The sequence below is a fragment of the Dipteris shenzhenensis genome, chromosome 1 (assembly GCF_047967505.1).
Source record: "Dipteris shenzhenensis isolate YYH24624 ecotype China chromosome 1, Dip_SZ_1.0, whole genome shotgun sequence".
NCBI classification, from domain to species: domain Eukaryota; kingdom Viridiplantae; phylum Streptophyta; class Polypodiopsida; order Gleicheniales; family Dipteridaceae; genus Dipteris; species Dipteris shenzhenensis.
In genome coordinates this window covers 16,487,016-16,593,805 of record NC_141596.1, presented here as the reverse complement: position 1 = coordinate 16,593,805, position 106,790 = coordinate 16,487,016, and the positions used below count along the sequence as shown (strand labels likewise).

Below are 106,790 nucleotides of genomic sequence, written 5' to 3'. Positions count from 1 at the left end.
GATGCGATTAAGAATCCGTCTCAAGAGCTAGCAAAGATGTCCTTGAAAATCTGCACCAAATCTGCAGACAGAGAGCTAGCCGTTTGGCAAAGGTAGCATTTGCAAAGGAAGTTGTGGCTATAATTCAACCGTTTTTTATCAAAGCATCAATTCTAGAGCTTGATAAGGCATGCTGATGAAAGTCAGATTTTCCAACAGCTTTGAATGAAATGACTCAGCCGTATTGTCTAAAGGCATCATCGCTAGAATGGAAGGGGGATTTCTTTAAAGAACTAGAAACTTAGATAAAGCATCAAGCCCATGAGCAAATCGACCATTGCAAATGATGCAAGCAGCCCAATGAATGAGGAGATGACAAGAGAATACAAAATTTGCAGGGCGAGTGACTCTTTTCCCTAGATGAAGAAGAATCCTTTGATTGAGCATGGTTTGAAGTGGTCTTCCACCTAATAAGGCCATGGCAACAAATCAATTAAAGTAGACTTGGAAAGGCTTTGAACATAGATAATGCCGAATGCAGAGCTTTGGGTTCACATCAGCAATTGAAAAAAGACCAAAAAATAGAGGTTGTATAGATTCCAAATTTGGCACATCTAGCAATTTCAAAACAGGAGCCCCTTTCAACAATATATTCGGATACAACGTGTTCCAAAATCCGTATCAGGCACCAATGCAACCAAAGAAACTTTGTAATCCATATCCAACGCCAGTTTTTGAAGTAGTAGTATTTGTAATTAATAAGGATCCGAGCATAATGAGCCGGTTGAATCTCCCACTGTCGAGGGAGAATCCGAGCACAATGGATCTGAAGTCATTGAGAGCAGTTCACGAGGCAATCCAACCATTCTGGTGGCAACACCCGAAGATTAGACTGCATAGTTATTATTGGAGTATTACGACTGTGATTGAAGGAGGTAGAACTTGCAGTTATAGGATCCGGATCTGCAAGTTGGTGTACCTTGATCTAGGGCTTCTTCTACAAGCAGTGATGCTTCACAATTTCCTAGAATGACAAAAAGCAACGCATCCCTAATGGCAGGAGTCTTTGGAGCAAATGACATCAACACCAAAGATTATAATAAGAGTTTCATTTAGGATTCATAGGCATATGAACACATTTTATAGTCCTCTTTGCTTGAGAAAGGGTCGTGCGGCATTGGAAAGAGCATACATGATGGGTGGCCACACAAGTTGTAAGGACTCAACTGTATCAATGGTCATGTAGCTTTGATTAGGCATGATTTGACTTGAGGGGGGGTCTTGATGAGGAGGTTGTCAACTCTTGGGTCAAATGTTCTTTAGGCTTGGCATTGCTTTGCGATTGTTGAAAATGCTACACCATGGCCATGGAGCTTGCAGATGAGTTTGTATGTGTGTGACAATGGTGCATGAGGATAATGTATGTAGTCCAAGGGATGTGAACTCATTTCATGATTAGCGATGTGGGAATGAAAGTGTGTTGCAAGGGGTTCTATTTATGCAAATTGTTATGTGAGTACACAAAATCAAGTACATGCATTGAGCCTATCGGCTAGTCAGGGGTTAAGCATATGCTAATTGCTGGAGATTTTCAACATGGATGGCTAGTACCTATATTAAGTTCAAATTGTTTGAAGTACCTATGGTGTCTACACATACAGATGCAAGTGAGTGCTCATGCAAAATCTATATCTAACTAGTGAAGATTTAGTTCCCCAAATCTTCAAGGTTGCTATGGATGAGTTGTGAGTTGTCATAGTAGCGCTTGAGTCTATTGTTGTTCATCAATAATTTGAATTGCACGTTGTCACATGGTGCCGATTCAGGTGATCTTCTTGACTTCGTATGGCCCTTGGCCTTGATACTTTAATTTTCCTTGGTGGACTTTGGTGATGTAGAGCAGGATGATATTGCCTTAATTATTTTCCTTGTTCTTGAGGTTCCTTTTGAACCATGCCTTGGTGTCATATTTTTTTTGTTGGCACAACATGTTAGGCTCTTAGTTGGGTTTCTATTTGCTTCTTAATTTGGAAGAGTCGTACTTCAAGGGATTCTTGATTGCCAAGACATTGCTATATTGCCACTCATGGGGATGGTGAATTCCAAACAAACTTTTGCCTGCAAAACCATACACTAGTTGGAATAGGGTAAAACCAATGCAGCTTTAGAGGTGGTTTTGTATGCCATTAGGCAGAGTTTAATTTTTCAACCCAATCAAAGCATTTGGTTCCACTACCTTTGTGAGAATCCACTACCTTTGTGAGAATATTGCATAGAATTTTGTTGGTGGAATCTCCTTTTCCATTGCCTTGGGGATAGTAGGTAGTACTTTTTCAATGTCATATGAATCTTGAATGAAGTTCTTGGATCACTCCATTGGTGAAATGTGTGCCTCTATCAAAGACTATTTCTAAGGGGCATCCATACCTTACGATTATATTTTCATAAAGGAACTTGATAGTACTTGGGGTATCAGCTTTTTGTTATGGAAGATATAACATTACAAGCATTGCCAATGAAATATATAGAACGAAGAAAAACTTTGTAACTAGTGAGTTTGTTGATCTCAACTTGCTCACGATTGACTCTACAAGGCAATCTGGTGAGGACATGATACCTTCTTCCATAATTAAATCATCAAAGCCTCAAAAAAGGAAAAGGCTGATACACTTGGCTCAAAGATCGTATGCCAAGAAAGTTGAAGGTATCCCAAAATTTTCATACCACAGTTGTGTCTATTTGACATTGTACTCCAAGGTAAAGAGATTGTGTCTATTTGAAATTGTACTCCAAGGTAAAGAGATTAGACCCAACAACCAAACTCTTTTAGGATCAGCAAAGCAACCAGCTCTCTGTACACTTTGCTTCAAACAAATACAAAATAACAAACTACCAATGCTATACACCAAAAATCAGTCATTTCAAGAAAAACCGAGTACACATAAAAACCAAAACTTGTCCAAGCCCCGCCTAGTGTCAATTAGGATCCCATTAGCCCAAATCTGTGAGCTGAAATATGAAGGCCAATTTGGGTTGTGGGGGAGAATTGTCAATGTGTTTGCCTATGTTGACAAAGCGTAACATGTACTGCCAAGGCTTTCAACAAAAGATGTGACTATCATGGTTGTGATCCAACGATGACTTTAATACAACCATAATTACATGAGCGGCTTGGTGCACCACCAACCTTCACATTGTGTGCACTACATGAGTTGTTGGCCAGCCCTCTCTATAAAGAAAACAAGATTGAGTTAAACCCTCTTTGGATGCCTCACATATCACATCACAAGCATCAGAGCAAGAATATGAGCCTGACAAACAATTTGGTTTTAACAACACCACTGGAAGATAACTTGGAAATGGACACGTTGATACATCGAGTATACACAAGCCAACAAGTTGTTGAATTTGAGGATAGACCCATAGTTGTTGCTCCATCATAAGGTTTTTCACCATTAGGCATATTCAAAGGACAAATTTTGTAAGGAGTTGGCATTTTCAACACTGTTTTATGCACACCCACACATTTACAACATGCTTACATGGACCTCTGACTCAAGGGTAGCTAGATGGGAACTAACAAACAAAGATAGATGGTTTGCAATGTCCATTGAAAACCTATACTTCAAAATAATGAATATCTTGTCAAGTGCTATCGTTGAATTGGGTTTGTGTGCAAGATACAAGACCCTCCAAGTCAAGGATGCATTGCTTAATACAAACATTGAGAAACTTTTGCAATCCAAAATAGGATACTGTGACTACACTTGCCTATGCACTTTCACTGACTATGAGCAAAGGCTAAAGAAGAACCTCTTTGCAATGATTAGACAGCTAGGCATGCCCACCTCCTTCGTCTTTGTCAAAAGGTTATGGAACCCATTACTGTCCAACTTGCCCAAGCACCCAAGTCTTCCATTGAAATTTGTCATCTCATTTGTACTAACCTGTTGCCATAGCATAGTACTAGATTCACAAATTCTAAGCCATGAAAACCTTGCTGAAGCATGACAACAAAATTCTGGGTATGATGACTTCTTCTTTGTCACCAAGTTTCAAAATAGAGGAAGCCAACACAACCATGGATTGCTCTGGGTTTGAGATGCTCCAATTCATGAAATGTCTTCAAACAAAATCATGGAAGACTTTGTCAACAAATACATTACAATAGACATCTCCCAACTCGAGCTATTGCGCAAGGAGGTGCAGATCCAAAAGCATAAAAAAGCATGCAGATGAAGAGGAAAATGCTATAGGTTTGGATTCCCATGCGCAAAACACAAATCTTACTTCCTCTCAAGAATTCACTGACCACTATTGCTCATAAGAAAAGCGTCAAAGATATCTATGCATTCATGTTGAAGTAGATAACTTCATAGATAGATTTCGATGCATTTTGTGAAAAACTTGAATACATTTGGCCTTGCATGCATTCTTGCAAAGACTACCAAAAGACATGTTTACCTCAATAAGCTATCTTTCATCTTTGAGAAAGTCATTGAAATCTAGTGCTAACACAAAATGATTTGGGCATATTGTATATTTCAAGGTTACCTTTTTACTAAATATTCTTGCTTTTAAATAAATTTTTATTTGGTTTGTTTCGTTTTTTATAGCGTGTATTTTCAATTTCACTCCATGCTTATTCATCAAAGGGACTGCAATAACTCATAGTTTAGATATGAATGTTGAAGACATGTCAAATTTGGAGACTTGGATCAATATTGAAGACATCTCAAATATAAAGATAATTTTGGATGGTTTCTCTAAGGAGAAATTGAATTAAATGTTTCTTTTTAAAAAATGGAGCATCCATTAGTTGAATTAAAGTATGACATGAAATGTAATAAATAATAGCCTTTAACTTATCGAATGGCATGATTGACAATATTGCATGTCTAATATTCCCCCAAAGTCAAAGAAATTCTCCTATGTTAATTTCTAGTCTTTGTCTACTTGTTCCTCTAGAGAGTACCTGTGACATGAAGGGGGTAATAAACTTCACGCACCTCTTCACTTCCTACTGCTTCCAAAGATTCAAACACATATAGAGATGCACCTTGGGCTTCGTGCTGATATACATTTTGCAAAAGAAATAAAGAAGCTGCTAGAAAGTTATGGGCGGTTTACTAGACGGGTGTAAAAACTGTCATGAAAACAAACTGTCAAACACAAAGACTCATAACTTTTTGCTGTAGTATCTAATTCAAGGTCTAATCATACAAAGACATGAGCCTTGAAGAGAGCTTCGCGCTAATATAAGTTTCATCAAAATCAGACTAACGAGCATAAAGTTATGAGCAAAACACTAACAGGGGGTCAAACTATCATGAAAACTGATTGTCAGACACAGAGACTCATAACTTTTTGATGTAGCATCTGACTCAAGTCTAATAACACACAGACATGCAACTTGAAGAGAGCTTCGCGCTGATATAAGTTTCATCAAAATCGGACTAACAAGTGGAAAGTTATGAGCAAAACACTAATAGGGGGTCAAACTGTCATGAAAACTGCCCTCCACCCGTGCTAATTTTGCCTGAGCAGGATGCTGGACCATGTGTGTGCAATGAGCAGCCGAATAGAAAGAACTTTTAAGGCTTTGAAAGAAAGAAAAGGGAAGAGAGACTCAAGAGAGGGAATACGAAGTGATCTTCTTTTTCAATAGAGTGAGGCTCCACTCCAATGCAACTCAAAATACTACAAACACAAGGGAGAAAAAGAGGTTTCATATGTACAAGAGGGAGCGGAAGCTTTACGACTACTCATAGAGAGAGAATAAACTAGAGAGAGATGGACTCAAGAGTCTACATAAGAGAATATCTACTACAAGAGGGAGAGAAGGCTCATGGAAAAGGCTTGAGGAGACTAGAGCTACAGGCATCCTCCTATCCTTCTTTTCTTGCAACAGCAGTGCGAAGACTATGTATCTCCAATTCAGTGGGCAAAATGGCTTCTATTCCATACACTAGTTGGAATGGTGTAAACCCAATAGCTAGCTTGTGTGTGGTTCTGTAAGCCCATAAAACTTCTACCAAGTGCCTATCCCAATGCCTTTTCTTGGTGTCTACAAGCTTTCCCATTGAATTGCACAACAATCCATTTGTTTTCTCAGCCAAGCCATTACATTGGGGATAGTATGGCATGGATATGCTATGATTTATCTTTAGCTTATGCACGACATCTTCAATTAGTTCATTTCTAAAAGAGGTTCCTCCATCAGTGAGAATTTTCAAAGGACAACCAAAGCGTGAACAAATTTGATCAAAGAGAAAATTTGCAAGTGTGCTTGCTATTGACTGTGGCCTTGGCCTTTGCCCCCCGAGTCGCATAATTTGTGGCCACCAATAAATAATGCTTGCCCTAAGATGAGTGAGGGAGTGGTCCCACAAAGTCCAACCCCCACCTCTCAAATGGTCCATATGCTGGAATAGGCTTCTGTGGGGGTTAAAGTCACTGTGCCTTTACCTCGGTTATGTACAATACTCAAACACATATATAAATGAATGAAAAAGAAGATTAGGATATTCTGCAACCACCAAAAACTTGTGTGGCTCTCTGTTTCTCTCCCTCCCTCTTCCATTTTGCTTTCGTTGAGAGCACTCTCAACTGGTATCAGAGCCCGGGTGATCTAGCTGAGCGTGCATGAATGCTTGGAAGCTCAGCAGCTCTGTGAGAGGAAGGAGAAGCTCTGTGGGAAGCTTTATGGGTGATTTTACTTGCATCCGAGTGTGCAAAGACCTTGAAGGAACCTTTGGAAAAGTCACTTTGGTTTTGCGAAGTGGTTTTGAGAGTTTGTTAAGTGTTTTCAAAGAAAAAGTCATTTTTTTAAAGCTTTTCCCTATTCCGTTCGACGACAGAGACTCCATATTGACTTGTAGAAGCAACCATTGCCTGCTGTTGGTGTCCATTTCACTTCAGGAGCTTGGAAACACCTTCATTCTTGAATTTGGGATCATTTTGTTGGATTTCTGATTCACTGTGTCAGTTTCAACATTTTTCTGCCTGGGTGTTGGAACTCAAGTTTGGAGCAACCATTTGCGGATCTATCAGTTTTGTGGACTCAGGAGGTCCTAAAACTTCTATGTTGCTCATCATTTGCACTCTAGTGGAGTTTATAAATAGTTCAGTTTCCAAAAACGTTTTTCAGTCCGTGTGTTGGACCCAGTGATTGGGACCATGGTTTCCAAAACCATTTATCCCATTGCGTTTCAGATGCCTAAAAACCCTATCTATCAGTTCTTGTGCAATTCAATGGAGCATTTTTAGAGTTATAGATCTCTATGTATTTGATTTCGTCTCTTTGTTATGCATTTTTCATTCTAAGGTTTTGAAACCTTAGATTTATGCCACATGGCAGTGGATAAGTGTTGATTCCCATTTCTCACTCATCGGTTGGGATTTTGGAGTTCCAGCAGAAGAGAGATATTTGCAGATTGTCTTGTTGAGTCCAATTATGCAATGGTGCCCATGTTTTGAGGCATCTCAAGTTCTATTTTCAGTAGCATTCATTGCTGTGGGACCACGATTTCTTGAGCATACCTTATGCAGATCACTTTGGTTGCAGTTTGAGCCATGTGCGCTCATTCGTGGTGTGCATTGTGTTGCAGTGGATGATTTATAGGCCATTTGGATGCATTGCGATCCTTATTGGATGCGCTGATAGGCCTAGATTGCCTTGTGGGATGCTATTTTTTATGGACGCGTTGCACATGGATGCTATTTTATGGTGAGGGACAGCCATTTGACACATTGCAGGTGATGCACTGATAGTGTTATGCTCTCTTGGATGAGATATTATTGATGCATATGCCCATGGACGGTGTTTATGCTTGAGCCATTTGGCACTTATTGGCATTTTGGATTGCCATTGCAGTTGGCATTTTCTTTTGGGCCAGATTTACTCATATGGATGCATAGTACATGCACATAAGTCAACTGTATCTTTTGATGCTTTGAGCTTTGAGTTTTGGTGATGTTTCACTCTATTGTGGCATACACATTTGGGTGCACCTGGTATTTGGTGTGATTCTCTCTTGTAGGCACTAGCATTTGGGATTTTGCTTTATTTGCATCATAGCATCCTCTTCCATGTTTGAAAAGGAGATTTTCAGCATTAAAAAGTTTGATGGGACAAACTTTTCTTTGTGGAATGAACAGATAAGGGATGTGCTTATTCAAAAGAAGCAGATAAAACCCTTGCAAGGGATTGCAGCTAAGCCTGCAGCTATGTCTACAGATGAATGGAATGAGTTGGATGCATTGGCAAAGTCTACCATTAGACCATCTTGGGGAGACAGTTTATTTCACAGTAGTCATTGAAAAGAAGGCGGAAGCTTTATGGAAAAAGCTGTGTGCTACATATGAGAAAGAGATTGCCTCAAACAAAGTCTATCTCATGAAGAGATAGTTTGAGCTACACATGAAGGAGGTAGTATCCATAGCTTTGCACTTGAATGAATTTAATATCATTTTCAATTAGCTTCAAGCTCAAAAGCTGAATTTTGATGCGAAAATGAGGGCAATATTTCTCTTATGCTCATTACCATCCTCATGGGATACTTTCTGTACTGCTATCAGTAACTTTGCACCTGGTGGAGTATTGAACTTTGATGATGTGGTTGGTAGCTTGTTGGCTGAGGAGATTAGACGGAAGTCAATGGAAGGCAATAATCAGGATGCAGCCTTAAATATACAAAGGGGCAGATCACAGTCCAGGGGGAAGTTTCAAGAAAGAGGGAAGTCCCATAGCAAGTCCAAGGCATGGAACATTGAGTGTCACTATTGTGGCAAGAAGGGCCACATGAAAAAGGATTGCTACAAGCTTAAAAGAGAGCAAAAGGATAAGAAAAAGAATGCAAATTGGGGTGCAAATCAGAAGGAAGAGAGTCTAAGGGAGGACAGAGGAAAAGTGAAATCGAGGAGATCAATGCAGTCACACATGATAGTAACAATGACATTCTCTTCATGTCTAGTTTATCTGTAGAGTTGCTTACCACTTCACATGATGCATATTCCCAGGATTGGATTTTGGATTCTAGTGCTTCATCCGATGGAGGATTACCAGAATTCGAGCGACTGTGTTCGAGCGAGGTGATGGTTCGAACGAGGAATTTCATAACTTTTGACATTCTAGTGTGATGTTTTATGTTCAAAAAGTAGCATTCATTGCTTACTTTTATAGTTGTTGTCCTACCCATGATATTGTGAGTAATCAATTGTCTTATAGATAAATAACAATTTTTGAAAATGTTTGGCAATGTTTTTCAAGGGTCAATGAAGGAGGGATGGAAGAAAGGGGACAAAGTATGTGTTTTTCTTGTGTAATTTCCATTTTCAAGGCAAAAAAATAATGGGAGGAGGAGCCTCCCTAGAGGCCACAATATCGCGGCCTCTTGGGAGGCTCCTCTTGCAATTTTATTTGGGCCATAACTTAATTGGACTCCAAATATGGTCATGTTTGTAGTCAAAATGATCGGAATGATATGAATGAATATATTTATCATGTTAAAGTGTCGAAATCCTAGATCTTTATAAAGTTTATACTTATCTTTGTTTCATGAGAGTCGAACCTTATCAAACTCTATATTTAATTATGACCATGGATTTTTCTCATATAGAGTCTGGGTCCTTGGTTTCCTCCCTCCATCCTAGAGATGTATACATGGTCAAGGACATATGAAGGTGATCCATATTTAGTTAGCATCATCATGGTCATAAGGTGATCAATAATTTATTAGTTCCATAGTTTAAACATTCTATTCATGTGATCATTTTGTGTACAAAATGGATCAAATCATGTCGGTAGCATAAAAATTGATGAGCTACAAATAGTTTTTTATGAGAGATTTTGCTAGGAGGAGCTTCTATATCATCGGTGGGACTATTGTTGCCATGTATGTAACTCCATAAAATAAAGAAACCTGTTCAACTCGCGTGCTACCTTACATGATTTTGAGTGATCGCCTCGAGATGTAGACATTGCAACATTTTTTTCTTTTGTATCTATTGAATGATTGCTAACTTGCATGTATTTATTATTTATCAAAGAATAGGTTTCCTCTTTGTATGTTGCTAAGAATTTTCCCTTTGGTATTCATTGAATGATTGCTGACTTGCATGGATTTATGAGTTATCCAATAGTAAGTTTATTCTTTGTAAGTTGCCAAGAATCATACAAAAAATAATTTAAAACAATATGTAATAGTGTCATGTAGATTCAACCATTTTTACTAAAAATTTATTGCTCCTACAAGTTTAGACAAAGTTCCTCATAAGTGTCGCTCGAACTTTGGGCTTGCTCGAACGCAGTCGCTCGATGTTTTGACTTACCTCGTGGAATCTTACTCCCCATAGGGAATGGTTCTCCACTTATGACAGTGGAAAGACAGGTTGTGTGCATCTTGGAAATGACTCTGCATTTGACATAGTGGGAGTAGGTGACATAAAGTTTTCTTTTGCAAATGGGTATGCATTTATTTTGAAAAATGTGAGACATGTGCCTAAGCTGACCAAGAGTCTCATTTCAACGAGTCAACTAGATGATGCTAGTTTTTAGACCATCTTTGGTTCTGGGAGTTGGAAAATTCAGAAGGGCTCTATGCTTTTGGCTAGGGGTGCCAAGTGTGGGACTTTGTATCCCTTACATGTATCAGGGGTGTTTGATCATGTTGTTGCAATAACCAACAGCCAAGCACTTCTTTATGGCATTGCCGGTTGGGCCATATGAGCCAAAATGGGACGAAACTCTTATGCTGTACCGCATTTGAGTTTCTCTAATTTTGAATTTTGTGAGCACTGTCTCTATGGGAAGCAAACTAAATCAGCCCATAAAAGAAGGGAAAAGAAAGAGTTTGAAAAGCTTGATTTAGTGCATTCAGACGTATGTGGTCCCATGTCTACATGGTCATTAGGCAGGGCTGAATACTATGTGACATTCATTGATGATGCAACTACGAAAGTGTGGGCTTATGCTATAGCTCGGAAGAGTAATGTGTTCTAGGTATTTCATAAATGGTTGGCCTTGGTTGAGAATCAGTTAGGTAGAATGCTTAAATGCCTACAGACTGACAATGGTGGAGAGTATCTCTCTCATGACTTTCAGCATTTCTGTGATACACGTGGGATTAAGAGGGAGCTCACATCCCCTCGTACTCTAGAGTAAAATCCAGTTGCAAAAAAGATGAACCGTACCATTCAAGAAAGGTTGCAATGCATGCTTTCCAATGCAAGTCTTTCTGGTGGTTTTTTGGGCTGAGGCAATGAAGAATGCAATGCATGTGATCAATAGATCACCTACTAAGAGTTTGGATGGTGGTATTCCTAAAGAGGCATGGAGTGGCAAGAAGCCCTTTTACTCTCATTTGGGTGTGAGGCATATGCACATGTGCCAAAAGAGCTTCGAAAGAAGCTAGATCCTAAGTTTAGGAAATGCATCTTTTTGGGTTATGGTGAAAGTGGAGAGATGGGCTATCATCTCAGGGATCCAGAAGCAAAGAAGATCACTTTCTAGGACGTGAATCCACCTGCATATGTTGATAGACAGCAAGCTATCCATGCACCAAATGTGCAAGAAATGGTACCACCAAGTACTCCCACAGGTATACAATCAAGGGTAGATGATGGATCATCTATTGGTGGAAATGATGAGCCAAATGTGGCTGATATGCAAGTGGGATAGCAAGCTGAAATGCCCTTGAGAAGATCATCTAGAGTGTCTAGACCGCCTGATAGGTTTGTTCTAGGGGTAGACTATGTGATGCTTATTGATTGCGGGGAGCCTTCTTGCTACAGAGAGGCTATGATGTGCTAGGATCAATGCAAGTGGGAGTATGCTATGCAATCAGAGACGAGTTCACTTATGAAGAATAAGAATTGGTACTCGGTTTCTTTGCCAGATGGAAAGAAAGCATTGCCATGTAAATGGGTCTACAAGATGAAGGTCACAGGTGATGATGTGCCTAGGTACATGGCCCATTTGGTCGCTAAAGGGTTCAAGCAAGAGAAGGGTGTGGACTTTGATGAGATATTCTCTCTGGTTGTGAAGATGACCACACTTAGATACATGCTTGGACTAGTGGTAGCAGAGGATATGGAGCTTATGCAAATGGATGTCAAGACTGCTTTCTTGCATGGGGATCTGCACGAGGAAATTTACATGGTGCAGCCGAAAGGCTTTGAAGAAAAGGGCAAAGAGCATTTAGTTTGCAAGCTGAAGAAGAGTCTCTGTGGTCTTAAGCAAGTGCCTAGAGAATGGTATCAGAAGTTTGATGCTTTCATTCGGTCCTAGGGTTGTAGAAGGAGTGAAATTGATCACTGCCTCTACACTAAAAGAACTAAGGATAATAGTGTGGCACTATATGTGTATGATAGCAAGAATACTTATGAGCTAGATGCATTAAAGGCCAAGTTGCATGAGGCCTTTGATATGAAGGATTTGGGACTTGCAGGTCATATTCTTGGTATGTGCATCACGCGTGATCGGAGTAGGAAACTCCTTTGGCTTTCACAGAAGGAGTATGTTACAAAAGTATTGGAATACTTATGAGCTAGATGCATTAAAGGCCAAGTTGCATGAGGCCTTTGATATGAAGGATTTGGGACTTGCAGGTCATATTCTTGGTATGCGCATCACGCGTGATCGGAGTAGGAAACTCCTTTGGCTTTCACAGAAGGAGTATGTTACAAAAGTATTGCAATGTTTCAACGGTTGGGAGTCTTATGTATGCTATGACAGCTACTAGACCAGACATTGCATTTGCATTGGGAGTTGTTAGCTGGTATATGGCTAATCCACGAAAGAGGCATTGGGAGGCAGTTAAGTGCATCATGAGGTACATGAAGGGTACCAAGGAGATGTGCATCTGCTTTGGTAGAGGAGACATGCGTGTACTTGGGTACATAGATTTAGACTATGTAGGGCATGTAGATAGAAGGAGATCCACTTCTGGTTATGTGTTCACCTTTGCAAGTGGTGCAGTGTCATGGATGTCTCGCACACAGAAGTGCATTGCTTTGTCTACCACAGAGGCTGAGTATGTTGCAGCCACATAGGGTTGCAAGGAGGCTATATGGTTTGATTGGCTAGAGGGAGATTTGGGGATTCATACAGGTGTACCGACATTGCATAGTGATTCCATGAATGCTATTCAGCTAGCACGGAATCTGGTCTTTCATGCGAAGACCAAACACATTGAGGTCAGGTACCATTTCATCAGGGAGGTACTTGAGGACAAGCGCATAGAGCTTGTCAAGGTTCATACAGATGATAACCCTGTAGGTATGCTGATGAAGAGTCTACCTAGTCAGCGGTTTGAGTATTGTCGTGCATTGATGGGCAGTAGATAGTATGCTCACTGATTGTTCTTCCTTAAAAGGCACATTATCCTTTAAGTGGGAGGTTGTGGGGGTTAAAGGTCACTGTGCCTTTACCCCAGTTATGTACAATACTCAAACACATATATAAATGAATGAAAAAGAAGATTAGGGTATTTTGCACCCACCAAAAAGTTGTGTGGCTCTCTGTTTCTCTCTCTCCCTCTTCCGTTCTGCTTCCATTGAGAGCACTCTCAGCTTCAAGGGTCCAAGAATCAACTATCGCCTTCCAAACTTTTGGCATACTTTACAACTTCGACACCATTCATATACATCCTTATGGAGGCATGGCCAAAAGTAACCTGCATTAAGAATTCTCCTAGTCATGCTCGTTGAAGCAAAATGATCGAAGCATTCATGACACATTTCTAGGATTCTCACAAGGTGCATTGATGGAGCACCTTGTCTTTTCCTAATTTATAAAGAATGTCATCAACAATAGTATAGGGATAAGCCTTCCTTACCAATCTCTACTTCTGTTGTATCTATAGAGATAGTTGACATAGATTTCGACTAAATTCAAGTATTTGACTCCTTTGATTATGCAAGATGGTTGCGAATAATGTCCAACAAAGTTGTTGATGCTTCCTTTATTGCTATGGATGTCAAGTTGTGTTGTACAATTACTTTTGCTTGTAAGGTGTACAACTTGGTGTGACGCTATCTCGTAAGAACCCTTAACATTTTCTTTGAGTATTTCTAAGGCCTCCTTTTCTTTTTGTTCATGCGTTTTCTTTCCAAAGAGCATGAGAAGAGCATTAAATGTAGACTACAGTAGATAAAGATGTAAAGAGCCTCTGCCAAGCATTAGTTGGCATTGATACATTGGTTGTTCAGTACTCCTATTAGGTGTGCAGGGTTTTGGACCAATGTGCAATGGGAGTCGCAAGGTTCTGAACCATTGTCTAGAGGCACCCGATTGGTTGAACTGAAAATGGCACACTGGTGCTCATTTTAGCACCTTCAAAAATCAAGCACTCGTTTTGCACATTGGTGCATCAGCATTTTGCCTCAAATTTTGTGCAAACCATCATTGGCTGTGCATAGGGTAAGAGGGCTGGTAAGGGGCACCCACCAAAAGTCCCCCATAACTTTGAGTATGGATGCCACCTACAAGGAGAATTTCCCTGCACCAAATCCCTAAAGCTTGCGCCCAATGCCAAGGAGAAATGTACCAAAATCCACCCACTCTACGCCTAATGCCAGGGAGTAATGCTCTGAGCCTCAAGATTAATTCTCCCCAACCACAGTTCTGGTACTCACCCACCCACAAATTCAATCATAGCGCCATAGTTCTAGTCCTCACCCACCCACGAAGTCAATTGTAGCCACCACCAAATTCAATCGGCTAAATTCAATTGGCTCTGGCACAGTCTCGGATCACCACAGGTCTTACCATCTCCAAGCCCTCCAATTTGAAATCAACAGCCCATTCCACTTCTTCAAGCAAGCTTGAATCTCTTACAATCCTCTCCATTTTATCAATCTCTGCATCTGTTAGCCCTTCGATTTGAAATCAACATCCAAATCCAATATTTTAAGTGGCAACCAATCAAACGACAAGCATCTAGCGTGCACCTTGGTTTGAAGAACTATAAGAATCCAAGATCGTGATAAAACTATGTTTTTCTCTTGAGCTATACCCCTTTGTGTGATAGGAGAAATGCAGTACAAAGAACCACCTTGCGAGTGCATCACCTGTTTGATTGAGAGGCACCCGATTGTGAGGGGGATTTTTCGTTCTGATATCTTGCTCGATTGCCACGGATGTAGAACGTGCTACTGTGGAGGTATTCATGTGTAGTTTGGGATTCTCTATGCTACCAAACACCACCAACAAATGAAGAAGAAGGTTCTAACTAGCCCTCAACCAATGATGTCAACCATCAGTAGAGTCCAAGCCCCAAACCCCAAAGAAGAGAAAATTCTCTGTTCAGGACTATGACATACTCCTAGAGTAGAGTCAAAAGACTGTTGGATCGACCATCGTCTCAAGTTTTGTAAGCATTTGGTGAGTGCTCCAAATCAAGACATGACATAAATATTGACCCATGCATAGAATCTCAATTTTAATGGGTCGTTTCTAGCTCTTGTGTGGCTTATTTCCACCCAATGATAGTTAGCTATGGTCCTTGGTTATAGCATCACTTTGTGTGCATTGTTAGCATTGATTATGTGCTCAAGTAGCATCATTATGCTTAGGTAGTATCAGCTTATATGCTCAATTAGCAGCATGTGCCCATTTAGCATCAGCTCATATGCTCAATTGTTTCTTATTTCTTTCTTGTCTCTTATTTTGTTTATTTTGTTCTCTTAACATCAAAGCTGCTCAGTTAGTATTGATTGTCTTTCCTTCTTATTTTTGAATAGGACAATTCCACACATTGTGTTCTGTGTTTTTGAACCCACATTTCTGTCTCTCAACACACCACCACCTCACACTATTTTGTGTCTTTGTCAACACATAGCACGGTCTACTAATTTGTGTTTTTCAACACAAAATAGTAATTGCATTGGTATTATGAGTACGATGAAAACTAGAAGCACCCAATCTTCTATTAATGGAAGGAGTTGGTCTTCACAGTGCCTATTTAGAAGACCAAGAGTGTTACCAGACCCTCTAGCAGTAGTGGTTCATCCTCTAGTATAGCTGCATGTGCAACCCCACTAGTAAGACCTGATCGTACCATAAAAGAGTAGAGAGAGATTGCACTGAAAAGGACATGCATGATGCAATGGAGGCACATGAAAATGGATCATCAATGCGAGCCTGCTCAAAACGATGGGGCATGAGTTGGTCTGCCTTGGCTGCATGGTTGAAAGGAAGAATGACCAAAAAACGCAAGGGACCAGCACTTGTACTATTTGAAGAAGAGGAGAAGGCATTGGTAGAGTGGTGCTTCGAAATGCAAGAGTCAGGTCGAGCATTACAGTTTATGATTTGAGCTTGAAAGTAGCCACTATAAGCCAAACTCGGCCCACCCCATTCTCAAATGGTGTTCTTGGCAAAAGTTGGTGTGATGGTTTCTGCAAAAGACATCTAGAGCTAGCATTCCGAGTTGTAGAGTCACTTGATCACACAAGAGCAGGAAGCCTCTGTCTTGAAATAGCTTCATTTCATGACAACTTGGAGACAATGTACAATCTCCACCAATACGCGCCTCGTAACATATGGAATGCAGACGAGACGGGTGTAGGGCTCCAAAGATAGAGGAATGAAATTACTTGCTCGAAAAGGGTGAAGGCAAGTTTATGGGTGAAGGCGTGATTCAAGAGAGTGGTTTACCATTCTTTGTTGTGTGAATGCAGCCAGATTTGCCCTTCCAAGTTATTACATATAAGTAATGCGAAATTATCTAACCCAATGTGAGGATGGGGCTATCATGTCAATGCAAAATAAGGCTTGGATGACTGGTCAATTGTTTGCTGCATATGCAGGCTTGATCATTTCAAGAACTCCCTTCCAAATGCAGTCACACCAACCAACATGCACCTGCTCATAATCGATGGGCATGGGAGCCACACTGGTTTGGATGTTGTGGCCAAGGCAGTTGAATGGGGTGTTGATATTGTGACTTTGCCTGCACACACTTCTCACAAACTCCAGCCCCTTGATGTGTCGATCTTCAAGTCTTTCAAGAGCAACTTCAACAAAGAGAGGTTTGTTTGGCTAATGAACAATTTTTGTCCCCAAGTTTCAAAGACAGATCTTGCTGGCATATCAACCCTAGCTCTACCTACCACTTCATGGAGTCAAAATATAAAGGCAAGATTCTGTGCCACTGGGATCTAGCCATTCAATAGAGAAGCTCTTTGTTTTGATCACTTGCCATGTAAAAACATTGAGGTTACTGTTATAGAGCCTACAATGCAGTTGGAGCCAACTTCAAAATTTATAGAGGCTGATATTAGTCAAGTTGAACAACCACAATATGAGGAACAACAAGTATTGCTAGAGGTTGATCCTACTCAGGTTCCAAGCACACCAGAGAATGCAGACTTGGAGGGAGGTTGAAGGGAGCAGTAGTGGCAACCTTCAATAGCATGGGCATACAATTCCTTTGCAAAACCCTGAATGCAGGGGTGGTGGACCTACCTTGTGAAAATGTGACCATTGCAAGGGTGCAGGGAGAGGCACATGTCGACTATAGCCATTCAATTATTCTAGCATCTAATCAATATATAGATACCATGTGGGCCAAGAATGCAAACAAGATGGAGGTGGAGAGAATGAAAGAGGCAAGGAGGAGGCAAAAATAGCTAAAGCAAAGGGAATCATAGCAAGCAAGAGTGGCCAAAGAAAAGCAGAGAATTGATGAGCGACAAGCCAAGGCAGCCAAAAGGCATGGGAGATTTAGCAAGCCCAGTTCGAGGTGCAATTGAGGGCTGCTTTGTGGGGAGGTGTTTCTCTGCATAATAGCGAGGGTCTTCCCTACATGTGCCTACTGCAAAGCAATGCATGGCTCGTGCCCATCGGATTGAAGCTTCGAGGGCTAAGAGGGCAAACAATCGAATCAACTTATATGTAAACCCCAACTATTGAAACATGAGGTTTTGGAATGCTATTTTTCGAAAGCCAACCATAAAGAGATGGTCTAGAATGGTCTACTCTTGTAAATTAAGAATTGTAATAAGCCCGATTACTGTTTTATACTGGGCCCCTTTTGGAAGCTTTGTGCTCTATTATGAAATGTTTTTCCCACATCAGTGGATGAGCCAATTGAAATTTAAGATCAACTTGTAAATTCAAGCAAGGTCTTGCAACAAGACCCATCTTACCGTGAATTGGATCTGGATGGAAAATATAGCTACATTTCATTTTATCAATGAGTATGAGTGCCCTTGTGAAGTGCTGCCCGAGCAATTCTACTATCTAGGTCGATTAGCAACCTGACCACATGTGGTAGCCCTTGCTACTTGCTAATGCAACCACACTCTAACTGGCTGGGATTGGCTATTGGAATGCCTACACAACATGAGGCCTTCCCTGTAACTACCTGCTTTGCTTGGTTTGACTGCTATGTACTTCAGTAGGCCTTGGACCTACTCTTCATGCTGATTGTACAATCCTACAATGCTGATTGTCCTATCCTACAATGCTTGGCTTTCCTTGTGGCATGGCAGCCTGGTATCATGCGATGTGTCCATTCAAGCCGTGCCTCCCTCCTCCATTCGAACCCACAAAGCAAGAATCTTGAATGATGCAATTTCTACTATTTCTACTGAATTGGTTGAACATTCAACAATAAAGGATAGTGTAAGGTTGGAATTGTGTCACATCCAAAAGTCTAAAATCTGGTTTGTTGGACAATTGGGCCTCTGTTGCATTTGCAAACAAAGAAATTTTCCTTGTCCATCGTTGCGTTAACTTGATTGTAGACAGCTTTCTGTGTGGATTTAGTTGCTCAATGAGCTCACATATTTCTGCATGATAGATGCTCTCACGAAAGCTCCATTAGGATGCGTTTCTTCGCACTTTGACATCGCCTTGCACTCAGGATCCAAAGCGATCAATGACTCGATCAATGACGTTAGCCAACAGTTTGCTTTGTCCATTGCTTTGCTTTTTCCCAACCAGGATCATCGAGCAAGAAAATCAATAATTTATCATTGCAATACAAGGCCATCTCATACGTTAAAGGGAGACCCAATTGGGTGGTCACTGGACATGCGATGGGTAACCTATGGACACTAAGGAGAGATGGAATGAGGCCTTCCATGGACTACTACTAGACCAGATGCATTTCGCCAATCCTTGCAGATGAAGCCTTCACGATCGGTGAATTGCTCCCAAAGTTTTGCTAGAAGGTGATTTGTGCAGTGCAAAGGGATTCCCCACTGCAATTGTGCAAAATCTCCAGCGAAGCGGATGCTTTGCGGCCTGCCAGTTAGGGGGGCACAAGAGTGGCCCCTTTGTGAGGGGCAAAATTGAGAGCTATTTGTGGCGGGCAAAAGTTCAAATTTCAAAGTGGGAAAATTTCAAATCTTCATCATCTTCTACTACAAAGTGACGAGCTCGCCACTTCTAAAATTTATCTGATCTTCTCGCCATAGCTCATTTCTCCATAGATTATCTTCATTTCTTCCCTTCGCCTTGTCGCCATGGCTCGCACCAAGCAGACTGCCCGTAAATCCACTGGTGGCAAAGCTCCCCGCAAGCAGCTCGCCACCAAAGCTGCCCGTAAGTCCGCCCCTGCCACCGGTGGCGTCAAAAAACCCCACCGCTTCCGCCCCGGTACCGTTGCCCTCCGTGAGATCCGTAAATACCAGAAAAGCACCGAGCTCCTCATTCGTAAGCTTCCCTTCCAGCGCCTCGTCAGAGAGATCGCCCAAGACTTCAAGACCGACCTTCGTTTCCAGAGTTCCGCTGTCCTAGCCCTTCAAGAGGCTGCTGAGGCCTATCTCGTTGGTCTCTTTGAGGATACTAACCTGTGCGCAATTCATGCGAAGAGGGTTACAATTATGCCCAAAGATATCCAGCTTGCTCGCAGAATCAGAGGTGAAAGGGCTTAGGATGTGGTGAACGGGGCTCTCTATTACGGTGTATTTGTACACCACCACTGTTTTGGGTTTCATCTGCTCTATTTAACTGGCGGGTCGTTTGATTTTTGGTATTGTTTGAGTCCTAATTAGTCCTAAGTGCTTTGGGTTGCTTGAGTGTTTGTATTGTTGGAGTCCTGAGTGTTTTGAGAGTTCTTGAGGTCTGGTCTCGTCTGGGGTGGAGATCGATGGACAGCTCGAAATTTGCCAATCTGATTACCTGATTGTTATCTGTAAGTTCGTGGTTTTTTAATGTTGCAAGTTTCGGGGTGTCTGCAGCCCTAGTTCGATGGGTTGAAGCCGCTTCTTCGTTACGATGTGGCATGTCCCTGGATGTATGTAACGTCTGCTAATGGTTTCCACGAGTATTTTTTCGTTTTAGTTCGTCCTGTTCTGTGTTTTGCTCTCTAAAAACTGTAGATGTTCAGTGCCTTAGCTGCAGTGTTTAAGGGCTCCTGTGTCCATCTGCAGTTTCGTAACTCCATCGTATAATGCTCTCAGAGGATTTCCACTGGCTCTCTATATCGTCCCTTTGTCAAGGAGCGATCTTAGCCTCAATTGTGTCAACTGAGATGCTTCTTTGCTTGCGTGTTTACCTCTGTTGCCTTAAGATTTTTACAGTTTTGGTGTATTGAAAGTTACATAAAGAGAAACAGCTCTTCTAGAAAGGTCGATATATTGAGGCTGAAGTCCACGAGGATGCCTCACGATAAATTAGTTGGCCTAGTTTTCCTTGTCTTGTCAGATTTTGCCTTGCGTATCGGAAAAGTGGGGGCTATAGAGAGATCAAAGTTGATTAGAGAGGGAGAGATTGCAAGGGTCAAGTCAAGAGAGCTTAGAGAGAGGGAGGAGACACAACATTGTGAAATGAAGGAGAGAGGTCGCCTAGAGAGAGGAGGCACATTGGCCTTTAAGTGGAAGGTTGTGGGGTTAAAGGCCTATGTGCTTCACTAATAATATGTATATATATATATATATATATATATATGTATATATATATATGTATATATATATATATATATGTATATATATATATATATATGTATGTATATATATATGTATATATATATATGTATATACATATATGTATATACATATATATATATATACATATATGTATATACATATATATATATATACATATATGTATATACATATATATATATATACATATATGTATATACATATATATATATACATACATATATATATATACATACATATATGTATACATATATACATATATATATATATACATATATATATATACATATATACATATATATATATACATATATACATATATATATATACATATATACATATATATATATACATATATACATATATATATATACATATATACATATATATATATACATATATATGTATATATATATATATATATATGAGAGACAGAAGATAAGGGTGACTTTGTAGGTGTACCACATTTGGGTCTCTGTCTCTTGTCTCTTTTGCTCTCCTTTGTGTAGCCTCCCCCATAGAAATACAGGGAAGACAACACTTAATGATGTAGTAAGCAAAAGAATTGCAACAAAGAGGAGAAATTTGCAACAAGAGAAGGAAGAAACTAAAGATATGGAAAAGACAAGAAGAGTGAAGCGCACATGTAGCCTCAAATGAAGAGAAAGGAGACTAAGTATGCATGAAGAGCATTTTCATGTACAAGACCAAGAGAAGGCTATGAACAAGGAAGCTTCTAGGATGCAGTCTCAAACAAAGAGAAAGAGGCCAAGTAAGCTTGAAGGGTCCTCTACATGTGTGAGACCAAAAGAAGGTTGACTACAAGGAATGGATTCTCAAACAGAGAGGGAGAAAGGGGCCAAGTAAGCATAATGTGGTGCTTCCATGTGCAAGACCAAAGAAAGTTGACAATAAGGAAGAGATAAGGGATGTAGCCTCAAACAAATAACTATTTAGCTTTGAAGCATCGATGAAGCATACCCTTGTATGCATGAGATCAAAAGAGGGTTGATAACAAATATGCACATGAGAGGTGACTTTACAATTAGATGTTCATGGGGGAAAAGAGGTATTGAAGAAATCCATGAGGACATGGATAATTACAAGTGGGGAGAATACATGTTGATACCAAAGACTAAAGATCGAAGGATTGAATGATAGGACAGATCGAAGGATGATTGATAGGTTGAAGACCATAGGTTAAAGACTAAATAATGAATGACTTGCCAAATATTGATAAATGGATAATAGGCTAACAATCAAAGGACAAATGATTAGTTGAATTTAAGGATGAATTTGATAGGTTGAAGATATAGTGAGATTCAAAACGTGATTGTTGGATCTTGTGCAAGAGACATAAATGATTGTAATATGGAGCGGAGTTGGTGGAGTGATGCTAAGTGATAAAGTATGGTATTAGAACATGTCAATGCCTCTAGGTTCTTGAATATCTAAGCTACTTAAGTCACGGTTGGATTTGGATATAACAAAAGAAACTAGGTCTACCCTTATGGTGACCTTTTACAATCATGGGCTAAAGTGGTAAGGTTTGTATTTGTGGCTCATAGTGGCATTTCTTTTGTCGTTGTTCTCTTGTTACTTGATGAATATTTGTGTAGTTGGACTTTTGGTTCCTTACTCTATGATATTTTGGTGTTTTGGAGATGATAATCTCTCTCTCTCTCTCTCTCTCTCTCTCTCTCTCAATTGAGCCTTAGGCACTCCCTTGATTTTTTAGTTATCTAGATATAGCAAGTCACTTCTTGGTTTTGTACCTTGTCTCATAGACCCTTGAAGTCTCTTATGAAGTAATGTACCTTTGCTTTCCACACCTTAATATTATTGCACCTATTCATCACAAGGTAGGGGATCCCATGAGTTTGGGAAACTATAGGATCATTATGAATAGACATGTCATGTCCAAGATCTATGCATGAGTACTTGACATAGATACTTGACATAGAGGTCGGTCAGTTTTTAGAGATGTTGTGGCTCAAAGCAAAGGGGCAAGTAAGATTTTGGTGTGACCACGGGACCATGGATAATGTACTCACTCAAGCATGTCATAGAGGAGGTTAGGTCATGGAAGTAGATGATATACTATGGCTTTGTGGACTTCCATAAGACTTTCGCATGAGTGTAGGTGCATGTAGGAGTTGGGGTATGGCTAGGAGATCATATAGGTTGTTATGGTGCTTTATGAGATAGTCTCAAATGGAGTTTGGATAGGTGTCGGATGGAGAGAGGAGATTATGAGCACCATTAGGGTATAACAAGGTTGTCCATTATCACCAATCTTTTTTGGCCTCTACATCCATGAGCTTGAGACTTTCATGGGGGCACTAGCAATGGATGGATGCTCTCATTGGTATACTAATTCAAATCCTCTTGTTTGCACACAATGTGGTACTAATGTCCTCCTTTGTTGAGGGCCTCCAAAGATATCTAGATGCATTGCAAGCGTTTTGTGAGTAAAATGATACAAGGGTCAACCTTGACAAGACCAAGGTTATGATCTTCAACACATCTCGAGTAGCATGCATAAGGAGAAGTTCACATTTGACGGGCCACTTGTTGAGATTGTTTCCTCATACACCTTCCTATGTGTTTTTTTTAGCCGATTTTCACAATGAGACCAATGATGTAGGCACGCTCGAGCAAGGGGTATGCCTCACTTGCATGATTGGAGAGGCAATGCTTCCACTCACACTTTTAGATGCTTCAACTAAGGCTCTTTCCTTTGATTCCTTGGTTCAACTTGCAAGCATGTATATGGTAGCCTTTGATAATGTTGGTGGTGGGGGCTAGATCTCTTTGACACAGAGTGGGCCCAAGTAGAGTGATAGATTCTTTTGCCCTCACGAATGATTTGAGGCAATCCATTAGTGATGCATCATATCATTCAAGCTGAGTTTGGTGCTTCTGCATTGCAAATCTACATCGTGCCAAACAGTATAGGTCTAGTATGTCGGGGCAACATAGGATGCCATGGGTGGCCTATCCTCATCCATGGGCCTCGCGGATAGAGGAGACGAGAGAGGATAGTATGTAGAGACACATAGGTGGTTTGAGAGATTGAGGCTCCACATGGATAGATTGCCTCCCTTTCAATACAATTTGGATGCTCCATCTATGCCCATCGAGTATCACAAGTCAACTAGGTCATTTGAGAGGATTTGCTATAGCTACACACATTTAGGGTCTAGTTGGTGCTGAGGGAGCTTCAAGTGAAGCTCGACTTCTATAGAGACCACTTATGCATCTTAGAGAAGGGCTTCGACACACAAAGAGCTTTTGCTCAAGATGTAGAGATAGACCTTGGGCACATTATCCAACTCATCTCAAAGTAGGAGCATGCAATTCTTTCAATTAGATCACATGAACCGCATGGTCATAGATATTAGGCACAGCAAAGATTCAAAGCTTTAGGTGTGCCATACTTGAGAGCAATGGATGGACATGCAGATCACTCGATGGCTTCCCATCCATGTTCAAACCTAGGACACGACCCACATGGGTTACCATAGCCCTTGTTAAGAACAAAGCCATTGCCAAGAGATTGAGGTAGGCAATGCTCATGCCAACGCTCCATCACCAGCTACATATAAGCACGACCTCACCCCCAAAATCTCCTATTGACTTTCTACACCCTTGCAAGTGTTCCCCACATTGTGTCACATTGGCCTTACATGATTATGATGATTGATATGATGATGCTTGAGGATGAGGATGAGGATAATGTCATCATTCATGATGATGATGCTCGTTTTGGTTGATACACCCTTTCTACTTGTATCAATTTTTAAGTTTTCTATCAATTTCATAAAGCCATTGGCCTTCTTAAGACTTCAATAAACTCTCTCTCTCTCTTTGCTCACAAACATCACCTACCCTAGTTATTATCTCAATTGAAGCATTTGTTAGCATTGTTAAGTTAGGGGCAAGTCTCTAGCTACTAGGAACTTTCTATTTTTATTGCCCTTTGAAATCGAAAGAGGTAGTATACAAGCAGTTATACTCAACCACTTGGCTTTCCCCAGTGTGCCTCTTCTTGTATGACCACCATCCACTCGACTTAAATTTGATCACCTCACAAGCACCACCACCATCGTCTCCAAGATCTTCTCCATCCATCCCCTCCATCCCAAATTCACCTTTGTTGCTTTGTAAGTTGCACTTGGCTTTGCGGTTTAGGCAAGAGCTCTTGTATTCTGAAGCCTTCATGTCACATTTGAATTATCAAGTGAAGCTTTGGATGCTGCAGTAGCCAAAAAAGAGTGTATTAATTGAATTTCTTTTTGTATGGTCTGAAAATGATGACAACAGTCTTTCCCAAAAAATTTGCATCCATTTTTATTTGTCGTGCTAGGAGCTTTTGCTTGTTAAAACTCTCATTGAGATATTTCTTCTCGTCATTCTTTGGGGCTCTATTGGGCATAGCCCTACAAACTCTCTCAAAGTGACCTCCCTTTGTCTTCATGCTACTCTACCCCCTTCTCAAGCTGTCCCCACTCCTCTTTGGACCATTCTATCTCCCTTGTACTACTTGCCGAAAATTATTTTTTAACATGGTGATTCTATCCATAAAAAAGTGCTAAAGGACTTATGCATTGGTAGTAGCTTGTTTTTAGGCATGTAGCATAGTGCCATCAAACACAAAATCCAAGCTCTCCTTGAGCCACATGTCCCTCTATTTTCAGTCCTTGAGCTCTATTTTCAATTTTGGTTCATCTAAATTCAATTCCTTGCCTTGCCTTCGCTTTTGGATCTATATGGTGCCTTTGCTTTTCGATCTCACACGCTCATGCACGTGTGCAACGAGGCGTTTCATCCATCATACATGCACATACATCGGACCACCTTGAGATTTTCATTAAATTTCCTTTTGACAAGAAATGGATAGGCACTTTATTCATAGATAGAATCACCATGTTGAAAAATGATTTTGGGTAAGTAGTACAAGGGAGGTAGAATGGTCCAAAGAGGAGTGGGAAGAGGGGTAGAGTAGCGTGAATGCAAGTACAAATTACAATTTGCATAAGACAAATTAATAGCTCTTGAATTTTGTCTATTTACTAGTACATCAAAGTCTTGAGTTTGTAGAAGCCACTACTCCAAGACGACAAGCATTGGTCATTGTTTCAAACAAATCATCCATAGTAGGACGATGGGCAGCACTAACAGAGAATGCTCTTGTACATACATCATGAAGCTTGTTTAGCACATATCTTGCCTTGGGTGCACTAGTACATTCTATTCCTTTTGCTAATTTGCTTATGTTAAAGCAAAGTGAGTAGACATCCTACACTTTGGAATATCGGGGAGGGTTGATACTGAAACATTCAGGTGCAACATGTCAAAACTTTTGTTTACGTTGTTGGACTACAGTATCATCAGGAAGAGTTGGAAATGTTTTCAATGTATTAGCTTTAGTGCTCAAGCTCCATACCACTAAGCCGACAAAAACATCATTTGTTTCTTACGAAAGATGAACCATTATATTTTGGGAGTGCAAATTGTTGTGCAGAATGCCTCTAGTGTGTATATATTTAACAGTTTCAATCAAGCCATTGGTGATGTCAAATATGTGGCACCTAAAACGTTCCAAAGTACCCACTCCTTCGAGTATATCTAAAAAATCTTTGGGTACAGATCTACAAGTGTTTGCACTAATCAAGTACAACCATCTATCCAAGTGGCTACTATTTCAGTACTTGTATATGACCATTGGTTCATTGTCATCTCTAACTAATCCTATTGCACTAACAGTACCTGGATGAGTAACATATACACATGTAGCCTCCAAAATTGCAAGCAATTCTTTGTTTTTTTTATTAAGGTGAAGTAACCAATGTTGATGCATGTACAATGTGACAAACCTGTTCTACATTTACTTTTTCTTTGAGCAACTACACTTGCCTTTATAATCCTTGTATAGTTGTTGAGACAAAGTAATCTTATTCTGGAAACGAGGATCGCTAGAGAATTGATGATCTAGCGACTGTGCAAATATGCCAATTTGTTTGACAATTATGAGACATTCTCCTCGTAGATATCCTTCACTCAATAACCAAGTTTGAGTCTCAAACTTTGGCCACCTGATACATAGAGCCTGCTCTCTCTAAATGCAGTGTTCACTAGGTGTTCTACCAAAGCATGTACAGCCTTACTATTCACATTGAAGACATGTTTGAGTTCCTCTTCTTGCATATTAGCCAATGTTACAAAACCACACACCTGCGAATAGTGTTAGCGTTCCATAAAACTAAGCTGTAGTTATATGTTAAGTAGAATTACAATAAAGATTAAAGTGTATATTTCATGTTTAGAAAATAGATAATATATATGTAGTATGTATGTAAACAAAACAAGTCTTAGAATATTTACATTGTTTCAATATAGAACAAAATATACACACTAAGTACAATAACTCTTAGAATGTGCACACTATCCTATTATAGGATAGAATGTACACACTAAGTTATATGATTTAGTATAGAATAAAAAATGAAACAAAATGTACACACTAAGTTTTCATATAAGTGAAACGAGTCTTAGAATGCTCACACTGTTCCATTACAGAGCATAATGTGCACACTAAGTGTAGTAACCCTTAGAATGTTCACACTATTCCATGAAGGGATAGAATGTACACACTAAGTTATGTCAACGTATTAATTGGACCCAAAATAAAACTTAAAGTATACACATCTACTTCAAAAGATACAAAGCATGTATAATACCTACGTAATGAAAACAATATTAAAATGCTCGCACTGTTTCAATACACTAAGTTTTCACCCCAGAAAAAAACAAGCCATTTAGTATTTACTGTCTCAATATAGAATTAAAAAACAAGGCGAAATGTACACGCTAGGTTTCGATATAAATGACACTGTTCCAATATATAATAGAATGTGTATAGTAAGTGTAGTAACTTTTACAATGTCCACGCTATTCTATAAAGGGATATAGTACACACACTAAGTTATGCCAACATGTTAATTGAAGCCAAAGCGAACGTTAAAGTACACACATCTACTTTAAAAGATATAAGGTATATATAATGCTTAAGTAAATGAAAACAATGCTAACAATCTTAGAATGCTTACACTGTTTTATTACAGAATAAAATGTGCATACTAAGCATAATATTATAGGATAGAATATTCACACTAAGTTCCAACATAAATAAGATAAGTCTTACAATATTTAAAGATTTAGTATAGAATTAAAAACGAAACAAAATGTGCATGCTAAGTTTCCGTATAAATGAAACGAGCCTTAGAATGCTCACACTGTTCCATTATAGAGCAAAATGTGCACACTAAGTGTAGTAACTCTTAGAATGTTCACACTATTCCATGAAGGGATAGAATGTACGCAGTAAGTTATGTCAACATATTAATTAGACTCAAAATAAAACTTATACACATTTGCTTTAAGAGATACAACGCATACATAATACCTATCTAAATAAAAACAATATTAGAATACTCACACTGTTTGCCGGATCACATATGTAGCTCTTAGAATTTTGATGTCATAGAGGCATACCACTGGTAAGTAGGGCCATGTAACAACAAGGGGCAGACAGAACACAACTTTGTAATTTGGGCAAAACTTGGGGAGGTATCTAAAAATCGACGGTAGAACTGAAGCAGTTTCAGAGAGGTACCTATCATGGATGACTTGGGAGATAGCATGGAAACGGGGCTTAGATGTGGGCATGACAAGAGGAAACTTGCTCGTGAACCAATTCAAGTCCTTCTAATAGCCCATCTCGCGAAAGTGAAGAAAGTTGTCCTGGATCAAACTCAATAGAGCCTTCTGACTAACACAATTGTCAAGTGCATTCATACTCACAACCCCATGCAGAGCAATTGCTACTTTCTTTGCAGGAAGAGAATTAGAAGACATAGCAGGCTTTGGATAAATCTGTGGAATGGATGGTAAGGAATTGGGGTTTTTCTCTCGAAGCCTTATGGCCTTCGGAGGGTCTCTGTAATCTTGACGGCTACTGACATTAAATCTAGCAAGGAGAATACAAGTCTTTAGGAAAATGGACATCAATCAATTGCATGATGCATTCCATTCCTTCTAGATGAAACAGTTTAAAGGTTCTTGAAAGGGCCGAGCTCTGAGGAGAATGGTTGGCGACATCCATAATACTTCGATGCAATTGTTTGTTCTGTAAGGCTAAGGCTTGAAACGAAGGAATTTGGCATTATCCCGAAGGAAATGTCCCTGTTAGCCTGTTATCCTGTAAAACCAACCATTCTAGCGAGACTCGTATCTTTAGGATGGACAGAGGATTGGCTAGAAACCCTCCCTACCCATATAGTTTTTTGGGGTTCAGAGGATGCTTATTGCAATTCTATTCAGATGGTAGATCCCAGTCCTGCCACTGAAAATCTACGATGCCAGTATCCATTTCACTGGTGTCAAATTTTTGTACATCGTGTCTCCCGTTCTCCTGTTGAAAATACGCATTACATGTTCTATTTGTCACTGCTGCAGTTGATCTAGCTGAATCATTTTGTCGGATCGGAAACTTTTACATTGCAGATGAATTCGCACGAAGCTTGTTAAGATGCAATCTGTTCATCATTTGGTATAAAGATTGACGCATGACATGGACGCTGCCTCGATCGTATACGCTGCGGAGGAGACTGCAAAGTCTGGCTCTGGTGAGATCCTGAGACTCTCGAAGATGAACTCTCGTTCCGAGGTGCACAACGATTCCTGACACTCCAATTTTTTAGACTCGTACTCTACATATAAATGCTTCTCCAGAGAAGATCTTAACCTATTCAGTACAATTCCTCCGGCTTCTTGCCCTGGATTATCGGAACTTCTGCTGCAAGCGTCGCTCTCAGGAGCGGAAATGGAGGTTGCTTCTCTCAACAGCGAATGATCGACACTCTGAAGTGAGCATAAGCGGAGGTCCAAATCGCAATCTCAGGCATTGCAAGACGACGGGAGTTCATCTCCTCCTTTACGACCAAGAAGTTCTTCCTTGAATGTTCCCTCGGCCTTTGTGAACTGGTGTCTTCGCAAGAAATCCAGGATGACTTCTACCGCCTCCCCCATTCTATCCTTGAGATTCCAAAAACTTATTGGAGTACTTTCGAACTTGTTATTCAAGGCTGCAGTGCCATCTCCGAGGTCCTACCCAAGCCCCGTATATCTCAAACTCACCTCATTCTTGAGTCTGTTTGACTCCTCTGATGGTCTCGAGTATTGAGACTGTTTCCTCTACCATAGCCTTCACGTGACGTGTGTCCACAAGAATGGACTCAAAATAGCAGTAAAGAACAACCAAAACTCCAAAGTGGATCTACTCTAAGACTCTACCTTTGTACTCCTTCAAACCTTTATGAGCTTCAGTGGATCTCAGATGAATGCTCTAGCAAGGGGCCCTGACTGGCATGTTGCCTCTATATGGTTCCCCAGACCAGGATATTTGGTGGCCAAACAGCTGATCTAGCCAAGCACAGGCTGCAGCTATAAATGCCAATCGCGCTGCCACTCCATACCCACATTCTGGACCCATTTCTATTCCATGCATGGCTCTCCTTTGCCCTGTGTTGGCCTGTATAGAACAGCGTATTAGGCCTGATCTATGTCCAACAGATCCAACCTTCTCTGTTGCAGATTTGCCACCCTATCTTCATCAAGACATTGTTGCCTATGTGGCAGCCATCCACTGCTACAGCCAACCCTATGCAAGAGCCATGTGTCAGCCCATCTGCTGTCCAAATGGCAGCCCTAATGTTGGACAATATCCATGTTGATCTGCCCACGGTGGCATTGATTTCAAGCCATGGATCTTATGGTCATGTACTTACCATTCTTTTCTGGACATTATATTTTATGGTTCTTTGTCCTTCAAACTTGTACAGGTTGATTGTATGTCAACACATCTGTTGAACTTCTCTTCTTTGCTATAGTTTGTAGTGCTCTCTTCTTCTTGTGTGTTTGATCCATCTGAGGTTACGTGAACTTGATTGTCACCAATAAGCATGTCCTACGGTTTCTAGTGTTCTCTTTTCCTTGTGTGTTTGACTTCTTCTAGGTTCATGAGGCACACACAAAGTTTTGGAATATTTGATGTTTACACACTTAAAACTTTTATTATTCACTAGTTTTGGTAGAACTTTAATTATCTCCCCCCATGGAAATACCCTCGCATTTTCCTTCCAGGGATGTCTAGAGGATGTGAAAACCCTTCCAATCTTAGCCATTCTACCTTATTTACTTGACACGACTTGCATTTTGCCACATGTAAAATGATTAATGTTCATACATACCCCTGTCAGGGAATCGTAAAGGTCAAGATCTATCTTGGTCTGCCGTGTGAAAGTGTGAGGTACAGCTATATTTGGTGTTCTCTGCAGCAGTCCGCTATTGTCAGTATCCATTCTGCATATACAAGAATAAGTCCTTGCATTGTAGGTGCTTTTTCTTTCTTGTGCTACCCTTTTTGGAGATTTGGGACTCTTTCCGAAGCCTTTTTGAGCTGCCTGTTGCTGTGTGACTAGAGCTGTCCGCAGTCAGTTTGGGCTGTAGGTCCATTTCAACTCTCTTTGCTGTTCACACTGTTCGGGGATATTCAGTACTATTTTCTTGGGCTTGGAGCCTAGCTTTACCTCCGGGAGCTGTTTTAGTGCTCCTGCATCTGAGTTTTGAGCTGTTCCAACTTGGATTGCTCTGCAGCTGTTAAGGGTTGATTGCAGCTAACCAAGATTGTCCAAACATGTTTGTGCACACTGAGTGTGATGACATTCATGTAAGGTCTTCCTCCTTATACTTTGGTTATTAGAAATGCAAACCTTTCTGTTTCGGAACAAGAAGTCATTCCAAATGTAAAAAATTACCACCGACAATATCGATCGAAATAATTATTGTCCTTACATAGCCCTCTTAGGGAATCACAAAAAATAGCTCCTATCTTAGTCTGTCGTGCGAAAGTGTGAGCTACAGCTTTAGTTGGCCTACTCTGCAGCATCCATTACCATCAGTACCCGTTCTGCACATAGGAGAACCAATTCTTGCATTCCAAGAGCTATTTTTTCCTTGTGCGACCGTTTCTGGAGCTTTGGGACTCTTTCTGAAGTCTTTCTGAGCTGCCTCTTGCTGTGTGACTGTTCGTAGAGCAACTTTGACCAGTTTCTCTTGTCCGCACTTCTCCCTTGAAGGTGTTTTGCAGGCGATTGCTGCCCTGCTGGATTTTAGATCTTTGCTGCAACATTTAAAGTTGTTGTAAACATTTTAGAGCTGTCAATAGTCACCTGGGGCTGTTTGCAACTGGTTACGCCAGATTTTAGAGGTTTTGCCTAATTTTTTAGGTCAATTTCAACTCTCTTTGCTGTTCAGACAGTTCCGGGCAGTTTAGCATTGTTTTCCTAGGCTTGGATCCTAGTTTTGCCTCTGGGACATGCTGCTATTTCTGAGTTTTCAGCTGTTCCAACTTGGATTTCTCTTCTGCAATCAATTGTGAATAGATTTGACTCATTTGCAGGTTAGTTTTCCTAGAGAGAAATCTGCAGCCCCGTTAAGGGTTGAGTGCAGTCAAGCATGATTGTCCAAACATGTTTGTAGGGGATGCCTACTCCAGGAAATGCATCGGTTTTCATCCATAAAGATGATGGCCATACATAATTATTGCTTTCAGCCATCTAATTTTCGGCCTGAAATAAAATTTGAGTTAGCTTGAATTCTCATAATGACACTTAGGAAGCATGCCACATGGGAAAATTGGGTATTTAAACTCAAGAGAGACACTAATGGCCGCTACAGTCCACATCACGCAATACTACTACTAGGTGTGCCTTGTATCTCGTATTACTTTAGGAGTTTCATGTAGATTAATGAAATGTAAAGGCTTAGATGCGAGCTGTTGATTGTACCCCATGATCTTATGGCCGTTTACTTATAATTATCTTATGGAGATTTCATGTCATGCTCTTACATCCTTGAAATGTTTACAGCCCAAGTGTATGTCAATGTACAGAGTGGCTTTCAGAATAGAGATATACAAAGTGGCTTTCACAACTTGGATGTAAAGAGTATAAAGGCTTTTTGTTTCAATTAGTTTTTTTTGCTTTTTGGGTGGCATTAGCTGCGAGCAGCTGCTGGTGTACATTCTTGTACCCTCTTTTTTTACCTGAAGCAGTCGCAAGACGTACCAAAGATAGCAAACGTAATTTACCAGCAAGTTTTTTTGGGACAATGAATTTTCAGCACTAGATTATAACTCAAATGTTTTATATTTCAGATTCATGCTAAAAATTTCCTTTTATCTTTAAGTTTTATCTTTTTAAAGTGCTGTTGCGAGACGTATTTTAAAATCTAAATTTAAAAATTGCATGTGGAAGTAGTACTTTCATGATGAATGGTTTATAACCTAAATTTAAAGTATCTAGTTCATAATGAAATTTAGAACATTGTTTGTTTTTTACAGAGATGAGCAACTCTTTCATCCAAGGTGAAGGCACTAGTGACTATGATGCTGATGTAGAATTATCCAGTTGTGCTATTGTAACCATTGATAAATCTTTCGTGAAGCGCTACTTCCCGAATGTTGATGGGAGAGATGATAAAAGAATAAAGTTAGAGTCCCCAAAGGATCAGAGATCTCCCAATATCTTATTCTTAGAATCATCGGACCAAGCAAGTACAAACACTGAGTATTCTCTGATTGATAGGCCTCTATCAATGATGAAATTGACTTATCCGTTAGGAATGGAATATTTGAAGGGAGAGTTCTTAATAAGTATGGCACATGGACTTTACAGAACATCGGTTACCCCAAAATCTTAAAGCTAGATCTTACTGACAAAGAGGGGAATGGCTGCATCACCCTTGCAATAGGCAAGGTCTACTATGCGGATTTCTTCAAAACCCTTAATGTTGGTGATTGTATCAGAATAACCAACTATTCTGTATGCAATAGAAATACTCGGAATGACGGAGGAACTGTTGACTTCACATTGGTTTTTGATCCTTCCACCAGGATCGAACGGTCTGAGCCATTTACTGTTAACCCAATGTTTGTTTCCACAACAACCATTTGCAAGTACAAGGAGGAATGTAAGGAGCTCATAAAATAAAGGCCAAGTGAATTATCTCCCCTTTGCAACAGTTGCAGTTATAGTCATCAAGCTTGGCAGTTCAATCCGATACATGGATGAGCTGATTGTTGGTGACGGTGAGGATGCGGAGGACTTAATAATGGTATTTGCTTATTGCAATTACCTCTCTTCCAACCATTATGCATAAAGTAGATCTTAACCTCTCTTTTGTCCTTACAAAACCTATTTTGATTTTTCCTTGTTTCAAACAGCTGATATTTTGGAGCAACAGACGTTCGGACTATGTGAAGATCGCAAAAAGGTTCAAAGCTGCCGGTTTCTGTCACTTTATATTGAGGAATGTTGGGGTAAAGAAGAACAGCCAGCCCATCGCACTAAACATGTTAGATCAAACCATTTTGGTCCTAGCTCGAATTCCATCTATCTCTATAAGGTTGGCTCACGTCTTCCTACGGCAATCAAGTACGCTCTACTTCTCTATAACGTTTGCGATACTTAGTGGATTTATTTGATTCTATTGATAATTTACTTTGTCAACATTTTGTATGAAGTGCTTAGTGTCGTCGGAATCAACTCGACACTCTACGAACCCGTATGCTGTATCTGTAAAGAAGGAAAGTTTTCAAAAGACAACACTGTAGCACGTTGCCTGACATGCAACCAAGTTACGATCTTGGAGAAAATTCCAAAGGCGAAAGGCATTATTACCAGTCTAGATGGTGGAACTGTAGATATCATGTTGAAAGACATCTGGGTTGATAAAGTCTTGGACTTCATCCATTTATTAAGATGCTGGAGGATGACACGTAGTACTTGAAGTCTGAACTCTTCGACAAGAAAATTGAAGGCAGGTTTTTAGTCAATATGCATGGTGCAGTTGCAGGGTTTATCCCATTGCAGAATGTTGCTTCCTAGCCCTTCCGATCATGATGCTTCTACCATAGTGTGTTATAGTGCCGTGTAGTTTTTCAGTTTGTGATTTTGCTTTCCTCTTGTATAGCAAACGGTTTCACACTCAACACGCACTTTTTCAGTGTATAAGAATACTTCACCATGTTTATTTCTTTGTAAGAACCATAGAGACTTAGTGCTTCAATAGCAAAGTGCTTTGCTTTTGAAAAGGATATGATATACCTTTGTAAATATGTCTTGTTTTTATACAAAGAAAAAAAATTTGTACATAGAAAAGGCTTGTACATTCTTATTGTTTTATTTCTCATTAATAATATGTAATGTAAAGTTCATTCTTGAATGGTTTATCAAAGTTTTATGCTATTTAATATTTTAAATACGATGGTTCATTCTCATAATAATTAGTTATATACTTACAAAATTTTCATATAAATTTGTTAGCCTATAAATTTAACACCCATGCGTCTTCCTTGGTTTATACTTTGTTTTGCTTCAGAAGTAGAATGATCTGCTTTTAGAAGGACATGATATACCCTTGTACATATGGCTTATTTTTATTTAAAGTGCAAAAAAAAATGACATTTCTTCTTGTTTCATGTGTTATTAGCAATATAGAAAGTTTACTCTTAAATGGCTTCTCAATATTTTATCGTATTTAAAATTTCAACTACAATGCTTCGTTTCAATAATAGAAAATCACACACCCATAGAAATTTTGTGCTCATAATGCTTGAATTTTAAGAAGTAAAACATTCCAATAAGTACTTATTAATTGCTCTAATAATCCAAGTAATTACTTCAAGCACATGAACTTTTTTACTCTTTCTTTTCCTTTGTTTATCAAAGTTTTATGCAACTTAATATTTTAAGTATGATGGTGTATTCTTATAATAGTTAGTTATACACTTACAAAAATTTCATATAAGTACTCATTAATTAGTGTTAATTCAAAAAATTACTACAAGTATTTGAACTTTTTTACCTTGTAAATCTAACAACCATGCATCTTCCTTGTTTTTTATTTTGTTATCCTTCGAAAGTAGAATGATTTGCTTTTAACAAAAGAACATGATATACCCTTGTAAATATGGCTTGTTTTTATTCAAAGCGAATGTGTTATTAGCAATATGTAAATTTTATTCTTAAATGGCTTGTCAATGTTTTATCGTATTTAATATTTCAATTAGAATGCTTCGTTTTGATAATAGAAAATCATGTCTACATATACACGAACAAGTCCTTGCATTGTAGGGCTTTGTCTTTCTTGTGCAACCCTTTTTGGAGATTTGGGACTCTTTCGAAAGAGAACTTTTATCCTCTCTACCTCTATTACATACGATTTTATGCTTCGTCTCAATAATTTTATGTTTGTACTCGAAAACCAGTTCATTGCTTATTTAAAGTAGAAAATACACAATTTATAATAAAGACCATCTATATTAAAAATATATCTCAAGTTTTGTTAAGTTGACATGCTATCTTCGAATAGCGTGCGACAATACAGTTAAACACTTCACTATACTACTTTCAGATACTATTCAAATTGTGGTACACACATTCATCGAGCGATTACAGAAGGCATCTCATCACATCTATAATCAAGTTTTAGACACCAGCATTCTACGTACAAACTTTCCTTGCAGCTCTCGCCATGGAAAGTCAATGCTCACAAACAAGCAACTACATTTCCTCAAAACAAATTCACATTGACAACTCTTTCTACAACCTTTATTCACAAAACAAATGTGTTTTTACATGCATATCTTACATATTGCACTTTCATATGATGCCTACAGCACTAAAACAATTAGTTTACTCCGAAGGATACAAATTGCTACAGACAACTACATTTCCACACGAGGAATGGGGGCTACATTTCTTTGAATCATGCCTCTTTAAATAGCTTTACTCGCACATCAACAACATTGAAGAATACTTTCAAGGATTGCTACATGATCATTATTACTACTGTGCTGAGAATCTATTCTTGCAACATGTTCTATTCAACCCTTTCGGTTTTAAACTGAAAACGTATCATGCTAACGAAATAAAATATGATCATTTAGTGCCTACAAAGCTTCCAAAACAAACAAAAGAAGTACAACTTATAATAAATCATCCTAAAATGTTTACATACATAAGCACGGTGCAACCAATCAAAAAGAAGAACACTCTTTGGACAAAAGCCGTGGTCCTTAGTTTGGAGGACATTATTAAAATAAACAACTATAGTTCAACAAATGACATAGTGCGCACCTTATGTGAAAAGTTTCCATTGACTGCAATACGTGTTGATACTACTAGACGTAAAATCTCAAACTTAAAAAAAAGAGACAATGCTACAATCCAGTTACAAAGAAAAGAACCCACAACTCGAAACAATGATCACATTAACAGAACCAAGCAATGTCCTTATTCTCCAGAAACAACACAAGCACTGATAACTCCGAGTGTTAAAAACGATTCGACAACCAAAAAAAGAAAGCGTACATCTCTAAGAAATGATTACATAACACTAGCGAAGTACTCAGAAATATTTGAAACTCCTACCAAACATGTGCGTGCATATATTGACACAATTCGAGATACTCCAACGCATGCATGCATATCCTGCAAGCATTTACTATTCAAAAAACAAACTGTATATCTTAAAGAAGACACACATGCTTGGATGACTAAAAGATAATATAAAACAACATTTTGCACAAAAAAAGAACATATTTGCATAGAATGTAAGAAAGCCATATGTGTAAACGCATTGCCGAAGTATTTTGTCCCCACCCAAATTCAACGAAATGCGGCCATACCTTCTATAACAATTCTTAATGACATCGAAGAGCGATTGGTTGCCTCCATAATAGCATTCACTCAAATCAGAGAACTATCACATGGTGGACAGTATGGTGTACAGGGTAGCATTGTTAATGTTGTATCCAATACAAGTAAAGTACAACATATCTTACCACGATTCATTAATGATGAATCATCCATAATCCTTGGAATTAAAAAAAAATTACAATATAAGAGTACATATTTTCTCGAAAAAGTTCGTCCGAATATCCTGATGCGAGCACTACATACCCTTATTCAAACACCGCTATATAAAGCTAACAATGTTGAAATAAGCAACAAATGGATTGAACATTTACAACAAATAATACACAGTGACCAGACAAGTTAAGAATACAATAGCAATGACGAGGCTGATAGTGAGGAAAACAATGACAACTACACAGACACATTAATACATAATCTTATTACAATCGAACAAGTTGTAGATTACGAAATAGATGTCAATGTCACTCCTTGTGAAGACAACACACCATTAGGTTTGTTTCAAGACAAACACAGTGAAGAACTAAACTTTCCAACACTGTTTTTCGGACATGAAAGACAAATTGGAAACACAAGGTTAACATACCAAGACATAGCAAAATGGGAATTAGCACACACATCTCTGCATTTCTCACAAAATATACCAAATTTGTTCTTCAAATCGATTAAAGTTTTAATCAATAAGGTCATGCAATCAGTTTGGGTTCATTTGTGTAAAGGAGCACTACAAAATAAAAAATATATGCAAAGGATGTTATGAATGACACAAACATTGATGCTATTTTAAAATCTAGAATAGAATACAGGGACTTTGAGAACATGCAGACTTTGCCAGACTACAAAGAAAAACTCAAGAAAGATGCATTTGCAATGATGAGACAATTGGGACGCCCAACCTTTTTTATGACGCTATCGTGTGCAGAAAGATTATGGGAACCTTTGACAAGATGTCTACAACAAAAGTACTCAAACAACAACAAAACACAACAGAAAGACAAAGACTCGAATGTCACTATTAGTCGAATGTCACAATAAGAGAACTAATAAGAGACAACCCAACGATATGTGTAAGATATAACACACATAAACTCCAAAAAATTCTAAATTTGATAATAAAAGACAAACGATTACTCGGAAATATCATGCACTACTCATTACAGAATTTCAAAATAGAGGAAGCTAGCATGAACACGGAATTTTATGGGTGCAACATGGACCTATATATGGTATTCATGAGGATGAGAAAATTGTCTCCTTTATTGACAAATACATAACATGCGACAGGAGCCTGCTACCAACACACATTAAAGGCATACAAACGCATAAACACACATTCACTTGAAAAAAAAATAGCATCACCAATTGTTGATTTCACTATCCAAAGCCTCCACTACATGAAATAGTGATACTAGAACCTCTATCACAAAGCATGATTCATAGTTACAAACAAATATATCAATCTATTTCTACAAGTATAAATCGTATAGAACCTGACACACAAATGACATTTGCTGAATGGGTAGTCGATATTGGAATTGACATTTCAACATATATACTAGCACTACGTTCATCAATTTAAAAAACAACCATGTTCTTAAAAAGACAAACCAAAGACATTTTCACGAATGCTTTCAATCATGAAATGAGTTTTTTATGGCAATCAAGCATGGACATACAATATATTATCGATCCATACTCGGCTACAACATATTGCACTTCATACATGACAAAAATGGATAACACAATAACAACAAGTCTCTGACAAACAATGAAAGGTTGCACAAAAAATGACAGTAACACACACGATAGATTGCGAGCAATGGGCAAATTATTTTTGCATGCACAACAAATGAGCGCACAATTAGCATCTTTCATCAGTCTATCTTTACCCATTACACAGAACAATAAGAGAATTTTCCTTCATAAACACAAATCATCAATAAAATAGAGCTCTCATTCTTAAAAGAAAACAATTGTAACAACTCCCCATTGAATCAAGAGATATTACATGTCAAACTATCATAGACAAATATAAAAAAAGAGAAAACATGAACAACATTTATTGCAGAATACGATAAAAAAAGCGGCACCATCAAAAAAAGGAAAAAACCAAAATCATAAGATTCATCAAGTTCAATGTAATAAAAGATCCAGAGAACTATTATCCTGAACAGTTACTCTTATACTTTCCTTTAAAAAACAATGAAGAACATGAATTATTAACACATGGATCTTGGAAAGAGGCTTATAATGCTCGATATCAAACAATTACAAAAAATAGAGCTTTATATACAAAAGACGACGACAACGATTAAGAAACAAATGCATGCGATAGTTTATTAATCAACAAACAAGATGATACAAAAATAAAAAATGACACGACTCAAGACCACAGCTTCCCCAAATACAACATTGCATTAGACACGAAAGCAAAACAGTAGAAAATATTAAATAACAAATTTATAATTCCTATTAAAAAATAAATTCTCATGCAGAATGACGAGTACTTCAAAATGATTCGATCATTGAACTTTGAACAAAGACAACTATCCGATGACATTATGATACAAAAGCGAATAAAACCAAACGAAAAAATACACTTGTTTTTAGCAGGTGGGACTGGAGCAGGGAAAACATATCTTCTGATGCTCTTAGTTCAAGGTTTGTTGCGACATTACAATCAAACAATACAAAACATAGATTACAATTTGATACATGTGCTAATATTAGCCTATATAGAAAAAGCGGGATACAACATAAACGGGCTCACTATTCACTCTGCACTTCATTTATCATTACAAACAAAGAACCTACCAAAGAAAAACTAGATACACTTATTCGCCTATAGGAACAAGTACAACTTATTGTATTTGATGAGATTTCACTAGTTGGTAGATGAACTTTAGATTTTGCAAACCTTCGCATGCGTACATTCAAAAGAGACCACACGGAATACTCCGATGGTGTCGATGTCATTTGTTTAGGGGACTTGTACTAAGCCAAACCAGTAAGAGACAGTTCGGTATTCAAACAAGAAAAAGACACTCAAAACAATAGCAGACACATACTGGCTTACAAAACCAAAATGTTACGAGCTGAAATAACCATTGCGACAAAACAGCAACAAATTCATAGAGGCATTCAATAGTTTCACAATATGTGCACACACTCCAGAACAAATAAAATATATAAATGACCGCTGCTTCCGTCCACTACCACAAGACTCCACTTTGCCCCATCTTTACTACACAAACTTCGACATGAATAACCACAATAAAAAGGTATTTCATTCAACAAAAGGAAAAAAATATAACATTAAAGCAATTGATACATTTAATAACAATAGCCACATTTCATGTAAACTATTGAAAAACCCAAAAGCAACAGATGGCCTGAGAACAATTATACAAATTAAAGAAGGAATGCTGGTTGAAATATGCTCAAGAAACATAAATCAACAAGATGGACTTGTAAACGGCGCAAATGGTATTTTCATGAGCATGTCCACAAATCAAAATAATGACATCATATGGATTCAATTTCAAAACCCACAAATAAGAAGAGAAACAAGGAAAAAAATATCCATGCGTACACAACAACTACTAATCGAAAATGGACACCAATATTAAGAGTAACAAAAGAAATACAAATTGGCCCTTCTAAAAAAACTATCCTCAGTCAATAACAATTCCCGATCCAACCGTTTTAAATGCATAAACAACCGCTCCACCTGCATATATTAATACAAAATCACATCACCATCCTACGAACAAATAACATTACAAACACAAAATTGAAATAACAACTACACACATCGAAACAAAAAACAACCAATACACAATTGCAAATATATACAGATCACCATCTAGCACATATAAATTGTTTTCCCAATTATTAAAAACCATACTATCGAACATCAATAATACAAACAACGTGATATTAATAGAAGATTAACATCGACATATTACAAAAAACAAAAGTCACAAATTACAAAAAACAAAACAGTCACAAACATTAAAAGAAATTATGGTCGACTTCAAGTACAACTTACAGTGCCATCACATCACGACAATATATGGAACACAATTGGATCACATCTGGAGCAATATACCAAATGAAGCCACTCAATGTGGAACATCATATGCATATTCGATAGATCATTCCATGACATATATATACGCATAAGAAAAAAAAACCCTCGAGAAATACTATACATCGATCAATTTCTAAAGACAGGATAAAAAACAAACCACGACCTTCTCACATAAAACACAAAATAATAATAAAAATATATATCAAGAAAAATGTAAAAACCACCTAAAGCCCTACATTTTATGGCCAATTTCAAGTACAACTTACAGTGCCATCACATCATGACAATATATGAAACACAATTGGATCACATTTGGAGCATCATACCAAAACAAGCCACTCGTGGAACATCATATGCATATTGGATGGACCATTCCATAATATACATACACGCATAGGGAAAAAAAAAATCTTAAGAAATACTATACGTTGATCAATTTCTAAAGACAAGGTAGAAAACAAATCACGACCTTCTCACATAAAACACAAAATAATAATAAAAATACATACCAAGAAAAATGTAAAAACCTAAAGCCCTGCATATAGGAAACTTCGAATAGCTAACAAATGTATATGCAAGATAGATAAAAACAAAATAAAAAAGAGCCAAGTCACACAAAAAAATAAATAGGTAAAAGAAACAAAAAAAAGAAACCGAAAAACAAGGAAAACACTCATTCAAACCTTTAAAAAAAAAAGACAGGGCCATAGTGGCAACGCTACCTTGTTTAACAAAAGTGTAATGAGAGCTTTGCCTGAAGGCAGGTGCTAACAAAGGGACAGTGCTATTGGACACTGTCTATGCCCTCTTGTTAAATAATGTCATCATGTATTTGCCAAAACTTATCTTCTATTCCTATGCTGCCACAACTTTCAAGATGCAAGTAAAGGTGACTGCATTTGGAGACACTCTGTCACCTTGCATCCTTTTTATCACGTGCACCAATGTGCCCGATGACAACTGACAACACATCAGGCATGTCAAGTCCAAGGCTCAACCAGTAGTCAAGTGTGGACAATTGTGGGTAGGACAATCGTGGGCAAGTTTGAGCAAGTCAACGATCCATATTAGATAATTATAATCATTTATGCCCAATTTGAACAAGCCGAAATCACCTTTTCTTGGCCGACTTGCAATCTACAACCCATATGTGCACCCCTCACCCTCGGACATCTCTCGTCCATCAAATCAATAGGTCAACATTTCAGAGAGGTGAATAGGAAGCTTGGCAATGGGTCAACAATTTATAGAGGTGAATAGGAAGCTTGTCAATCGGCTTTGTGCCTTTGCAAGCGAGCAACGTATCCATCAAAGAGAACCACATATCCATCAAAGCATTAGCAAGCATAATACCATTTCCTAGCAAACCACATATCCATGAAAGATTGGCAAGCACAATACCATTTCCTAGCAAACCCTATCTAATAATTTCAGCATGTGCTATTGTTTTGCCTTATGTTGCCAATAGGTTTCAAGATGCAAACTATGGTGCATACATTTGGAGAGAAGCTTGCATTGGACCATTCAAAGAGAGTTTATTGCTTCCTCACAATGCCCATGTTGTGCATATTGTGTAATCAATGCACAGACTAGGAGATGACATTCTAACAAGATGCTCATCAAGCACTTGTTTCCATATCAGCTGCTCTATGCTGCCATAGACTTTCAAGATGCAAAACATCCACTTCATTCAGCATACACGAGCTACACTGTAATCCACAATAGACAATGCATGCACATCAACATCTACAACATCGTGTAAGCATACATCTTCCTCTAACACAGGGACAATACCAAGTCACATACAAGTAACGCTACATCCAAGGTATGACATCTTATATTTGGACTATCTACATCTATGGAGTGCTTCTTGATTTCCTCTTCACATGTAAGAAAGCAATCTCAACAACTCCACAAGATGGTAGACATATCAATCAAGCCGGTCATATCTCGTGATCAGTGTTTTTCAAGAGAGTATTATCTTGAGCTCAATGTTTGTCAAACAATCCAAATCTTACTAGGAACGTCTCTAGAAATGCGGAAAAAGATGCAATCACATGCCTCTAGAATGCTGACAAGAACAATAGAAAGTCAATGATTTTGATCACCAAACCTTTTAGACAGGACACTGTTTGCTGTATTCGACTGTTGAAAGCCAATGAAAAGTTGAAGTTTGACTTGTTGCAGGTGTCCAACAACAATATAAAAATTACTGACTCAGCATAGATCTAAAAGCTCATTTTTGCACTGTTTTTTGTGCAAAATAGAGGCAAAATTGTCTCCAAAGATGGTGACACTTCACAATAGAATTTTATCATGCATTTGGGAAGAATTCAGCAATCATCCAAATAGAGGTATAGTACAGCACAGTGAATTCAGGAATGCTTGAGTAGATATACTTGTTTGACGACAATAGAAATGTAGCTTTACTTTCCTGAAGACAGCAACTGATAGATTGTAAAACTCCAAGGAAAGATGTCGATTGTAGCAGTAGGAGGTCTCCTTGATGGATAAAATGATGATCAGTTTCAATGTTGTAGATGAGAGCAAATCCTCCAAACAAATGGCAGTCATTGAAGCCTTTCAGCCAGTGTTGCTTCCCCTGAACAAAAACAACTTCAAAAATAGTAGTTTGTGTATAGACTGAGTCATTCAATGTGTCTCTAAAAGAGTGCTTACAACAATAGTCTAGTAACAATTAGTGAGAAAGCAAACCTCTATCTGATAATCTAGGCCATTCTTAGCTACTCCTCTACTGCCATGTAAGTTCTATTTTTTGTTGCAAGCCATGGCATATTGCCTAAAAGATCAAATTTCATGCCCATAAGGCTATTTATGATTCGATATTTTGAATAAAACATTATGAAAGGCATCTGATGCTTGAGATGATAGATATACATTACTGCATCAGTAATTTGAGAGCTAAAAGATTGCTTATAATAAGCTTGTTAACGACATACACTAAACCTTCAAATCAAAGAAAGGAAAATCATTTTTTCTGCTCCTCAAACCTGAATACAAATCTCCATACCTGCCCATACACATTTGCCAGTCTTCCGTATACTCCCTGCAAGATCTTGGGATGATGACACCATATTCAAGGCCTCCAGATCTACTCCATACTGCGATGAACTGCTGCTGATTGACATGCAGACTTTCTGTACAGTATGTGTACACCAAGGAGGCTCTTGGAGGCTCCACCTTGCCAGGTAATATCATGGATATGTTGCATGTCTGCAAATCTGAATGAGAGAGAGAGAGAGAGAGAGCATTTATTATAACAGTTTCAAATATTGCAGTAAGGAATACCATATGAAATAATTGACATGCGCATTCACAAAAGGTAGATTAGAAAAATATGTTTGAACAGCCCATATATTGGATGTACTTATACAAGAGGTAGATACAAAATAATTTTTCTACAGACCAACCAATAGATGCCTTAAGCACCCTATTTCTCAGCTTTGAGATAGCAAAGACCAATAGAAAATCACATGAATCCAGCTAGTTTATGCCCCATTGCATTCTTTTTTATACATGTGAATACCTAGGGTAGGACCTGGGCAGCATATTACATCCTATGCTGACTAGATCCCGCTTGAACCTCAAGGGTATCACAGCAGGCTGGAACTAGTTAGTTGATAAATACTTTGCAGGGATGCGGATCTATGATTCTTGCAACAAAAACATGGAAATGAATTTTACTTTATAGCTATCGCAAAAGAACAGGTCATCATCTAAAATCAACTACCACACCATATATGATATAATAGTACAAGATGCAGCACAGGACATGCCATTATGGCATCACTCTAGCCCTCGCGGAATGTGGGAACTTTGCTTCTGAAGCATTATAGAATACGCGATTCATAATAAATCGGACTCGTATATGCATTAGGAAAATCATGACATGATGATTCTAAGATGCATTCGAGCTCAAAATTATAAGCATACACATAAGGGGAACAAAGCCTTAGATGGGTCGTGTCCTTTCTACATAAATGGTGGCAATATTTGGAGCTTTAGCAAATGATTTTGGGAGCCAGGAGCATACTGTAGGATAGCATTAAGGGAGGATACATTAAAGGAGGACGTAGCTCATGGAATCGACTTCATTATAAATGAATGTAATATCAAGAGATACCATACTTATAAACCTGCATAATATCAGGGTGATTAGGAATAATAACGTTAAGGAAGGAAGTTGGAGTTAGGCACATGCTTTTTCTAGCCCGTTGTAGGGAAATATTAAGCGAGGAGGCAGCCGATGGTCACATAAGCCTACAAAGGATGCAAGCTTTTGGATGGAATAAGCATGCATTCACACCAGCACAAATGCGACCCTCCTTTTGCAATCCATCCCTTCATTAAATTAAAACAAAAGAAACATGTTTCATGATACATTTACGGAATGCGTCACCACTGCCAAATTGGGAGAACGAATTTGAAACGGAGAACCAAAATACACAATGGCAATCAACAAACATGTGTAACTACTTCCTCATATCGCAGAGAGGGACAAGGATCTAGCCTTCAATTTACCTTGGATGGATCTTGCTTGAGAAGGTAGAGGATTGCAAGCACATCATCCACATCGATGTCTGTGTCCAAAAGGATCTGCGGAGCATTAAGAAAACAAGGAAATAAAGAAACAATAAAACAAGCACATCCTCCAAAATGCTCAAGCCCTAACATGATCACTGGAACCATCTCAATGGATAGGAACACTTTCCTTAGCATCGTCTACATCAAATCCACTCTCAATTATGCAGAGGCATGGATAATGTGTCAAGGTCTCTCATTGACATATGTAGAGAGGACACTAACGACACTGTACACATTTAATTTTAAGATTAGCTTCCGTATTTGTCTAAAAACTTGAGAACTTTTGTACCATGCCCAAGCTGGTCATACACCTCAAACAAATCTGGTGAACTCATAGTCTGTGCATGCATCCCACTATTGTAGGCTGCTAGGCTGCATCACTCCTTTATCAAACTTATGAATCAAGATCACATAGCCTGCAGGAAAGAAAAGTTCCCTTTGGGCTGCTCCTGCGAGCTTCCCCTCCTTGCCTCGCCCTCTCCCGCCCCTACCCCTCCGCCCTCACCTCCCCCCTCACCCCCGCCTCGCTCCGCCCCCCCTCGCCACGCTCCACCCCCGCCCGCTACCCCCTCCGCTCACCCCCGCCCCGCTACCCCCTCCGCTCCACCCCGCTATCCCCTCGCTCCACGCCTCCCGCCCCGCTACCCCCTCCGCTCACCCCCGCCCCGCTACCCCCGCCCCGCTATCCCCTCCGCTCACCCCCGCCCCGCTACCCCCCTCTGCTCCACCCCGCTCACCCCCTCGCTCCACGCCTCCGCCCTCCTCCGTTCCGCTCACCCCTGCCGCCCATTCCGCCCCCTCACCCCTCGCCTCCCGCCCCGCCCCCTCCCGCCTCTCCGCCCTCCCGTTCCACCCCCGCCTTCCCCTCCCGCCTTCACCCCCGCCCCCCCCCGTCCATTCGCTCCACCCCGCCCCCTCCGTCCCTCCATTCCCCCCGCCCCCCGTCCGCCCCCTCGTCCCCGCTCCGCCTCTCCCCTGCCCCCGCTTCCGCTCCCGCCGCCCCACCTCACCCGTTCCCCGCCTCCACGCCTCCACCTCGCGCCACCTCCGTTCCCGCCACACCCAGGCTCCACCCTCCCGCTTCTAACCCCCCCCCTTTTTTGGGTGGCAGCCTCTTCCTCATCGGAAGCCGCGCAGTTTGTCTTGGCGGTATGGCGGCTCCCTGCCCGGAACCGGAGGCCCAGACGGTCCCTCCCTCTCCAGATGCCTACCGCGTCATCCTGACAGAGCAGCAATCATCTCGAGTTCAGGAGGTTGCCAATGACTTTGCTCTTACCTCTGTCTATGGCAGAGTCGTTGGACATTCCCCCTCCAGATCAGCCATCAGGGACTGGCTCCAGTCCACTCTCATGCTAGAGGACGGCCATATTGAGGAGGTGGCCCTTATGGGAAGGGGCATCTTCTGGCTTAAACTCTCCGGTGCGAAAGCTGCGAGCAACCTGATTGCTAGCTCCCCCACTTCAGTGGATGGAAAGATTATCATGATAGTCCCGTGGTACCGTGGATTCAACGCAGCAGATTTTGATGCCCGGTTCCGTATACCTCGCCATCCAGTGACGCTAGTTTTTCCTGGTCTTGCTGCTGAGCTGCGGCCGATTGTTAGGGACCTGGGCTCCCACTTTGGCTGGGTTATGCACGATACTTTCGCCGATGCGGTGACTACGGCAGGAGCCCCCCGAGTCCGTGTGGCTGTGGCGGATCCTGCGACTCTCCCGGCAGTGATCGAGATCGTGACAGGTGCCGGCAGCATCACCCAGAGCATGGTAGTCACCGAACAGCCAGGACAGTGTCTGAGGTGTCACGGCTTTGGGCACCTGGCAGCTGTTTGCCCACGTTTCGCCAGCTCTTCTCGGCCTCCCCCGCCTCCCCCCTCTCCGCCCCCTCCCCCCCCCTCCGGGCAGCCACGCCAGGAGGAGCAGAGGCAGCCGGAGCCCGGACCAGAGATAGCTGGCGGCTGGACTGAGGTTAGAAGGAAAAGAGGAAAGAACAAGAAGATTTCTGATAAAGGCAAGGAGGCAGAGGTTACCCCGCCTGTAGCTGCACCTCAGAGACCCGACAGGCAGCCGCCCCAGGGACATGGGGGAGCATCTTCTTCGACGGTAGCCCGCCCTCCACAGCCTCAGGTCCCCCTCTCTTCCTCTCCCCAGCCTCTTCCCATCCAGCCCCAGCCCATCCCCCAACTGCACCCCTTGTCTCCCGACCCGCAGCTTCAGCCCCCTCGTCCTCCTCAGTCTTCTCCCCCTCCTTCTCAGCCCCAGTTCCAGATGCAACCCCATCCCTCCCCCCCCCCCCCCGCCTCTTTTAGCTCTCCCGCAGAGCTAGCTGCTTCGACGGTTCCTCAACCGAGGGCAGCCCCCGCTCCCCCTCCTTCTTCTCCTCCGCTAGCCGCCCCTGAGGAGTCTGAGCTACCTATTCCCCAGCCTCCTCCCCCTCCCCCTCCGCTGGCAGGACACCCTGAGTCTACACCACCACCGGAGCAGGCTTCTCCGTCCGCTAGCCCCTCAGTGGCAGACTCTGACGGGCCTCAGCTTCAGGAGAGAGAGCTCCCCCGCGACTTTTACAGATCTGGCCCCTGGGACTACTTGGATGTGGCCGACCTCGGGACCTTCCCTGCTTGCCTCGACATCAGTATCTTCCTGCTCCGCAAAGGGGCGGATGGGAAGATAGCCGCCTTGGCCCCTAGGGATGGCCCTAGCTTTGCTTTCACGTTCCTCAGCGACGGCACCGAGACCTGGACAGACGACTCGGTCTGGGAGGCTCTCAGGGAGCAGACGCATGCTCAGATTTGCTCCTGGATAGGCCCGTCCGGTGGGCAGCTTCTCGAGACTCAGTGGTCCGAGGGTGACGTGCGCCTGCGGTGGCGCTGCGCCGCCAAACGATTCAGACTGATTGTGATCCTCAGGCCCCCCCTGTCTTGGCCCCTCCCCCAAGATGTCAGAGCCTGGACGCCTCAGAAACTCCGTGCCTTCTACGGGATGTCCACCTCAGAGATCTCGAGCTGGCTCGAGAAAGCCTTCATTCATGGTACCAAAGGCCTCTCGCCTTTGCTGAAGGTGTTGAAGGACGGGCAGGACGACCCTGCCTCCCCCTCCAAACCTTCCCATAAGCGCCAGCGCCTCCACTCCGAAATGTCAGCTTCTTCTTCGACCTCGACCGCGAGCAGACAGTTGTTCGCTGCCTCCCAGTCCTCACCATGACCCTACACCTCGTATCCTGGAATGTGAACGGGTTTCACTCTTCTGGCACCCGTGGTCCTAGGAAGCTCATTTTGAGACAGGAACTTCAGCCAGCAGTGATTGGACGTTTGGATGTACTTCTGCTCCAGGAACACAAGCTTTCGGCGGCTCACTCCCGTAGATGCGGGAAGATCCTCCCTGGTCGCTCTCACACTTATTGGGAACCCTCGATCGACGCACTGGGGAGGAGTGGTGGTGTCTGTACTTCCGTGGGAGAGCAGCTAGCCCAGGGAGTTTTCGGTCATGGCACGTTGATTCCAGGTCGTGCCCTTTGGGTAGGCCTGGAATTGGAGGGCTCCAGAGTTGGAATTCTCAACATTTATGCTCCCACAGATCTCCGTTGTAGAGCCACCTTCTGGAGGACACTTACAGGGATTCTCCCAGACATGGATTCTTGGATTGTTGGAGGTGACTTCAACAATTTGGAGACCTTGGAGGACCAGCAGGGCAGAGGACCGGAGTTTACAGGTATGTCTCAGGCAGAGCAGTCCGCTTGGGACTCTTTTATCTTTGCGACAGGAGGAAGGGACTGTTGGCGAGACCCGTCCTTCCGGCGTTGGCATGGGAGCTTGGACTTCTCGTGGGGTTTCCGCAGGGAAGGAGGCAGACTCCTGGAGAGGCTAGATAGATTTTATGTTAGTGATTGGGCCATCAGCAGAGGCGGTCAGGCCGGTATAGTTCTAGGGACGACACTCTCCGACCATGCGCCTGTGCTCTTATCATTAGATTCGGCAGCTCAGGCCCTTCCCCCCCGCTCATGCCGGATTCCCGACTCCATTTTCTCGAGGGAGGACATGCGCAGTAGTATTTGCAGTCTTTGGGATAGAGACTGGGGCAAGTGCGCAGATTTGGTTGATTCGGTGGCGCAGGCTTTGCAGGAGTCCAGCCAGATCTGCCAGCTCGCAGCCCTACAGGTTCGACAGGAGTGGTGGGGTAGAGAGAGAGCTCTTCAGAGGGACCTCGCCTCCATTCAGCGGCTCCAGCAGGCATCCCCGGGCTCGAAGGAGCTTCGGATCCAGGCCCTTCGAGCCAGAGCCCTTCTTGAGGAGACACTCCAGCGTCGCTCAGAGTTTTCCTATCACGCCTCTCTCTCCTTCTGGGCTCGGAAGGGTGACCGGATGTGCAGGGAGTTCTTTAGGACACATGGCCAGAGAGCTGCAGGTGATCAGCTTCGGAGTCTCAGGACAGCGGAGGGACACATCGTTACGGATCCGGGAGAGGTCTTGGGATTGGCCATCGACTTCTACAGGACCCTCTTCCAGCAGGAGCCGCTTGCTCCTCGTACTCGTCGTGCCCGTGAGGAGGTGTGGAGACACACTCCTTCCTTGGTCCAGCCTAGCATGCAGGCGACGCTGTTGGCACCGTTTACCATGGATGAGATGCTGGAGGCCTTGATGGCCATCGATGGACAGAAGTGCCAAGGTGAGGATGGGCTATCCCGGGCATTCTTCACCTCCTTTTGGGACTAGATCCATCAGCCCCTCCTAGCAGCTCTTCAGAGGATTTTCAGCAGCGGTTATATGCCAGAGAGCCTCTCCTCGGGACTGATTTGCCTCATCCCGAAGGGAAGAGATAGACAGGAGATCCGTCAGTGGCGCCCGATCACTCTCCTTACCATTGCCTACAAAATCCTAGCCAAGATGATCAGCGCCAGAGTTCGGCCTCTACTTCCAGACCTCATTCATGACACTCAGACAGGCTTTGTCCAGGATCGCAGTATCCTGGATAATGTCTTCACCTTTTCAGAGGCGGCGGAGTGGGCTCAGCACAGCGGATCACACCTTGCCATCCTACTTCTCGACTTTGAGAAGGCCTACGATCGGGTGGACTGGTCCTTTCTGGAGGGGACTCTGGAGCGGCTAGGTTTCTCAGCAGGTTGGATTCAGGGTATTTCAGCTTTGTACAGGACAGCTTCTAGCAGAGTCATCATTGGAGGCAGGATGGGTGAGCGTTTTAGCTTGGAGAGATCAGTGCGTCAGGGCTGCCCCCTTGCTCCTTACCTGTTTCTCTTCTTCGCCGAGGTTATGACTTACTACCTCCGGGCGAGGTCTACAGGGATCAGGGGTGTTCGCCTTCCCCTCCGGGAGGACACGGAGCTCTTGGACTCGGAGTACGCGGATGACACAGCCCTGTATGTCCAGGACGATGAGTTGATGCTGGAGAGGGTGAGGATGGCCCTGGAGGTCTTCTGCTCGGCTGCTGGTGCGAAAATCAATTGGAACAAATCAGTTGGTTTCCTCACAGGTCGGCCTAGACATCACGCCAGCTCAGCAGTTTCTCCCGGTGCTAGATTCCACCCGACGGAAGCTGGCTTTCTGGAGCACTGCTAAGCTTTCCCTTGCAGGTCGTGCCTTGGTAGTCAACCAAGTCCTCGCCACGGCTTGGTATGTGGCTTCCTGTTGGTGTTTCTCGAGATCCAGTGTGGCACAGCTTAGGAGGCTGGTTCGGAACTTCCTCTGGTCTGGGGAGGATGGCCTCAGAGATACCAGAGCCAGGGTTGCTTGGCAGATAGTTATTCTTCCGCAGGCTGAGGGAGGCCTGGGAGTCATCGATCCAGAGCTGCAGAGTCAGGCCTTGTTAGGCAAGTTAGTCATCCGCGGTTTGACCCCGGGGGGGCAGACGTGGAAGATGCTACTTCAGCAGGGGGTCGGTTCTTGTGTCCCGCGCCGAGGTGGAGAGTGGCTCCTGTCCCTCAGGTGGATCTTCACTTCCGCCCCGCTTACTCAGCCCCGTTCCCCACTCGTTCGTAGCCTCCTCATGGTTTGGAGGCGGCTCCGCCTCAGTCTCATTCAGTCCCCTCCCCGCTGAGGCGGCTCCGCCTCAGTCTCATTCAGTCCCCTCCCCGCTGTCAGGAGGAGATCGATCGCCAGCCGCTTATCTGGAATGATCAGGTCAGAGATGCCGAGGGCCTTCAGTTGGGGGAGAGATCACATATCAAGTGGGATGGTTGGATGAGGGAGCCAGCCCGGTCCCTTCGAGTTTGGAGGGACACGTACAGACATTTGGAGACGGCTGATCTCGCAGATGCAGCTGGAGGTGCACGTGGAGCCCAGGCGAGACGCACGGAGATCGACGGTGCGATTCCAGCTGATTGGTTGGTTCCACCTGAGCCTCAGATCCTCTTGCCTGGTGACGACCGTTGGCTGGGACAGTTCACCCCCCGTGGCATCCCACTGGTGGTCGCAGGACGTATGGACGACTCCTCTATTTCTATCTTCGCGGTTATGGGGGATGGACGACTCAGGAGAGAGGATGCACTCATCGACCCCCTACTCCCATGGCAGAGGGTTCGGATCGTAGGCCTTTTGGGGAAGGTCTGGCGTACCGATCCTAGCATTGAGCAGGATCAGCTGCAGCTTTGGCGACTCTGGCTCTGGAAGGGGCGGGCCTTGTCAGAGCTTGATTGGGACCCAGGAGAGTGGAGCTGGCCAGAGGTTGTGACAGGACAGGGGCCGACCTCCTTTGCCTACAGCACGACTTTGGGCATGCGAGTTCTTGGGAGGATGCAGAGCCGCCCCCCCACCCAGCGGCCCAGTTGGTATGCACAGGGTATTTCCAGATTCTTTTTAAAGGCCTTCTGGAAGGCCTTGTGGGAGAGCTGGCGGCCGCGGAAGATCTCCTACTTCCTGTGGCTTCTCGCCCACAAAGGTCTTCCGGTGGGGAGCTGGTTGAGACAGATAGGCCAGGACGGACGCTGTCAGATCTGCCATGAGGTTGAGGAGTCACCAAAACACTACCTGTGGAGCTGCACTCGCGCCCAGGAAGTGTGGAGGTGGACTTTCGGGATTCTCACTCGCGCAGCACCAGAGCTAGGCTTGATCACGTGGGGCGCGTTCTGTTGGTGCAGCACCGCACCTGGTCTACATCACTTATTCGAGGTATGCCAGCAGGACCCCACTTTCCTTATCATGCAGGGTACATGGGGGCCGCTCGAGGGTATCCCGCAGCACCTAGCAGAGGCGGATACAGGATTTCAGGAGAGGCAGCCAGTCTGGGAGATTATTAGCAGCATAGCAGGGTCGCACATTTGGACCTCGCGTTGCGCAAATCCTCGGTGGCACCTCCTTATCGACTGCCCAGATCATGACTGATATTTGGTGCGAGATTATTCCAGATTCAGGGAGATTCCCGGTCCGGTCAAGAGAAGCGGAGACGCTTCCTCCGGGCTTGGAACACTCAGGGCCTCTTCTTCGAGCAGACTTCGCAGGGCCTTCGGTGGCGCTACTCACCACCCCATGGCTGTTGATTCACACTCGCCTTATCCCGACGTGAGAGAGTGATTTATTGTGTTACCTTTTAGGGCTGTGTCCGATTTGTGAACGCAGCCCGTCAGCTACAAGCTGACCTTTTGTATCTTGTTCTCGAAGTAATATAATTAGCACTGTTTTTTCGGCAAAAAAAAATGAATCAAGATCACCTTGTTTAGCACATCAAAGAGGCAGAATGACATATAATCACCATGTTGAGAGTACGCTGCATCTTTAACTTCACCCAATGTCCATCACTAGTCTATAATCTTCTCAGTGATCTATATAATCTGTCTTTAGATTTTTTACCAAAGCTTCCATCTCCATGACTGATGTTCTCAATATATTGATCTTGGGAAGCTCCAAGTTCACCCTTTCATCTTTGGTTAGCAGCGAAAGTCTCTCCCACGAAAACACTGTTCCTCACTGGCAGTCTTGGCTGAAACTTTGGATGTGTCAACAATAATGTACAGGAGCTGCTTCAACCTCTAAGGCATTGCTTAGATTGTCAAGCTCAGTTCAACACCATCATCTGGATCAGAGTCATCATCAGTGGGCTTATGCTTTCCAGCTCTCTAGCACTTTGCTCTTACATTGATGGTATCATTATCTGTGTATTTCTTGTGTGGATATGAGTGGATATGACACTAGTTGACATCATGTCTACTATTTTAAAGTACTTTTTAATCCCCACAGTAAATATGTTCTATATCTATATTGAAATGCTTGATTTCTACTTTAATTTGACGTTTAACACCTTTTTTAACTGACACTTTCATTACGTAACAAGCCTTGCAACAGAGTCCTTTCATCATGCACATCTAATGCACTACTGATATCAAAGAATCGCTCAGTTTAGTAGACAGATCTCATTCCTGTCTGGGTGGAAACTTGCAATACACCTTTCGACAGGGCGATATCGAAAAGCCTCTGCTCTAACTTGCTGGTTTGTACATCATAAATTAAAACACACTGCCAATTATTAAAGCGTAGCTATGGAGTGGAATATTACTCAACGTTGAAGAATACCAAATTTAACATCAAAGCTCTCCTGAGAATAGCAAAAGCTGCCCTGCTTGTGATCCTGCAAACTCAACAGCCTCCAATTTCTCCAGAGGTGAATTGTAAGGGGATTGATGGCACAGATGCATTTCGAGCAAATTCGTAGAAAGGCAATCAAAGGCTCGAGTTTTTTCTTGCATGACTTACAACAACAAGACAAAATGTAGTTACTAAAGATGTTGTGGAAGTTAGCAGAACTCTTTTATCCCGACATTGTGGCAAGGGCCTGAACCTGATGTAAACAAAATGCATGTCTCATCATCAATACTTCCTTGCTGCAGCTTATGCGCCTTCAATCATTCATCTCTCCTTTTTATGAAGTCCTACCTTCATTCTTCCATTTCTTCTCTCATAGCTTGTCAGAGCTCAAATACTAGTAGTCCAAGTTCATCTTCATCTTTATCCTCTTCCTCGCTCTCACTGCTCTCCATTCTAACAAGAAACCTCTCGCAACGAATTCTTCACAACAATGCCAAAAAGACAGCTTTGCCAAGAAAGAGCCGATGTGCTACTGTGTAGATGTGTCTTGCTGCACGAAAGGCCCATTGAGAATTGATGCTGAACTCACAACCCATCAAGTCACGCAATGTCTCTACTTCTGTGGCTCCTCTTCAAAATTGATGGGGAAACGTCCTTCCGCTTGTCCCCTCGCACTGTAGCCATCCTGAAATTTCCCATGAAAGTACTTGGCAGCAAAGTTACGAGCATGAGGTAGGTCACTGAGACCAGTGTAGATATACCTCTCAAGGGGACCACCTTAGCAAAGCCTCCACTTCCGGATGTTGAGAAAGCCTTGCTGAAGGCTGACGCCAATTGAACTGGCTTTAGCTGACTTGAGAGCTCATGTATCCGCTCATCGGCCAAACATCTTAGTGCTTTTGTTCTGATGGTTGTGCCCATCGCCTTCTGCCAAAGGCTATCAGCATCCACCAACAGCTTCACAAGGATTTGGTTCTTGCTCGTCTAGATTGCTGCACTAGTCCTTGTGCTAGTCCATCCACCAATGATGCATTTTCCAGCCAGAGAAAGATGCCCATCACCTCCACAATAACGCTAGCCATGTAGGTGACCGTTGGAGTATGAAAGTCTCTTGTTATTATGTGACATAGATTTGAAAAAAGAGTGAGCAAGTTTGGATCTTCTTTCAAACGGATGATCTTTGTAGCAGCCATCTTCAATTGAATGACTATAAAACACAACGTATTGGTCTCAACCTCCTGCATACGACTCACAAACGTCGGAGCATGCTCTTGAAGCAACAAGAATAGCATCATCGCCATGGCAGCTGTGGCAGGGGCTGAAAATTCACGAATGGCACATCCACACATAAGCACAAATGTCTTGTTCGCAATAGCAACTGCAGCATCGTGGCATCCGAGTGACCCAAGGGCAAGTGCAAGGTTCGCATAGGATTCACCTTCTGCCATTATCCGTGATCCAAGGAGAAGCTTCTCAATGGAATTGCTCTACACATCCCACCCATGAGACTCCACTGCCGAAGCAAGCACCTTTGCAACGTCCACACTTGCGACTCCTTCATACCACTTCTCAGTCGAGGGTGGGTTGGTTTGAAAATCCTGTCCTAGCATCTCCAAGAGCCGAAGCACATCATCGACTTTTCCTGCCATCAGACAAAGCCTCATTAATCGACAAGTAACGCCTCCCTTTGGTATTTCATCATAAGAGTGGAACGGTACTTCGCTCCATACTTTGCTCGGATTCTGTCTACAAAATTCAAGCAGCTCTCGCACACTCCTTGCAGTTTCTGGAGCTTTCATCTCGTGCTTGCATTCCACCAAGTTCAATCCTCCCAAGAATCCCCCAGAGCAAGCAATCTTTATCGAACTTAAGCTTTTTGGCCAGATAACAATGACCGCAAGATGATACCAGTAGTGTTTTGTAGGCCCATAATTCGCAGTGTAGCGTTCGAAATATTCTTTATCAGGACAGTCGTCCGTATCAAGGGGATGATCCTCGTCTTCTTCCTTCCGCCCGACAATACCGGTGAGTTCTGCCTGTGCAGGGCCTTCAATACTAGTGGAACCGTCTCCAACCTGCACAGCCAGTTCTTCATGCGCGCCAGTTTGCCCATTTTCTCAGCCCTCGTTGGCAAACAGTCCAGTTTTTGCCATGGGTCTAAGACGAACTCGCTCTCAAGGTTGGATCCTAGGCTCCCTTTCATTTCAAGGAATACAATTTAAGATTTTATTTATAAATCTCATGTTTCTTTGGATCTATGTTAATCCTTGTCATTGCTTTCAATTGGGAAAGAAGTTTCAAAAAAGGATAACTTCTTTCAAGGGATGTCAGCCACTTCTCTTAACTCTAGCAATCTTTGAATATAGTTGTTTGAAGTCTTTAGGGAAGGCCCATCCTCTTCAAGACACATCCCCTTGGAAGCCTTTTGTGATATGAAACACTAAGACATGATCAAGGCTCTTACTCACATGATGAAAAAGCTCTCCTTATTGAGGTGTTCAAGAGTAATGTCCTTAGGCAACAATGATTATTGAAGAAGTGGACAAACACTTATTTTCTCTTTCTAAGAGTTCACTTACAGACTAACACATCTATATATATATATATATTTATAGATATAAAAGTAAGTGTTTACACACACACACATAAGATGGAGGGAAAAGTCTGATTTACTTATTTATATTTGTATTTTTATCTCTCTCTCTCTCTCTCTCTCTCTCTCATCCCCTACAAAACAAATGGAAGGAGGAGGAGGATTGAGGAGCAAGATGATCCTCCTTCGACTCCTCACTTGTTGATGTTTGCTTGCTTGCTTGCTGCATAGAGGCTCACAACAAACTCAAAGGTTTGATAGAGCTCTTGCTGGACCAGAACTTGTTCATTGGTATCTTGCACTTGCAAATCATTGAGCTTGCGTACAATCAATAAATTGGCAACCTCCCAAAATGTTACATCCATTACCTCTCTTTCACTGGAAGGGAATTGCTATCTAGTCCTCTGCCTCCATGGCTCGAGAGCTGGCAAGGATTGAATTTGCTTCTCTTGGCAACCAATCCATTCACATGTAGTGTTTGCAAGGAGATTATCCTTTCCAACTTCCATTTCTCTTTCCCTCCATTGTGGAATTTTCAAAAGCTCATCTTCTCTACATCTCTAATTTGTAGTCCCATACCCTTCCATCCATGCTAATGGCTCAAGGAGAGCTCAAGCATGTAAATATTCAAAACCATAAGACCCAAATAGCATGTAAGACATACTATACCTCCGAATTGGCCTTAGAGTACTCAACCTTTCTATCAGCCAGCTTGCCGGATCTATCCACTCGCATCCTGCATCAACCTCCCTCAAAGCATGTCATGTTGATTCATGTGATTCCTAGGAAATCGGTCACGGTGAGATTCGGGATACTGGGGATACCCCTCTCTTGCAAGTTTGTCAACCATAGCTTCCACTGCCTGCTACTTCTCCTACTATTCCTTCTTCCCCCCCCTTTGCTTGGCTAAAGAGGGAACATAAATAGATGACTACCACAACAAAGATTTGGTGTTCCTTCTATTCCCGCCACTACTCCGAATATGGATACAGAGCACCTCACTAATCAGCTTCCAGCATGTGATCACTTTGACATCCCATTGCTTGCATGCTCATCAACTTTGAGTCCGTCAAAGCCCAATGCAACCCATGCATCTTATCCCAGCTTGCTCGACCTTCCTTGAATGCCTCCTACGTTCTTGTGGATAGCCTCTTACCTTGCGTTGACTGTTGTTTTCACCCAGAAGCCCAACCGAGATATATATTTTTTTGGTGTTCCTTCTATTCCCACAACTACTCAAAATATGGATACAAAGCACCTCACTAATAAGCTTCTAGCATGTGATCACTTTGACATCCCATTGCTTGCATGCTCATCCCAAACTGCATTGTGCCTTGACTTTGAGTCCATCAAAGCCCAATGCGACCCATGCATCTTATCCCAACTTGCTTGACCTTCCTTGAATGCCTCCTACTTTCTTGTGGATAGCCTCTTACCTTGCGTCGACCCTTGTTTTAACCCAGAAGCCCAACTGAGATATATTGTTTTTATCACCAAAATATTTAGCGCTTGTAATCCTTTAATTACAATAGTTTGCTTCGACCTTTCTTATGTCCATAATTGTATAGAGAGACCTATGTGCTACGTAGAGCCTACTCACTCCCAATATATTGATATCGAAACTGCATGCAATATTCAAGACCTACGTGCTGATCTTTGTTCATGTGTGTAGGTTGTTGTTGCTTTGTGTGAGATTATGCTCTGTAACCTAACCATGGTTTTTCCCACATCAGTGGCCCGACATTTAAAGACTTCTTCCGAGGTAGGAGCATGAATCTCTCTCTCTCTCTCTCTCTCTCTCTCTCTCTCTCTATATATATATATATATATATATATATATATATCTATATATCTATATATCTTAGTCTCTTAGTCTCTGTCTCTGTCTCTCCCTCTCCCCCCGCCCCCCCCCCCTCTCTCTCTCTCTCTCTCTCTCTCCCTCCCTCCTATTGAGATATCGAGCTCCACTCGTGATATGCTAGGGTGACCATTGTGCATTTATGTTACCGACTTGTTAGCTGCAGATGCGGTTGGTACACCACCCATGAATAATAGCTGGATGACAGCTATCCTTATGTACTCTAGTTCGTGACTCAATTAGTATGGCACCTTAGTTAGCTGAGTTTGGTTTGAGACCCACATATAGGGTTCTTCTATTTCTTTGTACTAGAGTTCTTTTGGCTTACACGACTAAGAAGAGGAAAACTGTTTTCAGCCTCCACCTTTGTGTGTATTCCCCCATTGTGTATGTGAGAAAGCTGCAAATGAGACTCCTTCCTTCTCTCCCACTATCTTCACATGGTATCAGAGCCTGGTTCGTGGTAAGGAGCTCAAGAAAGCAAACCAAGTTCGCGGTGTCCAGGTATGAGGACCAGTGTTGCTTTCCTTTTTTGAGTTTGGGAGAAAATCTTTGCAGGTAGCACAACCGGAAAGTGCAAGAGCACATTGTCTCAGATTGAGACGCCCTTCGCAATGTGGCAACAAGAGGACAATATATGCTGCGGTAAGGGCAAAGCCCTTGGCGACTTTGTTTTTCTGATTCGAGGCCATTTCGGGGCCCGTCTTGGAGGTGGAAGTTCTCCGCAAGCACTGAGAAAAAGGCCTTGTTTTTGCTATGCGACCAGTGCTTTGCATGTCGATAAAAAGTTGTCGCAGAAATTGCATCGTATACCTGTGCATAGAGATATTGGGAGTTACAAGATCATCCTTGCTGTCAGTTGATGCAAAATCGTCATTAGGAAGTGACTGTGTGGTCAAATACCACTTTTGTCAGTTTTGCAAATTTGCCCTTGTGAGGCAGAAGCCGTGTTTTTTGCAGTGACAGAATATTTTGCAGTGTTCTGTAATGGCGTCTGATTCTCTTTCATAGATTGTCACTGAAAAGCTTGACAAGAACAACTTCCAAGCATGGAAGTTTAAAATGACGAATTTCCTTATAGGAAAAGGCTATTGGGAGTTCATTACAAGAAATGAAGAAGAACCAGTTCTTCCTAATGTTCCCAATCAACAGGAAATGCAGGCATTTAAAGGATGTCATGAGAGAGCCAGAAAAGTTATGTACTGGCTGTCTATCAATATTTCAGATTCTATGATTGTGCATATTCAGGATGCAAGTACGCCAAAGGAGGCATGGGATACTTTGGCAAAAATGTACAACACAAATACGCAAGCCAGGAAAATGCAGCTCAAGCAGGAGTTGCACAATGTGCAGAGAGAAAATATGAGCATCAATGACTACCACATGAAGGTGAAGAAAATTGCAGATGCACTTGCTTCCATTGGGTCGCCAATGGAAGATGATGATCTAGTTTCTGTGACCTTGAATGATCTAGGAAAGAAATATGCACAGTTCCGGACATCCATTGCCGTCCATGAAAAATTTCCTAATTTTAAGGAGTTGTTTGCTCTTCTAATTTCTAAAGAGCAGAGAAATGGTTGTGCATCTTCTTCAGGAGGAACTTCAAAAGAAACTATCTTCTACTCAAATGCTGGAAGAGGTAGAGGCAGAGGTAGAGGAGGCCGATCTAGAGGCCGTGGTAGAAATCAGAATATGCAGCAAACTTAAGAAAACCAGTCCTTTGGAGGAGGACGTGGTAACTCTAGAGGCAGGGGGAGCCAAAGAGGTCGTGGTGGATGGAAGAGAGGCCAAAATGCAAACAGCAATGTTGAATGCTACTATTGTGGTAAAATGGGTCATATGGCTAAAGACTGCTACAAAAAGCAGAATGACATTATGAATGGAAAATTACAGCAAGGCAATTATGCATCCTCTAGTAGACAGGGTGATGACAGAAATGAGCATCTGTTCATGGTGCAGCATGACCAATTCTATGACAAGTGCAGAAGAATGCAATGATGTGTGGTATGTTGACTCAGGTGCATCAAACCACATGACAGGTCATGCAGAATGGATGCAGGATGCAAGGAAAATGGAAAAACCAGGATTTGTGGAGACTGGTGATAATATTGCACATCCTATTGTGCAGATTGGTAAAATTCCTTTGTCTATGCACGATGGGAAAAAGAAATATATGTCCGATATATTTCATGTCCCGAATATCACTAAGAACTTGGTTTCTCTTGGTCAAATGGTTGAGCAAGGCTTGCAGGTCAGATTTAATCCTCATGGATGCTTTTTTGAGGATATGAAAAATAACGGTCACTTGATAGTAAAAGGAAGGAAGAAGGGCAGGATGTTTACATTGGATGCGGACATGCCTGAATTGAGTGCAGCAATGTTTGCACATGGGACCAGTGTAGTTGCAGATATTGATATCTGGCATAAACGCATTGGTCATGTTAATGTACAATGACTTAAATCAATGTAGGCCCAAAACATTGTTGAAGGATTGCCTAAATTCAAGGTTGCAAAAATGCATAAGTTATGTGAAGCTTGGTCAATTTGGAAAACACGCAAGGAAACCATTTCCTAGACATGTTCAAGAGAGTAAGAAGCCATTAGAATTAATCCACTCTGATGTGTGGACTACTAAAGCTGCATCTATTGGAGGCTGTCATTATTTTGTCACTTTTATTGATGACTATAGCAGAAAAGTTTGGGTGTATTTTATGAAAAAGAAAAGTGAAGTGTCTGGGCATTTCAAAGCTTTTAAAGCCATGGTTGAAAAAGAAACAGGCCTGCAATTAAAATGCCTAAGGTCAGATGGAGGGGGAGAGTACCTCTCAAATGAGTTTGCAAGGTTCCTGCAGGAGCATGGCATAAAGAAGCAATATTCATGTAGTGATACCCCACAGCAAAATGGACTTGTAGAAAGGAAAAACAGGCATATTGGAGAGGTATCTCGAGCCATGCTAAATGAAAAAGATCTACCAGATTATTATTGGGCTTGAGAGTGCTCTCAACGAAAGCAAGAACGGAAGAAGGAGAGAGAGAGAGAAAGAGAGCCACAAGTTTTGGTGGGTGCAGAACCACCCTAATCTTCTTTTTCATTCATTTATATATGTGTTTGAGTATTGTACATAACCGGGGTAAAGGCACAGTGACCTTTAACCCCCACAACCTCCCACTTAAAGGACAATGTGCCTTTAAGGGAGAACAACCAGTGAGCATACTATCCAATGCCCATCAATACACGACAATACTCAAACCGCTGACTAGGTAGACTCTTCGTCAGCATATCTGCAGGGTTATCATCTGTATGAACCATCTGTATGAACCTTGACAAGCTCTATGCGCTTGTCCTCAAGTATCTCCCTGATGAAATGGTACCTGACCTCAATGTGTTTGGTCTTTGCATGAAAGACTGGATTCCGTGCTAGCTGAATAGCATTCATGGAATCACTATGCAATGTTGGTACACTTGTATGAATCCCCAAATCTCCCACTAGCCGATCAAGCCATATAGCCTCCTTGCAACCCTCTGTGGCTGCAACATACTCAGCCTCTGTGGTAGACAAAGCAACGCACTTCTGTACACGAGACATCCACGACACTGCACCACTTGCAAAGGTGAACACATAACCAGAAGTGGATCTCGTACTATCCACATGCCCTGCATAGTCTGAATCTGTGTACCCAAGTACACGCATGTCTCTTTTCCCAAAGCAGATGCACATCTCCTTGGTACCCTTCATGTACCTCATGATGCACTTAACTGCCTCCCAATGCCTTTTTCCTGGATTAGCCATATACCGGCTAACAACTCCCACTGCAAAGGTGATGTCTGGTCTAGTAGCTATCATAGCATACATAAGACTCCCAACCGCTGATGCATAAGGAACCTTGGCCATCATGGCCCTTTCCTCATCTGATTTGGGACTATCTGTGTGACTTAGTTTCACATATGGAGGCAATGGAGTACTCACTGCCTTCCCCCCCTCCATATTGAAACGCTGCAATACTTTTGTAACATACTCTTTTTGTGAAAGCCAAAGGAGTTTCCTACTCCGATCACGCGTGATGCGCATACCAAGAATATGACCTGCAAATCCCAAATCCTTCATATCAAAGGCCTCATGCAACTTCGCCTTTAATGCATCTAGCTCATAAGTATTCTTGCTAGCCAATAGCATATCATCCACATATAGTGCCAGGATTATCAAGCTATTATCCTTAGCCCTTTTAGTATAGAGGCAGTGATCAATTTCACTCCTTCTAAAACCCTGGGACCAAATGAAAGCATCAAACTTCTGATACCATTCTCTAGGCGCTTGCTTAAGACCATAGAGACTCTTTTTCAGCTTGCAAACTAAATGCTCTTTGCCCTTTTCTTCAAAGCCTGCGGCTGCACCATGTAAATTTCTTCATGCAAATCCCCATGCAAGAAAGCTGTCTTGACATCCATCTGCATAAGCTCCATATCCTCTGATGCCACTAGTCCAAGCATGCATCTAAGTGTGTTCATCTTCACAACTGGAGAGAATATCTCATCTAAGTGTGTTCATCTTCACAACTGGAGAGAATATCTCATCAAAGTCCACACCCTTCTCTTGCTTGAACCCTTTAGCGACCAAACAGGCCTTGTACCTAGGCACATCATCACTTGTGACCTTCATTTTGTAGACCCATTTACATGGCAATGCTTTCTTTCCATGTGGCAAAGAAACCAAGTCCCAAGTCTTATTCTTCATAAGTGAACTCATCTCTGATTGCATAGCATACTTTCACTTGCGTTGATCCTCACGCATCATAGCCTCTCTATAGCAAGAAGGCTCCCCGCAATCAGTAAGCATCACATAGTCTACCCTTGGAACAAACCTATCAGGCGGTCTAGACACTCTAGAAGATCTTCTCAAGGGCATTTCAGCTTGCTGTCCCACCTGCATATCAGCCACATTTGGTTCATCATTTCCACCAATAGATGATCCATCATCTACCCTTGATTGTATACCTATAGGAGTACTTGGTGGTACCATTTCCTGCACATTTGGTGCATGGACAGCTTGTTGTCTATCAACATATGTAGGTGGATTCACATTTTGGAAAGTGGTTCTCCTCATTTCCACATCCCTCATGGGTGCCTTATGCATCTTTTTCTCATTGAAGACTACATCATGGCTGCATATGATCTTCTTTGCTTCTGGATCCCAGAGACGATAGCCCATCTCTCCACTTTCACCATGACCCAGAAAGATGCATTTCCTAGACTTAGGATCTAGCTTCTTTCGAAGCTCTTTTGGCACATGTGCATATGCCTCACACCTAAATATACGCAAATGAGAGTAAGAGGGCTTCTTGCCACTCCATGCCTCTTCAGGAATACCACCATTACTAGGTGATCTATTGATCACATGCACTGCAGTCTTCATTGCCTCAACCCAAAAACCACCAGAAAGACTTGCATTGGAAAGCATGCATTGCAACCTTTCTTGAATGGTATGATTCATCTTTTCTGCAACTGGATTTTGCTCTGGAGTACGAGGGAATGTGAGCTCCCTCTTAATCCCACGTGTATCACAGAAATGCTAAAAGTCATGAGAGAGATACTCTCCACCATTGTCAGTCCGTAGGCATTTAAGTGTTCTACCTGACTGACCAAGGCCAGCTATTTCTGAAATACCTGGAACACATCACTCTTCCGAGCTATAGCATAAGCCCATACTTTCCTAGTTGCATCATCAATGAATGTCACATAGTATTCAGCCCCGCCTAATGACCGTGTAGGCATGGGACCACATACGTCTGAATGCACCAAATCAAGCATTTTAAACTCTTTCTTTCCCTTTCTTTTATGGGCTGATTTAGTCTGCTTCCCATAGAGACAATGCTCATAAGATTCAAAATCAGAGAATCTCAAATGCGGTACATAACCCAAACGGCATAAGAGTTTCATTCCATTCTGGCTCATGTGCCCCAACCTGCAATGCCACAAAGAAGTGCTTGGCTGCTCGGTTATTGCAACAACATGATCAAATACCCCTGATACATGTAAGGGATACAAAGTCCCACACTTGGCACCCCTGGCCAAAAGCGTAGAGCCCTTCTGAATTTTCCAAGTCTGAAAGCCAAAAGTGGTGTGAAAACCAGCATCATCTAGCTGACCCACTGAAATAAGACTCTTGGTCAACGTAGGCACATGTCTCACATGTTTCAAAACAAATGCAGACCCATTTGCAAAAGAAAACTTTATGTCACCTGCTCCCCCTATGTCACATGCATAGTCATTTCCAAGATGCACACAACCTGTCTTTCCACTGTCATAAGTGAAGAACCATTCCCTATGGGGAGTAACATGGAATGAAGCACCAGAATCCAAAATCCAATCCTGGGAATATGCATCATCTGAAGTGGTAAGCAACTCTGCAGATAAACTAGACATGAAGAGAACGTCATTGTCACTATCATGTGTGATTGCATTGATCTCCTCGATCTTCACTTTTCCTTTGTCCTCCCTTGGACTCTCTTCCTTTTGATTTTTACCCTAATTTGCATTCTTTTTCTTATCCTTTTGCTCTCTTTTCAGCTTGTAGCAATCCTTTTTCATATGGCCCTTCTTGCCACAATGGTAACACTCAATGTTTCATGCCCTGGATTTGCTACGTGACTTCCCTCTTTCTTGGGACTTCCCCCTAAACTGTGATCTGTCCCTTTGCACATTTAAGGCTGCATCCTGCTTGTTGCCATCCATAGACTTCCGTCTAATCTCCTCTGCCAACAAGCTACCCACAACATCATCAAATTTCAGAACTCCACCAGGTGCAGAGTTACTGACAGCTATACGGAAGGTATCCCATGAGGATGGCAATGAACATAAGAGAAATATTGCCTTAGTCTCCACATCATTAGGAAAAAAGGGAGCTCATTTTGGGGCCCTGTAAGAAATTCACTATTTTCTCTTTTCTCTCTCTACAAAAGCAAGAAAATATGGATACTTGCATGAGAAATGTCAGTGTGAAAAGGAATAAATATATTCTTTCACATGCTTTACATTCAATGTTCATATAAGAGCAACACTTTTCTGTGCAGAATTTGGTGATTCTGACACCGCAGACGCGTCTCGAACGGCCCAAAACCCCAAGAACGGCACTGGAAACGCTGAAATCGGACATCCGGAGGCCCGAAAACAGCCAAAAAAGGTCGAAAAACACGATTTGCAGCAAAATGCGATTTGGTTGGAAACGTTGGAATCGGACATCCGGAGGCCTGGAAACGGCCAAAAAAGGCCGAAAAACGCACTTGCCGGATCGCATTTTGCTGCAAATCACGTTTTCCGACCTTTTTTGGCCGTTTCCGGGCCTCTGGATGTCCGATTCCAGCGTTTCCAATGCCGTTCTTGGGGTTTTGGGCCATTTCAGACGCGTCTGCGGTGTCAGAATCACCAAATTCTGCACAGAAAATAATTTTTTTAAAAATTCAAATCAGATCACCTCATTAATTTGACATGCTTCTACGAACATATAGTACTATTTCTTTTTCTTATTTTCATCTTCTTTTGTTGAATTTTCAATGTTACGTTGGCCCACTCCTGATTGGTTGAGAGCCTATTTTCTCTCTCTTCTAAAAGGCCCCAAAATGAGCTTCCTTTTTTCCTAATGCAAAATTCATTTTCTGAGCCTGAAGCTGGTTGAAAATAATATTGAATTCATTCAAGTGAGAAGCAATGGAGACCCCTTCCTTCATCTGCAGCTCAAACAACCTCTTCATGAGGTAAACTTTATTAGAGGCAGTTTCCTTCTCATAAGTGGCACACAGTTTCTTCCACAAATCTTCCGTAGTTTGCTCATTTACTACTGTGAAATAAACTGACTCTGCAAGATGAAGTCTAATAGTAGACTTTGCTAATGCATCCAACTCATTCCAATCATCCTCAGACATATTTGCAGGCTTAGCTTCAATCCCTGCCAAGGGTCTAATCTGCTTCTTTTGAATAAGCACATCCCTTATTTGTTCTTTCCACAAAAAAAAGTTTGTCCCATCAAACTTTTTAATGTTGAAAAACTCCTTTTCAGACATGGAAGAGGATGCCATGATACAAACAAAACAAAATCCCAAATGCTAGTGCCTCAAGAGAGAATCGCACCAAATACCAGGTGCACCCAAATGTGTATGCCACAATAGAGTGAAATATCACCAAAACTCAAAGCTCAAAGCATCAAAAGATGCATCTGACTCATGTGCATACACTATGCATCCATATGAGCAAATCTGGCCCAAAAGAAAATGCCAATAAGTGCCAAATGACTCAAGCATAAACATCATCCACTGGCATATGCATCAATAATATCTCATCCAAGAGAGCATAGCACTATCAGTGCATCACCTGCAATGTGTCAAAGCTGTCCCTCAGCATAAAATAGCATCCATGTGCAAAGCGTCCATAAAAATAGCATCCCACAAGGCAATTTGGGCCTATCAGCGCATCCAATAAGGATCGCAATGCATCCAAATGGCCTATAAATCATCCACTGCAACCCAATGCATACCACGAACGAGCGCACACTGCTCAAACTGCAACCAGAGTGATCTGCATAAGGTATGCTCAAGAAATCATAGTCCCACGGTAACGACTGCTACTAAAAATAGAACCTAAGATGCCTCAAAACATGGGTGCCATTGCATAATCGGACTCAGCAAGAAAATCTGCAAATATCTCTCTTCTGCCTGAACTCCAAAATCTTGAGAAATGGGAGTCAACACTTATCCACTACCATGTGGCATAAATCTAAGGTTTCAAAACCTTAGAATGAAAAATGCATAACAGAGAGACGAAATCAAATACACAGAGATCTATAACTCTGAAAATCCTCCACCGAATTGTGCAAGAACTGACAGGTCAGAGTTTTTGGGTGTTCGAAACGCAATGGGACAGACGGTTTTGGAAACCGTGGTCTCAATCACTGGGTCCAACACACGGATTGAAAAACGTTTTTGGAAATAGAGCTGTTTGTAAACTCCACCGGAGTGTGAATGATGAGCAACATAGAAGTTTTAAGACCTCCTGAGTCCATTGGAACTGACAGATCTACAAATGGTTGCTCCAAACTTGAGTTCCAACACTCGGGCAAAAAATGCAAGAACTGACACAGTGAGTCAGAAATCCAATGAAATGATCCCAGATTCAAGAATGAAGGTGTTTCCAAGCTCCTGAAGTGAAGTGGACACCAAAAGCAAGCAATAGTTGCCTCTACAAGTCAATACGGAGTCTCTGTCGTCGAACGGAACAGGGAAAAGCTCAAAAAATGACTTTTTCTTTCAAACCACTTAACAGGCTCTCAAAACCACTTCGCAAAGCCAAAGTGACTTTTCCAAAGGTTCCTCCAAGGTCTCTGCACACTCGGATGCAAGTAAAGTCACCCACAAAGCTTCCCACAGAGCTTCTCCTTCCTCCCACAGAGCTGCTGAGCTTCAAGCATTCATGCACGCTCAGCTAGATCACCCGGGCTCTGATACCAGTTGAGAGTGCTCTCAACGGAAGTAAGAACGGAAGAAGGAGAGAGAGAGAGATAGAGAGCCATAAGTTTTGGTGGGTGCAGAACCACTCTAATCTTCTTTTTCATTCATTTATATATGTGTTTGAGTATTGTACATAACCGGGTAAAGGCACAGTGACCTTTAACCCCCACAGGGCTGAAGCAGTTGCTACAACAGTTTACATAATGAGCAGGACTCCCACTGCAGTGTGGGGGTTAAAGGTCACTGTGCGTTTACCCCAATTATGTACAATACTCAAACACATATATAAATGAATGAAAAAGAAGATTAGGGTGGTTCTGCACCCACCAAACTTGTGTGGCTCTCTGTCTCTCTCTCTCCTTCTTCCATTCTTGCTTCCGTTGAGAGCACTCTCAACTGGTATCAGAGCCCGAGTGATCTAGCTGGGCGTGCATGAATGCTGGAAGCTTAGCAGCTCTGTGGGAGGAAGGAGAAGCTCTGTGGGAAGCTTTGTGGGTGACTTTACTTGCATCCGAGTGTGCAGAGACCTTGGAGGAACCTTTGGAAAAGTCACTTTGGCTTTGCAAAGTGGTTTTGAGAGCCTGTTAAGAGCTTTCAAAGAAAAAGTCATTTTTTGAGCTTTTCCCTGTTCCGTTCGATGACAGAGACTCCATATTGACTTGTAGAGGCAACTATTGCTTGCTTTTGGTGTCCACATTACTTCAGGAGCCTGGAAACACCTTCATTCCTGAATCTGGGATCATTTCATTGGATTTCTGAGTCACTGTGTCAGTTCCTGCGTTTTTTGCCCGGGTGTTGGAACTCAAGTTTGGAGCAACCATTTGCAGATCTGTCAGTTCTGGTGGACTCAAGAGGTCCTAAAACTTCTATGTTGCTCATCATTCGCACTCCGGTGGAGTTTACAAATAGCTCTGTTTCAAAAAACGTTTTTCAGTCCGTGTGTTGGACCTAGTGATTGAGACCACGGTTTCCAAAACCGTCTGTCCCATTGCGTTCCGGACGCCCAAAAACCCCTACCTATCAGTTCTTGCATGATTCGGTGGAGGATTTTCAAAGTTATAAATCTCTGTGTATTCGATTTCGTCTCTCTGTTATGCATTTTTCATACTAAGGTTTTGAAACCTTAGATTTATGCCACATGGCAGTGGATAAGTGTTGACTCCCATTTCTCACTCATCGGTTGGGATTTTGGAGTTCTGGCAGAAGAGAGATATTTGCAGATTTTCTTACTGAGTCCGATTATGCAATGGCGCCCATGTTTTGAGGCATCTCAGGTTCTATTTTCAGTAGCGCTCATTACCATGGGACTATGATTTCTTGAGCATACCTTATGCAGATCACTCTGGAGAGCAGTGTGCGCTCATTCGTGGTGTGCATTGGGTTGCAGTGGATGATTTATAGGCCATTTGGATGCATTGCGGTCCTTATTGGATGTGCTGATAGGCCCAAATTGCCTTGTGGGATGCTATTTTTATGGACGCTTTGCACATGGATGCTATTTTATGCTGAGGGACAGCTTTGAAACATTGCAGGTGATGCACTGATAGTGCTATGCTCTCTTGGATGAGACATTATTGATGCATATGCCAGTGGACAGTGTTTATGCTTGAGTCATTTGGCACTTATTGGCATTTTATTTTGGGCCAGATTTGCTCATGTGGATGCATAGTATATGCACATGAGTCAGATGCATCTTTTGATGCTTTGAGCTTTGAGTTTTTTGTGATATTTCAGTCTATTGTGGCATACACATTTGGGTGCACCTGGTATTTGGTGTGATTCTCTCTTGCAGGGACTAGCATTTGGGATTTTGTTTCATTTGCATCATGGCATCCTCTTCCATGCCTGAAAAGGAGTTTTTTAGCATTAAAAAGTTTGATGGGACAAACTTTTCTTTGTGGAAAGAACAAATAAGGGATGTGCTTATTCAAAAGAAGCAGATTAAACCCTTGGCAGGGATTGAAGCTAAGTCTGCAAATATGTCTGAGGATGATTGGAATGAGTTGGATGCATTAGCAAAGTCTACTATTAGACTTCATCTTGTAGAGTTAGTTTATTTCACAGTAGTAAATGAGCAGACTACTGAAGATTTGTGGAAGAAACTGTGTGCCACTTATGAGAAGGAAACTGCCTCTAATAAAGTTTACCTCATGAAGAGGTTGCTTGAGCTGCAGATGAAGGAAGAGGTCTCCATTGCTTCTCACTTGAATGAATTCAATATAATTTTCAGCCAGCTTCAGGCTCAGAAGATGAATTTTGATGCGGAGACTAAGGCAATATTTCTCTTATGTTCATTGCCATCCTCATGGGATAACTTCCGTACAGCTGTCAGTAACTCTGCACCTGGTGGAGTACTGAAATTTGATGATGTTGTGGGTAGCTTGTTGGTCGAGGAGATTAGACGGAAGTCTATGGATGGCAACAAGCAGGATGCAGCCTTAAATGTGCAAAGGGGCAGATCACAGTTCAGGGGGAAGTCCCAAGAAAGAGTGAAGTCACGTAGCAAATCCAGGGCACGGAACATTGAGTGTTACCATTGTGGCAAGAAGGGCCATATGAAAAAGTATTGCTACAAGCTGAAAAGAGAGCAAAAGGATAAGAAAAAGAATGCAAATTGGGGTGCAAATCAAAAGGAAGAGAGTCCAAGGGACGACAAAGGAAAAGTGAAGATCGAGGAGATCAATGCAGTCACACATGATAGTGACAATGACGTTCTCTTCATGTCTAGTTTATCTGCAGAGTTGCTTACCACTTCAGATGATGCATATTCCCAGGATTGGATTTTGGATTCTGGTGCTTCATTCCGTGTTACTCCCCATAGGGAATGGTTCTCCACTTATGATAGTGGAAAGACAGGTTGTGTGCATCTTGGAAATGACTATGCATGTGACATAGTGGGAGCAGGTGACATAAAGTTTTCTTTTGCAAATGGGTCTGCATTTGTTTTGAAACATGTGAGACATGTGCCTAAGCTGACCAAGAGTCTTATTTCAGTGGGTCAGCTAGATGATGCTGGTTTTCACACCACTTTTGGCTTTCAGAGTTGGAAAATTCAAAAGGGCTCTATGCTTTTGGCTAGGGGTGCCAAGTGTGGGACTTTGTATCCCTTACATGTATCAGGGGTATTTGATCATGTTGTTGCAATAACCGAGCAGCCAAGCACTTCTTTGTGGCATTGTAGGTTGGGGCACATGAGCCAGAATGGAATGAAACTCTTATGCCATTTGGGTTATGTACCACATTTGAGTTTCTCTGATTTTGAATTTTGTAAGCATTGTCTCTATGGGAAGCAGACTAAATCAGCCCATAAAAGAAAAAAAAAGAAAGAGTTTGAAATGCTTGATTTGGTGCATTCAAAAGTATGTGGTCCCATGCCTACACGGTCATTAGGCGGGGCTGAATACTATGTGACATTCATTGATGATGCAACTAGGAAAGTGTGGGCTTATGCTATAGCTCGAAAGAATGATGTGTTCCAGGTATTTCAGAAATGGCTGGCCTTGGTTGAGAATCAGTCAGGTAGAACGCTTAAATGCCTATGGACTGACAATAGTGGAGAGTATCTCTCTCATGACTTTCAGTATTTCTGTGATACACGTGGGATTAAGAGGGAGCTCACATCCCCTCGTACTCCAGAGCAAAATCCAGTTGCAGAAAAGATGAACTGTACCATTCAAGAAAGGTTGCAATGCAGCTTTCCAATGCAAGTCTTTCTGGTGGTTTTTGGGCTGAGGCAATGAAGACTGCAGTGCATGTGATCAATAGATCACCTAGTAAGAGTTTGGATGGTGGTATTCCTGAAGAGGCATGGAGTGGCAAGAAGCCCTCTTACTCTCATTTGCGTATATTTGGTGTGAGGCATATGCACATGTGCCAAAAGAGCTTCGAAAGAAGCTAGATCCTAAGTCTAGGAAATGCATCTTTCTAGGTTATGGTGAAACTGGAGAGATGGGCTATCGTCTCTGGGATCCAAAAGCAAAGAAGATCATACGCAGCCATGATGTGGTCTTCAATGAGAAGAAGATGCATAAGGCACCCATGAGGGATGTGGAAATGAGGAGAATCACTTTCCAGGATGTGAATCCACCTGCATATGTTGATAGACAACAAGCTATCCATGCACCAAATGTGCAAGAAATGGTGCCACCAAGTACTCTCACAGGTATACAATCAAGGGTAGATGATGAATCATCTATTGGTGGAAATGATGAGCCAAATGTGGCTGATATGCAAATGGGACAGCAGGCTGAAATGCCCTTGAGAAGATCATCTAGAGTGTCTAGACTGCCTGATAGGTTTGTTCCAGGGGTAGACTATGTGATGCTTACTAATTGCGGGGAGCCTTCTTGCTACAGAGGCTATGATGCGTGAGGATCAACACAAGTGGGAGTATGCTATGTAATCAGAGATGAGTTCACTTATGAAGAATAAGACTTGGGACTTGGTTTCTTTGCCACATGGAAAGAAAGCATTGCCATGTAAATGGGTCTACAAAATGAAGGTCACAAGTGATGATGTGCCTAGGTACAAGGCCTATTTGGTTGCTAAAGGGTTCAAGCAAGAGAAGGGTGTGGACTTTGATGAGATATTCTCTCCGGTTGTGAAGATGACCACACTTAGATGCATGCTTGGACTAGTGGCATCAGAGGATATGGAGCTTATGCAAATGGATGTCAAGACAGCTTTCTTGCATGGGGATTTGCATGAGGAAATTTACATGGTGCAGCCGAAAGGCTTTGAAGAAAAGGGCAACAAACTGAAGAAGAGTCTCTATGGTCTTAAGCAAGCACCTAGAGAATGGTATCAGAAGTTTGATGCTTTCATTCGGTCCCAGGGTTTTAGAAGGAGTGAAATTGATCACTGCCTCTACATTAAAAGGGGTAAGGATAGTAGCCTGATAATCCTGGCACTATATGTGGATGATATGCTATTGGCTAGCAAGAATACTTATGAGCTAGATGCATTAAAGGCCAAGTTGCATGAGGCCTTTGATATGAAGGATTTGGGATTTGTAGGTCATATTCTTGGTATGCGCATCACGCGTGATCGGAGTAGGAAACTCCTTTGGCTTTCACAAAAAGAGTATGTTACAAAAGTATTGCAACGTTTCAATATGGAGGGGTGGAAGGCAGTGAGTACTCCATTGCCTCCATATGTGAAACTGAGTCATACAGATAGTCCCAAATCAGATGAGGAAAAGGCCATGATGGCCAAGGTTCCTTATGCATCAGCAGTTGGGAGTCTTATGTATGCTATGATAGCTAGTAGACCAGACATTGCATTTGCAGTGGGAGTTGTTAGCCGGTATATGGCTAATCCAGGAAAGAGGCATTAGGAGGCAGTTAAGTGCATCATGAGGTACATGAAGGGTACCAAGGAGATGTGCATTTGCTTTGGTAAAGGAGACATGCGTGTACTTGGGTACACAGATTCAGACTATGCAGGGCATGTGGATAGTAGGAGATCCACTTCTGGTTATGTGTTCACCTTTGCAGGTGGTGCAGTGTCGTGGATGTCTCGCGCATAGAAGTGCGTTGCTTTGTCTACCACAGAGGCTGAGTATGTTGCAGCCACAGAGGGTTGCAAGGAGGCTATATGGCTTGATCGGGCTAGTGGGAAATTTGGGGATTCATACAGGTGTACCGACATTGCATAGTGATTCCATGAGTGCTATTCAACTAGCACGGAATCCGGTCTTTCATGCAAAGACCAAACACATTGAGGTCAGGTACCATTTCATCAGGGAGGTACTTGAGGACAAGCGCATAGAGCTTGTCAAGGTTCATACAGATGGTTCATACAGATGATAACCCTGCAGATATGCTGACGAAGAGTCTACCTAGTCAGCGGTTTGAGTATTGTCGTGTATTGATGGGCATTGGATAGTATGCTCACTGGTTGTTCTCCCTTAAAGGCACATTGTCCTTTAAGTGGGAGGTTGTGGGGGTTAAAGGTCACTGTGCCTTTACCCCAGTTATATACAATACTCAAACACACATATAAATGAATGAAAAAGAAGATTAGGGTGGTTCTGCACCCACCAAAACTTGTGTGGCTCTCTGTCTCTCTCTCTCCTTCTTCCGTTCTTGCTTCCGTTGAGAGCACTCTCATGCAGCAATACATGGCATGATGCCAGAGGAGATGTATACTAGTAGGAAACCAGATATTTCTCATTTGAAAATTTTTGGTTGCATTGCCTATGTTCATGTGCCAGATGAGTTGAGGTCCAAGTTGGATCCAAAAGCTGAGAAGTGCATCTTTATTGGTTATTCTCTGTAGCAGAAAGGGTATAGATGCTATAACCCTTCTACTCATAAGTTTACAGTGAGCAGAGATGTTGTTTTTGATGAGATGAGTAGTTGGTATAAACCAGTAAATGTGATTGGTGATGTAAATGCACAAAATGGTAATGCTGCATAGAATTCACAGTAGCAATCACAAAATATTAGTGGACCTGCAGTGTCCTCTAGCAGTGGTTCACATACCTAACCATGGACACGCAGATTGAGATAGGGAGAATCTCCTCAAAGTAATGCAGATAGTGGTATGTAGGTATCACGAAAGGAAAAGAGAAGGTAGATCAGCCCATGTTTGATGTGAATGCAGGTCACTCTTATGTGGATGGTGAATCCAGAATAGAGCATTGATGATGAGTTGGGTATTCCTTCTGTTGTTACACCTAGAGTAAGGAAGACTAGGGATGTTTTGAGAGCACCTAGAAGTGAGCCTACTTTGTGCAGGTCTATTGAAGCTAGGTATCCTATGGATAGGCTGAAATATGATGGATTTACAGCCACTCACTATGCCTATATAGTCAAAGTGATACAGGAACTAGAACCCAGTTCTTTTGAGCAAGCCATGGGAAAAGAAAAATGGGAGAAAGCCATGGATGAACAAATAAATGCCTTGGAAGCAAATGCTACATGGGAATTGGTGCCTTTGCCTAAAGACAAGAATGCAATTGGCTGTAAGTGGGTTTATAAGATGAAGCACAATGCAGATGGTTCTGTGAAATACAAGGCAAGATTAGTTGTCAAGGGGTATGCACAAACATATGGGATTAATTATGAAGAAACATTCAGTCCGGTTGCAAGGATGGCAACTGTAAGAGCAATCATTGTTATGGCTGCATCAAAGGGATGGTCTTTACATCAGATGGATGTAGAGAATTCCTTCTTGCATGGTGATTTGCAAGAAGAGGTTTTTATGGAGCAGCCACCAGGTTATGTTCATGCTATTCATCCTGAGTTTGTTTGCAGGTTAAAGAAAGCCTTGTATGGCTTGAAGCAAGCACCTAGAGCATGGTCTAACAAGATAGGACAGTATCTTGTCACTATTGGCTTTCAGATTTCCAAGGCAGATTTCTCACTTTATGTAAGAAAAACAGAGAAAGGTATTATGCTGCTTGTCATTTATGTTGATGATTTGATCATCACAGGTGATAGTGATGAAGATATCCTTCATGTGAAAATGCTATTGAAGCAGAAATTTGAGATGAAGGATTCGGGAGAGCTACGTTATTTCTTGGGCATTGAGGTGATTAGATCACCAAGTGGGATACAGCTCTTGCAGAGGCAGTATGGATTGGACATGCTATCCAAATATGGGATGACAGGCTGTAAGCTTATTTTAGTTCCTTTGGAGTAGAATGTGAAGTTGAGCACAGATGCAGTTGAGCTTTTGGAAGACCCTACTATGTATAGGCGCATAGTAGGAAGTTTGATTTATATGACTATTACCAGGCCAGATTTAAGCTATGCTGTTGGATTGGTAGGTCAGTTTATGCAGGCTCCAAGGAAACCGCATTTGGATGTGGCTAGACGCATACTCACGTATGTGAAGTCCACATTGCAGTATGGACTATTTTATGAGGCTGGGGTTCAGATACAGTTGCATGGATACACTGATGCTGATTGGGTTGGTAGTATTTTTGATAGACGATCTACCAATGGATATGTGTTCTCTTTTGGGAGTGTTGTAGTCACTTGGAGAGAAACAGCCTACAGTTGCCTTGTCAAGCACAGAGGCTGAGTACAGGGGTGCAACAATGGTTGCATGTGAGGTAGCTTGGTTGCATAAGCTACTTTATGATATGCATCACAGATGGGCCAGTTGTCATTTATTGTGACAACATGTGCAATATACACTTGGCAAATAACCCAGTCTATCATGCTAGAACAAAGCACATTGAGGTGCATTATCACTATGTGTGGGAGAAGGTTTTACTAGGTCTTATTGATCTAGTTTATGTCAGCACAGAGGATCAGGTAGCTGACATATTCACGAAGGCATTGGGCGCAGAGAAGCTGTGCAAGTTCAAAGACCTGCTTGGTGTGCAGGAATTGGGATTGAGCTCGAGGGGGAGTGTTGAGATATTGAGCTCCACTCGTGATATGCCAAGGTGACTATTGTGCATTTATGTCACTGACTTGTTAGCTGCAGATGCAGTTGGTGCACCGCCCATGAATAATAGCTGGATGACAGCTATCCTTATGTACTCTAGTTCGTGACTCAATTAGTATGCCACCTTAAATAGCTGAGTTTGGTTTGAGACCCACATATAGGGTTCTTCTATTTCTTTGTACTAGAGTTCTTTTGGCTTACACAACTAAGAAGAGGAAAACTGTTTTCAGCCTCCACCTTTGTGTGTATTCCCCCATTGTGTATGTGAGAAAGCCACAAGTGAGACTCCTTCCTTCTCTCCCACTATCTTCACACCTCCCTCCCTCCCTCCCTTTCCCTCTCTCTCTCTCTCTCTCTATATATATATATATATATATACATATATGTGTGTGTGTGTGTGTGTGTGTGTGTGTGTGTGTGTGTGTGTGTGTGTGTGTGTGTGTGTGTATGTATGTATGTATGTATGTACCTCCCTCGCTCTCCAATATATTATCAGATTATACTCTCTCTCTCTCTCTCTCTCTATCTTTCTATCTAGATATCTATCTATCTCTCTTGCTCCCTCCCCCCCCTCTCTCTCTGTCCCTCCCTCCCTCCCCCCCCCTCTCTCTCTCTCTATCTATCTCTCTGTCCCTCCCTCCCTCCCCCCTCTCTCTCTCCCTCCCCCCTCTCTCCCCCCCCCCCTTATCACCCTATCTCGTGTAGCTCTTGCTCTCTCTCTCTCTCTCTCTCTCTCTCTCTCTCTCTCTCTCTCTCTCTCTCTCTCTCACTCTCTCTCGCTTTCCCCCTCCCCCTCTCTCTCACCCCCCCTTATCGCCATGTCTCGTGTAGCTCTTGCTCTCTCTCTCTCTCTCTCTCTCTCTCTCTCTACACACACACACACACACACACACACACACATATTGGCCCCTGCCTCTTGGGTGTCAACTCACCACATCGTTATTCCATGCCACGTGTCTTCCACATCGTGCCATTTCTGCACGCCATGTGTCTTCAAAATGCCCCTTATAGCAACCACTTGTTGTGAGTCCTATGATTGATCCTATATGCAACTATTAGAAGGCAGTGCTCACATGCACTCATGCACTCTTGTTCCCTCTTGGCAAGCTCTTATGAGTTGTATGATCGATCCTATGAACCTATTAGAAGGTAGTGAGCACACACACTCATGCACTCTTGTTATTGTATCCCTCATGGCAAGCTCCAATGAGTCCTGTGATCGATCTCATGCAAATATAAGCGATTCATTGGACAAAGTCATTGCTAACCAAAAATAAAATTTCTAACCCGATACAATAAATAATGGATATACTTACACATAAGTAGTCTTGATAGGTAAAAATCTCGTTTAAATATGTAATTTGTTGGTTTGTAGACTAAAAAGCCTAAAATCTACTCCTCAAAATAAAGGCTAGGCAAAATCTAAATTGATATTTTGCAAGTATACCCAGTAGAAAATATATTAATATTTTCTAAGTATGGAAATCAATATTGATATGGAATAGGATGCTTTGGCAGCAATGTAAACACACAACATGCACCATGAAGACCCGCACCTAGAAACCACCCACAATTGACAAAAAGCTTTAACACCATGACTAAGCAATGGGAAGCAGTAGCAATGACCTTGAAAAGGATCCACTTAAGTTGAATTAACCAATGGCATCAAAATTATAGGTTATACTTTTGCAAATGGGACAACAGCTTGGTTAGCAGCAGATATTCCAACAGATTGTTCAACATTTGAATCAAGTTGTTGCCAAGCACTTGTAATGAGCATGAAGCTTACATCATCTCTCACTAGTTTTGCCCTTACTAATGCTAACTAAGAAGAAAGATAGTGAGATAATGCAAAGATGCATATGATACATCATATCACACTCATAACTATTGCACTGAGAGTTTATGCAAAGTTCAATTTCGTTAGTAGTGCTCAGGAATTTGAGAATGCATTAAGTTACTAGTACAGTCCTGCCCGATGTCCTCTTTTATTGTAGTATTCTCAATTATCAACAAAAAATGCTAGCAAAAATTGGCATTTAATTTATTTTCCACTGGCTATAATTGCAAAATACAAAGTTTAGGCAGTTTAAGAGTAACCTTTTCAAGAAAATTAGTTTTTGGCTAACAATGATGAGCAGCATGCTTAGTACTAGTTTTTGCTACCGGCAATGATGAGCAACATGCTTACTAATAGAGTTCTACATTATTGGGCAAGATTACAGACATGACCATCTATGAGGTGCAATTGCTTACACTAGCTAACAAGTAGGAAAGGGTCTTCTCGAGCAAATCAAATGCGTGTAGCAAAAGGTTTGCTCGAGGGAATCGAAATTCCAAGGTGAGTGTCACACCCATTTGCCCATTGGATGGCTGGATGATGAATCGACCAATCAAAAAGTGCACCCTTAAACCAACATTTTACATGCATTTGCCTATTAGCAGCCAAAACATTAGTTGGTGAGCTGAGTCACACTCAAGCAGATTGCATAAGTTCGATGATAGGTTCACGGAGAGTGTCTGTGCTCTGTAGCAACCAATCAGCTTCTGCTATGACATAGAAGAGATTCAAACCTAGATCCCCCAAGTCAAAAACCACACACCTTACCAAGCCATCTAGCTCTATTTGATTTGGGTTTGCATCGCCGAGACGCCCAAATTGCAACAACTGGGGAGTCCTTTGATGTGGAATGAACCCATTTGTTTTTCACTTGGGTGTAAGGGAACGCTATCTAGCAACCCCATCCGTCCTTTGCCCAAGCATTGGTTACCCTCAGCTTGAGCAATCATTGGCTACAAGATTGCTTGATAGCCAATAACCAGGGTGCATGAGGAGTTGTTGACTAGTTGGTGAGAGTGCTCTCAACGGAAGCAAGAATGGAAGAAGGAGAGAGAGAGACAGAGAGCCACACAAGTTTTGGTGGGTGCAGAACCACCCTAATCTTCTTTTTCATTCATTTATATATGTGTTTGAGTATTGTACATAACTGGGGTTAAGGCACAGTGACCTTTAACCCCACAACCTCCCACTTAAAGGACAATGTGCCTTTAAGGGAGAACAACTAGTGAGCATACTATCCAATGCCCATCAATACACGACAATACTCAAATCGTTGACTAGGTAGACTCTTCGTCAGCATATCTGCAGGGTTATCATCTGTATGAACCTTGACAAGCTCTATGTGCTTGTCCTCAAGTACCTCCCTGATGAAATGGTACCTGACCTCAATGTGTTTGGTCTTTGCATGAAAGACCGGATTCCGTGCTAGCTGAATAGCACTCATGGAATCACTATGCAATGTCGGTACACCTGTATGAATCCCCAAATCTCCCACTAGCCGATCAAGCCATATAGCCTCCTTGCAACCCTCTGTGGCTGCAACAACATACTCAGCCTCTGTGGTAGACAAAGCAATGCACTTCTGTGTGCGAGAGATCCACGACACTGCACCACCTGCAAAGGTGAACACATAACCAGAAGTGGATCTCCTACTATCCACATGCCCTGCATAGTTTGAATCTGTGTACCCAAGTACACGCATGTCTCCTTTACCAAAGCAAATGCACATCTCCTTGGTACCCTTCATGTACCTCATGATGCACTTAACTGCCTCCCAATGCCTCTTTCCTAGATTAGCCATATACCGGCTAACAACTCCCACTGCAAATGCAATGTCTGGTCTAGTAGCTATCATAGCATACATAAGACTCCCAACTGCTGATGCATAAGGAACCTTGGCCATCATGGCCCTCTCCTCATCTGATTTGGGACTATCTGTATGACTTAGTTTCACATATGGAGGCAATGGAGTACTCACTGCCTTCCCCCCCTCCATATTGAAACGCTGTAATACTTTTGTAACATACTCTTTTTGTGAAAGCCAAAGGAGTTTCCTAGTCCAATCACGCGTGATGCGCATACCAAGAATATGACCTGCAAGTCCCAAATCCTTTATATCAAAGGCCTCATGCAACTTGGCCTTTAACGCATCTAGCTCATAAGTATTCTTGCTAGCCAATAGCATATCATCCACATATAGTGCCAAGATTATCAGGCTATTATCCTTAGCCCTTTTAGTGTAGAGGCAATGATCAATTTCACTCCTTCTAAAACCCTGCGACCGAATGAAAGCATCAAAATTTTGATACCATTCTCTAGGCGCTTGCTTAAGACCATAGAGACTCTTTTTCAGCTTGCAAACTAAATGCTCTTTGCCCTTTTCTTCAAAGCCTTCCGACTGCACCATGTAAATTTCCTCATGCAAATCCCCATGCAAGAAAGCTGTCTCAACATCCATTTGCATAAGCTCCATATCCTCTGATGCCACTAGTCTAAGCATGCATCTAAGTGTGGTCATCTTCACAACCGGAGAGAATATCTCATCAAAGTCCACACCCTTCTCTTGCTTGAACCTTTAGCAACCAAACGGGCCTTGTACCTAGGCACATCATCACCTGTGACCTTCATTTTGTAGACCCATTTACATGGCAATGCTTTCTTTCCATGTGGCAAAGAAACCAAGTCCCAAGTCTTATTCTTCATAAGTGAACTCATCTCTGATTGCATAGCATACTCCCACTTGCGTTGATCCTCATGCATCATAGCCTCTTTGTAGCAAGAATGCTCCCCGCAATCAGTAAGCATCACATAGTCTACCCCTGGAACAAACCTATCAGGTGGTCTAGACACTCTAGATGATCTTCTCAAGGGCATTTCAACTTGCTGTCCCATTTGCATATCAGCCATATTTGGCTCATCATTTCCACCAATAGATGATCCATCATCTACCCTTGATTGTATACCTATGGCAGTACTTGGTGGTACCATTTCTTGCACATTTGGTGCATGGAGAGCTTGCTGTCTATCAACATATGCAGGTGGATTCACATCCTGGAAAGTGATTCTCCTCATTTCCACATCCCTCATGGGTGCCTTATGCATCTTCTTCTCATTAAAGACCACATCATGGCTGCGTATGATCTTCTTTGCTTCTGGATCCCAGAGATGATAGCCCATCTCTCCACTTTCACCATAACCTAGAAAGATGCATTTCCTAGACTTAGGATCTAGCTTCTTTCGAAGCTCTTTTGGCACATGTGCATATGCCTCACACCCAAATATACGCAAATGAGAGTAAGAGGGCTTATTTCCACTCCATGCCTCTTTAGGAATACCACCATTCAAACTCTTACTAGGTGATCTATTGATCACATGCACTGCAGTCTTCATTGCCTCAGCCCAAAAACCACCAGAAAGACTTGCATTGGAAAGCATGCATTGCAACCTTTCTTGAATGGTATGATTCATCTTTTCTGCAACTGGATTTTGCTCTGGAGTACGAGGGAATGTGAGCTCCCTCTTAATCCCACGTGTATCACAGAAATGCTAAAAGTCATGAGAGAGATACTCTCCACCATTGTCAGTCCGTAGGCATTTAAGTGTTCTACCTGACTGACCAAGGCCAGCCATTTCTGAAATACCTGGAACACATCACTCTTCCGAGCTATAGCATAAGCCCACACTTTCCTAGTTGCATCATCAATGAATGTCACATAGTATTCAGCCCCACCTAATGATCGTGTAGGCATGGGACCACATACGTCTGAATGCACCAAATCAAGCATTTCAAACTCTTTCTTTCCCCTTCTTTTATGGGCTGATTTAGTCTGCTTCCCATAGAGACAATGCTCACAAAATTCAAAATTAGAGAAACTCAAATACGGTACATAACCCAAACGGCATAAGAGTTTCATTCCATTTTGGCTCATGTGCCCCAACCTGCAATGCCACAAAGAAGTGCTTGGCTGCTCGGTTATTGCAACAATGTGATCAAATACCCTTGATACATGTAAGGGATACAAAGTCCCACACTTGGCACCCCTAGCCAAAAGCATAGAGCCCTTTTGAATTTTCCAACTTTGAAAGCCAAAAGTGGTGTGAAAACCAGCATCATCTAGCTGACCCACAGAAATAAGACTCTTGGTCAACTGAGGCACATGTCTCACATGTTTCAAAACAAATGCAGACCCATTTGCAAAAGAAAACTTTATGTCACCTGCTCCCACTATGTCACATGCATAGTCATTTCCAAGATGCACACAACCTGTCTTTCCACTATCATAAGTGGAGAACCATTCCCTATGGGGAGTAACATGGAATGAAGCACCAGAATCCAAAATCCAATCCTGGGAATATGGATCATCTGAAGTGGTAAGTAACTCTGCAGATAAAGTAGACATGAAGAGTTGTCACTATCATGTGTGACTACATTGATCTCCTCGATCTTCACTTTTCCTTTGTCCTCCCTTGGACTCTCTTTCTTTTGATTTGCACCCCAATTTGCATTCTTTTTCTTATCCTTTTGCTCTCTTTTCAGCTTGTAGCAATCCTTTTTCATATGGCCCTTCTTGCCACAATGGTAACACTCAATGTTTCATGCCCTGGATTTGCTACGAGACTTTCCTCTTTCTTGGGACTTCCCCGTGAACTGTGATCTGCCCCTTTGCACATTTAAGGCTGCATCCTGCTTGTTGCCATCCATAGACTTCCATCTAATCTCCTCGGCCAACAAGCTACCCACAACATCATCCAATTCCAGTACTCCACCATGTGCAGAGTTACTGACAGCTGTACGGAAGTTATCCCATGAGGATGGCAATGAACATAAGAGAAATATTGCCTTAGTCTCCGCATCAAAATTCATTTTCTGAGCCTAAAGCTGGCTGAAAATAATATTGAATTCATTCAAGTGAGAAGCAATGGAGACCCCTTCCTTCATTTGCAACTCAAACAACCTCTTCATGAGGTAAACTTTATTAGAGGCAGTTTCCTTCTCATAAGTGGCACACAGTTTCTTCCACAAATCTTCCGTAGTCTGCTCATTTACTACTGTGAAATAAACTGACTCTGCAAGATGAAGTCTAATAGTAGACTTTGCTAATGCATCCAACTCATTCCAATCATCCTCAGACATATCCGCAGGCTTAGCTTCAATACATGCCAAGGGTTTAATCTGCTTCTTTTGAATAAGCACATCCCTTATTTGTTCTTTCCACAAAGAAAAGTTTGTCCCATCAAACTTTTTAATGCTGAAAAACTCCTTTTCAGACATGGAAGAGGATGCCATGATGCAAATGAAACAAAATCCCAAATGCTAGTGCCTGCCAGAGAGAATCACAACAAATACCAGGTGCACCCAAATGTGTATGCCACAATAGAGTGAAATATCACAAAAAACTCAAAGCTCAAAGCATCAAAAGATGCATCTGACTCATGTGCATATACTATGCATCCATATGAGCAAATCTAGCCCAAAAGAAAATGCCAATGAGTGCCAAATGACTCAAGCATAAACACCGTCCACTAGCATATGCATCAATTATATCTCATCCAAGAGAGCATAGCACTATTAGTGCATCACCAATAATGTGTCAAAGCTGTCCCTCAGCATAAAATAGCATCCATGTGCAAAGCGTCCATAAAAAATGGCATCCCACAAGGCAATTTGGGCCTATCAGCACATCCAACAAGGACCGCAATGCATCCAAATGGCCTATAAATCATCCACTGCAACCAATGCATACCACGAATGAGCGCACACTGCTCAAACTGCAACCAGAGTGATCTGCATAAGGTATGCTCAAGAAATCATAGTTCCACGGTAATGAGCGCTACTGAAAATAGAACTTGAGATGCTTCAAAACATGGGCGCCATTGCATAATCGGACTCAGCAAGAAAATCTGCAAATATCTCTCTTCTGCCAGAACTCCAAAATCCCAACCGATGAGTGAGAAATGGGAGTCAACACTTATCCACTGCCATGTGGCATAAATCTAAGGTTTCAAAACCTTAGAATGAAAAATGCATAACAGAGAGACGAAATCGAATACACAGAGATCTATAACTCTGAAAATCCTCCACCGAATCGCGCAAGAACTGATAGGTAGGGGTTTTTGGGCGTCCGGAACGCAATGGGACAGACGGTTTTGAAAACCGTGGTCTCAATCACTGGGTCCAACACACGGACTGAAAAACGTTTTTGGAAACAGAGCTATCTATAAACTCCACCGGAGTGCGAATGATGAGCAACATAGAAGTTTTAGGACCTCCTGAGTCCACCGAAACTGACAGATCTGCAAATGGTTGCTCCAAACTTGAATTCCAACACCCGGGCAAAAAACGCAGGAACTGACACAGTGACTCAGAAATCCAATGAAATGATCCCAGATTCAGGAATGAAGGTGTTTCCAGGCCCCTGAAGTAATGTGGACACCAAAAGCAAGCAATAGTTGCCTCTACAAGTCAATACGGAGTCTCTGTCATCGAACAGAACAGGGAAAAGCTCAAAAAACGACTTTTTCTTTGAAAGCTCTTAACAGGCTCTCAAAACCACTTCGCAAAGCCAAAGTGACTTTTCCAAAGGTTCCTCCAAGGTCTCTACACACTCGGATGCAAGTAAAGTCACCCACAAAGCTTCCCACAAAGCTTTTCCTTCCTCTTACAGAGCTACTGAGCTTCAAGCATTCACGCACGCTTAGCTAGATCACCCGGGCTCTGATACCAGTTGAGAGTGCTCTCAACGGAAGCAAGAATGGAAGAAGGAGAGAGAGAGACAGAGAGCCACACAAGTTTTGGTGGGTGCAGAACTACCCTAATCTTCTTTTTCATTCATTTATATATGTGTTTGAGTATTGTACATAACTGGGGTTAAGGCACAGTGACCTTTAACCCCACAGTTGGTAGTACAAAGCAGTGGACTCCTCCATGAAAGCCCCTAAGCCGCCAATTAGTGTGAACTTGGTTTCTGAGGTGGAGGCATTCCCCGATCAAGAAGTGACCGATATGGAGACTGGTGACTGATCACCAGTGCACAATTGGTGACAGGTGCACGTGCACTGGTGATGTGTTAATGCCTCTCGACTCTCGACTGCTCCCAAAGAGCAAGGTTAGAGCACTTCCCCACGTAGGCTAGTAGGGCTAGACCAGCCCTACTGGCATGGTAGTTCTGCACCTCCACGACCCCTTAAGGCCAACCTCTCTCCCTTTCCCTGGTAGGAAAATGCCAAGCCAACATCCAAGAAATCGAGACATCCAGCCCAGCATTGGAATGCTAGACTAGTTGAATCGGAACATCTATACTATTTCTTAAGGAGGGTGAGACAGACAAGAGGCCACCATGTGGTGCCCTATCCAATGTGGCAATCATTTGGAGGTCTAGAGGGAGAAGCATGGAGGTTCAGAAAAGGAGGTCGTAGTTTAGGAAGAGCAGACAAGGCGTGATAACATGTGGTAGTTTGGGAGCATTGGGGCGGGCACACGTGGTGAACATCAAGAGCCACTACAAAGATTAAGGCCCACATGTCACAACACACCTGCAGGTAGGCCAATCTGGAGTCTGGAGTCTGAATGCGTGGCTGAAGCAGTGGGCAGATGGGCACACATCACAGTCTGTTGAGTCCAGTGACGAGTCGCACGAAGCTCGGTGAAAGTGTCATGTGGCACGTAGTGGGCGAGATTGCCACATGGCATTGTGAGGTGGAAGAGAGCGTAGACCACATGGACCCACACCATCAATGTGCAATTGAATGCTCGCTGTCCCGCCATGCAGCTTTGACCCTCCCATGCAGACTTTGACTATGTAGGTTGTGCAAACCCATGGAATAATACAACAAGAGCTTGCCACACACACACTAACACACACACACACATAGTGCATCTTATTTAAGCAGAGAGTTGGCCGAAGTTGCCGTAACATAAATGAAAATTCTAAGACAACAAGGTGGCGATTCTACTTAATCTTTGTTACAAAGGACTCTTGTCATCATCAAACTTAAGGCCATACGGTAAGTAGTGCAATTGTCAATGATGATTAGTGTATGCAACTGTTTGTATACCTTTGGTGGTCATGGGCACATTGATGGCATGGAATCTTTGATGATTCATTTTTTTGACAATCTTACCTAATGAGAAATTGTGATAGGGTTTACAATCAAAATTTTTGAAAAGTGAGTTAATACATCACCTTTGCTTCCTTTAAGGAGGTCTCTAGGTTGTCAGATGATAGCTCACCAGAAGGATTCATGTACAACAATGATGTTTGCAAACCTATTACATCATATTTAAGCTACTTCAATAGAGGAGCATCAATCAATACTACACTCTTTGCCTCTTCCAAGGCCACCTCTACTATAACATAACCTTTTCTGTGAGGCCTACCATCATTGAAAATGTGTGCTCATTGCGATGAAGACTAGGCTTTGCACTCTCTAGTGTCTCATTTGCTACATCATGTGCTAACATGATATTTTTCATATTTTTGCTTCACCTTTGCCAAGATATGTGTTAGCAAAGATTCAACTATAGGGACAGCTTGGGATTCCTATGGTCCTAAAGTGCATGCGGTGTCCATGGATGCACCTGTAGTACCATTGATGAGGCACATAAATGGCTCACTAATTTCATGGAAAAGCTTAGCTAGTTTTCTAGAGAAACCATCTTCTGCACTTAGTGTGTTCACGATGCTCTCCTCAAATATGACTCAATTCCATCGCCCAGTGCACAACTCATAGACAAAGACACTTGCAAATGCTAGGCTAACTTCAAATTTTGGACACCTCATAGCATCATATATCAAATCCAAAAGTTATCCTTTTGAGGTAGGGAGAAAGCTAAAGGAAGAGAGAGAGAGAGAGAGAGAGAGAGAGTCTTCATCAACTTGTTCTATAGGTGACTGAGTAATCGGTGTGTCTATGTCCTATGCATTGAGGTTTTCCATTTGGATTCCTCATCAAAGATTACATCTTTGGAGATGATGACCTTGCGGTTAATGGGATCATACAACTTGTATGCTTTGCTTTCTTCATTGTAGCCAACCATGATGCATTTGCGTGACTTTGCATCCAATTTTTTGTGATGATCGTCATGTATGTGGGCATATGTTATGCAACCAAATATGGAGAGATGCCCAATGCATGGCTTGTGTCCAGTGAATGCTCCATAAGGTGTCATACCCTAAATCGGTTTGGTTGGAAGCTAATTGTGTAAGTAGCTTGCAGTAGCAATTGCTTTTATCCAATATTGATTCGGAAGATACTTCTCACTGAGCATTGTGCTAGCACTCTTCGCTAAAGTATCATTCTTCCTTTCAGCTCTTGCATTCTACTGATGAGTATCTACACAACTGAATTGTCTTTGTATGCCATTACTTCTGCAAAAGTTCATGAATATTGAAGGCATGTATTCACCTCCTTTGTCTAATCTAATAACTTTGATCTTTCTACTTGTTTGGTCTTCTACCATGTCAGATTTCTCTTTCAGAAAGTAGACCCAACTATATCTATTGTAGTCATGATGAAAGTCAAGTAGTAAAGTGAACCATTGATGCTACGAGTTTGGGCACATAACCCCATACATGTGTGTGAATCAAACTAAGAATACCTCGTGCTCGAGAGGTGATTCTATCAAAATTGGTTTGCTTTTGTTTACTAAAGCAGCATGCTTCACAAACGTTTCCAAGAAATTGAAGCTTAGGAATTCCAATTGCCATATTCTAATTTTTGAGCTCTATCAAGCTTTTGAAATTGATGTATCCATATCTCTTGTGCCATTTTGCAAAAAGTGGCATCTATTGCAGTTAAGCTAACATGCCATGCAAATCTAGTACTAAAGCTAGCATTCTAAATAAGTGTCCTTCCTTGATTGCTTTTCCTATTGGCTGTTGATATCCTTTGAATTTGTCTCTAATAGTGCATTCATCTCCATCAAATATGACTCGATAGTTGTGTTCTGTCATTTGACCAACTGACAAGAGGTTCTTATTGAGCTTCGAAACATAGAGTACGTCTTTCACCAATTCTTTCATACCAGTGAAATTGCTCAAAGGGACAATGCCTTTCCCTTGAGTTAGATTTGGTGTATTATCTACCGTGTAGATTACATTCTTATGTCCTAATAATTTCATCTGTGTCTCTGTGAACCATTCCTGATGTTTTGTCATGTGAGATGATGCACCGCTATCATCAATGTACCAAGGTTCTTGATCTGGTTGATTGACTTGATAACTGCATTCCCCTTTTGAATTGCAATCAATGTCAAGATACACTGTTTTAGTCTTCTATATATCCTCACTTGCAAGAAACATGTTCTTAGGTTCATTGGCATAATGATTGTGACTTGAATGTCCACTGCAATGATTTTCTCTTCCTCAGAAATTCCCTCGATTGCTGTTGGATTGACTGCCTTGGTCGTACTACTTGTGGCAATCTCTTTCATAGTGTCCAAACTTATGACAGTAGTTGCACTGAATGTTTGGCACATATATATATACATATATATATATGTATGTATATATATATATATACATACATATATATATATATATATGTACATATATATATATACATACATATATATATATATATATGTATATATATATATATATATATATATGTATATATACACGTATATATACACGTGTATATATATATGTATATATATACGTATATATACACGTATATATATATATATATGTATATATATACATATACATATATATATATATACATATATATATATGTATATGTATATGTATATATATACATATATATATATATACGTGTATATATACGTATATATATACATATACATATACATGTATATGTATATGTATATATATATATATATATATATATATATATATATATATATGTATATGTATATGTATATATATACATATATATATATATACGTGTATATATACGTGTATATATACATACATATATATATATATATATATATATATACATATACATATACATATACATATACATATACATATACATATACATATACATATACATATACATATACATATACATATACATACATACATACATACATACATACATATATATATATATATATACACACACACACACACACACACACACACACATATACATATACATATATATACATATACATATACATATACATATATATATATATATATACACACACATACACACATATACATATACATATACATATACATATGTATATATATATATACATACATATACATACACACACACATACATACATACATACATACATACATACATACATACATACATACATATATATATATATATATATATATATATATATATATATATATGGTGGATGCATTCCCTCGTCCTTGGAATCTTCCTCGATTGGAATGATTTCCTCTTTGCTGATGCTGATGTTGTTGAGGATGATGTTGATTCTGATTTTGACTTTGATGTTGACTTTTTTGTTGATGATGACCACTTTGCTAAAATGATCTACCTCTGCCTTTGCCTTTGCCACTACCTCTGCTTCTATTTGAAGGTGTGAATGCTTGATAATTGGAATGACCCTTGCGTATGTGAATGGCTTGAGTCAGTTGAGTTCTTCACCAAGTAAAACTGACTGGAGCTCTTTTAGTGTTGTTTTCCATTGAATGGCAATACTCTCGACTAGATTCTCATATCCCTCTCCTAGTCCATTCAATGTGACTTGAACCATTTCTATGGGATTCATGGTCTCTTCTACTACTGCGAGTTGATTGTTGTAATCCTTGATACTGAGTACGTAAGCATGATTGATTTCACTGCTACTATGGAAACTCTGGTTGATTTGGTTTCTCAGTGTGAGAATCTTGGAAGTGTTCTTGGATTCATAAAGAGCTGCGAACATGTCCCATTCTTCTTTTAATGTCTTGACTGTGTTGAGCTTTCTTGGGAACATATCCCATGCTTCTTTTAATGTCTTGATTGTCTGAGCTGTTTTTGCCCTTCTTGGGATGTCTCTAGCAATTCTTGCTCTTTTTTCATCAACCTGTTCTACAGGTGACCGAGTAATCAGTGTGTCTATCTCCTATGCATTGAGGTTTTCCATTTGGATTCCTCATCAAAGATTACATCTATGGAGATGATGACCTTGTGGTTGATCGGATCATACAACTTGTATGCTTTGCTTTTTTCACTATAGCCAACCATGATGCATTTGCGTGACTTTGCATCCAATATTCTGTGATGATTGTCATGTATGTGGGCATATGCTATGCAACCAAATATGTAGAGATGACCAATGTGTGGCTTGTGTCCAGTGAATGCTCCATAAGGTGTCATACCCTAAATTGTATGACCATGCGAGGTAGTCTTGGTATTCCATTAGGAGTGCTTTGAGCTTTGTTTCATCTTCTTATGTAAGTTGTTTCCCCATGAATGCCAATTTTTCTTCTTCCCCTTCAAGGGCGAGGTTTGTTGTGTGAGTTTTGGCCAGAGTCCCTCATAGATTAGAGTCTCTCCATTATTATCAATTTCTTGCATGTCATATTCTCTTACTAGCCTTGGCATTACTATGGGGACACTACCACTTGTGTAGTTCTTGAAGTACTCTGGCACTTCTCGAAGATCAGCCTTTGATGGTGTTAAACTAGCCTGACATGTGCTATGGGTATTGGGTGGCATAGTATCATTAACCAATTTTTGGTTCTTGTGGACTTTCTTTTTCTAAAGTCTCATCCGCACATGTGGCTTAAACTTTCAAAACTTCTTACATTGGGAATGGTGGGGTAGCTTTTCCACTAGCAAAGTATTCCCAAGTAAGGGTTCATTTAATGTGCATACTTCTTCAAGTCCATCAGGGGACCATTCAAGAGGAGGTGGCTCAAATTTTGGGGGAGCTAGCTTGGTAAGATACAAGTCGATGATCCTAGTTTGGACTCGTTTGAACTCATTGAAGTGTTCAGCCTTGGCTTTACGGCGATTTCCTCCATCATCTTTCTTGCTAGATCTTCTACTATTATTCAACTTTGGGAAGTTCGACTGCCATTAGGGCATGGAGAATGGCTAAGTCATTGTCAAAGACATGATCTTCAAATTGAGCATTTTCAGCCTCTGTATCAAGGTCTTAAGGAAAATCTGAGTCCTTATTATCATGGAAACTTGTTCAGGTTCACCATTCCAGTCAAGGTCAACCATAAAGAATGGCACCTCTAGATCAATTGGTCCTTCACGTGTGAGTGGAGGATTGACCTATATGACCTTAGCATCAATTTGTGAGAAGATGGGATCCTTGTGAATGGTAATTCCCAATGGTCCCAATGCTTGGATCCAATTATTGGTGTTGTAGGGGGTATGATTTGCTTGAGATCATCGTTGAAGAGTTTCATCCAACGCTTTAGGCACAATTGGTTTTATTGCTCCTATCCCCAAATTGACTCCTACTACAGTGTTGGGATTTTGGATTGTCAGTCTATCAGTTATGAGTCATTTCCCCAATCATGGAGGACTGATGCTTCATGCAACCAAGGACGTCCAAGCAAGATTTACTAGGATTTCTTGGGGAGATCTAAGATTGTGAATTGAAGAGAAAAGCGGACTCCTTTGACTTTTGTTGACACCCAAGGGCTTTGCACATGAATCATCTGCAAGGCGTATGTTGAAATTAGCCTTTTGCATTGGTGCGAGACCCCATTCGTCAGAGAGTTCCTTAGATAGGACATTCACACTAGCTCCACCATCCATCCTCGCCCCTTCCCAAAAACATGCTTCCCTTTCCCTTCCCTGGAAATAAGCATATCCCTCCCTTGCAAACAGAGGCCAAGCATGAGAAAGTTTGCATCTTCACTCGTTTCTCTTGATATTCTTAATTGGACTCGTTTCCTCCCTTGCTATCTTAATCGACAGATTATCTTAATCTTCATTTGCCAAGTGCTCGAGCACCAACCATTCCATCAACACAATGTGTATAAAGAGAGAAATACAGAAGACATTCTCGATTAAGATAGCATGGTAGGAAGTGAGTCCATCAAGAATATCAAGTGAAACAAGTGATGATGAAAACTTTTTCATGCTTGGCCTCTATTTTCTTCTGTTTCCTCCCTTTCTATTTTCTTATATTTCCTCCCTTGAAGCTTTATGCCCAGTGTGAAGCATATCCTTTAAAGGTTTATGCATATGCTTCAAAGCTTTAAGGATATGCTTCTTCCCTTTAAGCACATATGCATGTTTAACTAGAATGCATTCTAAAGTTTAAATAAAATCTTTTAAAAATTTTAAATAAACCCTCCCATTTTGTTTTGTGGAGGATGTTGAGAGGAGGATTAAGTGGTAAGAAGCAACCCTTCTCCGATAGTACTACCTCCGATAGTAGTACAGAGAAGGCTCACAAATTTCTCGCGAACCCAAGTCCCAATACTAGGAAAAGACTCATGTGGGAGTGGGATGAGAAGAGATAGTGAGTATCAGGTCCACTGACCTGTGTAGAGATCTCCTAAAGCACCGCTGAAGGTGGACCTAGGGAGAGAGAGATCCATCATCGATGTAGACAATCAAGCATTGGTACAAGCAGTGGCATTGGGGGGAGTCAAGCTGACTCCCAAACTTCCACCACCCTCCCATATGAGGTTAATAGGGAGTATGAAATAATCTTGGATTCGAGAGATACTCGGGATATAAACTAAATGCATGAGCTTGTATCCCTTGAATTCAAGAGGGTGGTGATGGATTTTTGTAAGCACCAACAAAAGGAAAAGGATTATATTCTTAATACATAAAAGGCAGAGTTCCTCATGCCATCTGAGGACCTTGAGTTTGACAACCATTGGATGTGATGAATAAAATGGCCCAAGTGCTGAAGTCGCTAATATGTATTCTTATGATTTTAGTTTATGAAAATGGGCGGGAAATGTATGGATGAGGAGTACAGATATGCATACGACAACAACACGAAAGCTCTAATGAACCTACTTGCAGAAAGAGGAGTATTCATACTGCTCCTCAATGTAATCCCTTATTACATTTATTTTTTTAGAAATGCTCTCAAAGACATATACTCTAACCATGCAAATCGTGTGTTGAATGGTTGAATAGGATGACGGAGATGGATACTTGAGAGATGAGGATGCTACAACATGTGGAGAGGACATCAGTGGGGGTGACGATAGTGGAGAGGGCACTAGTGGGAGTGGAGAGGATGAGGATGAGGATGGGAGCAGCGAGGACCAGTTAGTACATTCTACAAATCTACTTGTTGATGATGACGGACATACGGAGATAGTATAGAACATTATATAGTGTCAATATTTTACCTCATATGATGAAATAGGACAATACAATACAATGGCCATTATAGTGTAATACATACCTTTATTAGAGGGTAGATTAGGGAGGGCTTGGCCAGCCCTAATCTACCCTAAATTTTTTTGTCAAAATAAACGGTTGATAAGGCTTCGAGATTTTTAATTACGTCGATATTAGAGTCGGTATTGTCCTCAAAACTTGTACCCCAGAGTCGATATCACCATTGAAAAAAGCATCAAAATAGGGCTCAGTAACTGTCGATAAGAGCGTTGATATAAACATTGCTCTGCTAGCATTGAAAGTCTGCATATCAAGAAAAATTTCAACTTCAATAACAATGTTATTTTTTATGCTTCCTTATCGACACTTCCTTATCGACGCTAATATGGACATTTTTTTAAACGTATATCAAATTTTGAAAAAAAGTGAGTATATTTTTTGTCAAAAAAGCATAAAAAATGAGCTGAACTGAGGTAGTGTATGCTTCTATTTTCACTCAATTTTCATGGAATAAACTATCCTAGGTGACAAGTATTGATTAAATGAGTCCCTTTTGGAGCTATGGTAGCTAGTACGTTATTTTATCCTTTAATATATTTGGAGATATTACAACAAACTACTTTAAGAAGACACATGGTGTCACATCTCTCTTTGGTGAGGTTTTAGAGACTATTTGCCTAATACTAAGTTCCTTTGTTAAAAAGAGCCTACTAGTATTCCAATCTCATATAGCTATTGTTAATAGTACTTATAGGTAGACATAGTGCTTTTTAGTGGTGGCTAGCCTACCTGAGTCAGTAGGAGGCTACTCTTCTCTTTTTGTATCCCTTTTGATTTCTCCCTAATAAAATTTTCTTGTAATAAATGTTGCTTGTTTTCCATTTTACTCCAGAGAGGTATTATCTTGGGATAGGAAAGCAAGGCAATAGATCTAAGAATGGATGGATGTTTTTATTGGATTATAAGTCTTATTAAAACCAAACCCTCAAGGGGGAGTTGCAAAAATCAAGCATCAATCTATCTGAGAGAGCATGGAATCAGATTAAATGATGGAGTTGCATAAATCATGTGGACATTCTTTTTGCTCCTCATGAAAAGCAAATAATTTTTTGAAAAAAGCAAAGAGTGACATTGGTTCTTATGTTTATGAAAATATTTATTATATGTTAAGGTTTTGACCTAGCTTCCTTAAAAGCTTCTAAATATTTTGGTTGTATAAGTTGATTTATCCCAATACAACTAGTTGAAATAAGAATGACACTTTGACTTGGAAAAGCATTAATTATTTTGTTGAAACAAATGCAAAAGCATACCTTTTATCCCCGACAGCAGTGCCAAAAATGTAGTGGGTCTCAATGGTGACTCATGTGTTGTGGGGTAGTTGAAGATATGCTGAGGGAGCCTCCACTCCTAGCTACTCCTTGTGGGAGCAATGCATAGCACGAGCCATCCACAAGTGTCACTCAAGCAGCCTACGGATTGTTGCAATGTGGTTTCACACGAGGAAGAGGGAAGAGGAAGAAGGGAGGGGAGAGGGAGAAGGAGGGGAGAAGGACGGAGGAGGAAGGGAAGAAGGAGAGGGAGTGAAGGGGGATAGAGTGACAACCACAAAGGCACTACAATGGAAACAAGAGAACACTCAAAACACTCTCTTGGAAGAGAAGAGGGAGCTTGCATTTTTGGCCTTTTATACATGTCACCTTTTGAAGGGAGGGCCAACCCTTTTTCTTTTTAGCACTCTCCCTCACTTTACAACCATGGGCTCTTGGGCCCGTAGGGTGCCAAGGCATATTGCTATTCTTACCGACTCTCCCTACTAGCGGAAATAGCACTTGTGTTAACCATATTAAAGCGCTTGGGACAAATCTGGTATTAGGAGGTAGTCCTAACCGGTTCCCAAATAGCACTTGTGTTAGCCTCGCCACTCCTAGGCTTAGGTGATTTGGGGATCAAACTCTTTGAGTGCCCTCACACCTTCACCTATTTGGGGTTTGAACCCCATAGACTAGGCTCAAAACCTGGATGATGAGGCTTAACTTCCATAAGACACCCCACGACAACCCTACACATTTCTTGGAAGCTTTTGCTTCAGAATATTTGGGGGATGAATTCCCTGAGTATGAGCTGTACTCCTTTCATGGCTATTTTCGTTGGTGTCACTATTTCCTATGGATGTGGAGCTAAAGAGTGCAAGGCGCATGCACTCCTCGTGGCCCAGAAGTGTGCATCTCCTTGTTCCTAGTATGCACCTGGAGTGGACTGTGGGTATTTGGGGATCAAACTCCCTGAGCTTGAGCTATACTCCTTCCATGTGCACATTGCTTGTAATCATTGACCTTGGTGTATTTGGGTATCAAACTCCCTTGAGCTTGTCCTAGTAAAGTAGATCATTCGGCTTGGTCACATTTACTCATTGATTACCTTGCATTTGGTGGCTGTACTCTGTGAATGTTAACATGCCCCCTTTCCTCTTGTTGATCCATCCTCGGTTCAGCCGTGCTGGAGGAGGTTGGTGGTGAGGACTGTGACTGCAGGATGGCATAGCGATCCAACTGCCTTGACGTGAGGCGAGTGAGGTACGAGTGGTACTTCCAAACATGGGTAGCATGCATATCCTTGTAAGTGCAGAGGTGAAGGCCATGGAGATTGCGGACGCAGAGGTCCTAGAATTGAGTTGGACCGATGTCAAGGTTGAAGATGATCTGGTTGGTTAGATTGTGAATGCGGTGTCGATGGGGCGATTGTGGGCCGGAAGATCGTGGAGGAGTAAGAGGATGATGTGGTTGAAATGGATGGCAGCAATGACAGTTGGATCTGGCACTGCTGAGCGGTATGCGTTGTTGTGAATGACTAGAGGCGGAAGCAAAAACCCTCCGTCATTTCTTTTGGAAAGTTGTACTTAGGAAAATTATACAACACATTGGGGTCCTGTTGCTAGAGAACTCAAAAGGCGAGCCAAGTCCAACATTGCTCCATGGGCACGTAGGGTGGGTGGATTCGATGATTGATGGCTGCACTGCGGTAGTGGTGCCAAAATTTCTCCAGCTTCAAAAATGGGAGCTGCCAATTTGGCTATAGACCAACATCTACATCGGTCGTGGGGACAAGGGCATCGGAGGCGAGGTTGGATCCTCCTTTCATGCACTTGGGATGCATGCAGTGCCAATCATCGAATGACTGCGCTATGAATTGAGTGAGGGGGCACACCTCCAAAATTTCGTGGAGGTGGAGGTGGGAACCCTCTAGTTGGTGCTTCCAATGGTACAATAGTGCACTATCTGGGAGCTCCTAAAAGGACTACAAGTCCACGCACCAATGAACATCTTCAGGGGGAGAAACTAGGGGGGATGGCGGAGCTTCATCATCTGCAAGCGGTATGGGCTCTGGTTCTGTGGGGCCTGCAAGGGTCGCAGTGTCGGTGCTTTGTATGAAATGTGTTGTTTTGAGCAGCGTGTTGAAGGCTTTATGAGGAGGTCGACCGGAGCATTGGAGGAGATGGACTAGGAGGGTCCGTGCTATGCGGTGGTGGTGTTGGAGGCATTAGATGAGTACTTGAGCAGTGTTGTCCGAGGGAGAGGAGGTTGGACAGCTTGTTGGGTGGGTTGGGCAGGATCTAGGGAAGGCAGTAATGGAATATCTACAGGGAGTAGTGGTATTAAAGAGGGCAACTGCATTTTTCCCTCATCCTCGTTTATTTCCTCGAGGTATGCTATGTGAATTGTTTCAAAATTGCTCACCAAGGACTCAAGTGAATCTTGGAGAGCTTGTAGCACCCTATTATAGAGGATTACTATTTTGAGGGGTTGGTAGGTGGTGGACTGGTAGGCCGCAAGGTGTCCTTGAGCTTGGACTGCCGAGGCTTGGCCGTAGGTCTGCATCCAATTTATCTTTGCATGCAAACTTGCTAGAGTGCAGACCCATGGCGTGAGTTGTGAGTTGCATCACTTCATCCTTCGCAGAGGATAATTAAGGGACTCACTGATGACATGGCACTAGGCTTGAAAATTAAGAAGAATGGGATGGGTGGATAGGGTTTAGAGATCGAAGGGGCAGAGAAGAGATAGAGAAGTGGGCTGAAGGTCAAGAGAGAAATATGACATGGCTAAGATGGGGCGGCAGTGGTCGGGATTACGATGGCAGAGAATGGTTTGGAGGGCATTAGGAGGAAGTGGAGTAGTGAGATTGAGGTGGAAGGTAAGGTTTTGTGCACAAAGTGCATTGAAGTGCATTTGTAGGGTTTGGGCGATTGTGCATGGTGCAAGAGTGTGTGGGTAATTGTGCAGACACATCCTTGTACATCCTGAACTCCTGCTGCTCACGGTCTTCCAACCCTGACTCCTTAGATTGGGCCAATAGTGTGCTGTCTTTCGATTTCTTCTTGGAGAAAGACCGTGAGGTTCCTCTCATGTGCCAGGAGATCCTATAAGGAGCAAATCTGTTGATCGTGGGACTCCTATGTGCGGGTGTACCGCTGCTCTACCTATGCTTGCTGCTCCAGTGTCGTGCGCATGGCTAATTCTGCCATGTCCACCTGGTCCATGAGCATCTAGACCAGGGATTCACTAGTGGTGAGGTCATCTTTGACTTTCATCAAAGTGAGCTCGAGCTCTTCCACCTTAGCCTAATATTCTTCGGCTCGATGTATTGCGACATGGCCTACCGCTTGCGCTGCGACCATAGTCGACTGGCTGTCATGCGCAAAGAGCTAGGCTTGGATGAGATCAGAGGAGAGTTGTGAGGCTTGCTCTTGCGTCCTTTGTAATATTGCGTGGGCGACTTGGGACAGTGGTGCCATGGCTTCAAAGAGATGCAGCTCCATCATGTTCACATGTGACAACTGCTCGGCCGTCATCTAGCTATAGCCAACCGATGCCCTATGTTGGGGTGCATTGCAAAATTGTAAGGCCTCCTCTAGGCCTGCCCATGGCATGAAAGAGGTGCCAGTGGTGAAGGATGCTATCTCTTGAGGCATGGTGGAGACTGAGACGAAGGGTGCAGCAGGGGTGGTCGGCGTAGTTTCGGCTCTTAGATGGAGACCGATTTCAATGGTGTCATCACCTTGGAAGTCTTCAATGAGAATAGGCCCTCCTTACACCTATTTGCCCTTATCTTGAGGACCTGCCCGCTATAGGTGTAGTTATCGTTGCATGAATTCGTGCAATTGGTGATCCTCATATTGGTTAAGCGGTTGACTTGTTTTCCGTTGCACCTGAGTTACCAAAGTGGCACTTGGCATTGTCCTCACTCTCTTGGGCCTTGTTTCTGTCTCTTCCTAGTCGGTTTGTATAGGATTGGTGGCAGATTTCTCGACGAGGCTAAAGCTGACTGGCGGATGTTGACTTTTCAAGTAATAGAGGACCGGCATGTACAACATAGGATTGTCGATGATGTCCCCGTGGGTGTTGAGTTCATCTCTCATTTGGGTGCAGTAGTAGTCAACCCAGTTCATCTCCTGGAATTTCACCATTCTCAGCAAGATATTGGGCACCATGGATTGATGATGGTCCACCTGCTTCACTTGGGTGAGCCACTGCAAGGCTCGCTCTACCTTGGGCTTGTGGATGGCAGTGAACTCGATGCGGCCTCTGCACTTGTGGCAGTCGTAGTGATAGACCGTCTTTAGGGAGTCGAGCTTCTTTTTCTACTTGGAGTATTTCTTTGCCACCACTGGTAGGTTGAATGCTGCCTGCACCGTGTCTTGATTGATCTAGTAGTGGTGGGGATCCGACTGCGTCACATATAATACCAATATTGGTGTTGCTGTCATACTTCTTGAGAAACTCTGCCAGCAAAGTCATGTCCAGGTGGCATGGGAGACGGGCTGCTACTCTTCCCAAGCCTATCCACAACTGTCAGGTCCTAGAGGGTAGCATATGCTACTATTGTGTGGTAGTAGTGGTGTAGTCGTGACCCTCGTAAGCAAAGCATGAGTGAATCACACAAGCATCTAGCTCTTGGAGCCATGCTTCTCCCAATGGCGAGTGCGCTTGTGAACGCACGATCTTGTACTTGCCTGCAATTGGCACCGAGGTACGCTTTCATGTTCTCATGAGGGGCGTGACTGTTGTAGCTGGCTCTTCTTGAGGAGCATGTCTGGTGGAGGTTTCTTTGTCTTGTAAGTCCTCCACAGGTATTTCAATTGGCATTCAAATTATGGCAGGAGTGCTATGAGAATTTGATGGGCCAGTGGCCTCTAGGATAGGGCGAGGGTGGAGACCTAGGTTAGCTTCAAACTCGAAGAAGTCATGTTCGCAAACAGGAGTGGCTGTTGCATGATAAGGGAATCAGTGGATGAGGAAGAACAGGGGGACATAAATTTGATGGTTGGGATGTGGTGGAAGGGACCAAGAAATTGTCAGATTTCTAGATAAATTTTGACAGAGTTCTGGGGCAACAGCTATGGGGATGACCCAGTGGGGTAGGCCTACTTTTATAGAATTATATCCCCTCGACCAATGGGATATTGGTATGGTGACGGTCAGTGCTGACTTTGATGATGACGGTCGGTGCTGACTTTGATGGCAATGATCAGTGCTGACTTTGATGGTGGTGATGGTGGGTGATGAACCTCGATGGCGATGGTCGGCGTGGAGTGTCCTAGGCCACGATTAGCGTGGTACTCGAATGGTGACGGTCGGTGTGATTTGTGATGGCGACGACACGATGGGGTATTGTGATCGTGACATCCAGTGCTGTACTTTTTGGCAACGGTGGGTGCCAACTATGATGGCGACGATCGGTGGTGAACATTTTGGCAACAGCCGGTGGGCTTTGAATGTGTAAAAATAGGGGAAAGAAAGGGAAGGAGGAGTGGGGTGGGGGAAAAAGTGGACTGAGCGGAGTGCACTTGTGTGGTGCAATGTGATAGTGAGGTCAGCATGCAAGAACATGAACACTTGTAAAAATGCAAGAACAGACTCTAATCACTGGTGCTAACTATGTACGCGTGCGGTGTGTTCGGCAGGGACTAGTGGGCTATGGGTGCATCGGGTGAGATGCCTACTGTACTAACTCACCTAGACTTAGATGCGATGATTATGATGAATGTGGTGGAGGCGGGCACCGTACTGCAACATAGTAAGTAAGGAGCCATGTAGAGTATGTGTCAGCTTGTTCTTTACCTTGGATGCCAGGGGCACCTTTGTGTTGGACTCCATTGTTGTTGTGGGGTTGGACTTCCTTGGAGATGCAAGCTTTCGTGAGTCTACCTATGGGGCTGGCCCCTACTTGTGTGAGTAGGGCGGCACCATTATCCTTGAGTATCAGCCCCAGGGGGAGGTTCTTGTGTAACTCTTAGTGGGGTGGAATTTGGTTCTTGCGGAGTTCCTGAGCTGATGGTGGTGATACTTAAGTCAGACCACCTGTGGCACCAGTACGTATTTGGTGCCTTGAGGTTAGCTTGCTGGGTCCGGGGGTAGGTTCTTGTGGTGCTATATCGCAGGAAGGCACATGTACTTGTGGTGATGCCTTCAATGCCATCGGGGTTTGCCCTGTCTTTTTCTGAATCCAGGCAACTTTATTACCTTGGCTGCCCGAGCGGGCAGTGTTGCTCGAACTATTGGTGATGCGTGGTGGTGGATGAGGTGTGATCTTGTGGTGTAGCTTTCTTTGGCTAGAGAATGTGTGTGGGGGAAGCAATCTTGAGGTGTCCAGAGCTGCTGTTGCTACATTATCATTCTCTGGACGCGGATTCTGATAGAAGTGACATTGGGTGCAGAGGATAGCATCTTGTACTTGCAGCTCTTGGATTTCTTGAGTGGAGGATGGTAGCATTGATCAAGCGTGCAATGGCATTGGTTTACCACACTGCGGCGAGCTTTCTTCTCCTTTCGACCTGGGCCCTTAAGCAGTGTACTGGTGGAGGTTAGGGCTTCCAGTTGGCTTTGCTGCATCACTTCATTGTCGTGAATCGGCGAGGTCGGGGCCGAAGAGGGGGGGCTTGGTCTGCACAGTGGGACTACTGCCATTTGACCACCATTGGTAAGCGAAGCAATTTGGGCATGCCAGTCGATTTGGCAGTTGACGGGGTAGCACCAGGTTCTTCCTAGAGTAATCTACTCTTAGGGAGAACATAAGAGCATATATCCATAGCTTGGCAAGAACAACCATTAGACTTAGATTTACATAGCCCAAGGTTTGCAGAAGTTGGTTGTTTATAGCTCTTATTGTGGCAATAGTGAGGGTTAAGGGTAACGGTAGCTTTTCCCATACCTCTTTGGAGATGAAGTTGTGGCTCACTCCTAGGTCCACGTGTGCTTTGATGCGCATGTGTGGTACCTGTAGCTGAACAAGCAACCTGGCTAGCTCTATTGTTAGCTCATCCGTTAGTTGCATCTGTTCACAATCGTTGCCTTAAGCAGGGTCATTTGTCTACGCTGTCGGATCTTAGCATTATGGATTCTGGCTTCCTCGATGGCCTGGCGCTGGCTACCTCTGCCTTGAGTTCCTTGTCTCTATGCATGACTTGAAGGGTGGAGATAGTGAGTGATCCATAGTATCTTTTCAATTTGCTTCCATTTAAGTAGTCATCCATTTCTATTCCATCAAGGGTGGGTATTCGGCACGACCCTTGAGGAGTGATCTCAACTATGCGGTAAGGACCCATACCTCAGTACTTAAGTTTAAGTTTCATGTTGTGGACACTGTACAAGAGTGCCGTCTCCTTCTGCCGAGTCCTTATTCTTTAGGTTGTAGTCGAATCACTTTTTACATCGGGCCTTTTCTACTCGAAGAGAGAAGGTGGCTCGCAACCTTGTCTCTTCTAACTTTTCAAGGTCGACTAGCCTTTCGGCTAGCATGTCTTCCATGAGTCTTTTTTTATGGCAAGATGGAAGCTAGGCACTACATACTCCATTGGCATTATTACGTCTACCCCAAAGGCTAACTTGAAGGGGGTACAATGTATTGCCACTTTGTTGGAGGTCCTGTAGGCCCATAATGCTGCCATGAGCTTATGCGCCCAGTTGGTATGACTGGCTTCTACCGTACATGTGATAATCTTACAGCAAGTCTTGTTGGAGCTTTCGGCCAAGCCAGTTGCTCTGGGGTAGTATGGCATTGACTTCCTATGAATGATCATAAACTCACTCATCAGGATTGCTATGGTTTCGTTGAGGAAGTGAGTCCCTCGGTCACTGACTAACTCCAATGGGCATCCAAACCGCGTGATGACTTGTTCATATAAGAACTTGGCGGTGGATCTTGCATCAACCTTTACCGTGGCTCTTCCTTCTACCAACTTAGTGAAGTAGTTAGTGTGGCGAGGATGATGTATCGTGCCCCGGTCCCCTTAGCGGCAGCTAGGCCTATGGGACCAATGAAATCGATGCCTCATTTCTCAAAGGGTTGGTCCGCGACCAGGATTCCAGTCAGGGGCATCATGTTTGCCCTATATGGGATTTGGATATGCTAGCAGGGGTCACATCCTTTGATGAATTCGGCCGCGTCTTCGAAGAATGTTGGCCACCAAAGACCATCTTGCAGCACTTTACGTGGCGTAACATCAGCGGGCAAAATGACCTGCGATTCCTGAGTGGGCCTCTTCAAGCACCTTGATGTATTCGTGTTTGCACACGCATCTTCGTAGTATGCCATCCTTACCCACGAGGTAGAGTTGGCCTGCTATCAGTTGATATGGTGATGTGTCCTTAATGAGTTTACGGGCTCTATCCTTCTTGAGGTCCTGGCCTAGGAGTAGTCCATTGGCCAAGTAGTGGCCAATTTCGGTGGCCTATTTTGAAATGATGTCAAAGAAGAAGAGGGAAGCATTGGGGAGATCATCTTCTACTCTTGTTGGAGCTTTGCCGTTCGGGATCCTCGATAGGTTGTCGGCTAGAACATGGGTTTTTCCCTTACGCACAATGACTGTGAAGTCAAATTCTAGCAGGACCAGCATCCACCTAGTGATGCATCCCGTCATGCAAGGTTTGTTGACCAAGTATAGCAATGCTTGATGATCCATGAAGAAGACAAACGTGTCAGCTAACAAGTAGTGCTTGAACTTTTTGACTGCATAGACCATGCCGAGACCCTCTCTCTCAATGGTGGTGTAATTAACTTCGGCCTCATTTAGTTGACGGCTCGCAAAGTATACCGGGTAATCCAAATTATGCTCCCTGGGTTGGGCTAACGCACATCCAATGGCAAAGTTAGAGGCATCAATGTGGATGTGGAATATTAAATTCTAGTCGAGAGACCTCAATATTGGTGTGGTGGCTAGAGCTAGCTTGAGGGTTTCAAAGGATGTTTGGCATTCTTCGGTCCACTCAAAGGATACTAGCAGTTTGTATAATGGGCGGGCTATGTTGGCATAGAACAAGATGAATCTCCGGTAATAGCCCATATGGCAAGTAAATCATTGAACTCCCTTAGCATTGGTGGGGGGCGGTAACTCCAAGATGAATTTGATTTTGTTGTGGTCCATAGAGATTCCATTTCAAGACACTATGTGACCAAGGATGACACCATGTTTGACCCAAAATTGGCACTTAAGGGGGTTGAGGGATATGCGGTATACGTGGCACTTCTCAAGGACGAGCCTGAGATACTTCAAGTGGTCATCCCATTTCGAGTTCACACAGATATCCTCCAAGAAGACTTCCACAAAGTCCCTCAGGTATTACCATGATCATCATACGTTGGAAGGTAGCCGGGGCATTAGTTAATCCAAATATCATCACCATGTGCATATACACCCCATGCAGTTGCGAAGGCGGTCTTGTGTTGATCTTGCGGGGCAATTGAGACTTGGTTGTAACTTGAAAATACATCTAGGAAGCTATACGCTTCCTTTCCAGCTACCCTTTCTACAGTATGTTCAATGGCAGGGGATAGTGGTCACGTCTCGTGACCGCATTAACCTTCTTTAAATCCACGCATACTTTGATTTTTCCATTTTCTTCAGGACTATCACAATGGGTGATACGCAGTCTGTATGCTCGATCTCATAGATGAATCCTGCATCTATGAGCTTCTAGATTTCTTCCCTCACTATGAGTGCATATTTAGGATACGTACGGTAGGGGCGTTGTCGTACTGGGCTAACATCATCCATCATGGGGATTGTATGCTGCACTACTACGACAGGTACTCCTTTGATGTCCATGTATTTCCAAGCCATGCAGTCCTTATATTCCTGTAGGAGAGGTATTAGGGCATTCTCCTCATTGGGAGTGAGGTCATCGGTGACAAATACGAGTTGTGGGTCCTGCCCTTTCGGGGCTAGGTTTACTTCCTTGGTCGGGGCCGGCCCATCATACCCTTGAGAACAACCGTCCTCTCGAGATCTTTTGGCCTATTGGTATAAGATCTTACGATCTTGAATAGTATAGGCCTTGTAGTGGGCTGATACCTACCGTAGGTCTTCTTTGTCCTCAATCTCCTTCTCTTTTTTCTGCTGGAGCAATGGACTTTTTGGTCTTAGCCTTGCCTTTGGATATAAGGGATTTGGGACCTAAAGGGGGCTCTTCCATCGTACTTATAGAACTGATGGAGGTGGTTACCCTACTTACCCTGTTTCCCCAGTTAGAGGACAACTCGTGGTGAGTAGTCGTGGCACCTACATAGGTCAGCCAGTGAAGATCTGATTTTACCCTTATGGTTCCCTTGCTTACCTCTCAGAATTTGAGCATGTTAAACATCCTTAGGGGGATCAGACCCTTGAGCTTTGGGGTGGTGATTTGAAACCCTACTCTTCTATGTTGGCTAAGATGTGCATCTAGTTCTACAAGAATTCTGGCTCGAGGAGAGGTGCATACCAGAAGTCGTCAGACTCCTTCTCATCCTCTTCCTTGTCACAAGGTTGGAATAGCTTTACGGAGGTGGTTTGGGCGGTCGTGTCAGACTCTGCGGCAAAGAGGTGTCCTGACAATGGGTGGGCCTTGTAGGTGTCCAGTTGCACTCTCATGGTTTGCTCCTCATGCCGTAAGTAGATGTTATCATTACGCTAGTCATGCACGAGCCTGGACATTTGCAAGAAGGGTCTGCCTAGGATAGCTTCATATCCTGGCTGTCGAGTGAAGTCCATGACCATGAACCTGACAGGTTACGTGAATCCAAACACCTTAATGTTTATGCTAGTTAACACCCCCAGAGGTTCAGCAATTCATCGGCTAGCTGTACTACCAGCTAGGTATGCTCGAGTGAGGGTTTTCCCCATTTCTCCTAACATTCCTTGGTGCAGACACTCACTCCTACTCCCACATCTAGGATGGCTTCCACCTTCTGGTTTTGGTAGACTATGGGGATGGAGGCGTTTGTGTCATCACCCTCGAAATACTGGCCTAGCTTGTTGATGGGGATCTTGGGTAGTTCTATCCCTTTTCTAGCGTTGATGCAGGGGTTGGACGTAGGAACGCCTTGTTCATCCAATTGGACAGATCACACC

General features: G+C 42.3%; 1 protein-coding gene and 2 pseudogenes across 1 annotated transcript; 2 read left to right on the top strand and 1 right to left on the bottom strand.

The window, feature by feature from the left end:
* Positions 1 to 16,477: 16,477 nt before the first annotated feature.
* LOC147905462 (MFS-type transporter clz9-like) lies at positions 16,478 to 17,368 on the top strand (annotated as a pseudogene).
* A 2,037-nt stretch (positions 17,369 to 19,405) lies between these two features.
* LOC147905461 (histone H3.2) lies at positions 19,406 to 20,096 on the top strand. Its single transcript, XM_087380069.1, has one exon. The coding sequence runs from the start codon at positions 19,456 to 19,458 to the stop codon at positions 19,864 to 19,866; it is 411 nt and encodes a 136-aa protein (XP_087236195.1). The 5' UTR covers positions 19,406 to 19,455; the 3' UTR covers positions 19,867 to 20,096.
* A 35,503-nt stretch (positions 20,097 to 55,599) lies between these two features.
* On the bottom strand, positions 55,600 to 103,010 carry LOC147905460 (uncharacterized; annotated as a pseudogene).
* Between the last annotated feature and the right edge of the window lie 3,780 nt (positions 103,011 to 106,790).

Excerpts from the sequence above, each read along its gene's own strand:
- LOC147905461 (XM_087380069.1), top strand. The coding sequence starts at position 19,456 with ATGGCTCGCACCAAGCAGACTGCCCGTAAATCCACTGGTGGCAAAGCT.